This window comes from Phalacrocorax aristotelis, chromosome 7 (genome assembly GCF_949628215.1).
Source record: "Phalacrocorax aristotelis chromosome 7, bGulAri2.1, whole genome shotgun sequence".
In the NCBI taxonomy this organism is placed as follows: Eukaryota; Metazoa; Chordata; class Aves; order Suliformes; family Phalacrocoracidae; genus Phalacrocorax; species Phalacrocorax aristotelis.
Genome location: NC_134282.1, coordinates 11,614,966 through 11,736,861, shown reverse-complemented (window position 1 = coordinate 11,736,861; position 121,896 = coordinate 11,614,966). Strand labels below are relative to the sequence as shown.

The following is a 121,896-nucleotide window of genomic DNA, read 5'->3' as shown; positions in this document are numbered from 1 at the left end:
GGTAAACCGAATTCTTATAGAAAACAAAAAAATGGGTTTAATGACTCATGTACACTTTGTAAACTTGCGTAATCAAAAGAGGATCTTGGAAACAGGACTTGCGAAGTCTGCACAATATTTGGGGAAGCAGCATTTAAATAACTGAATGACTGTTCTAGTGGTATTTCAGTGAGAAGTAATAGTGCTCCAAAAGCTAAATGGAGCCTGTAAAGTCCAATAATTCACTGGGATCAGCAATTAAAAATTTGTTGTTAATTGAAGAGGCCACGTCTACAGTAAAAAAGAAAAAAAGTTTGTTTATTTTTGTTTTCATATGCAGAAGAGCCATGTTGCTATGAATGCCTTACATTAGGGTATGAGGTGGTGCAAAAGGAAGACAAACTAAATAACTAGGAGCCATTAAAAGAAAGAAAATATCCTGGAGTCACTGGAAAGACTTCAACTTTACTGTGTGAGTAGAAGTGAAATTGGTTCTATTGCATCAAATACTCCCCTTTGAAACGAGAGAACTCCCCTGGCTCCAGTATTTCTGTCCTGTGAGCACAGAAGTAAAGGAGACTAAGAGAAGTGGGACCACCTGCATAATATACCGCGGTCTTTGGAAAGAACTGTCTTAATATTAACTTATTACAAGCAAAGTAAATCCACAATTTGGCTCAGTAAAAGGAAAATTAATAGAAAAAATATCTGTATCTTCTTACAGGCACGTTCTGGAACACAGTACATCCTGGAAATATGAATTCACACTATTTATTTAAGCAAACACAAAAGATTTCTGACTGGCTGGGAGCAGAACTTACCTAATGTAGAACAGCCTTAGATACCCAATAAAAAAATGATGCTTGGATTAAAATATTACAAAGTCTAGGTAAGAATGACCTCATCTTAGTGAGATTGTGACATGAAGTCACCCCAGTTTAATTGATCGTTTCCTGAGTTGGGGTCTGGCTGGTGCCCTGGCCACCCCAGCAGCACCCAGACCAGCCAAAAAGCAAGTTTCCTGCAGAGGTGTCACAGGGCAGGTCTGAAAGGGCAAAAGCAGGGCTGACTTTCTTAATGTGGCCATAGCCCATGTGATGCTCGAGTACTCCTGGAGACTGAACAAACCCAAGCAGGGTGGCTCTGTAGCTGTCTTGTCCCCACACTGCTGCTCGCTGTCTCAGCTCACAGATTGCTTTTTAACCAGTTTGATTTCAGAAATTTGCAGTCAAGCTGCTCCTCTCTACCCATGAGCATATTCCTACCTTCCTCTCGTACAACCTCAGCCTGAAGCCTACAGCATTCATTTTCACCATTTTCACATCCTTTTGGAAACTGAGTAAGCAATTGTTTCTGCTTGTTTGTTCTAATAGCCTGCCACCCATTTCACAGTAAACGCAGGTTTACCCTCCAAGTTGTTTTAATTTGAATAAAGGTTGTGTAAACCAAGAGAGTAAACAGCCTCCAGCCATAGGGTTTGTCTCCTTCCGCTAACTGCAGATCCTGAACTTCCTTCGTGGGCAGCTGCTGAGGACAGCCCGGGTTGTGCCTGCCCCCAGCCAGTTCAGGCAGCGATGGTGGGTGGATTTACCAGTATGGGAAAGGTTGATGAAACTGATCCAGAGTTCATTTGAGGAAGAGTGAGGCTTTTAGAAAATGCCTCCCTTGCACAGGAGTGTGAGCATCAGTCAGAAGAAACAAGAGGGTGACAGAGACACAGTGTTTGCTCTGTGAGAGGGAAGGGCAGAGCTCTGGTGGATGTCTTGGTCAGGAGCTGGTGCAAGGTTAGTGCTTCCCTTCGTGGAGAGAGGAGAGTAATACATCAGTAAATGAAGCTGCAAGACTTGAATTGATTTAATTAGGCTGTCACTGCTAGGGCATGTACTGGTGAAGTGTTTTCAGAAACAGTTTAAAAGTTCACATTCATTGAGGCCTCACTCTGACCAGACGCAGCCTTGCCTGGATTGTGCAACATGTCTCAGGGTGTTGGTCCCTGAGATGCCACATCGGCTGTGCAGCCCCACAAGGGACAGCATTAATTTGCAGGTGAACCTGATGCCATCGCAAACCCTGGCTTTTTGGAAGATGCACTTAAATATTTCTTTGCTTCACTATTTAAAGCACTGACACTGAAGTGATATGCCATTTGCCCCTTGGGCTTGCAGGCCTGCAGCAGGTCTGGGAGCCTGGCTTGAAGGCTGTGAGGTGTGGTAGTTAGTGCTTGGGACAAGCATGACACATACTCCTTTGGTTTTTTTACCAAATCCTCTGGGCACCCAAGTGTGAGGTGCTGCCCAGGCAGCCGTGGGTCAGTAGGGAGGGCCGGGACTGGCTTTTGTGTCTGGAAAAATGTTCTTTGGTGCAGTTCAGGAGCCTGCAGAGACCTCTTTTCTGTGGCATTTCTGATCTCTGCTGGGAAGAGCAATACCTTCATGTCCCTTCACAAGCCACGGGCAGAGCTTGCACGTGCCTTTGCAAGTGCTGGGGCAGAGCCATGGGATAGCCCCCACCCTGCCACCCCCACTGCTTCCCTCGGGGCTGGACCAGGCAGACCGGGCCCAGTGGCTGCACTGCGCCCCTGGCACTGCTCCCCCCACTGTGTGTGGCAGCCGGGACATGGCTCTGTCACGTCTTAAATTGTGCCCCAAGCACCAAAGTCATTTAGGTACTTCTGGAGGTTTTGCCTTTCACCTGGATAGCAAAAGTGGGCTCAGATCTGGTTTTTCTTTTTTTTTTATGCATTTACTGTATAAAGTCCCATGCCCAGTTAGGGTGCTGTTAGCCAACAGCTTGCTTGGAGCCAGCAGCAGCATCGCCCACCCTGCCCAGCAGGCGCCACAGAGCAGATCCGTCTAAGGACATGGAAACATCACGTCAGATAATTGTGAGAGTGATGTGAATGTTGCAATTCATATGTTATTTTAGTAACATTGACAACAATTTTCCTTATGCACCTGTGTAGCAGCTGGAGCTGTGACTGGTGCTGCTGCCGTGGTGTAGCTTAGGTAAGCTGTGGTGTGGGTGTCTCCTGGCAGGTTTGGGGGGGAGGTGGGTGGGTGCCTGCTGTGGGTACAGCAGGGACTGGGGATGGGAGGAGATGAGGTTTTGCACCTCAGTGTTTGGAATATGTCAACTGTGGGTGCTATGCCTTAATCTGCTGCTCCCTACTCTGCAAGGCTTAGGGGATGGAAATGATTGTATTTCTGTTGCTCCCGCAGCTCAGGCCTCATGCAGGGCGGGGGCCAGGAGGAGGCAGAAGCACAGCCGGGGCCTGGGCTAAGCTGGGTTTGGAGGTGAGGGGTGCAGCTTCAGCAGCGTGGGGGAGCTCCCCACAGGCGCTGTGCCCCCTCTCCTCTGTCCACACCTCAAATGTAGCAGCAGAGGTTTCTTGTTGTTTGTGGGGAAGGGTGGTCGAGATGTGCCATGGGGTATTTTACTGCCCCATAGCAGGAGGAGGCAGATCCCAAAGCCTGTCCTTGTCCCACTGGAGCTGTTGATGCCAGTGCTGTGAAACAGCTGAGCGTGAGCTCAACGCCGGCGCGGCGCAGGCTCCTCAGCCACCCCGGGGCTGACAGGACAGGAGGGATCCTGTTCCCAGCCGGTGGCTCCCTGTGCTCCGTGCCCCTTCAGTGCCAGCAGCAGCCTGGGAGCAGGCATGGGCAGGGCCTTACGGAGCCGGGCAGCGTCCTGCTGACTTGGAAGTGGTGTAAACCTCTCGAAGAAGAGGAGGAGAAAGTTTCAACTGCCGTGAGGAAGGCTGCCTCTGGGGAGGGCTCCCCTGGAGGGCCCCCTCCATCCTCCCAGGGTTAGGGTTAGGATTCGCACAGTGAACGCAAGTGGGGAGGTTGGCACCTCTGCCCAGAGAGAGCGATGCCGGCGGGACGACGGAGCGTGTTGGCAGCCAGGGATGTCTGCGGTCCACGCCGCGCGTGGAGCCGCACCGCGGGGAATGCCGTGCCACGGGGGATGCCACGCCGGGGGTACGCCATTGCCATGGGGAATGCCACGCCGCGGGGGATGCCGTGCCATGGGGGATGCCGTGCCACGGGGACAGCCGGGCGGCAGCCTGTCCCGGTGCGGATGACCGGGTCCGCGCGTCGCCCCCGCCCCCGCAGCGGACACGCGTGGGCGGGGCGTGGGCGGAGCGGCGGGGCGGGGAGCGGCGCGGCGCGGCGCGGAGGGGAGCGCGCCCGCAGAGAGCCGCGCTCAGCGCCCGCTCGGCAGCGCCTCCCGCCGCCGCGGCACCATGTGGCAGCCAGCCACGGAGCGGCTGCAGGTAGGCGCGGGCGGGGGTCCCGGGAGGGGGGGCCGAGCCCGCGGAGCTGCCCGGGGAGGGCGGCGGGGGCTGTGGCGGTGGGAGCGGCGCCGGCGGAGCATCTCCCCCGCCCCGGTACCGGGAGTTTGTTGCAACTTCTTCCCGAGCCTCCGCGCAGGGTGGCTGTGCGGGGACGTATGTCCCGCGCGCACGTAGTGCGGGGGGAGGGAGGCGCTTCCCTGGCGCATCCCGGGTCCCGGCTGCCGCTGCCCGGCGCTCCCGGCGGGTCTTTGGTGCGGGCGGCGGGGTTGCGGCCCCGGGAGTCGGTGCGGCTCGGTGGGGTTTCGGCGGGGGACGCGCACTTTGGGGGGTTTCTCCCCGCGCACCCCGCAGGTGAGGGGGAGCCCTGCCGCCCCGGCCGCCGCCCGCTTGGGCGGTGCGGGGCGGGTCCCCACGCCGCGGTCGTGCGGAACCCGCGGAGTGGGGCGCGGGGGACGGAAAATCCTGCGGGCGCCGGTTGCTACCCCCAGATCTACAGGTCTGGATGGCTCACGGGAACTTGGGTCCCCCCGCGCCACCTCTCCACGCCCCGCCGGGTGGCCCGTACCCGCTTGCAGCGCGTCAGGCTCTGCCAGCCTTGGGCTCTGTCTTTTTTTAAAATGTATGCCTTTATGCATATTTCATATTCAGGGTGAAATCTGAGACAGGCAGAAAGCGAGATGAAATAAAACTCACTTTGTAGTTCCACTGTGTCGACTTCATATAGTTTTCCAGAGCAAGTGTCTAGTGAGAGAGAACTGGATGCTTTAAGTAAAAATCAGTGGTCTTAGCTGGTGACAAGAAAAGACCGTTATTGCTTTTGCAGTTCAGATTGAGAATTTGCTTTGATATCATCCAGCAGAAAATTCAGTGGCTTGATTTGAGTTGATAGTAAAGCCAAGCTGAGCAGATCTGTGAGCTTTCATTTGTACCAGCCAGTAACAGGCATAATTTCTGGTCTTAAAAAGACATACTTTTCTCTGCAATGAGAAACTTAATTTGTAGTGGATGGAAATGATGTGCCACATCCATAGTTTACAGATTAAAGGGTAGAAAGTACGTTAATACATTATTATTGCCAGAATCCTCTCCATACTGAATGCAAGCAGCAAGATCACCTGTGTTAAGGAGTTAATGATCGTGGGCTGATGGTGGACACAGGAGCACCTCTATCACCTGTGCACTGGAAGGATGGTGTCCCCACGGGGGATGCTGCTGCAGGGGAAGGACCTGAGGTGAGGATGCCCCCAACAGTTGGGGGCAAAGGAGAAGGCGAGGGAAGGGAAAGAGAAGGGGAAAGCTGAAGCTAATAGTGGTGTGCTAGTCTGGCTATGTGCCCCCTTTATGAAGTTAGGAGGTGTTAAAAATAACAAGATATCACACATATCTGATACTGCCTACAAGAGCATGCAAGGCTAAAAAGAACCAAGTGCTATGTTTTGCAGACTAAGTTTATAAGTGTAACTTTATTCAGCTGTCACATGTATCCTGCATGCTGGTAGGGATCTTGCCTTGGTGAGTGGGTGGGAAAGGCCAGGTGCCATGGGGAACCAGGGCTGCCAGGAAGGGGGATGCTTGCTGGACCTCTTGCTTAGCTGTTGCAGCACAACACAGGTCTGTAGCGAGAGGAGCCCATGCTCCTCCCTGTCACTGGAGGGGAGCCATGAGCACCAAAGCTCTCAGCAGTGGCTACTGACTTTGTGCAACCTACTGTTGGTCATCTCTAGCTGGAGACTCCAGGCGTCCTGAGCCTCCCAAAATGCTAAGCGCCTTAATTGTGCTTCTTGCCAACAGGAGTTGCAGGGGAAGTGTATGAAAAGCTGTAGGTGCTCTAAAAAAACAAGCCAGAGGAATCCAAAATTGCAGAATTAAATTACGTTTTGGACTTGTACTGGCTCCTAAAGTGGGGAGAAGGGGAAAGCCTTGGAAAAGCCACAAGAAGCCCATAATAATTCTGTGTTCACACAAGGCTTTAAGTAACAACATAGTGAACAGTGGACAAAATGCATACAGTGAGTGGAAGGATGCTGGGAGTAACTAGGATCCTGTGATTGGGAACTTGATCCTAATCCATACACACAAGAGCCAGATTTGCATGGTAATAGACTATCTAATATCCCCAACCCCTTTGAATTTTTTTTTTTTTCCAAAAGAACTTTGAAATCTGGTCACCTCAAGTAACCTGATCTCCTCTTCCATCCCCAGGAGTTACATGTTGTGTATCACCAGCCTGGCCAGAGCTGCTGGAGATGCTGCCTGCCCCTCCCCTGAGGAGTGTTTGTGCAGGGCAATAAATACATGTTTCTTGCCGCCTTTCCCCCCACTCAACATCTTAATTCAGTTTCAGATGTCCCACGTTGCTTTCTTTGTCCCAGCCTCTCTCTCTCCTGGCACCCAGCTGCTGTGAAACAAATCTTGGTGTCATCAGGGTGTTGAAGGCGGACCCCTCTGCTTGTCCCTGGCTGGCAAGCATGTGTTGGGAGGGTGCTGGGCATGGGATGTTGGTCGTAGCAGGGTGGGTATTTGGTCACTGGGTAGAGTAGATATGTCCTGTGGTCTCTATTCACATGTTCTGCGATTACAGGTTATGCCAAGTCACTACTGCGGGGTGTTTGGGGGATGTATAATGGCAGGTCCAGCCATGTCTTCTATAGGTTCTCCTTCAAGCTGATGTATGGGTGCAGAAAGCGTGTTTTCATATGTCAGTTGTCTATGGCATAATTTTGATTCAGATGCATCTTGCATTAATATCCAGCCGTGATGAGGTGCAGCTCTGCCCTAAGTAAAACAGCAGTGAAAATATTTTCATCTTTCAGAATATTTCTTTTGGCCTGGTTCAGCAAGGGAAAGTATGAACCGGCTTTGGAAGTGACTGCCTGTTGGTGTGGGTCAGTCCTGCCCTCACTGCAAAGTACAGCTGCATATGTTTAACTTGAATGGGAGTAAGCACCATGGCATGAAGACTTCTGTCATGTTCTGACACAGTCATCTATGGCTTATGGGTCTCCTTTCCCAGTCTCACACAGTTTATAACAAGGCTGCGTGTTCCTGGTCTGTGGCTGTTCATGTAAAAGCCACTTTTGTTCCAAATGTGTTCAGTCCTGTCAAGTTTCACAGTTTGTGCTGAAATTTTTGGCGTTGACTAGATGGGTACAATTCCAGTAGTGAGGTCAGCAGCAGAGCTCACGCATACGCAATAGGAATGAAGTGTCATCAGCAGCTGGGTTACAAAAATGCAGTGAGCTGGGGCATTAGCTGAACATCTCCCCACTGCTGTTGTGGCCACTTGCTGCTGAAAGCTTCAACAGCTGCTGAAATGCACCCCCCCTTCCAGGGACTTTGGTTTCTGGCTTTGCTGGAATAAGCAGTGATCACTAGTTTTGGGTTTTTTGGCGGTGTGTTGTTTTGGGTTTTTTTTTTTGTGTCACTGTTCTCCACTTCTCTCTGATGGAAGCTTCTCCTGTCATGCTGCTGCTTAATGAAGAAGCCTTGCTGTTTCTGGAAGATATGTTGAATTAAATTAAATGGATTAGAAGAATAAGCTAGAAAAATTTAAATATCCAGGTTCCTGGAATTTCCTTGAAAATATGATACAGTGAAGCCTGCTTTTTCTTCTGCTGTTCCTTTCCTTTCCTTTCCCCTTTTGTGATTCATTCACCTATAGCAACATTGCAGTTACGTGTATTTTCTCCAAAGTTAGAGGGACAGTGAGTTACATGGGAAACGGCGCAAGCTGGGACATTGCAGGAATATACCATAGGGATCAGCGAGTCTCTGGTGCGGTACTCAAGAAAGTTGTGATTTTGCAGATAATTCAGGCATTAGCATTTTTCATGCTTAATGTAAAAGAGGTTGTCTGGGACACTTTCTTTTTTGAAGACTTTTTTCCCCTCTGATTTCTGTGGCGGCATTCCTGGTTTGTGTTCAGTAAAATGTGGATGAATGCACTGGACATGTGAGTGCCTTGCTGTCTCTGCTGGAGCAGCGACCAGGGGGTCGTTCAGGTACTTAAGGGTTGTTCTGCCTGCTGGAAACACTGGGGCTCCAGCCCAGGCCTCGCTGTACCTTTTGGGTATGGTTTTCATCGCTGTGTTTGCAGCAGAGCTTACTGATGGTTGTAAGCAGTGCACTCTGATTTTTGGCTCGATGTTTGTGGCAGTGGCACTGGTTGAAATGATGCTGAAAATCTTCTGAAATCTTTCTTTAAAATTATTTCCAAATGTGCCCCTGTGCCTGGTTTGGGACGTGAGGGTCAGGAGCCCTCAGTGGAGCAGCTGGGATTTTGGAGCTGCTGGCCTCGGCGATCCTCCCGTGAGGACTCTGAAGTAGTTTTTGAAAACAAGCAAGGTCTTCGTGCAGTTTTGCATGCCTGTCTGAGAGATGACTGCTATTTGCTTTGAAACCTAAATTTTCCTGGAAGCTTGATGCCAGACATTGTTTCTAGATAATAAATCCCAGTGGGTGCATAGTTTCCGAGGTCTTGCTGTTTATAAGCCCTGTTTATAAATTCTCCTGCTTCTCTTAACATGTGTGGGTAATAGGGATCTCTGTGTCCAAATACGTTTTCTCTGGGAGCACAAAACACAGTGGTGCTGGTGCTGCCTGGCCTTGTGCTGTAATGCTGGGCATCCCTGAGCTGAGCTGTGACCACGAGCCCTCATCTGGGAGAAGCTCTTGCTTTTCTTCTGCGTGTGGTACAGTTGGTGGGCTTGCATGAGCGGCGTTTGGGTAGTGGGGAGCAGACAGGGTGCCATGCTGCAGAGCTGACTCCCATCCTCCATCCTGCCCTGGCTTGTGGTTCTGGGTGGGAAAATGCTACTCTTTCAGATGCTTTTCTTGGGCACGCGGTTGCCTCTTACCAAGTGGTCACTTGGTTTCTGCTGTTTGGGCCTGCCCCAAACCACTGGAGAAGAGCAGGAGAGACCCCCTTGTTGCCAGCTGCCTCCCTGCTTTTGGGCTGGACATCATGTGGTGAATTGGCTTCATAAGGGCATGGAAATGGCCAAGTGTTCATGGTAGGACTACAGTGATTCTCTGTCTACTCATCTGGAAATTCCATATTCTTACCAAAGCCCACAGTTTTGGGCCATTTCTGGGCAAGGATCTAATAGCAGATGGCTGCAGCGTATTCTCATGCTGCTAGAATTTTTCTTTCATAAAACAGAGTTCCACATCTCTTCTAATGTGCTGTGAAATACTGAGAGGGAGAGCTGCAAGTGGGCAAGATGAGACGAAGTGGGTGATGTCAGGCAGGAAGCTTCAGGTCCTTCTTTGCTTGGGCAAGTTTGATTCCCTGAACCTGGAGGCTTAATTTTGCCATCATGCAACTTGTGCAGCTCCTCTGAAGTCCATGGAAACTACATTTATGTAAGGTTACTTTACCACAGTCTTTGACGAGGTGGTGTGATTTCCCTCCATGTTGTTAAGATATAGCAGTAAGAACCCAACGCAGGTATTGATGGAAGTGAAAAAAGTGAAAGCAGCAGTATTGGGGGTGTTGCTGCTCACTTTCTGGTGTACCTGCGAGTGCTGACCTGTGAGGCTTCATAAACACATTGCTTGTTTTGCTGTGGTTTGTAACTGTGCATCTTGAATCTACTTTTAGATTTGAGGATGATAGCCTGTTGCTAAATGCATGCATGTTACATGCATCAACTACCACCTAGTATACACATCAAACACCTTTCCCATGTCAGGAACATTGAAACTCTTCACTAAAGAAAAGTCTGCTCTGGGCAGTGTTTCCCTTGTGTAATGGCTTTGAGATAATCATGGGTACAGTGGTTTTATGACAATGTTTGTTTGCATCTCTTCAGATGTAATGTGATTTGAGGTGCTGTTGATGCTTTCAAAATGAACTCGTCTTTTTATTATATGCTTGGTGCTCAGATGCATACATCTATTAAAAATGCAGTATACAGTCAGTTGAAACAATTGTTTTCCAATTTTTAAAAGCATGTGGAAAAACTCTTCTTTAAACCAGACACAAACAGGTTGTAAGTGTAAAGCACACAAACAGCTGTCTAGGCAGAAACCACTGGGCTGATACTACTATTGAGCTCTGGTTTTATTAAATATTACGTCAGAAGGAAAAAGTGAAAAGTATTTGAAATTTAAGCTTGAGTCATGTGGATGCAAACATCCAGGAAGTCTTACAGCCCAGTGTTTTGGCACTATATAGCTTCAGGATGTCTTTCAAGGCATCGAAGTTTTCACCCTAGTTTGCTGCCATGAATTTACAGCAGTCGGGGATCTTTAAAACAAAGCTCTGGGATTCCAGCAAGCTCATCTGGCACCACTTAGCTTGGGCAGTTCCTTTTTTTCTACATTATTTATTCTTTGTAGAAAATGAATGGCTCTGGAAAAATGCTAATTTTGGGAAGCATTCTATGACCAAAAGAAAATCAAAATCAGTGACTGCATTGTGGAAAGCCCCCTGAGAAATGATCTTAAGGGTTTGTTTGTAGTATACTACTACTTTCTGTTTATGAAGCTGACAGCCTGTTTGATGACAAAGAGAAAAAAAAGTGATCTCCTTGAAGGAAGACAGACTAAAGCATTCAGTTGAAGTAGTTCAGAGTTTTAACTGCCTGTTTCTTATTTTCTCTTTGTCCCTGGTGGAAGCCAGCAGGACAGTCAGCAGTGGTATGTCCAGAGCGTTACCATTTCCGTCCAAGTGCGATTGTGTCCACAGCAGACAGACCTTCAGCTGGGTGATGGGAGGTGTGCTAGGCTGCCAAGGCTTTGTGTTAGCATCCTCTCACGTAGAGCTGGATGGTGGTGACTTTGTTTGCGATTTGGCTCTCTGCAAGCAAGATGAGAGTCTTGCCCAGAGATGTGTAAATGTGTAGCTCAAAAGTCCCTTTAAACAATGTTTAGTACTTGTTTGTTTGGTGTTGTGTGTGTCCCATCCCCACCCTCAGTGCTTTCATGTAAAATAATTGAACTTTGCCCTTCAAATAATAGCTGGAAAAGTTACTGGTGACAGTAGTGTTAGTCTGCTGGGCCGTTTCTGAATAAGTGCATAAGAACTCTTTGACCAAAGATTTTAAATGTGGGTGATTGCAGTTGTGTCCTGAGAAGACCTAATATGGCTTTTCATGATTTGTTTTTTCCTGCTGAAATACTGAAAATATGGAGTGGCAAATATAAGTCTTTGCACAGAATATTAAGATAAATGAAGTTGTGTATTTCTGGTATTTGATATTCTTTTAATGATGGCACTTCAAAAAAATTATACACAGACTCAGAATAATTAAGTTGATCTCGTTGCACTGACCCTTACCGTAGCAGTTCAGCGATGGCTTCTGAAGTGTTGGTCTTTTTGAAGAACCACCGTATATGTTTTCATTGGGAGCATTTAAACAGTAACCGCTTTTCTGACAAAATGATTATCGGTGGTAATAATTCCAGTGTCGATTTGGAAATGTAAAAATTTTTCCACTTCAGCTGTTGGCCTCTGTTCCCTTCCAGGCTTCCTCTGCCATGTTGTGCTGAGTGCTTCAAGGGCCGGGGTGGGAGATCTGGAGCATGTCGAGGGGCCTTTTGGGGCTGTTTCACTCCCCTCTCAGCTTAATGGCTGGTTGTGCTCCAGGCAACGTTAACACTACACTTCTGACCTGAGTTACTGAGCTCTACTGACTGAGCTATGCTGTGAGTGCAATGCTGTTCAGTTTGGGATCTTCATCCTGTAACACCAGTGCAGTTGGCGCTCTTGTGCCATCCCTTGTGATGATGGGTCTGTGTCATACTGGACAACTTTCAGGCATCTCCTCATGTGAACACGTTTTCTCCAGATAATATTTGATGGGACTGCCAAGGATACCGAGAACAGATAGAAAGTTAACTAAATGTCCTGAAGCTCAGATTTGTGGCCACCTCTTTCTTCCTGTGCCAAGTTCCCTCTGGGTTTGAGAGGTGGTTATGCCATGCTTTTCATATGAAGCTTTCAGAATGACCCTGGAGTAAGTTTCCAAGTATTCAGAGCCTCCATTTAGGGCCAGGTTTTCCCAGACAGCCTTTTACCCATTTGAAAACTTGTCCAGTCATTCAGTGTCTGGAGAGGAGAAGTGAAGTTCAGAGTCTGGTCCCACTGGTAGAATAGCTGCCCTGAAAATCTTGCAGTGGGATCTGGCCCAAGCTCCACTGGGGTCAGTACCAGCCTTGGGCCTGGCTGGGTTTGAGAGCAGGGCAGCAATTCCACCTATTGGGTTGTTACAGGAGATACAGAAAGTTTGTCTAGTCTGATTTAAACCAAACATTTCTCCATGCTATAGAGCTTCTTCGTGAGAGTGATGCTGGCTGGAGGCCAGGACAGAGGAGTTTGGGGTCTGCAGGGGACCAAGGGCATAGGACCTCTGTGGTGATGGTGGCAACATGAAATGCATCATCTGAGCCTGCAAGTTTCTAGCTCTCCATTCCCTCGCTAAGCCCGGGTGTTGAGAGATGGAAGGGGTGGGTGGACACAGCGCTTCTCCTCTGAATGGCTGCAGGGGGAGGCTCTCTGGAGCGAATTTCAGCTGCTCTGCAGCTTTCCTGTAGCTGGGGACAAGCTTTCCTGCTGTCAGGATTAATCTGTGCTGACCTGAAAAATGGTATAGATTCTTGGGGTGGGGTGGGTGGGAATTACCCCTCCCTCCAGTCATTCTGGTTGAAACAACAGGCAAACAAAAACTCTGTTATTTATTAAAACTATCCAGTCCAAATTAATATGCTGAACTTGGTTTCTAATGTTATATTAAGAAATCTTGTCCTCAGTTTTCTAGTATTTCCTTCTGCTGGGAGAGGAACACCAGGAGAAGAATTGTGTCATGGTGTGCTGGTTCTTCTGGCTCCAGCTTGAAGCTGGAGAGTATAAAGACAAGCAGAAAAATTGTTAGAAAAAAATACATCAGACTTCAAAACAGGGTTTTAATTTTTTTCCCCTGATTTAAGATTATTTAACAGAACCTTATGCCCATTTTTAACTTTTCCATTGGGAGTTTATTATGTTTCTTCCAGTTTTTGACCAGAGAAGTACTTTTTAGAATTTAAGCAACCACTGAGCTGCAGCTCCCCAGGCTGCCTGGGTGTCAGGGCATAGCATGTACCTCTGCCCCAGCTAACTGCACTGAATTTTCTGGAAGATGAAATTCACTGCCATCTTCTGCAGATATGATCAGTTTAAGCATCAGATTAATGGGAGTAAGTTAATACAAAGGTTGGGGAGAGGATTTTGACTGTGCGTTGCTTTGCAGCTTGGGACTTCAAATTGTCTGATGAGCTGAGTGATGTTTTTTGTGGGATCATTTGTTAGGGGACTGAGGAAGTATTACTTCGAGGTACAGAAACAGGCAATTAACAGATTTCTCATATGCAGCTGTTTCAAGGCAGAGGTGAACCCAAATCTAGAAGAATTTGCATGTGTGTGCAGAGGATGAACTGACACATTTCTGTCTGGTTTACTTATCCCATAGTGTCCATATTGCTTTCTGTGCTGCCAGTTCCACCATTGCTGAAAGATGCTGAATCAATGTTAATGTGGGTTTGTTTTTTTTGCTTTGTGGTTTTTTTTTCCCCTGTCTTTTTTCCCTAGTCCACAGGAATTTTCTGTGCCTGACCATAAGTTTGAATCAGAAAATGTGGAAGCTTGAATCTTGTCCCAGTGTTTAAGAAGAAGCCTGTACAGCGCAGATTTGCACAAGCTTCAGTTTTCACAGCTGTGCTCTGTTGTTTGGATTAGAATCAGAAGAAAGGATATTTTGAAAATTTTATGCTGGTCCTCTCAATAGTTTGGCTGAAAGGGCCTATTGAGCATGGTACTCTGTGTTTGAGAAAATACTTACAGTAAAGACAGCTTTGGTGTCTCCTGCTAAAATGAACTGCTGGAGCGATGAGCAGTGCTGTTAGAGTGCTGGGTGGTTAATTTTTCTGGTAGGCAATGAAGAGTGAACCCAGCAGTGATTCCCAAGACACTTGGACCTGGGTGAGCCTCCAGCTGAGGACAAGGCATAGGGGTTGGCCCTGGATCTGAGCCTGGCCCCTTCACGGGCTGAGCTGCCCTTGGGAACTGTGGGTTTGTGACCCTGGCTCCCCCCAGGCGGTGCAGCGTGGCCACCAACAAAGCTGCCGTTGGGAAATGTGGTTGGGATGATGGAGGAAGCGGAGCCCTCTGTGTCGCATTCTTGTTGGTGGAGCATTGGTGCTGAGATCTGCAGAAGGGATGTTACTTTCTACAAGATTGGACAGTTCACTTTGATAAATGTGTGTTACATCACCCAGATTTAAGAATGCAGTCTTATCTCCATGACTTTGAATCCATTAACTTTTATCTTGCCATTTGAGATGGCAGTATAACTTTTCAGTGCTTTATAAGGAATGTTAGGATACATTTGTCTGTGAGCGACTGTTTTGATCTGCTGTTTAGAGGCTCTTTTTTCATTAAAGCCTGAAGCTTTGTGCTAGGATGTGTAACATTTTCAAAGGGCAATGTTTTAATCTTGTACCTCTAAAATACTGAGTTGCTTTAGAAAGAAGAGTTGCACAGTTTGAAAGGTTACAGAAGCTCAGGTGGGTTCTGCTGTTGCCTTTTCCTATGGATCAGTGTTGCAATATTCAGTTCTTTCTCTTTCTTGTAGCTTTGAGGTCTCATGCGACTCCTTGTGCCTCCCCTTCACAAACCTGCAGTTTCTGGCCCGGTGATGGAACTCACACTTCCAAGGACTTACCCCACTGAGAAGACTTGGGATTTCGTTTTCTTCAACAACTATCATGGACAAGAGTTCAGATTGCTTCCTTGGGGGTGTCCAGTGGGGCTGCCTGGGGCAGGAAATAGCCCCGTCAGAAATACTGGGCTTGCTGCAGGGTTTGCAGAGGCAAAGGGCAGCCTTTCTGTTCATCACGGCAAGCCTGGGACATGTCTCTAAATGATCGAGATGACTGCCTTTTGTAACCAAGGGTGATGGAAAGCCCTGGCACTTCAGCACAGTGAAAAATATTCACTGAAGTTCTAGTTAGTCACTGCTTAACTGTTCCTTTCCTGAAGCCGCGCTCCTACATCCTTCTCAGATTTAAAATGCTGACAAGTTTCAGGCTGCAGAAGTGGTGGAGCTCATCTCCCCTAAGGAAAGTCACTTTTGAAGAGATTGTGAGCTGCAAGTGCTAGCTGAAATGAGTTATGGCAAGAACTTCACCTGGAAAGAGACATTCCAGAGCTGCAGTTTAGCGATTTCACCCCTGTGGCTGGACAAGCTCCCACTCGTTTTCTGAGTCTGGAATGGGCTTCAGCAGGTCAGAGCAGGGGGGCAGTGAGATGTGCATAGGTGGAGGTTTGTCAGAGAGGCAGAATCTAATTTGGACTAACGTGGAGTGCTTTGTAGAGATGTAGAGCTCCTGGGGGTAGGAGGAGCAGGTTGGCAGCTGGGGATCAAAGAGGTCTGTGAGTGGTCTGGGTTCAGTCATAGTCTGGGAGCCCCATTTGCAGAAACCTTGCACTGAAACAGCTCACTTCTGGTTGGTATAAATCATTTTAGGAGGGCATTGATATTTTTTCCGGTTAGGATTTTTATTTCTCAACATCAGAAGTTAATCATGCTGCTTACGTAACATTAGAAAAATAGCCACATGCAGTGGGCAGCATTGACCAGGGAAATGCCCATACCTTGTTTGTTCTGAAGCTTACTGTGCTTGTTTTGGAAGTAACAGCCTGACCTTTTGTTCCTCTGTTATGGTCTGAGGGTGTTCTTGCATGGATGTGGAACTTTCCAAGATAAACGAAGTGAATGTGGTTTGGCATTTAAATCACTAATGTTGTATCAAGCTAGAGAATTTTAGAAGCCATTAATGTCTGAAGAGATGTCATTTTGTTCACTTGGGGATAAACTTTTCCCCTGTCTATATGCAGGTCTTTTTTTTGGTCAAAATTCAGATCTTGATAATAGTATAAATCTAAGTGCCATTGCTAATGCCAGTGGATTTACTCTGCATTTCTTTTCATTTATGTGTTTTTAAGAGTCCAAATCTTATCTGATTTTTTTCTTTTTTGAAGAGTAGATATATGTGAAAAGATTTAATGACTAAGAGCTGAACTGAACATTTCTGTACTTCTTTTAGGAAAGTGTTTGTTATTGAAGTCATTCTGGATGGAGCTGTAATGTTGTTTGGATAAGGGGCTCCTATGTATCTGACAGGAACGTCTGTGTCACTCTGTGAGCTCACCACTCGCTTGCTTTGGATGGGGGGAACCACTTTACAAAATATTTATGGAAGTGTTAATAAACCTTACAGTTGCACGGTACCTCCCCTCTGCGAGGAGAAAAGGGAGCGTGGGTCCCTCACAGAAGGATCAGTGCGGGACTGTGGCGGCTGCCCTGGCATCAGAGCTTTAGCAAATATTTTCTCATTTGTGAATTCAGTCTGTTTCTGAGACCTTTTCTTACGTTCATATTTTCTTGTGAAAACTTAATATATTCTCTTCTTCAAAGGGTTTAAAATGCCTGGTCTGCCGCCTTTTTTCCTCCAACATTTCTCAGGAACAAAAAAGTGTTTCTTACCCAGCAGCCATCATTACAGAGCTGAAGTTAGAGAGCAGTCTGCTGCATCTTGGGAAAAAAACGTTGTTCCTAAGATTTTCTTACTCTGATTCATATGTAGGACAATAGGGAAGTGCTGTTATATTCTTTCTTGTTACTCCAAAATCTGTCTGGTAATTTTTTTTTTGTTTTAATTAAACTGGTTGCTGGGAGGTTTTTCAATCTGGTCTCCTTACCGAGTCTTACAACTCATTATACACCTGCATAAATCAGACTGAAACATTTGCCTTAAAAATGACCTAGTCCGTACAGGACTGTACGTGCCTTCCCATGTAGATAGTAAAGTGGTGTTTTGAATTTGCAGCATTGAATAACAAAGGTAGTCATTGTCAATCATTGCAATTGTGCTGCAAAGCCATTAACACAGAGCGGTTATGGCTGTGTAATATAGTTTCCAGAAAAATTAGTCTTTTGTAGCATCCTGGTTAGAAGGTGTCAACATGCAGCAGTACAGTTTTATTTAAGAAAGAGTTTTATTAAAGCCTTTTCATTATAGCTGTCCAGCTAAAGGAGCAGGTGAAGGCTCTCTTTGCAATGCCACCTCATATCTGACCAGCAGGATTGGCTGGCCAGGGAAGGGAGCAGGTATGTTAGGACCACGCCAGGGGACTTGGCAATTATTTTGCAATGGGAACAGACTGACACAGTGCACCTTGTCCATCTATTATTCTTCCCGGAGTGTGGAAGAATGACTTTCAACTATATCATTACCTACTTAATGTAATTAGTTTTTCCTCTTGAAAGGAGGTGATTGCAGTGCTAGTAATGCCTGTAGTAAAGGTGGTGATGTGCACTAGATCCTCTATGCTATGCAGTGACATTTCCCTGGTGAACAGAGGGTGTGATGCCATTTACACCAGAATAAGGCCCCTTGCTTTGCCCAGGTGATTCGCAACACTTGGTAGTCGTTGTCACTGTCTTTGGCCCTTCTAATCCTTCCTGTGTATGGGCATCAACAGGGTACAGAGATGTTAAAGTCCTGATCTCCAGCAGAGCAGGGAGTTAGGCTGGCAGTGCACACTGACGTAGAAAATTGGGCTGTAATCTTGTGCTCTGAAAATTCTCGTGTATGTGGTGGCTTGTGTGGGTCCAGCCTTTGAACAAGGCTTTGGAAGAGTTTGGAGGCAGGCGTCTGCCTGAGACGTCTGTGTTACTCAGCGCCTCCAATTGCTTGCTTGTCTTGATAGGTCTGACCAGGAGTGAACAGGCTCCATGGTGAGAGTTTGTGCTGTAATCGCTGTGCAGTGATTTACTGCTGGGGCTGGTTATCCCACATGGTGGTTTACTGCACCCTGTGTACAGATCCAAGGTTTGCTCTAGGAAATATTTAATGGTGTTCTGCTTTGTACACCTGGAGGTCAAAAGAGAATGTGGTTTTTCTAGCTAATCATCATCTCTTGCAAACTAATTGTAAGTAAAACAAAGCAAAGAGAAAGTGTGTGGAGCCTAGCCAGTTCTTAGTAATGTCTGAACCAACTGGTCCAACGCTGTGTATTTCTCTGACTTGATTTTGCTGAACTTTTGTGGGATTTTGAAGTTTTACCCTGTGTAGCTTACCTTAACTTTCACTGTGTGGTTGTCAGTTTTTTTTGTGTGTGTTTTTTTTCCCCTTCCCCACCCCCAAGTCAGTGGGGTCAAGATAAAGAATTATTTTAAAGAGTGGATGTGAGATGGCTTTAAAAAAATTGATAGGACTTGCTACCAGCATTTACATTATAGATACTCCACTGGAAGTTAATAGTGAGGGGTGTAATGGACAGGATGCTCACTTACACAGGGTCGTATTTATAAAGATCTGGAATTAATCGCCGTTCCTAGACAGCATTTGGTGCTGGAGGGATGTGTCCTTCTCCTCTGGACCCAGCACAGGATCGGCAGAGCACTTTGGATGGCGGGGAGGCTGCCCACTTCCCAGCCGTGCTAGTGAGCATTTCCTTATTTTCCTTTCTTGGCTGTTTCGCCCTTTCCTCTCCTTCCAGAGCAGCCAGACCTTGGATGCTGTGTGTCCATCTGCTCAGATACTGCCTGGACAAAGTCTGGGTCCTCACCTGAGGAGCTGAAGAGTTACAATGGGGAGCAAGATGTGCATGTTTCTATTAACATCTTGTTAACCCTGTATTAACCCCTAACACCATGTGATTACTAGTATAAATATTTATTCTTGGTATGTAGCTACAGCTATGTGGAAGGATTAATGCTACATTTTTAGTACTTAGTACTCAGTTTAAGTAAAATCAGTTTGTCAGGTCGCTTCCTTTTGTGTTTTGTTTTTTAATTGGCAAAAGGGTATGCACAAACAGGGTTCAGATGGCCAGAGACTCCAGAATCTCATTATCTTAATTGAAAATTGTCAGCCTTTGACATTAATAAATGATTTAGCTAGCACATGATGTAGTCACTGGGGAGAAATGGAATTGACTGTTACAACCATCCTTCACTTGTAGACAATAATGATAAAATACAGCCCAGAGCTCTTAAGAATTAATAGCTCTGGGCTTAGGACATTATTTCCATATATTAGAACATCTCAATTCTGTTACATTTGGTAATGTTTTATTCTTGAATACCTTCACTTAGGAAAAAACTGGAAGGTGTACAAAGGACATCCTCCTGTATCCTCTAATGTTGCTCTTCAGCTTTTTACAGTGTGCAGATGTGTTGCCAGCTTTTTTTTAAAACAACAAAGTGGTTTGTTGCTGTTGACCATTCTTCACTTACCGGGGGAAATAATTTGTTTAGACAATATGTGGGGATTAGCTGTGTGTTGAACTACCACAGTAAACAAGTAATTAATTCCAATCAAAATGTACACTGTGCTCTGTGCATGGATTTGATGGAGTCTTCTGGAAAAGAAAATATTTTTCTGGCTAAAAAACATTTCCTACCCAGTGACAAGCTGTAAAAGAAACAGCTTGAAAAGATTTCCTGGCCGAAGGAAATGATCGGTACATACTTTTAGCTTGCCATTGTGGTTAACATCACTGTGTGTTTTTTCTAGTACTTCCTCACTTTTTCTCAGTTTTATGTACCTAGTGCTAATAAACATAGGTACAGAAATAATAGTCCGTCTGAGCCAATCCATTTGATCTTTTCTTTTGGTAACACCAATGCTGGGATTTTGCAGAGGATAATCTGAGGACCCAGGCTTGGCTTTTCTCCTATTGGAAATCACTGTTAAAATACTGAAGACTTTGCTGCTGGATCTGGGGCCTGAGGGTTGTGCCTTGGTTTTTCTTTCTTTTTTTTCTTTTTTTTTTTTTTTTAAAAAAAACCTAGGTTGGTGGGCAAAATACAGCAGTGGTGTACTGAAGGAGATAAGTGGGTGAGGTCAGTGTGCCTGCTGGAGCACAGTGCATAGATGTGCACCACACACTGTTGCGCAAGCACAAGCTGGAGTTTGCCATAAGAAGTGTTTCGGAGCACAGCCAGTGACAGACAGGTTTTGATTACCAGCTTTTGCCTTTAGAAACAAAAGTGTAGTGTTTTTTTCAGTTTCAAAACCAGGTTAGTGAACGACGGTTAGCAGTACCAGGTGATGTGCAGCTGTTGGTTTGCAAAACTTCGAAGACTTCTTTTATGCGGACACCAGTCAGCAAAGGAAAGTTGGGATTGGCAATACTGGTGTATTCCAGAAATGGAGAAATGAAAGGTGCAAACACGTATGTCAGCAGGATTTCTGCTCGGCCTCCCCGTTAATGCCGGGTTTTTGCTGTTGTCTTCCAGCTTTGCCAGTTGCTTTTTTCTGTGTGGTAAACGTGTAGGGGCTTTTGACACTTTGCAGGCAGTGTTTCACTGGCATTGCTCCCTGTTAGCAAGTTGCCCCACACGTACCCCGAGCTACCCATAACTCAGCAGGATGCAATTATTCCAAGTTGTGAGTACACTTTTCCCTCAGACTCTTCCAGTCTTACTCAGCTGTTTTCACCCCTGCCGTCTCCCGGCCATCGCTCAGCAAAGCTGTGTGGTGTGTATTTCCTAACTGGGTGCTTCCTGGGCGGCTCTGCAGCGTGGCCATCTTCTCAGATGTCCTGACACTAAGGTTTCAGCATCGTTTTGCTGTTGTATCGTACTGAAAATGACTGCTTAACTTGTTGTCTGATTTCCTTGCTGATTCCTGGCAGAGCTGTTTACCTTCTTTCAAATCATGTATTTCTTTAGCCTGTCCCACGTAGTCTGGGATTTCTGCAGTGCCTCATTTTCTATAGACCTGTGATTACATGTGATTTTTCTGCCTTAAATTGCTGTTGTTGCTTTTTTAAAGTTGGCTTTTATTTATTACTGTTGCAGACAACATTTAAACTGTGATTCTGAGGTGCTTGGAAAACATGGAGGCAAATAAAAATATTCCTGAACTTATTCAACCCTTGCACTCCTTTAGCTGTGATGGTTTCTGTACTAAGATGTGTTATAGCCTTGGGAGATTGGGGTGAAAGCAAGAACTGTTAAAGACGGTGACCTCTCTGGTACCAAAAGCCGGGCTAGACAACCCCAATGGTTCTTTGGTAGCTGTGTTCTGTGGCAAAAATAGTTTTGAAATGTTTTTGAAGGCTGGGTAGAGTGAGATGTGTAAATAAATCCTGTAAACTTGCTCTCCTGAGTTGCAGAACATCCCTCAGTAGGCCAGACCTAAAGACCGCCAGCCAGTTTTGCTGTATATATTAATACATGAGTGTACTGCAGTGAAATTATCACAAAACCGGAACTAAAACAAGCTGTAAATGGAAAAGCTGTGCCAATTGAAATAATAAAAAGAGGCAGCATGCCCCTAATAAATTCCGTAGTGTAATTGCTGTCAAAGTGTGCATGTATTTACATGAACAAAGGTCTCACTTCTGCAAAACTTCAGCCATATGCGTATTTTTACCTACTGCAAGCAGCTACCAGTGCCCATAGGCCTGTGCACAGAACGGTAAGTAAGGACCTGATTTGCAGGACTGAGGCCTTGCTAAGTATTCAATGTTTCAATGCACATGTATCTTATCCGGAATTGAAAACACCTTTTATTCCCTGGGCTGAGCTGGCAGCCGACACAGAAGGCAGTCTGCGTTATGTTTATCAATCCAGGGAGAAGTCCAGCTCTTGTGAGCGTATTTCTCGTCTGCCAAGAGCATCAATGGAAAGTTTAACTGTCTTCTACTCACTCACTCTTTCTTTTTTTTTGCATTACTTAGATGCCTCCCTGAACGGCCATATTTAATTCTTTAAATATGGTGAGGAAGGCATTAGTGAATTAAGGGTAGAGGGTTTAACCCTGTGATTTCTGAAGCTTTGCAGGCAGCCTGCTGCTGCTGATGGTTGGATGCTGTGTTATGATACCTGGGAGGTGCTGCGGGAGCATCCCCTCTGCTGCAGACCAGGCTCAGGCAGGGAATCCTGGGGGTGTCCCTTGTGCACCCATGGTGCCCCTCAGCACAGGGGATGCTGCCTGTGTGCCAGAGCCTTTTTGGGGCACCTGCAGAGGTTTTACCTGTGGAATGTGTTTTTTAGGGAAACCCTCATTTAAACTGTTGCTCTGTGCTGCCATCTATGCGAAGTGTGTTGTTCAGAGAGAATAAGCAGCCTGGTTCTGATGCATTTGTTAAGCTATTCCATTCATTTTAATTAGTCTAATTTAAGCTATGTATGTGTGTAAAAATGGGCCTTGATCATTTTGGGGCTTGGCTAAAACCCTGTGATCTAGGCCTCTAAATAAAACCCTGGGGAGTGAATGCTGAAGGGCTTTAGAAGGGTCTTTTCAGATGATCCTTGTGCCCGTGTATGGAGAAACGGGGATGTGTAAAAGGTTTCCCTTGTAGCTGAGGAAATTTTAAAAGCCTGTAACGGCATACTTAACCATCAGAGTTTCTTAATTATTAGAGTTCTAGCAAGCAAATTTCTTCCATAAATTGTGGGACCCCATTTCACTAACTGAACGCCAGGTTTATATTACTATATGGACTTAAAAATTAGTTTGTAATCTGTGCATAGGCATTTCATCCTGTTGATTTTCTTGCAGAGAATAATTTGCCTTTTATTTGTTGAGAGTAGGGTTTTTTTTGTGAAAACAGAAGTCCCATTCATGATGGGCACAGCAAATGTAGTAAAACACTATCATAGCTGGGATTTGTTGTACGCTATGGATTTATGTCAAGAATGTTAATGATTTGTTTATGAATAAGTGAGCCTGTAGTATTGTGAAACAGTATCTGGCAGGGCTGCTGAATAGACATTTTGAGAGCAGAGGATTCTTGAACTGAATAAGCTGTAGATATTTGTGTGTCTCGAAGTAGTCATAAGTAGGCTTATGGATTTTAAACAGAAGTGTTTATTTAATGCATTATCATCGTCTATAGCACTCATCTGGCACATCTATGAGCTGTTCCATAACAAGCGAAGAGGTTGTTAAGTATTTTTCAAGGGCAGTTAATCTCCTTCTAGTGGGCTTTGTTTTAAAAATAAGGTTTTCTTCCAGAAAGAAACATGAAGCTTAAAGCAGAGCAGTGTGATGTTTCCAGAGTCGGTGTGGACCAGGAAGATACTCTGGATTTGCAGTCTCTCACTTGGGTGTAGCACCTAGTTTAGCAGAGCCACTACTTGAGTTTCCTGATGGAATTATCACTTGGCTGCCGATATGTTGCATGGTCCCAAATGTGCACCTTCCTAATAAGGGCTTGGGAAGGGTTTACCACTTTCTTCTGATTCCTTTTTTCTTGGAAGGATACCTACTGATGGGTAGGAGAGGTGGTTCATTCCTGTCTTACATGACTCCAAAGACCAATATTTCCTGTGTGTTCAGGAGTACTTGTGAGGAGTGAAGTGCAGTCCCTCAAAAGAATCATTTGGGGATTAGATTGAACCTCATGCCAGGTAACAGTTCCTTGCTTTGCCTGTTATAATTTGCATGGCCCAGGTGTGGGATCTAACCACTTGGATATCAAATCGAGTGACCAACAACTGCTGTCTAGCAGCACAAAGTGAGAGCTGTCACTGTTTAGTTTAAGGACTTGCGTCCAAATGTGTGAATTTTTGTGCTATGTAAATATTTTAAAGTTTCAAAACAATGATTGCAATATTTATCCTCTCTCCAACCATCCTTCTTGTAATGGGTTTTATACCTAGTTAAATGGGTGCAAATGCTTAACATGAAGAAAGGGTTGTCACTCAAGTGGGATTCATGCATTTTTAAATGTAGCTAAGCCTCTTGAAGAACTGCAGGTAGAAGATGACATGTTTATCACTGTAGCAGGAAGCTTTGCCGTGTGACTTCATGCACTGTGGGCAGCTGAGCCCAAAACCCGAACCCAGCACTGAAGCCCCTCGGAGGTGTCAGAGGCAGTTGGTGTTGTGCATCCAGGCTGCTGTGTGGAGCGTGACTAAACTCTGCCTGATAAATTATGGCATTTCTTGAAATATTGCCTTGTACTTTTTAATGAGCTGGGCTATCATCTCTGCATCAGTGGATGGTTAAAATGAAGCAAGAATTGCTTTAACATTAAAACTGTGCCTGGAGGACTTCTCTGAGAAATTGGTTATGATTATTAAGTGAATATAATAGGGTAAGACAACTTTGCTTTTTTCATGCTGAGTATGGTTTTGAAAGTTGGAACATGTACAGATGGAAAGTAATGTTCAAATGGGAATGGTTTTGGAAGCCATGCAGTGTTCTCTCCCTTTGAATGTGGATAGGGAAGAGAGGTAAGACACAATTTACCGAGATGCAGCTTTCATAGAAGAATTGGATTTCTTCTAAATACTGTTTGATTGTGTGCCAAAGAGAAGAGAGGCTGAAGCCAGAGCACTTCATGCGCTGAACTGGTGAGGAATCTCTTCCAAACCGAATGGGCTGGAGAAAAATGAGCCTTGTATTGCTTGTTCCTTCTGCGGTGTATGCATATATACAGCTAAATAAATGGAAAGATAGCCACCCTCTGTGACGATGATGATGAAGCAGCCATGGGGGGCAGTTAGGCTAGCTACACCCTAACCTACTGTGGGGCAGCAACACCTCGGGAGTGTTATATGCAACCCAGGGCGGGTGGCATGTGCTGCTGTAGGTAGCTCTGCCAAATTACCACTGACACTTACCCCTACATCCTGTTTGTGTTATTTCTTCAATGGTGCATTTGTTGCTTATGCTGTTTTCAGAATTTTCTCCTGTTCCTTACCCAGAGCCGTCTTGTCTGAGATGGAATTTCAGCAAATAAATAGCCCACAAGCTGCATGCTACTCCCATTCTCCAATACCGCAGCAGACATCCAGGCAGGAAGGCAAGGGCAGAAACTGTACTGGAGCTGATGAACTAATTTGTTCTCTAGATAGACGCTTTTACTCTTTTCCCACTGATACGTATCACACCATTAAACACTATTAAATACTGGCGGTTTCACAGTAAACTGCATTTGTGATTTGTCTACTGTGTAAGCAGAAAAGGCGATCCCAAATCTGCTTCAGGAACAGTTTTACTCTGCTGGGTTGGGAGTATTGGTGATAGCTGCCATAGTCTGTTAATTTTGAACTGTAATGGTGATAAAAGATGAAAGTGGAAGTGCTCATGTCATAGGGCAGGAGTTGGAACTAACCACTTTTCTACAGGTGCTACAGGGTAAATAGATTTATAACCACAGCCTTCTATCGTGCTGGTTGAAGCTGGTTCTTTTGAATCTTTACACTAGTCATGGAGCACTGCATGGAGTATCATGGTTTTGAAATTATGTTGAACCTTTATTTCTACAAATTGATTCTTTTTAAAAATCAATGTTTAAGCAGGTGCACTTGTCACATAATTTTTTCATTGTGCCACAGTTAAAACCTATGGTCGTCCTTTATGGATAGCTACTGCATACGCTTGCCCAGCTTGAACGGCAGGAAATGTTGTTAGTCTTTCTGTTTCTGTGAGGAGATGCTGTAGCTTTTCAACCTCTGATTTTCTCTGTTGTGCTTGTTGTGGTGTGGATGACACTGAGATGCACAAGATACCCAACCAGTGCTTAAAGACCGGGAAAAGGCAAAACTTGGAGCATTTCAATTGTGGTGGTTGCTGGATCTCACCCAGGAGGGAACAGGCTTTGAATGATCAAAGTTCTCCTGTGCTCATCAGCTGCTCAGAACGGAGCAGACAGATGTTTATCTAGCTGATTGTCCTGTAAAACTGTAGCATTGGCTTGTGCAAATAGCTGTGCACGCAAAACTTGACTGGTATTATTTCAGAGGCTTTTCTAAAGTCATCTGAAAATCTGTTCCAGGCAGAGAACCTGGGATCCAAAATTGAATAAATATCAAACAAGGATACCTTCTGCTCCTAAAGCCATCTAAGACAGAAAATAGCGTAGCTGTATTTAAAGTTGGTATGTCAGAGGGGAACTAGCAGTGATTAATTGATGTGGAATTAAAGTTCCCTCTCAGAATCTTTGACTTCAGGTAACAGTTTGCCCAGACTTTCCACTTCTGAGGTTATCTGTTTCAAGCTTTGCTTCTGGACTGAAATGACATACTTTTTTTAAATGAAAATATTTTAGTTGCGGTGGTCTCCCAAGTAACTTACCAGTGGTACAAATGTTTTTACAGACTTTCCTTTAAATAATGGTAACACTTGGAAAGCAAGAAAACAGCCCTCTGTCATCTAGCTCAGATTCAACCCTCAGGAAGGGAAATCTTCATTTTGAGCTTTCAGCTCTGACTGCCCTCTGACCTCCCAAGTGGAGGCAAAGCCTTATTTTGTGCCCATGTGGAACATTTTTGTGCAGAGTGCTCTTGACTAGCGTGTAGGCAGAGAAGCTTTGCAGTGGGCAGTCTTGAGGATCTCGGCAGCTGTAATGAAAACTGGTGGAAGCAAGTGGTGATGAGGCAGAAGTCCTGTGTAGCTGTTGCGTTGTTCCCTGTATGCTGTATAACTTCTCCAACAGAAGCTCTCCAGTGCAGTTCCCTTATGGTGGTGCTCTCAGAGTAGTTGGCCTCGATGATCCTAGCTCAAGGGTTGGTGTTTAATTGCTTTTGAAATGATCCTTGCTTTCCAAATGTGAGAAACTGTGACAAACACTGTGAGGTAGACAGTTACTTTTCCTAGAAGTATTTGTGAAAGAGGCCAGAATACGTGACAGATTCCCTTGAAAAGTCTTCTGTGGATTCTTCTCCCACTGCAGAATAGGGGTTCACCCATACAGAAGCCCCACTGGAGATTCATATTGAATCCCTATGTGCATGCACACATCTGCCTTGTATTTGCAGTCTAGCTGGTTACTGCCATATCAGTAAATGTTCAGAATGGCCCTCTTTTTCTTTTTTTCTTTTACGATTTGGCCAGATTACTGACTTCGGCACCATCTAGTTTGGCTTGGAGATCTTTTTGAAAGAACTGTATGGCCATTATACATGCAAATAGCTAGATAAGCACAGTTGAGAAGAAACTGGTAGGGCTGCAGCATGACGAATTTAAAGTACTAAAAAAAAAAAAAAAAGAATTTTAAGATTGATAACCTTTCTGCTTTGTGGTCAGAATGCAAATAAAAGCTGGATATCTGGGCAGAGAGACATGCTAAAAAAAGCATTATTGCAAGATTAAGCTGTAGAAGACACATTTTTGCATGGTAATCTACTGGATTTATTTAGACAATTTATTTGTGGTGGTTGTGAAAGCGGAATTTTTAGCAGTCTTGGTATAATTATAGAGGACTGACTTTGTAAAGCTGCTCAAACATTTTGCATCACAGTTGTGTGGTATTTTCAGCCAAATACAAGCCTCTTCTGATTAAAAGAAATATTTGTCCTGAAATTTTTTTTCCCCAGAGGAATGACTAATTGGTATTCACAAGATTCAATACTTCAATATTTTATCAGAGGCCCCTAAATTCTTTCACTCCCTTCTCTTTCAGGGTAAATAATTTAGATTTCAGATGCACAAAGCTCGATAAAAGCTGCCTTGTTAACATCTCCTGTAGAATTACAGCTCTATTTGCTTTGAGGGTTGGTGGAATAACTACATCAGTAATGCTTCTAAGTTAAATTGAATGGGGCAAAGAAAGAAGACAGTGGGGAAATGCTGGGCAGGCAGTTCATTTATTTTAATTTTGTTGGTTCCTTCACATCTGTTTAACTAGCTGCCTGACACAGGTACACTGGAGACCGTAAACGTCATGGGTGTTCAGAATACTTGCATTGTATTGTATTACAGGAATATGTATTAGATCTGCATCTAAAGAAACTCAGGGCTTTAACAGCCCAGGTTCTTTTCCCTAGATGTTGATGGTCTATATTATTTCATTTCCCCTAAGCCCAAAATATGGTAAAATATTGTTTGCAATAATTGACAGGATTTGAACCAAGAAACATTTAATAAAAAAAACCCCAAACCACTTCTCATTTACATTCCTGTTTCTTCTGCAACTTCATTTCTCAAAGTTGAGCCAAAACTTGCAGATTGAAAATTGATTGGCTTTTTTCAGTGCAAAATTATTTAAGTTGTAAAGTGGCTGAGAATGGATGGTGTTTAAGGTGGTCAGCAATCAACGGGGGGGGAAGAAAGTGGAAGCTATACTAAGAATAAAGATGTTCCTTCTCTTCTGCTACTCTGTGGGATTGTTTATTCTGCACCTGTTTTCTGTGTGGAAAACTTGCAAGTCATTGATGTGTCAAACAAAGTTTGGAGCAGAGTGGACAAAAGTGGGAGTATAATTACTGGAAAAAAGAATAAGTAGCCTGCACAGGGCTGAAGTCTTCTAATTCTGCTGGTCTTGCTGGAAGGGAACGTTGGGTAGTTTTGAGCTCTTCTATTTTCTGTAGTTAAACAATTTAATATTTCAGTCATTTGATGGTCTTCATTTAATTGGTAATGTTGAATTATAACACTGAAATATCAATTTACTACTCTAAAAAGTAGTAATAATTCTTCATGTTGGTGCAGGTAGTAGCACATGTAAAGCAGCAGTAAAGACGGGGACTAGTTCTGTTGAACTAGATTTGTTTTGCCACGGATTTCTGTGGATTTCTGTGGAAGCAGGGATGGTTCTTTTCATGGCATATGGGATTCCTAAAGACTGGGGTTTGGTTATGAATGAGCACGTGATTCCAGAATGGAATTACTTGAGTTTGTTTAATCAATTGTAGATTCCTCCAGAGTGATGCTGCAGTGCCTGTGTGAGGAGTTAGCTCTTTTTAATTGGTCCCGTATGTCCTGGCAGACAGTGTATTAAACATGCCTTGGAGGGATAAGGGCATCTGGTTGAATCTCATGGTGCATATTTCATTTCTTTTCTGGAAGGATTTGCTGCCTTTTTTGTTGTTGTTGTTCTAAGAACCATAGATATGTATATATGTGTATAATCACTAGCATTTTGAAACTTAATATTCAGCTGAGAGATTAGTTAGGCTTCTGCAAAATTATCTGAACTTTGCTGACAGGTAAAGAAGAAGAAACTGAGGTTTTATAGAGAAGCTGGAGTTTCTGAGTGTCTTTGGGTTTGGGTGCTTAAATTGTGAAAACCTGGAAGCTTAATCTCCCTTCTTGTCAAGTGCTAAGGCCTTTGAAAATCAGAAAAATGGAAACATCAGAAAATATTAATTACTTTTGAAAACCATTGAAAACCCATGCAGATTCAACCTTTATATCTGGAGGATATGGATATGAGAAGGCTGTTCTGTCCATGGGTGCCGCAGGTTAGACCCAACAAAGGTGAGCGCCGTCCTCAACTGCTTTACTTGACTCATTCTGCACTGGAAAAAGCAGAGTAATTTTGCATCTGGCTTTTTTTGCTCAGCTTAACCAGTAAGGTAGCTGCAGGAGAAACAGGAATGTAAATGAGTTGGTTTGATTTTCTTTTGTAAAGGTTTCTTGGTGCAAATCCTATCAATTATCCAATTCTAAAGCTTTGCTGAATTAATGAGACACTTTGTAGAAGGGTATTTTTGATCACTTTCTGTAGAATTCCTTATTCCTGATGTAGGCTTTCTGGTGTGCAGCTTTTATTTATGGCTTTAAGTGTGAAGACCTACTGTGTGAAGTCCCCCTGGGGACAGGGGTTATGCATTTGCACTGCAGTGGGACCCAAATTTTATCTATGTTCTGCATCATCTGCTTAAAGGTTTATATGTCCATAAATCCTAGCAGAGTTTCCCCATGATGAATAATTTTCTGGTGGAGGCATGAAAGGAGTAATATTGCAGTAGATAAAGTGCCTGTGAGCGTAGCTGAGGCCAGGGAAATCCGCTTGGGAAGGTGCATGGGATGGGACAGCAGTACTGGCCAGGCGTGGTTCCCTTGGGTATGCTCTGGAGCATGTACTGATGGTGCTCATGGGGATGTGTGGAGAGAGGGAAGGCTGAAGCCACCAGGCTTCTTTCTTTGCCCTCTGCCCTCTTTGCCTTGGGCAGCTGCACCCTGATAGAGGCTTTCTAAAAGGCCTGAGTTGCTGAAGAAGCAGGTCTGTTCATCTGGAGATGGCTTGTGTCCATGGGAAGTAGGAGGACCCCTCGGAGATCCTCAAGAATGCCAGGCTTAAATCCTGGGGGTGTTTCAGACCTGGAAAAGGCAGTGCTGTAGATTAGCATCAAAGGAGTCGGTGATAAAATGGACAGCTTTAGAGAAAGGAACAGATTCTCATTAGCTTGTAGCTGTAAATACAAGAATTCATTAGACTTATAATAAAAGTTCATTTGGCTTATATTTAAGCAATGCATAAGCATTTTTGGCAAGAATGTGTACCCTTTGTTTCTGGATAATATTAGGCACGTTACCTCTAGTAAATAATTGGGGCAAATTCACTGTTTGTAGCAGGTATCTGTCATCCAGTCTGTACCCCTGTCTCAGCAAACAAGTCTTAGGCAAGAGAGAGGTCACTGAACTACATAGCTCCTTAACAAGTTATTGATTTATTGCAAAAAATGAAGGAGAAGAGCGGGAGAGTGAAATGCTGGCTTTGAAAGGGCTGTGTTGGGGAATGCAGTGGCTGTCTGGCAGGTATTGTATGAGATGGGCTTGCTCTGCCAGGCACAGAGTGAGGAGAAAGAACTTTTTAAAGCATCCTCTGACACAGAAATTATTGGAAAGCCTCCACGAGCAAACTGAAAAAGCAACAGCCTCCTTCATCCTGCAGGATTCCATTGTTTTAATATTGGGCCAACTATACCAAATAATACATCTACTGGAAACTCATGTTAGGGGAAAAATGTTGGAAAGCAGCGAAGAGGTCAGCTCAAAATCAAAGTGAGCATATCTATGCTGCTGTGTGCCCTACTTTGTTCTTTCTTTTCTTGTCAGCTCCTATTTCCTCATTTATTTCTACTCTTTTTTTTTTTTTTTTTCCCCTTTTTAACCATTTGTCCTGTCCTGGGCTTGAGTTCTGGCTGACATTTATCCTGAAAAATGCTGGGGCTGATAAATACCTGTGCTTGCACAGAGAAATTCTGGCATACTGATAGTTTTGAAATTGTAATATAGTTTAAAATTCCAGGCTTGCACTAAGACACGCTGCTTTTGGGGGAGGTACTGCTGCTCTGGTGATGAGAAGGTGAACAGCAGATAATGGGGATGACTTTATTTTCCTTCGGTGCATTGTAATGGAGCTGTGCTTCCCAGGCTGGACTTCTGAACATAGTTTGAAGACCAACGTTTTCAGGGATGGAATGGAAGAAAAAGGCAAAGTCGTTACTGCAAGCGTAAATATTACTTGCAATGGTTGCATTTAATAAAATACACAACATGGCTATCTGGTAATTGGGTTTGGGTGGCATGAGAGCCAGTTCAGTTGTGACAAAGTTATTACAATTTGAGAGTTAACAGTGATTTCTGGGGCCAAAAGTTTGGGAAGCAGTTATTCATGAGCGCAGTTCAGTTGATACGTTGGTGAAAGTCATTGTGCTTTATTTCTGTTGATGCTAAAAAAAAAAAGTTATTCCTGTACAAAATATATGCCATGAACACCAGGCATTGGAAACTCCAACTCATTTCAAAAAGATTTTAACAGTCACCAGTAAATAATGAGCTGTAAAAGCCCAAATACAAACAGACGTATTCAGATGTTCATCTTCCACATACCACATCCACGTGCCTTCCACTGAAATAATGGACTGGGAATTTAGGTACTGTAATATAGAGACTGATCAAAGAGCTTTTTATTTTAGTACTGTGACTTCTTTCACTTCCTCCACTGACATGTTAGGGAGGTTTTATTTTATTTTTATGATTATGAGTGTCCTGAAATGTTCACCCCTTCCTACTCTGATGCAGATCTCTATAGTGGGACGTCAGGATTTAAGCAATTACAGCTAAACTGGGAACTTGGTCTCTGAATATCCTGTATATTCAGATTTGCTTAGGTCGGGGGGTTTAGTTTGGCCGTGTGTAGAGAGATGTTAGAAGATCAGTCATGAAACTCTGTCATCTGGCTCTAAAGTTCCCTGCAGTTTGGAGGGTGTTTGTATCTGGGATTGTGTTTTGTTTGGGCAGCGATCCTGCTGATTGGAATCGCATAAGCTTGGCAACAGAATGGAGGCATCCAGCCAGAGCAAACTTGAAGTACATAGGATCTGAGAACAAAACGTTTCACATGAATTAAAGTGTGAGGAAACAGAAATTCTTTAAACTTGTAAGAAAACAAGGCAATATGAGCATTGTCACACAGGCAGCTGTGTGATCAGGGCTATCGATAGGGAGTGCAAGTTTTATTTATGAAATCCTGATAGTTTTCTGTTATTGAGAGATGTGTCTTATCACTGCAGGAAGAAGAAAATTATCCAAGAAACTGGTACTAGAGTGAAATGGAATAACTCTCAGTGCTTGTGTGCAAAGATCTAGTGGTATCTTTGCTGAAAGGCTTTTTGACACTCAACTGATTTTGGTTTCCCCTGTACCATACAGCTGGGCTTGCCATTCTAAAAAGGTTCCCTGTGTCCTCGTCCTGCTTTTCTATCTGCAGTCCTGTGTCCTCCTTTCATTTATCTGTTTTTTTTGGTTTTTTTTTTTTCTGTATAGTATGGGTTTTTCCATCAGAGCTTTATCCTTGACTCCCTTGTTACAGTCAGTAATAGCAGAAGTCCAGGAGGGTTTCTGTGCCTGGCAACAGGGATCATTGCTTGCAGCACGCTGGGTGCTGGCTCTCCTGGTGCTTTCCTTTCCACAGTCTCACACCTTGCTTACTTTGATGCCATCTTCTGCTCAGTGTCTGGTCATACAGATTTGAGCTTACTCTGGTAAATGCAGATTACTCTTTTATGCGCCAAAACGCTCCCTGCTGTGCCCGCCTCTCCTGTATGCTATCTGGCAGGGGGGCGGTAGGAGTAGGGGGACGTGAGGAGGGGAAATGGTGGCAGGCACTGGTTCAGTTTCTAACGTGTACCATGCAGGGTGGCATTGGGCATGTGGAGGGGTGGTGAAGGTCTCTGTTTTTTTTTTTTTTGTGGCACAATGTTTCCCAGATGCTTTGCCCCAGGATCCTTGGGGGTGCTATGCCCGCAGTGTGGACATGCTGAGTTGCGCGTGGGCCTGCCCAAGCTCCTCTACTTCCACAGCATGTCACAGGGCACCTGCAGGCAAGTCCGTCATCCCCTCATGCCCGTTGCTGTTTCTTTGCAGTTGAGAGACGTACATTCAGACATAGTTACCTGGTTTTTCACCTAAGTAGCATCTGTTACCTGGAAGAGATTGAATGGATTTAGTTTGATAGGCTGGTAAAATATAGCTCTCGACATGCTAGATGAGATAGGCTTTAAATAACCATATTTCTGTGGTTGGATTGGGTTCAAGAAGGTTACTCGGGCCAGATCTGCTTGAGTATAAAGAGTTATGACGTGACCTTGGATTTGTGCATGCCAGTCAATTTTGTGTTACAGAGCAGGCTGCTGATGGGATGATTTCTGACTTCAGTGCTCCATCCCCTCTGTAGAGGGTTTTATTGTAGTGTTCATTACAATGTTTATATGAACTGCTAGTAAAGGATAAATAAATATAGTACAGTAGAGTTTAATATAGGGGAGGGGAAAGTATTTAAACTGTATTAACGATATTTCTTTAATAAGAAATGGATCAGATATGACATTTATCTGTACTGGATAGCATTTGCTTTGAACAAAACAAAGCCTTGAAATGGATCAGTTTCCCTATGAACAATATCAGAATTCTTTTCTTCCTGAGAAGGTAGAGGGTTGGGGTGGGGTAGTCTTCAGGTCACAGCAGTGCTCTTGTCACTGATGGTATAATTTCGATAAAGGGCTACTGTGTTGTCATCTCACCTCCTTTGACCATGTGTGAGAGAGTGGAGTCTTGTATCTACGGACTAGATATGTTGGTCGTCAAAGAAAAGGGACATTTGGACTTTTTAAAATTCTCTTGCAGTTCATTGCCCTTGATTGTGTCTTTCCCCTCCTAGGCTTCTGCGTCTTGCTGTGGGATGCTGTTGAAAAGTTTTGGTTTCATTCCAGAACTAAATGGATTTCAAAGGTAGAGGAAGTACTTGCACTGAAATAGTAAATTATAGAGGTTAGTTCTGATTTTCCAGGGACTGATCTTATGCTGATGCTCTAACATTGATTTCTTCTGGGAATTCCTTTGTAGGTGCTGCAGAAAGATGAGTTGCCCAGAGGATTGCTTCTCATTCTGGCAAACCCCTCTTTCAGAGGCTTTGAACTTTTAGAATAATTCTTTTTCACAAGTTAATATCCTATCATTCTGGGCTTTGCACTCAATGTGTATCTTTGGAAAAATTTGGCCAAATATAGGTCATCTGGAAATGTGGTGCCCGTTTATGCACTTTGTGTTTGCTGTAATGCTGATGTTAACAGATAATGGGGGCTGAGGGCTAAGGTGCTTGCATACTTTCACTGTGTCATGACCCGATCAGCCTATAAACTCTGTTCATTTTGCTCATCCCCTATTGCTGGATTACAGATTACAGTGCATTACAGTCCTCTCTTTCTTGACGTTTATTTTTATACTCACATTTAATATATAATCCTTTCTTAGATTTATTGAATTCAAGTCTTTGTTTTCTTTCCATCATGAAAATGAAAAGATCCCCTAGCCCAGGCTTGGCTGCTGAGTACTCAATGTTGTGAACAGCAGTGACTGTTCAGTTAAGACCTGAAGATGAGGAGCTGTGCAGAAGTGTTGTTTAGCATTATTACAAATTGTCAGTGCATCCTTTCTCCTCCAAGGCAGGTTTAACTGTATAGAGTCACAGATATGCTACCAGATATGCATCCTTCACTTTTCTTCTATAGGGGGAAAGGATGCCATTAAGACTGGTAAACTAAGCAAAAGAAAATGATGGAACTTGAATCCTTGAATAAGCAAAACTGATTTGGTATTAAGATAATTTTCCAATGTTATTAGGGGCTTTACTTAAATTATACTCTAAATGTTTTCATGTTCAGCAAATAGGAAAATACCATGCTAATTACAGCTCTGATCCTTTCTTTGGCAGTTAAGGTAATTTGTTTGCTCAAGGAATTTTAAAACTTGCTGCCAATTTCTTACTGTTCTGTTGCTCCTTGCATTTCTTTCAAATGTAAAGTCTGTATCAGTAGCACTATCTAAATGGATAAAAGATGAATGATGTGCAGTTTTGAGCTGTTATAGTCATGTCGGTTAAGAATACTGAAAATCATCAAAAGTATAAGAGCTACTAAATGAACCTAGTGGTTCTGGCACGTGAAATGCGAACCTTTATTCATTGAATTGCCTATGTCATGCTTTTCAAGAACTTTGTGAACCTAAAGGACTTTAAAGAAATATTCTGGATTCACAGCAGTAGAGAGCTAATGCCTTTAATCAAAAAATACATTGGCCACTGTTTTAGGTCAGCATTTGCCAACAGTTTCTGCAGGAGATGCCAGTTTGAAGAGGAAACTAAGAAATGGGTTCAGCGAAGCACTTTATCCTGTTCTTGGCTTAAAGCACATGAATAATCCCATTGACTACCCATGTGTGCTTTACTGGGACTGCTCACATAGTGAAAGTCAGGCATGTGTTTAAATAAGTTGCTTAGTTGGGGGGGCTCACTGTGTGATGTCTCCTGGCAGAGACTTAATTTTCTTATCGCAGCCATCATATGACCTGTGTGCAGGGAGAGCAGTGTTGTCTGTGCTAGCCATGCAGTCCAAAGGAAAAGGCTATTTCTGTGTCCACCCCCAATCCGTCCTGCACTTCTTTGGCAACTAATTATCTGTTTGCTGCCAATTGTGCTCTAATGTTTTTGGCACCCAACCACTCCAACTTGCTGCTCATACAAGTATTGAATTGCCTTTGTAAGGCAGAGAGTAGTTTTTTCCCTTGTTTGACTGTATAAGTTGTTGTTAAAACATGGAAAAAAAAGTAGATCATTATCATAGCTTTCCTCATTTTGGTCAGATAGTGCTCTCTGTCAGTAGTCCCACTGAAGTTGATAGAGATGCTAGCAAAGGAGAACAACCATTTCAGATGTCCAAGCTCAGTACTCAGAGGGGCTAAGGGAGTTTTTTCATCTATTGAGTATCTAATGGAAGCACCGTTCTTTATTTGAGAACCTCTGTAAACAGATCCTCTACTGAAACAGAGCTCTTCCAGCACACAGGGACAGAGAAGTTAAATGCTAGGATAGGGTCGTCTTCAACGTGATATTTTGCAACCATTACCTCTGGTTTGATCCAAAATTGGCCCACCAGCAAAATAGTACAACTTCAGGTTAAAAATACATTTAGGTAAGTTTTCAGTCTCTGCCTTCCTCTCCCATCCCCTGCACGCACAAGGCAGCAGATGACCTTGGAGACAGCATTTCCCTGTGCGTGAAAAGGGGACAGTCACAGGCAGGGAATCATCATGACCTGCGCACAGCAGGTCTCCAGCACCCTCTCCCTACTGCATATTTTCTCCTCCAGAAATACAACCTCTGCAGTAACTTGAAGAACCTAGAGCCTATATGTAAAAGCAAGTCAAGCTAATAGAACTGCAGTTGTAGTAGGCAGCAATTAGTTAATAGGACCAGAAGCCCAGCACTGCAGTTGGTAATCAGCGGTGCTCCTTCAAACTCAGGATCTCAAACTTTGAGCTTGCTTTACACTCATGATGGCTGTTTATCTGTTGTTTAGCCTTTGCTAACAACTTCACCAGAGAAAACCAGGAAACTCCAAATAAAAGGCTGTTAATTGTAACTGAAAGATAAAATGAAATAGGCTTTCTCAGTGAGGTTAGTCCTGGCTGGCAGAGAGCTCTGTTATCTCCAGAAATATGTGTCAAAGAATATTCTATAATATGTAGTCATCTGAAATGGAGTACTCTTTTTTGCTGGAGCTGTGTTTGGGAGAGTGAATGGGATAATGTGTAATATGCGCAGGATGAAAAATAATGAGTAGATTTCTTCACTAGGATGGAAACTCGAATGCTAGCACAAACTGCACAGAGGTCCTAAAGTATTGCTGTAACAGGCTGTAACTTCATGTGAGGTAGGAAAACAAGTACTATTTTCACAGACTCTTTAGTGTTTATGCCTTGAATATGCTTATGAGAATGTTTAAGATGCTCTAGATCCATTATTATATTTATATATAGTATACAGTATTAGTATGGCTAATATTACTAATTTAATTAAATTCACTAATACCAATATTACTACAGTATTAGACCTAAACATTAACAAGCTAAGGATTAAACTGTTTTAGAAGTGTGTTAACGGGCTTTCAGTTAGCTAATGATACAGTATTTCTGATTTAAGTAGGAAGTTTATTTCCAATAAATTCTCATGCATTTTCAATAGAAAACTTGAATCCACAAAACTCCATATGAAAACAGCACAGTATCTAAACAGTTGATGCATCCCCTGTGTATAAATAAAATGTTTAATAGGCACTTTCCTCACCTGAAGCACAGGACTGAAAAGCAAGGGCCCGAGTTGATTTTCTAGCTCTGATAGAGACTTCTGGTATGGTTCTGGGAAATCACTTAACATCTTTCTTTCTGCGAGCCAGACCCCGTAATGTTTGTCTGCCTTGCAGAGGTGAAGGTGGGGGCTGATGAAAGGGATGACTGCAAAATAAGTTAAGAATCTCCTATCAAAAGGCAGAACAAATGGTTTGGTTTTGATAAAAGTAATCCAGAGTCATTGTACATGTGTCTAATTGCTGATTTATAAGAGTCAAGTTATGGAACTTTAATAAATGCATATTTCTTTAGACAGTGCTGCAGTATGTTACTAGCTGGAAATACTACATGGATTTTCTTCATATCTGCATATTTTCCCCCTTAGATATGTAGTAGCAAGCAAGAATGTTCAGTTTTTCAAATGAAGGTCAGTTCAAAGAAATATTTAAATGTTGAAAAAATTCTCTGACTCCCCTGATTCCACAAAATTGATTTGAAAATCTTTTGAGCATTGGCTTTCTTCACTCTTAAGCAATTGCTAAGAAACTTCATTCAACAACATTACTGTCCACTTGGATAGTTCTTCACCAAAGCCTTGGGTGTTATTTCTTCTCTGTTATAGCAAGTGACAAGTTTTGAATGACATCTATTGATTTAGTGCCAGTAGTAGCATTTATAGTAGAGAACTATTACTTACAAAGGAAGAGAATTTAAAATTCACATGCTAAAGGTAAACTGGTGCGGCATTCAGCTCAGTAGGAATCATAGAATCATTAAGGTTGGGAAAGACGTCTAGGATCATCAAGTCCAACCCCCGACCCAACACTACCATGCCTCCTAAACCATTCCCTGAAGTGCCACTTCTACACGTTTTTTGAGCAGCTCCAGGGATGGAGACTCTGCCACCTCTGGGCAGCCTGTTCCAGTGCCTGACCGCTCATTCAGTAAAGATTTTTTTCCTAATATCCAATCTAAACCTTGCCTGATGTAGCTTGTGGCCATTTCCTCTCGTCTTATTGCTAGCAACCTGGGAGAAGAGACCAACACCCACCTCACTACAAGCTAATTTCAGGTAGTTGTAGAGAGCGATAAGGTCTCCCTTCAGCTTCCTCCAGGCTAAACAACTCCAGCTCCCTCAGCCGCTCCTCATAAGACTTGTTCTCCAGACCCTTCACCAGTTTTGATGCCCTTTTCTGACATACTCCAGCACCTCAATGTCCTTCTTTGTAAAAACATTTTTTTTTTAAATCCCTTACAACAGTGGCCAGGTTGAGTTCTTACTGGGCTTTTGCTTGTCTAATTTTCTCTCTGCAAGACCTAACAAGGACTCTGTACTTTTCTTGAGTTGCCTGCCCCTTCTTCCAAAAGTGGTAGACTCTCCTTTTTTTCCTGAGTGTCAGCAAAATCTCCCTGTTCAGCCAGGCTGGTTGTCTTCCCCACCAGTTCGTCTTGTGGCACTTGGGGACAGCCTGCTCCTGTGTGGGCATGACTTCCTTCCTGAAGAGTGCCCAGCGTTCCTGGACTGCTTTGCCCTTCAGGACTTCTTCCCAAGGGACTCTCCCAACCAGTGCCCTGAACAGGCCAAAGTCTGCCCCCCAGAAGTCCATGGTAGTGGTTCTGCTGACGCCCACTTCTTACTTCACCAAGAATTGAGAACTCAATCATATCGTGGTCACTAAGTGCAAGATGGCCTCTGACTGCAACATCTCCTACCAGTCCTTCTCTGTGAACAACAGGTCAAGCGAGGCACCTCCCCTTGTAGGCTCACTTACCAGCTGCATCAGGAAGTTATCTTCCACACACTCCAGGAACCTCCTGGTAACATGGTAACAACAGTAACACCTACAAAGGGCAATGGGATGAGATTTAAGTACAGGGGAAAGAAAACAAAAATGACTGAATCCATAGTTTGTTGAATGGTGTTTGATGCCCTGTTCTTCCCTCCCTATGGTCATTAGTAGAGGAACTGGGTTTATGAACGGTCTTATAATATGCCTGGGAGTGATCAGAGGTTGAATTCAGACCCTTTTAGGGACATACATGGATCCTAATGAATACTCTAATTTTGTGTGTGCCTTCCAAGGCACTGAACAGCAAGTGAAACACGAAGACATGTTGAACTATTAACTCTCATAGATAATTGGTTTTTTTTTTTTCCTCTGTTTAGCACTTTCAGACCATGTTAAAGACTAAGTTGAATGTCCTAACTCTTCGGAAAGAGCCTCTCCCGACAGTGATCTTCCACGAACCAGAAGCCATTGAGCTGTGCACCACAACTCCCCTCATGAAGACCCGGACTCACACTGGATTGAAGGTACTCGGGGGTATAAACTTACGGAATGGGACCACTGTGAAGGTGTTTCCTGTATGTGTGAAGACTCTAAAGAGCTCAAAGAAACTAACATGGTCATTGTTATTCTGGAAACCCCATTAACTGCTACTATTACTATAAAGTTTGTCAATCAAAAAAGTCATTGGGTATTTCTGACCAGAAAGTTTGTGCTTCAGGAAAAAAGGTTTGGGTGCTAGTGATGAGATGGGAGATGAAGGGCCAAATGCTGTGTATGCATTTAGCAGCCTGTACTAACAGAGGTATATACCTGCTGAAATAGGGTTGCAGCTTAAAACTCAAGGTTAGTTGGGGGTTGTGGGTATTTTGTTTTGGTTTTGATTTTTTTTTTTTTTTGAAGAGAAAAAGAGGAAAAAAGGGGTAGGAAGGAGAGTTAGATCTTGATTTGGTTAAGCAACAAGATGAATTTGCCCAGTTACATCAAAGCACAGCTTCTGAAAAAGCTCTTCTTTAAAGTTTAATGGCTTAAGAGCTTCGAGTGTGTTCTTCTGTGGTAAGAAACCATACAAAAATAGTAAAAAAATCTGCTCTGTCTGCATCTTCTGTTGGACCCAATTTCCTTGGTTGCAGAGCTCGCCTAGCCTTGCAGAGCCATGGGCAGCTTCGCAGATTGAGGTGGGTACCAATTTGGCCTGTGCTGCCAAATCCCCTTCACCTAGCCTGGCTGTCAGTTGTAGGGAGTATCCACCCGCTCTCGAGGGTCTTGGTGAAAATTGAGAGAACTGGGCTTCAGTCTCCACTGCTGTAGAAGAGCTGTTGCCTGATGTTACATGTACTGGATAAGGTCCAAAGTGCAATTCCATGTCCTAACCCCCTCCCCTGCCAGTGTGTATGCACACATGTGTGCGCACACACTCTTCCTTGTGAGTGAGGTGAGGTTGGAAGAAATTGCTTTCTGGTGTTCCCATTTCTCTTGGCATACTGTGCAGATGGCACGGGCTGTGGGCATGCTGTAAAGGACTTTGCTTGGCCACCTCCAGGTCTGGCCCTTCCTCAGCGAAGTTTCTTCTTGGGAAGTGTCATTTTTTTGTTTGGCTTTTTGCTTGTCACAATGGCCAAGAAACAAGACCGCTGTTGGGTGTTGAAGCAGTGCTGCCCTGTAGTGACATAGAGGAATGCAGGGCAAGTGACCCTAATATGCTTTGTACGGTAGATTGTAGCACCTGCTCTTCCACAGTGATGTCTTTTGTCCTTTGTGTTGACATCTGGTGAATTTTTAGAGAATATTAGCTATCATAAAAATGGTTCACAAAGCATCTGGCTTTCACCCCTAGTGAGAGAGAGTTCAGACATAATAATGCTTTTCGAAATCAGTTTATCTCTGTGAATGTGGGTAGAATATAAATGAATCTTTTTTACTTAACCTACAGTCCTTCAACTGGAAAAGATGGATTGCAGAGAAATGTTGAACCTCTCAGTGAAGAGAATCTCATTCTATATTTAGAGATCTGTTTTATTTATTCATTTATTTTTCCTGCAATATAACATAGTAGTGATGACTAGGAAAAATCTGCTGCCACAACACTCCCCCTTTCCTGCTTGCACTGTTTCTCCTTCTCACCTTCCCCCTGTAGCTAGGTCACCTCCTGTCAGTGCTGGAGTTTTATGGTGGTGTTTTTGGGATGGTGGCCAGCCCCTCTTCAGATTGAGTGGTTATGATTTCCAGTACCCCCCCTTGGGAAGATGATTCCACATATATGTTGTTCCTATGGCTAAAAAATCCTCTCCAGTTGTTAACTGTGACAGGCTCTGATTTTACCCAGTCTCTCTAGACACAATCTCTTTCTCCCTCCCCCTAGACTACATATATTCTTTTCTTACAGGGCTTGTATCCTCCAGCTGTTTATAGGTAATTAGCCTTCTTCTCCTCTTCCCCCTCTGATTATTAGTTTCTTGCTGAGTGATATCATAATAGTGTTGCCATAATAAAGCCAGTATTTTATAATATGAATTTTTGCTTCATGGGGTCTGATCTATCACTGTTGCTCCAGGTGTAAGGCGGGAGATGCTGTGGTGTTGCTAGTAATACCAAGTCTCTCTTGGTTCTGAGCCGTGGGCTTTCCAGGCAAGAGCACCGCGTCCAGTTTTTACTTTTTCATGAGTCACACTCTTTTGATCCTTAATTGTTTTATTCCTTTTGACTGAAAGCCCTCCAATTTTTCTATGTAATCCCATTAATGAGATAGCATCGTTCTTCTGACAGAGGCTCTAGGCATCTAATTTTATTGCACAGTTTTAACATAAGCCTCAACTGGCACCATTTTGTTATGGGAACTTGACACATTGCTTTGCTGTTGAGACCCTGGGCATTGGTTTCCCTTATGCAATTGCTCTTTCCCTTGTCCTTTCATCACAATACAGGCTTCTCTTTTCACTTTCATTTGGCTTTAGCTGTTAAGTCCTGAAGAATCAAAACTTTTCTGCTGAGATCCAATCTCATTCTATAATTGAATGGGATGGTTTTAAGAACAGCAGGGCAATGTCTTGCTTGAAGTAATCTAGGGGGAGCCCCCACAAAAACTGGGAAGTTAAATAATTTAACAAAATCAGAGCGCTGGTCTTTCCTACCCAATTCCAGATCTGATGCAACTTTGTTGCCATCACGTTTCCTAAAATATAATTTAACTTATAACAGAAGGCTTAAGACTCGTTCTTCCTGTTACTGCATGTCTACACCTGCCTGCTTGGCCTGGCTGTGCTGTCACTGTTCCCACCTTTTTAGACTCATGGGTATAATTTCACCAAACAGGACAAATAGATAGTAATTGCATTGATTTGCAGCACAGAGCTTTAGGCGCACATGTTTCAGAGTTTGCGGTGCTGGTTGCTCAGTGAGACGGGTTGACTCAGAGGCTGTAGTTCCCAAAAGGCACCTCCTTGCCCCCCTCCTCTCCTTTCCCCACCAGTTCTGTTTGCAAATGGGGAGTGACAGGCCTGCACCCTGGGGTTGGACTTTTGTAGCCCCACTCAGCAGACAACCTAAAATGGAGCAGGATTTCTGGGTACAATTTCTGGGTATTTCCTGGGGGTTGTTTGCTTTCATTTGAGCCATGGTGTACATTAGGTGGGAGGCAGGTCTCTGGCCCTAGAGGAACCATAGCTTCTCATCCTCTTCCAGCTGAGATCACTGCAGCAGGGCAGTGGGATGCAGTGCCCAAAGGTTTGCCATCTCTCTGGCAGCCACAGTTGAGCACCCACGTGCATCCTGCCTTTTTCCTGTGACAGACATGGCACTTGTGAGTGCTGAAGCACCAAGTTGTAAGGTCAGTAGCTGCTCCAAAGAATGAAAAAACCCAACTGGCTTATTGTATACCTGTAAATGGCAAGTCTCAACTTAAGCTAAACCACTCTATGCTGGGGAAAGATACAAAAGAGTCAGAATAAGTCTTTTGGTCTTCCTAGCTGGACCACACTTCCAGTCCCAGGTTCCTACTTCGCTTTTATTTAAACAGAACGTGTTTCTGTATACAGGCATGATTTAGATTTGTGTTTATAAAAATGTGCCATCCTTTTTCAGATCCTAAGGATTTTGATTAGACAGTGGCTGTTCTGCTTGCAGGTCTTTCATGTCAAGTGTTGTGCACTCTTGTGTTCCAGCTGGAAATCTCCTCTTCCCTTATCACAACACTAAGTGCCACCAGATGGTAACTGAAATTCTGGAGTATCTCCAGAAAATAAGTTGCTCTCTACTCAGAAATACATGCTCTCTGTGTGCCTTTTAACAGATTTTGTTTAAGTTCTGTGTGTTTTATTCTTCCTCAATGTCCTAGTTGGCTCACACTGATTCTAATGTATCTTGATTTCTGTCCCTTTGAGCTATGGTGGTGGCATGGAGGGAACAGCCTAAATGGCTTTCTCTCTTCTGCTGTAGCTTTTCCAGGCACTGCTGCAGTAATGCAAAAGGACAGAGGTTAAAAATGCTGCCTGTGACTTTTGAAGTAGTGTCATAGGTTTAACTTTCTTTTTTTTCTTTTCTTTCTTTCTGTTGGAAGGCTCTTCAAAGTGAAGTCAGTGCTGAATAATCAGTAAATTGTTGTTACCCACCTGGGTCAGGCGATCTTATTCCTCCAGTTCCCACCAGTGGACAAGCTTTTCTCAGCACCCTGGGAGGCAGAGATGAGAGGAGCATAAGCAGTGCAAATAATTGCATTTTGAAGAGTGTGCTTTTATTAAATGGGAAAATATATATTAATGATATGGCATTTGCAGGCATGATACTTATTGCTTGCCTGCCTCATTGGATTGAGTTGGTGAGATTATTAATTCAGGCTTTGTGGAGGGTATGATGCTGAAATTCCTGGGATGGTGTATCTTAGTTAAAGATAAGAAGTATTGTTTAGCAATATATATAAATGGCATTAGAGTCATACTAGCATTTTAAAATCAAGTCTTGCACATATGGATAGAGATTTAAAAAATAGCCAAGAAGTAACATAAATAAATGGAACTTGGTCTTTCAGACTAGCTTAATTGCTTCACTCACACGGCAAAAACAAAATGCTTCCTGTTCTAACCTTGATGCAGGGTGGTGATTATGGTGGGGTTTATTTGGTGCCTGTATAGCCGGAAGGAGCCATGGCTACAGCTGGGCTTCCCTGGCACAGCGTGGTGTCAGGAGTTAGGCACCAAGCTTGACTATTGCAACTCTGGGACACACCTACTGTTGTTACACTTGTGTCAACCTATTAGATGGATTTGAAGTGTTTTCTGGGAGAGTTGGGCAGTGCCTGAGGGACCTTAACCTGTGCAATGGCAAGGGCCTGCCTCTGCATTCCTGCAGGATGCCCTCCAGTTGCAGCTCTGTGCCCTTTCACCAAAGCCACTGGGGCAGCCTGTTGCCCTTGTTGCTGCTCTTCTGGCCTGGCTGGCTCCTGGCAAGAGTATTTTTCCCTTTTTTCCTCTCTGTTTTTCTCTCATTTTTCTTTTCTCAACAGTAACTTTCACCATTAGAGACAATGCATGCCATCAACTGTCAGCCCTACTAATAAATCTCTGTGCATGTGAAACTGTCTCAACATGCTTTGAGCAACAGGATTTACACCAGTATAGCAGAGACTAAAAGTTAGTCTGCAAGGGAAAAGCTCATAATAAGGTTATAGAATGAATAGCAGGTAATATTGATCATGAGCCATAGAAATAAAATGTTTCTCATTGGGATATTTATTAAATAAATAAAACTTTGTCTTAAAATTGCCCTTCTCGGCCTGATTCTAATTTCTTGTGCAATAGTCATTTAGGAATAATGTCTGCTCGGATATTACTGCCTATTTTTGGTTTTCTGCCTTGTTAATTTTGATTACAAAGGCCTTGCAGCAGGACTGTCTCTTACCACGTGCTTGCAAAATACCCCATTTCTACTCTACCCTAGATGCCTCAACAGCAAATTTATTAATGCTGTGTTGCTGCTTTTATTGGTCATTGCACATTTAGAACTTAAACTGTTGTTCTTTGGGGTTTTTTTTGTGTGGGGGTTTTTTCCCCTCTAGATCAGACTTTCCCAAGCTTTTGTCCAGCACTTCTGTCCTATGTAACCTCTGCAACTTGTGTCCTATCCTAATCAGCTCAGCCATGGTGATAGCCAACTACATTATTGCTTTAGCTTTCAGGAGACAGTGTGCTTCCCATCTTCTGGGCCTGGTGGCCCCTCAACATTCAGAAAATGCCCAAATTGATGAACCATCCTCTCAGCTTCATGCAGCCCACACAGATTTTGGTGGTGGCAACCCCAGCCTCATCCCTCTTCCCTTTCATTTCTCCCCATACACCAAATTTTTGCTCTGGCCAGCTGAAGAGTAGGTGGATGGCTCCCCTCTGCCACGCTGTTACTGTGCGTGGGTTAGTTTTGTGTGTCTTGATACTGAATCAGTCAAAATTAATGCAAAGAGAACTTTGTCTCATTTCAATACTCAGAGACCAAGGTACTTTTTCCTGTTTGCACTGTCCTGTTGGCTCAAAAAGGCTGAAAATGTGCCCTAAGACTTCGAGATGGGGAAATCCAGATTACATAAATGGGTCGTTAAGAATCTAGTGTTTTACTTAAATTTCGGTAGATAATTTATAAACCCTACTCCTCTTGAAGGTTTATTGCCATTTTGGCTGCTGAATCATAGCTGCTTGGAAGCTGCACATCCTCTTACAACCACCTTGTTTTATTGTTATAAAGCTTAATAAAAATGTGATCTTTGCATCTATAGCATGGTCAGGACTCTTCTTCTGACTGCAGGCTTATCCAGCTGTAAATACAAGTCCAGCTAGCTGCCTGCTCTTCATTACCATTTTGTAAGCCTGTAATATTAAGATGGCCATTAACTTTAATAAAGAAACAAATTAAACAAGCGAGACAAGCTAAATTATACCAACACTCCCCAGCCTACTGTTGTCCATGTTTAATGTGAATGTGAAGAACAGAGCTTATTTTCTTCTTGCTTCATTAAAGGCCTTCTGTTGTTACCCTTAACCATTACATATTTTGTACTGTGAATTGAGAGCTTGTTTTTCTGCTTCTTTCTCCCCTCATCAAATGTACCAAAAGGACGCATGTGAACTCTGGCATGGGGCAAATCTTAATAGCTTCAGTATATTTAGATATAGTGCTTGTTGGTGAGAGATACAGTGGCTTGGAAAACACATCATTAAAAAGTGAAGTGCATCAAATAAACTAATGTCCCAATAAGTATCCTATGTGAAGACGAAGTTTTTTATGTACTTTTTCTCCATATAGTGTTACGGAAACAGGGGGAAAAAAGCTTAATACTTAAGTTGGAGAAGAGTAAACTGCTTGTAGAAGCCTTACACATGACAGTGTCCCAGTGTGCTTTAGAGAATTTGGCCAAGTCTTGTTCTAATATTGAAAATGGAGAGTTGTATGTGCTCATTTCTTTGTCAAAACATGACTGTACGGTAAGGTCCTGCCCTGCACCTATGAAGTTAATGAGAGCTTTGCTGTGGGCTCCATTGTGAGCACGGTGAGATGTAGCCAAGCAGGACAGCACCTGCCTTCAGGCAATGCATGCTGGATGGTGTTTGGTACTGGCTGCTTTCAGCTTCAGAGAGGCTTTCTTGCATATGACTTTTTTATTACATGCATGGAAAGCCCGTTTACGTCAGCGAGGATTTATGCTTTAAATGAGTGTGGAGGAGCTAATAGAAATCTGAAGCGTAGATGCAAGTGGAGAATGTTGTTAAACCACCATAATCCTTCATTTCCTGAAGTCCAGGAGCCTTAGGTGGAGAATATAAATTGGCTAAAGCAATTGAGTTAATCTTAAACTGAGTTTACTTCTGCACTGAGGACCTTCTGCAGCGTTCAGTTTTGCAGTGTTGTAGGTATTTGGGCATAATTTTATTTGCTTACTGGTAAAGTGGCATTGTACAACTAATGTATTCTGAGAGTGGTGGAAGTTGTCCTGTCAGATACGTTGGTGTTTTTTTTTTTTCCTTAGCATTTGTACCGGTGACATTTTTTCAAGCCATGGTTCAAGTAAAGGGCATCCTGAATAACAAGAAGTTCTTACATCCCATCTAAAAATGGTCATGCGTTTCAGTCAGCTTCATGTTTCTGCTTCAACTACCTTTTAGGAGAAAGTATGTGGCTATTTTCTGCATACAGTAGAGTAACTTTGCTCTGAATATATGTATATTAATTAAAGGAAAACAGTTTTACCTGTTTACTTTTGGATTTTCATTAAGAATGTGGGTCTCAAACCATTTTTAAAGAGTTCCCTAAAAAGGATAAGATGACCACCTTGGGAGGAGAGCAGTGGTGACAGGGAGGACTGGAGAATTTATGGGAGCTGACTTGCATGTTGGCGGTCAGCACAGGGCTTGAACTACCCTGGGTGCAGGGCCTTCTCCCTGTGGTTCCCCTTGGATTTGATTCAAGAGGGAGGGAGCTGACGGCTGGGCATATTGTGAGGAAAATTAGCATGTGCGCTGGGTTTCATAGAGAGATTTGCAATGAAAATAGTCGTCCATGTGTGCACATGCCTAGAAGGACTAGAGGATCGTATCGTCTACTCCCTGAGCTGGGCAGGAGGCTTCCAATTATTGTGGACCATGCAGATGATGCCCAGACCCTGGGGAGACAGGTCCCCCTGCCAAGCCCCGACAGCTAGCATGCAGGGAGTCTCCTAAGCTGTTCCTGGGAGAGAGGCCCAGTGTCCCTGGCTTTGTGTGTGGAGTGACCTGTTCCCAGCACTCCTTTGTCTTGCACGAAGAGATAGGAGCAGAAATGTCACACCAGGTAAGACATTTGCTCACATACGTGTGTGTTCCTGCCCATTTTCCTTGGTGGTAGGCTGCAGAAGATATCCCCTAAGCAACAAAAAACCCTTGAGAAATGTGAGGAAATAAGTCACAGCATCCGTTAGCACCTTGTGCTTTACTCCTTCCTTTGGTGCATGTATTGTATTGTTTGCACAACCATTGTGTACCTTACATTTTTTCTTGTCATAGTTCTGTCCCTGTAGTGGATGTGGTGAGTCCCAGTGAAGAAAATGGGTGACGATGCATGATGTGGAGCCTGGGAAAAAGTTCTTAACGTGAACAGAAGTCCCTTTGGCTGGAATAGAGCACTTCCTTTGGCTTCGGATCTTTGTTATTAGTTGCCTTTGATTCAACAAAAGCTTGAATTGGAAGTTGTCAGCCCTTAATTTTGTTAGCAAATGGTATTTATCAGCAGAAGTAATCTAAATCAAACCTCTTAATGTAAAACAAGGCATTAACAGTTTATATTTCAGTTAGTTACGGAAGAGATAGTGATTGACATTCAAAGAGCACTGTGTAAAATGCAAATATATAGGAATTAAAAATGCTCCCTATGACTTGGTTGAGAATGACCACTGGCTATTCCTGAATTTCACCCTTGCTTGTGAAAGCAACTGGGGAACTTGTGAGGTACCAAGGAGGCCAGGCACACCGTGCTGGTGAATGCTCAGTAGCTCCTTACTATGTATCACTTGTACTTCTGTAGTATTTCTCACCCAGGAAGATCCCAAAACGCTGTCTAAAACAGCTCTGTTGTCCCCTGCTGTTCAGCTGCCATTCACAGCTGGCAGCCCTGTTTGCAGAGGTCAGATCAGCTCACCAAAGCTTGGGGGAAGGCTGTGTGTGTGCATACTGTACTGTGGATAAAATATGCTAGGGAAAAGCTAAAACAAGATGCCGAAAATTGAAATGCAGACTTATATTAAGTAGTAATGCATTGAAAAAAGGCACTAAAAAGCAATATATATTAATGAAATGCCTTTGCATAAAACTTCACAGAACACTTTTGTATCTTGAAACCCAAATGTGGTTTTTTTTGTCAATTCTAGAAATCCCACTTTTCAGGGTACTTGGAGCTGTTGCCTAATTATGGCTGTCTTTGTAGGAGATACCATACCAAAATTGTTTTCTCTGAAAGAATATTTGAAGATTAAAAAACAACTTAATCTCTCTACAGCAGGAAATATTTAAATTTTGAAATTGTAAATTTCCAGAATTCCTTAGGAGATAATCTTCAGTTACACAAATAGATAGTCCATGCCACTAAGTTCTAGCTTTTGCAATCTGGTACAAAGCCAAGATACCAGTATGAAGCACAGTGGTAACTGTAAGGTCCTAGATAGCTACAGATATGTTAGGATATTTATTTTTTACACTGTAGAAAATATTGTGCTCATCACAATTGCTCAGGCAAAGCCTTCTGGTCATAGGAGCTAATTGCTTCCATAATAATTAAGGTTCAAATATCTAAGACCTAATAGCTTTTGACATATAAAAATTAAAATTAGATTGAAATTTATTATAGTGGTTATGCCGAGCAGATGCTGCAGTCACTGTCGATTGTTTTGTTCTCGCATGTCCTTGAGAAACATTTCCATCTCAGTGTGGCTGTTTCAGTGTAGGGACAGAGCTGTGATCTGTGTTGCTGGAGAGCACAGGGAAGCTGGTGCTTCTCCATGGTCCCTAGGGAATACGGGCCCTGCTGTGAGCTGGCTCTCAGGAGGGGGAGGCACCCTTTCCTTCATAGCAAATGAAGTTATTCTTCAGTAAAATCAGAAAACTTCTGGTTCTGCAGCTGTTGCTCCCTCGTATTATTGCAGTGGGCACCTCCCCACTCAGCAGCCTGAAATGTGCTGGGAGAGGTGTTGGCAGATCTTTTTAGGCGTGCTTTGTCGCAACAAAGACATGCATGCTCATTCTGTGAAGGTATTCTGTGTGGCTCTTCCCTTGCAGCCATGGATATTGTTTCTTTGATTTCCATTAGAATACTGCAAAATTTGCATTTGGCACTGGCTACCCACTGCTCACACTCGTTTGAGCCAACATGAGCCTTCTCAGGAATTTGTAATCTCTGCTTACAGCTGTACTATGCCCAAATCCATCAGTTCTTATTTTGGGGCTGATCCTGTGTGCTGAAAGCTTCCTGCTGAAGCAAATGACATTGGCAAAAAAGGAGGCTGAAATGGATTACAGACCCATTCTTCTGTCGATGAGGTACTGTTGGCCTCATTCATAGAGGCACAGGCTGCTGGAATGTAGATTAATGTTGCAATCACAAAAATATTATGTCATCAGAGAAAAGAACGTCCTGTGTGTGCCACCTCTGTTTCTGTTGGTCCCAGGAGTAATCCTGTTCTCCTCGTACTATTGCACTCTAGTCTGCAATGTAGTGTGATGTATAAATAGATTACATTGTAAGAGGAAAGAAATTTTTCCATTCCTGGGGTTGCATGTCAGTGTCTGAGACCAATAACATTTTTTGTTTTGTTAAAAGATTTATTTTTTGGATAGTTAATTAAATGTTCATAACAATAACCATCTTTACGCAATACTTCTGGGTAATTTTAAGGCATGATGTATGTTATCTGTTGCTGATCAACTACCTTATTGTAATCTAGTGCAAATATTTGACTTCTCGCTTGTGGTAATTCAATAAGCTTTCTTTCTCTGAGATTCTAGGTTATATAGAAATAAGTGCAACAGAGGTATGATTCCCACCCCCTTTAAAATTGATCTGCCTCCTTTCTTAAAGTTTACAGTCTGGTTTGGTGAATCAGTAAGTACTCCTATGTTAAGAGTGTCCCTTGTACTACTAACCCAAGAATCTCTGGTATTCACCTTTAATAATTTCACAGCAAGATCCTATTAAATGATCCTATCCTATTAATACATATCGTCACTGAAATAAGATATTGAATTTCACAGCAGCGTATATTTGTTTATGAAGTTTTTATCAGTGAATGAAAAACTAATGTTCAATTGGTAGTGTCCTGTTAACTTTGAAAGAACAGAAAACTGTCTTACACCCACTGAGAGTATGGCCTATCCTTTTTTGGAAGCCGATGTTCATTCGCCTGTTAGATATCAGGGTTGCTTTCTGGCTGCTGGAGCGTAGCACACTGCGGGGGAAAAAAATGAGTTAATCAGCTGGAAGACTGTCTTAATTCATTATGATTTTCAGGTTTTTTTTTACCTGTAAGGCCATGATGACATGATCTGATTAAAGTGCTTTCGAGATTTAAATGTCATGGCAGTGACCTGCACTTGCTAATAACAAACTTGACATGTGGATGACCTTAGATTTAATAGATGCCCATACACAAACATTTCAAGTAGAAGGAAACTACTTTAAATGAGCAAATTTTGGAAGAAGAGCAAAGTAAAAGTGTTTTTATAACTACTTTATAAAATTCACTGAAGATTCATTGAACTCTTTGCTGAGAAAGATTTATCAATGAGTAGCTATTTGGTGGGATTTATTTTCATCCTTGGGGACTTTTTTATTTCAGTGTGTTGTGGTTTTCCTCCTGTCCCCCAATTTATTTTTCAGTAGCAGGGAGAAAACAGGAGGGGGGAAAAGCAAGCTTCAAGTCAGAAACAGATTTAAATTAATATCTCCTTATAATATAATTTATTATATTGTATATTATATTAATATAATAGTGTACTCTAATCTTAATTTAATGTATCACAGAAGGATCTGTGTAAAGAATGGTATAGTTGAGTACTAAATTGGGAGAGGTGATGAGAAAGGGTAAAATAAAATAAGGTAGGATAATATGTGTGTCATGACTATTTTGAGAACGTCATTGAATTTCATTCTAAGCATCCTCTGGGACAGGATGGGCAGAAAACAAACTGATTCTAGTTCTTTATGGAAGCTGCTTTTTTTGACTGAATTATCTGTAGGCTGGGAGTAATTCCTCATTGCTGATATGTCTGACTCATTCTTACAAATAGTACAATAATACACTTTAGCTTTGTCAGCTATTTGTAACTACAGTGCCCAGAACCCCGGTGGGAATAAATTTTAATGGGATGCAGTTTTGGGGTTGGCTTTGCTATGGTATAAATTGGCATACTTCCTTTGACTTGACTGCCATGCTGAGTTATATCGTCTAAGAACTTGGGATTTAGTTTGACATGTGGCTTGGGATTCTTAACGATTGAAAGCAGTCTGTTAATGAAATCAAAGTATGTGAACCAGTGCTATTTGTAATTTGTTATTAGGCTGAAGTGTTAAAAATAGTAAGGAATTCCTGAAATGATTTTTATGAAACAGCTTGATAGTGATTTAAAGAAAGGCATGTTTTTACCCCACAGCATTGTCTGAGTTGCATTTGAAGGTCTTCATACAAGGATAAATAAATTGTGTGACTCTGCATTCCCAAGTGGGAAACATGGTATACATCTAATAAATATATTGTATATATAATTTAAGTTAGGAGTATTTTACAGGACTTCCTTAGAAATACTGAGGACAAACTGAATTACTTTAATTACCAGCGACTTACTGATGAACTGCTCTAAGGTTTTTGTTCTCCAAGACTTTCCTTATCTGTGTGTATATAGGGTTTTTTTTGTGTTTAATTTTATCACTTTTAATCAGACAGTGTGGATCTCCAGGGTGAAACTTGTCCCAAAGCAAGGGACTAGCATACAGCTATTGCTGTAGCTGTGCTCTGAAGGGGGTTTAACACAGGGTGGGTGGGTGGGTGAGTGTTGCCTGGAGTGGGAGGCAGGTCTCTATTGACAGCTCCATGCCGTTCCCCCAAAGTAGGGTGTGGGCATGTGGGTGCTGGCTGCTTCTGAAGACCCAGCTGTCCCGTCCCACAGCAGCTCCCCTGTGCAGGGACATGTGGCACGGCTCCTGGCTGCACTTCCATCGGAGGCGAGAGACCTGAAACGCACTCCAGCAGCTGATCTGTGTTACTCGGCTGGGTGGTGCTGCTAGGCCTTTCAGTGGAGTTTCTTTCAGTGATTACAGTCTGCGAGGAACTTGCTTGCACGACCTCCCACCAAGACCGACCTGGCCTGGGCATGGCTTCATGCTACCACTGTCTGACACTGATGCGTTGCATGACTGAATGCTCTTGTGCATACATATTTACATAAGGTGAAAATGTGGGGGTTTTTTAAATTTATTTTTGGGGACAGTGTGTGTGCTAAATAAAGGCTGGCAAAAAAAAACTATGCTGGGATTTCTGTGGCCTGGTCCTTGCTCAGTAGCTGTAGTTGTGTCTACCACACAGAACTTGAAAAGTTATGTCATAGGTGAGTGAGCCTGGGTTTAAAAAAATGGCAATTGAACAGACCCCAGATCTGTAATTTCTATGTGCATCCCTGGGATGCTCACCCCACCTGTCACAGACAGGGCTGCCCCGGGTCCAGCACTGCCTGTCGCCTCCACGCACCTGTGGCCCTTTGCAGGGGTCTGCCTCAGGGCTGTGGCAGGGCTATGGTGGGGCTGTGTGTTTCCTGGTGGCTGCTGGCTGTGTCGAGTGGAGTGGGGTGGGTTTTGAGTGTTTTCCACCTTCACGTGGCCCCATCTTTTAGGGCCATGTGGTCCCTTCTGCCATCTTGGGATGGAGGAGGGTGAGGATGAGTCAAGCCTTGACCTGCGCCTCGAAGACCTGTGCTGGCTTCTGTACTCTGACCACGGTTTCCCCAGGCCCTGGCAGTACCCCAGAGCAGGGCGGTGGGGCTGGTACGAGGCAAGCGCTGAGGCTCCTGTATGTGCTCCAAAATGTCTCAGTTGTTGAAATGGGCAGCTGCCTGTGCCTGAGGGCTGTGGCATGAGTGCCCACAGCTTTTCTGCAACCTCTGTCATCTTGATAACCTAACAGCAGTAAAGCATTCTTACCCCTCCAAAAAGAAAAAAAAAAAAGAGCCCTCTGGGGTGTCTTTGGGTTGAGGGAAGGTCAGAGCAGCCATTCCTTCCTTAGATCCACCTTGTTGGCTCTTTCAAGGAGGCTTGCACGTTGCCGTAGGCCTGGAATCAGATGTTGGTAACTCGTGGCCATTTGAAATACTCTCATCAAGAATTTATGTGGTGGGAATTAGCTACTTGTCATCTCAGACAAAAGAGTTTTGATTTGAGTCCTCCGCTGTGACACTAGAGGACTCTCTGAAAGTCCATTGTGAAACCAGAGTAGAGAAGTTTAGGTCATTTAACCTCTAGACTTTGTAGCGTGAGCCTTGTGAACAATTGTGAGGCACTCCTGCTGTCTCTTTAAATTTGTTAGCATGCCCTCACTTTGCAGTCCAGTCATTATCATCTGTCGTGTGACTCAGTATGCCATGGCTGATGGGTGCCTTGCTGGGGATGGCTGAAGAGCAGTGAGACGGGCAGGCTTGTGATTGTCAAGTGCCCTGCTTGACATTTGCACTGCAAGGCAAATGGCCAAAGGAGGTGCATCTTTCAATTAAATAGTAAATAAAACTACTTTGCAACACATTTCATAAGATTATTTTTATTCTAATTAGCTCCTCAGTTAAGTAATGAATTTTATTTTTGGAATGAGACAGAGGTTATGATTAAAGAGATCCTTCTTAATTTTTCCCCCTTCTTTGAATTAGGTTGCATGTTTGCTCTCCGTTAGCACTTACCTTCATGTCAGTATGAGTGCAAGAGGTTATGGAAGTGCTTGATGTTTCTCACATTGTAGCAGCTTTCTGCATACCAGCCCCTTTGCCCTTTTGACTACATGGAAAACTATAAATGTGTCATGCAGGAAGATTTAAATGAGTGCTGTTAAGGTCCCAGACGCTCATTCCAGAGCTGCAATTTCTTGAGAGCTATCTGAGCTTTACCTTATGTGCAGCCATCACAGTCATGCCGACTGAAATCCTGCTAATTATTTTGGAGACATTTTTGTATGATGTGTCTTGAGAAAAGAGTCTGAGCATCTGTGAAACAGATGAAGTGAAAATTCCTCTGGCGTCTATCAGCAAACATAAGCAGGTGGAGCACATCCAAGTTTCTGCAGCTGAGGGAGGGGCTCCAGAAAACATGGTTGTTTGCAGCACAGAGGGAAAATCAAAATAATTATATATATTAATTTGGTGCCATGTCATATAAGGCCAGTCCAGCAACAGCAGCTTTCTGCTTCATTTCAAGGGCTATTGTAACTCACTTGTCAGATTTGTGTAGGAAACAAACAGGATGCTGCAGACCCTCTAAGATGCAAATTGCTGAATCTAGAGCTGTACACTGCAAATAGAGCTCATTTCTCAGTTTGGAGGGTGTTAAAATGTTTACACTTCTTGCCTGTGCAGGGTTAATCAAGGTAATCACTGAAATACATTGCTGCATCAATCTCCTAATTGTAGTATTCCTGAAAATCAGATGGTTCGTCTGTTTTAAGGAAAACCCAGGAATTTAGAAATAAAAAATATGCTGCTGGTGCCCACTAAAGGAAATGTGTGTGGTAAGAAGCTGTTTTTGCTGCCTGGGATGAAAGGCCAGCTGGCATCAATTAGCACTTTATGCATATGCACTTCTATAGAAATTTTTACTGAGCAGGTCTCAAAGACTTTTAGTGTTTCTTAGTTAATCCTCATAACGATCCTGTGTAGTGCTGCACCATTACACACATGGGCAGACTGGAAATTGGGAAGGTTTAAGTGACTAATCTGTAGTTCCACAGTGAATCAGTTCTGTCCTGTATTATCTGTCTTTGCAAGCCAGCACTACCTTCACTCAGAAAGGAAATCAAAATACAATGTAAAAGTTATGGCAATGGCTATGTGGTATGTTTTAGAACATCCTTCATGAAGCAATGCCTATAAACAGTGTATAGGATAGAAATAAAATTTGTTTATTACATGAAGGACAACTATATAAAGGATTATGTAATTTATACATTGACTTCTCTACTTTAAGTGAATTGTTGATATACTTGGATAATTGCATAGACAAAGAATGACATTTCCCAGCACATGAAAGGAAGCTTTGCTGCCTTCTTAAGAAAAAAAGACTGGATTTATTTTTTTTTAAATAAATGCTTTCTTCTTCTAAGAGCATGACTATGCTAAAATGCAAGCGTGCCAGATTTGACCCTGTGTGTGAAATGAGCAAATGTCCTTCACTACTTTCTCTGAACTTTGCACCCAGTTAAAATGGTCTGCAGTGTGTTTTCCATAGTAGTCTTTAAATGCCAAGAAAGTGCAATTAAAACACGCAAATGTAGTTCCTCAGTGGCATAATCTGACACTCAGATCAGAGCTTGGTACCTTGTTGTATGACTTCATGGTGCTTGGGTTGTCTGTCTCTGTAACATGTGGGGTGGGGAGGAAGTGTGAGAAGCTGCAGGCTGTAGTTGAGAGGGAGGTGTCAGAAATGGCATCCCTAAAGTACAGGGCCTTTCCCTATAAGATTCCAGGGCAATAAGAGCTTTACTTTTTGTCCTTCTCGATTCCCTCTCTCCCCCAAGAACGTTGTTATAAAGAGATCAGGGAATTAATAGAGAAAACTGCCAAGTGCCCTAATATCTCATGCTCCTGTTGAAATCAGGCAGTATTTAGACAAATTACTCTGTAGTAATGCCTGACTGTAGCCTCAAGATATGAACCGTGCTTCTTTATTTCCAGCTGATAGGTGGTATGACTGATGGTATAAATGAGGATCGTCATTGTGAATGAGCTGGAGATGCCCTGTGGTTTAACCCTCGGGTTTGGTTAAGCTGGTGTGTTGGTCTGTGTCTCAGGGCTATCCTTCCAATTAACTCTCCCAAAGCTGATGCACTGAATAATATAAAATGTATTAGGGTGCATGTGTCAGGTGATGATAAAAGTGCTGCCTGATTATACAGATATGAAAGGATATTTTTAATAGAGCACTGTGTATTCATAAGCAAATTCCCTATTCATTTTATAGCAGTATAAGTCCACAGCAACTGCACTAAGCTTGTGGAATTGCTCTGATAGCCCACCACTGCAATATAAAACACTGTTTTAAGTTCCTCCAAGATGAGAGGATTGTTACATAAAAAAAAAACCCCTACATATTGCGTAATATAGGAAACATATTGTTCATATTCTACCATGTGAAATCTGTTTCGTATTTCTTTTGCTGAGTGGCCGGATCATATAAATTATTGTGGCCATTGCTGTATAGCACAAAGCAAGCCATGGTCTTTTCATGTCTGGAACAGTTTGGCATAATCAGCATGTATCTAAGATTTTTAAGTTTATTATTTAGCATCTAACAAAAGGTATGGCTTAGGCTTCTGTTCCCAATTGTAAAATTCAGGGATCTTTAGTAAAATAAGAAATCCTCCCAAAAAGCCATGCATTCCTCACAAATAGTATATGTTACCATTAACTTAATCCAGTGTTTCATTCTTCCCCTTCTAAACTTAAAAGAACGGTTACATAGTATTGGTCACTATTATCCTTGATCCCCTTATAAAGCCCAGATCCCTGACTTGTCCCTGCATCCAGTTGTATACCCAGCGAATGGATTCAGACAGGAGATGGGTACAAGGGTGCTTTCAGGTTTCACATCATTAAAGTGTCCCTATGAATCTTCTGTTCTGACCACTTCTTGGGATGGGCCAGGAGCTTCAGTTTAGATTTCAGATTTTGCATTGGTAATAGAGACCCTGGCCATACAGTATTGTCCATCTCTGAATTATTTTGTATAGGCTGTTCAGAAAGCTAGGAGAGTGATTATGCTGGATATTTAGCAGTGCACGCTGGTATTGGTACCATGACTAAATCCTCATGGTTTCCCTGAGGTGAGAAATGAAGTTTTGTTTTACCAAAGCTTCACTGAATCAAAATCAATTTACCTGGCTCTTTTCAACATGGAGGGACACAGAAGTGGACATTGCTGACTCCCCCCGCTTTTTTATTTTTGTTGTTGTAAAACAGACACTGGTGTGTTTAGCTTTGCCTACATTTAAGCACAAAATCTGATCAGGTTTCATGTATTTCCTGGGGGTAAGATATACATGCAAAAGGTTATGTTGCTTGTGCACACACGGACGATTCCTGTTTACTATGTGATATTTTTAGCGTCCTTCAAGACAACTGAAATTGGCACCTGCCTCAAAGCAGGTCAAGGCAGTTTTGCAGGACTGTGAGCAGTATGGATTTGTCTTAGACAAGTAGAATTGGCTGGAGATATTACTTTTGCATTTATGAACAGTCCTTTAACAAATTCTCCAAAAGATTGGTTCAAACAAACAATTTTCAATTTATATTGTGGGTTTTTTTGTTAAAAGAAAGAAAATAAATTATCCTTATAATGTTCATAATTTTCCTTTTTTCTTTTGAGGCCCACAGAAATAATACTGTCTTGGGGCCCTTTTGTTCCTCTTTGCAGAGTGCCATGAAGAAAATCGGTTATTGCCTTTTTTCTCTGTCACTTTCTTTAGATTGAATAGAGATTGATTGCTCTTCTGGGATGCGAAAAAACAGGCTTTGTCTTTTTGTGATACTTTGTGCTAGCAGCAGTGGAGAGTATGAAGCAAGCAGTTCAGTGGTGATCTTGATTATCAATGAATGTAGATTCAATTAAGTAAATTTATTTACTTCCCATTCATACAGTCAGTTCTGCTTTCACATTGTCTGGAAGCAGCTTTTTAATAATAGTTTAAGATATAATTTTTAGTCCTTTTTGAAGCTTATGATGAATCTTCCTTGATATTGGTGGTAGTTAGATTTGATTGAAGGGTACGATTGCATTTTATGACTCCTGTTTGTTTTTTCTTTTTCTATCCATTACCTAGCATGCGTGCAGATGCTGACCTTGGCATTTTGTAGGTACTAGAAGAAACAGAGATAAAATGCTTATTAAAGCTATTAACAGAAGAAGCTGCAAAGCAGAGAAAGACAATTTGAAAATCCAAAGTGATCAGATACCTCTTGTGGTACTTGTTTTTTGTTGGTTTATATATATATATATATTTGCATATGCAAAGAGGCCTGAGAGGCACAGTAGTGGTTGCTTACTGGCAGAAATACTCCCCTGCAACCACAGCTGGGGTAACTGCATATACAGGCAGAGTCCATTGATGATCTGCATATTGCATGTCTTGAGTAGTCTGTAGAACAGAAGTTATAAAAATTACTTCTTAGCAGTTTGTTTCCAATGGCTTTTCTCACTATAAGGAAATGTTTTTTGTTCTTTTGTTATGTATTTTTATACTTACTTGCTTCTTGGCGTTCCGTTCCCCATAAAATCAACATCTATGTTTAAAAATACTTTTTAAAGGCAGGCCATTATAAAACACATATGGGTGTGATGGTATTAATTTAAAATTGTGTGTTCCAAAAACCCACAGAGGTGAACTCATTTGAGAAACAGTTTATCTCCATACAATGCAAGACGTTTACCTAAAGAATGTTACTAACCATCTCTAGGGATACCAATGAGGGAGGCAGCAAAAGTGAAGGATCATTCACATGTTAGGAGGAATGGTTTTAGTTTCATGTAATCCTGTGGTATGTGTTTGAGAGATACGGAGAAGTACAAGCATTTTGGCTAGTCCAGGCTTGCCTCCCTACTGTCTGTATATGCCGAGATATTTGTGTCTCATCCCCACCTTGCTTATATGGGGTAAAACAAATGGACCTGGATCATAATCTTGTTCTGTATTTGACCTCCAGCACTGGATATCTTGAAGGAGAAACTGAAAAGTAAACAAGAAGACAGTGCCTGCACCTGTCTGATTGTTCAGTGTTTAAAAGGGTGTGGGCTGGAGTAGCTTGTGCCTGATCTCAGCTGGTGATCATCTTATGGATCTTCTTATACTTCGGGCATGACATTTGATTACCTCAGGTATTTCTGTTCATGCTCACATAGCTGTAAATATAACATCTGCCATGTTACCTAACTTTGTAAAATTCCCCAATTTTATAACCCTTGAACCAAGGAAGTACACTTGGTTAAAAGAGAGAGCCTCTTTATCTCAGCCAGTAACATCAGGCCGGACAAAGTAAAAGTGATTTTTCCAGCTGTGACCTCTGCAAAAGCTGACAGACTGTATCTGCTACGCACCGCTCCTCAGGTGGAGGTGTGCTGCTCTGCCCATGCTGTTCCCAGTATAATATATGATGCATACATGGCAATACAAACATATTCAAAGTTAAACAGACCAAAATGACTGCACCTGCTGGTGCACTAATACATGGTTCAGTCATGCAATCTGGAAGGTGAGTCCGAATGAAAGGTACATTCAGATCGGGGCTGAGATATTTGAAATACCTCTGAATCCTCCATGTTAAGCAGAACATTTAGAAGGATACTGTTGACCATAGGAAATATCTTCAGTTTCTTACTGAGTGCTTAAGTCATGGGCTACAAAACAAATTTCAAATTCTGTTCCCTTAAAACCTGATTCTCTGTATTTCTCCTTGGATGTAATATCTACAGAAAATGTAATTTGAAGAGCAAGGGAAATTAAAAAGTTTTTCTTATAGAAGAGAATATTGTAAATTATTGATAAACAACTGGGCCATAGGCATAGCAATCCTTATTTCCAGTGTTAGCCCTGAAATGCAGCAGTGCAGTTCAATTGTATTCTGCAGTAAATTTATGCAAATGAATTATCTTTCATACTGATGAAAGCTGTTTTCACTCTTGGCAGGATGAAATGACTCTGATGTCTCATCCTGTTTTTCCTTCCCTTTTCCCTCCACCCTGATCTCTGGGCGCGTGCTCTCACTGTTGTTTCTTTTTTCCCCCGCAGTTCTTCTCTGTATTCCAGACGAGGGACCTGTTTTTAATTTTCATGTGTCATGTCTGTCTCATAAAACACACACGCTGGATCATATGACTGTTGTGCAATATTAGAGTGCTGTTGAAATGAATATCACATAGAAGGACTTGTAAAGTCATCTTGAAATAAAATGTATGAAGTTTCAAATTTGAAAGAGGCAATAATTCCATACAGATGACAGACTTAAAGATACACTGACCATGAATAACAAGTACTTTTAAAAATAGTCCTTGTAGTTTTGGCCCCAGTCACTGTCACAAAAACTGCCCCACACGGTCCTGCCAGGCATGGGCAGGTGGTGGAGGGACTGTCTCAGCCCCTGGAGTGGAGTGTGAGGGGACTGTTTTCATGTGCTGCTGTGGGGCCGTATTCAGCCTAGCGGTGGCCCCTGTGTTGTGCATGGAAGAAATCGGCTGTCCAGCATTGACCCAAAGCGTCATCTTTGGATCACAGTCAGTGTCCAGTTGTGAAACAGCTACAAGTAACTTAGTTATGTTGTTCTGCCCTGTCCTAAGGCTCTGTGTGACTAATGATTTAATAAGGTTTAATTCTTCACATGCAGGCACATCTCTTTGTCCAGCGTATGAGTTCAGTAATGCAGGTTCAAGAAGTCTGTGGGAGTTAGGCAAGGGAAGAATATCCTTTATGGATGTGGGCTGTAGATTTCAATGAGAGGTTTCTCTGTAAGTTTTATGAACCAGGGACGTAGCTGTGTTATTCATTCTCTTTTGCAGTCAATGTTGCATGTTTTTAAGTATGTTGCAGCAGGAATAATTACAGGAGTTTTAAAGTAATCCAGATGACAACCCCTTTTTGCTCCCAGTCGTTCAGACAATACACTTCCTAATGTGAGACCCCAGATGGGGGTCATACAGGTAGATATATCTCCACTGATTAAGTGGAAGGATGTGGGAGTTTTAATGATGTACATTGTTGCTGCTTTGCCAAGCTGATTTGGAAAGAGTTTGTTTTCCTAGGACTCCTGCAGCGTCAATAAAACAGCACATATTGCAGCAGGACCCAAACTGTTTTCAGGCTCTTTTCTCTGGGTAGGGTGAATTGGAGCCAACACCAGACCCTTCTTCTCCACCTTCTTTCCCTCCCTTAGCTGAAGCAGCATAGCAAAGAGCCAGGCTGATGACAATCTGAAGGGTAAAAGAACACGGGAAATTGTAAAATATGTCAGATGTTATAGAAGCAAGTTAAGAGACTTTGCCAGAAAAAGCAATTATTTTTTTTTTTTGGACATAAGTATGAACCTGTTGTGCATGTGCTTTAGACACGATGCAAAATGGGGAGAGAAGCTTTTGAGTGCTCACATAAAAAGGAAGGGCTGTGCCGCTCTTATGACTGACAGAACATCATAATTTTGGGATGACTGTTTCCTTCAGGATAGTTTTGTATTCCTGTGTTACAGAAAAATGGATAGGAGCAGGAAGGAGTTCACAGAATTCTATTAACCTTATACACAGTCTTCTCTTGTTACTGCTGTTATCTGTCTTATTTGAAAAAATGTCATCTGCTTTTCTCTTGTGCTGTGTTTCTTCATTTGCTGTCATCTGGATGTCTTGAATTATAGATAGCTTTCATGAACAGAATAATAAGGGATGGTCAGCAAGGGCCCGCACAGTGTCATGTTGCTTCATTTTTTTCCAGAGTCAGCTTTCATGGGTGTGAGTTGGGGTAAGGCACGATGGGGCTGGAGCTAAGCACAATACATCCCTTATGTCTGACCTGCCTGCTGAGTTTCGGTTGGCCTCTGTACTCTTTACAAACTGTTTGATTAAAATGGCTCCTAGGCTACCCAAGGTTTTTCTTGCCCCTCTCCTTTGGAGTTTGTCCCATCACCATTGTGTTTCAGATTGAGAACAGAGGTGTGAAAGTGCTCTTTACTGCTTCTGGTCATGAAACCAGAAAGCAAGAGAAACATCATGGCCTTCCAAATTTGTTTGAGAGATCACTTGTTCACTGCAGAATCGCAGCCCCCAGATACCAGGGGTGAGAGCATCCTGCAGTGACACAGCCTGGAGGAGGTTAGGGCTGCCTGTTCTCAGTCCATGGCTGAGGGCGGCTGCTGCTGCTGCTGCTGCGGGCTTTGCAGAGAACTTTGAGATATTTCTTCCCGGCATGCACCAGCTAGGAGAGCTGAGCTGTTTGTCTGCACGTCTGTCCCTGCCCTCTGCCGAACCCTGCTGTTGCTAAGGCTGGCACCCAAACAGACTATGGAGCCAGAGGCAGGAGGTTTCTAAGATCGTATCTTGCGGTCCTGAAAACCTTAGTTTTAAAACATTTAATTTTTGGTAGCTCTTGCAGGATGGTCTCCTAGGGGAAAATGGTGCTCAGTGAAAAATATTGTCTGGGCAGAAAATGCTGATTAAAATATAGCTTGCTTTATGGAGCGGCTATAGTAAGAGGCAGTCTTGCGTGCCACAGGCTGGAAGCAACCATTTGTCAAGAACGGGAGTTTTCGGTTCTTGACATGCAGCTTTGTTTTTTAGAAGGACTGTAGTTGGTGTACTGCGCTCTGAAAAGTCAAAAGCAAACAGAAAGGTCATGGCTTTATTTTCTCCCTCCTCTCCAGGTTTAGGAGAGGAGGAGGGAGTACAGCACACAGGTTTCCAACCGACCAGAACAGGGTATGGCAGCAGCTGCAAGCACTTCACTTTCGGGTGGAGAGGTAATTTCAGCACTTCTGTGTGCTGATGTTTTGCAAACTGCAGTTGTTTCAGAAGCACTTTTTCCACATGTGCATACTTGGACAAAGCAAAATATTTTTGCTTAGGATTCTTGGACTCCCCTTTGTGTCTCCCTTGTTGTACAGAGATTCTTGGAGTTCTTCAAGCTTTTTGTAGAGTTTCTTTGCACTGACTCAGAGGAAGATTTCACATGTATGGTGGCAAATTGTAGTCTGACAAGCTGGTGTAGAGCTGGAGTTGTTCCAAGGCAGCAACTGAATCAAAATCTGGCATGGAATTATACTGCTATTTCTATATCCTGAACTTTCCATGATTTTGTTCTAATTTGCTTTATCTTGCACGGCATTATGTTTTAACAGTGCTCAGAATAAAACATTTGTTTTTATAGTGAGTATTTTTAGAAAAATTATGTCTTTGACTAACTATTTTTAAATCTGGATTTGTGTTGCATATGTGCTTACTTTCTCCATGTAACTCCTGTGTATATCCAAGGATAGGAGAGAGCTGCTCATGGACAGAGAATCCGTGCCTATTCTTGGGCTTTTTCTTCCATTTTCTCTTGCTGAGGATTTTTGCTTTGCCAGATAAATGGCCATCACATACCTAGAAGAGGTGGTGTTTGCAGGCTGTATGAACGTATGGTAAGGCAAACCTGCAGATTCTCTTCTTTTAGGGTGCCCTGTATTATTTTTATTTCAACATGTTCTGGCTGCAGGGAAATGCAGGTTGTAAACATGAACTGTCAATTCTCTGTGTTTTTTGGTGTGCAGTTTTGGATCATGCTAAGCAATTGCAACCACATTCAGAAGTCTCATTTGGTATTTTTTTTCCTGTCTTTTTGTTTCATTTCCCCAAGATGTGGCTTATGTGTGGCCATGGATTACAACGGTGCGCTTGCTTCATCCCAAAGCAGTGGGATGATGCTTTTGGTCTATCCAAATAAATAAAACCTGGATAGTTTGACTGTAATTTTGCCTTATTTAAGGAGCATTTCCTAAACAAAATACCAAGAGTACTTCATATTCAGTTGTAACATACTCTTAGTCTCAGAAAGTATCAAAACTCATCTACAGATTCAAAACTTCTCTAACTAAAATGCCACAAATCTCTTAATTCTCAGTGCAGGCTGAGATGAACACTTCTTCCGGGCATCCTGGCAGTGGTGGGGCAGACAGGTCCCTTCTTGGGGTCACTCTTGCTGAGATGACAAGTAGAGACAACTGTGCTCAGCCCCCCTGGCTGCTGCTGCCAGCACTGCTGGAGGAGGGCCTGTTGGTCTGAGGAGGTGTCCTGCACTGCATAGTTAAGGGTGTGGCAATTTATTTTTTTAATGTTGCATTTCAAAATAAAGAGGAATATGGTTTCTGATATCAGAGTAGGTGTTGCCATATATGGCCAGATGGTTTTCTTGCTTACTGGGTTAGAAAGGAGGTAGGCTATCTTTCTAACAGATTCAGGAAGACGAAAAGTAGTAGAAATGTGAGTATTTAGCAAGTGAGCTGAATACTGGAAGAGGTTTTGAAGTTTGGTTTTTGTGGGGTGATTTTTTTTAAATATACTTGCTTATTACTTTGTGTTTCTAGAAAATTAGTTTCTTTTGATAACAGTTTTAGGTACCATTTCTGATTCTTGTGGTTGAGAAAATTTGTAATGTTTGGTTTTGAAGACTGTTCGAAGATATGTGTATTTGTGTATATGCATGTATTTATATACAAAATATTTTAAACCTATTTCAATGTCATGAAAACACTTTTATGGAGCACTTTACCTTTTCTTTTACCAAGTTTACTCTGTATTTGTTTTGTCTCCTTCCTCCTTTCCCCTCCAAATTAATTTGGTGTCAAATTTGTTATGAAAATGTCCTTGTACTTCATAACCAGTACGTAAAATAATGAATTGCTTTTGATTAAAGGATTGCCCTCGTTAGGGTCGTCCTTTAGTTAGTGATTCTTCCATACAAAAGTCTCCTGCTGAAGACAATAGAAATTCTGTGCACAGACCCACTAGGGGCCTGGGCTGCAGCGGCCTCAAGGAAAAATCCTAAATTCTTTCATGATTACGTGTTTTGACTATAATGTTTCACTGTTGTCTTTGTAATTTAGCCATTCTTACAGGAGGTTAATAATTTTTTTTTTTTTTTGCTTGGATCGCTATAATGATTTCTGCAAAGCTCATTGAATTTGCTTTCCTATGTGGTTGTGTCCCACGTGGGGTTTTTAATTTTGCCCCAAGCTCAGCCTACACTTCATATAAATGCATTTCACATCAAAGTCATGGCAAACACAAATGTTTTGCTTGTTTTTAATGACATTACAAAATTGGCAAATTGTTATTTAACCCTAGGCCTGGGTTCCCCACCTAAGGAGAGTTGCCACCAAAGCTACCTGAATTTGCAAAACTTGGTGGATAAAAGAATGTTGTTCATGGAGATGGAAATAAGCAAATGATAGAGACTGGGAGAAGAAATTAATCAGGGAAAAGCTTCAAAGTATTCTTGAGTCAGCTCCTGGTTTTCTAATCCCTTCTACCAGTAGAGGTCCTTTTGATGCACACTAAATGATGCTTATCAATTGAAATGGAAATCTGTTATTTATGTTAGGGACTGATGGTTATCAAATAAGCATCCATGATGAAACACCTTTACTTCAAGGAGCTCATCTCCAGCAGCTTAGTAGTGAAGCATTGATGGTTTTGTCCCTGGAGCCCGAGAGTTCTGAGGGTGTTCCTGAGGGTGCCCCATCTCTGCTGTATTAACTGCGGTCTAATACATCCCTGAATTTTCCACCTTTGCTAGAGTGGACTCAATTAGTCTTTCTGTCAATGCAAATCCAGTGCTGTTTGAAGGGTGCGTGGAAGATTTGTGAGGCATTCTGATAATTGCATGGATAAATTGCTTTCCTGCTTAGCTGGGAATCCTTTAATTATGCTGTTGGAGGCTTTGCATGGCAAGAGCAGAGCATCAAAGGCAGGTAGAGCTTTAGCCTGCTTCTTGGGATGGGCAGCATCAGCTGGTGCTTGGAAGAAGAAGGGATACACTTTCTTATCTGTCCATATCTGCCTCCATGTAGTCAATGCTCTGGACAGGGAGTCACAGCAGGCAGCGAGGAAGTAAGTAATTACAGTCAAACCAAGCTAGATTTTAAAATGTTGGGTAGTAAAGTGTAGGAAAAATCTTAATTCCAGCAGATTTCTATGTCAAACCCGACTTCAATATTGCGTAGGGAGTAGGTGTGAACAGAGCATCAGGAATGCAGTCTGGCTCTAGTCCTTGCACACTGATTCGTCCCAGCATCCCACTGCTTCATACTGCCCTGGAGAAGAGGGGGGAGGCTTGGGGCTCACCTCTGCAATGCACTTCCTACAGCAGTTCATCAAGCCTGCAAAAGAACAGGCCGGCAGTCTGCTGCTTCAGCCACAGTCCATTGCAGAACATATTCCTATTTCTGTGCAGTTCTTTCAAAAGGCGTTATCTGTTGAGTGCAGTTAGTTTCTCTTGGTGGCAGCCAGAGGTTTTTGGTGTGACTTTTGTGGTCTCCTGAGGAAGACAGAAAAATATTTTCTACCACTTTCTACAGAATTTCTTTCAGCATGCGATTGCTGGTATGCAGCTCTCTTTCCAGTTTTCCTGCAGGTTGCCACCTGGGAAATCCCTCTCTTCCCTGTTGCACATAGCAGGGGGAGCATAGAGGATGTGACCATACTGTGATCCACCAGTGAGTACCTTGCAGCCAGATTTGTGCTATCCAGCCAGTGCAGGTGGGATGCAGTGCTGCAGAGCATGCGTTGAAGGTCAGTGTGGTGAGGTACCCAGGCGCAGGGCTGTAAGGCAGGTGCTGGTGGGCAGGAGGGGAGGATGCAACTTGCTTGTACCAGTTTTCTTGGCTGGGTGTCAAAAGCTGTGCAGAGGGGGTCAAAAAGCACGAGCCAGGCTTATTTCAAAAAGAGTTTCTATTGTTATTTAGCTATCATGTATGGTTTACTGAGTCATAGCAATGTTATGATCTAAATACAGGCACCTGCCCACTAGGAAAATGCCCTAGTATTGGTTTTACAATACCCTTAGTTCTTAAATTTTTAGCTATAACTCTCCAGGGAAATCCCGGAGGAATCTCTGCAAGCCTAGTTGTGAAATCACATGGGTTTTATTGATTTCCACAGGATAGATATCTAATTTCCCATTTCATGTACTGCATAAAACATCTTCACTTACCTGTGCTGTCACGGATGTTGGCCAGCAGTGAGATAATACACATTTGTGGAAACAGAGATTTATTACTTAAAGTTTTGAGAGCAGGAGGCAACTATATGAGTTGCTATGATATAAAACAGCTCACACCAAAATGCTTAGGACTGCTGTGCGTTCTTTAGGGAATGCATGGAAGTGAAGAGCTGGGCTTAATGGCAACTTTGTTCAGTAATTGCAGTATGGCTTATATTTATCCAAGGTGAATCAAATAACCTTTAATGATGAAATAGGGATAGGACCATTTGTGACAGTTACAGCTTTAATTTAACAGGTTATCATGCATGAAATTGCTTAATAACTAATGGGTCTTTAGGCTGTGATAATATCTGGTTTGTTTTTTCTGCCTACAGTTCTTGGCTTTATCTCAAAAGATGTGCTTTCTCTCTGACAATCAGTTGGATTTTCCAGCTGCCAAGTCACAGAGCAAGCTCATTTCAGACCTTAGATTTCTGGCTGTAAATCCAAAGTAATTCAGCTGATTTCAAAGAAGTTATTTCATTTATGTCTGCATATATATCTGATGGAAAGACTCTTCCTATCATCCCATGTAGAGAGATCTGTCCATCTCATCGTATATTGTACCGCCTGAGCTAATCTTGGCAATGGAAGCTTTATCTGTTTCAATGCAGGCTTAGGAAATGATGACTCCCATGATTTTTTTTGTAGCTATCTTTCCCTCTGACTTTCCCTCAGGCATCCAAGTACTATATTTCTAAAGGAGACTTCAGCAGCAGACATTAGGAATGAGGAAAGAGTCGCATGATATGAGTCATTAAATAACAATAAAGCAAAAAAGATTATGAACTAAAGCTGTCTCAGAACAGGAACCACCTATTGTGAATTTTCAGGATTTTTGTTTGCTTTTGGTAAATATCTGCTTCTCTCTCTAAATGGAAAGCTGAAAAATGGGCTGGTGAATGGGCACTGTGCACTTTCAAAATTAGTAAAAGCTTCAGTCACGTCATGGAAGTGACTCAAATGTCCCTATTTCATTCCTTCCCCATTTTCGCTTATCTTTAGGTTTCTTGCTTACCGAGATACTAATTGCATTTGGAAGGGGAGGAAGGGCTGTATTAGCAGCAGCTTTTGACAACCAGCTTCTGGGCTGGGGGGGGGGGGGCAAACAAACAAACAAAACAAAACCAAAAACCCCTTAAGACGCAGCTGTTGCAGTGAATTATTTCTGCTGATTGGGGAAGGCTGCGATGTGCACCATCTAGTCCCCAGTCGGGGCTGCTCAGAGGCATTTGGGATGGTGGCTGAGCTATGTCCTGGGAGGAAAAAATATAGATGGCTTATTTGCAAGTGAACTTGAGGGGCAGTTTAGGCAGAAGCTGGACCATGGGAGCCTTTTTTCCAAAGCTGGTGTGGCAGATGCAGTACAGCTGTGTGCTGTATGCAAGCTCTCCATCTAGCATGGTTGGAGCAGCTTTGGTAGTAAACACTCCTTGCTGCACATCAGCCTCCAGAATGTAAATATTTAAGGGGTCCTGTTGGAGAGTAAGCTCTTTCAAGAGCCTTCTGTTTGTAATCATTTACAAAAGTAAATATTTCCTATTATACAAAGAGCATGTGGTAAGTTCCTGTGCTGAAGCGCTTCACTGAAGTTGTATGAAATGAGGAAGGAGCTGGTGAGCTCAGCTTGCTGCTACTTGTCCGGTACTCAACCAGCAGGGCACAGCTTTCTGTCCCCAGGGCAGTGGGCTCTGTGGGCTTGTCCCAGCCCACTGCTGCCCTCCTTAAGCATAAAAACGGTTAGACTTCAGCCTCCCTGAAATGTGGTTGTGGCACATGGGTACGAGTCTCTCATGCAGCCACTTCTGGCTTTATAGGCAGTTTCTTATTGCTTTAGACTGATGCCCGTGTATGAGTTGTGTTAGGGCAGGAGCCTTGCCCAGTGGTGGGGATTGATGCAGGAGGAGTTAATGTCTTGTTGAATTACGAATTCATTGTCTTTTGCTGCCCTGTGTTGTATTTGACAGTTGTTTATGGTCTGATATCGAACAGTAATAAAACAGTATTTTTTTTGTCTCTTTAAACTGATGTGGATGGGTGAATGAAGGAAGCTGAATATTCAGCTAATTTGATCTGATTGGGATTTATTCAGAGAGTAATGTTTACCATAAAAGTGCATTCTGATTAGATTTGTCAAATGTTACAATGAGCCATTTGCCCTTGAAAGCTGCCGACAAACCGCCTGTGACGCAGCCGCTCACAGCGCCAGCTGCGTACTAGTCATGGCGTCGCATGGTACGGGACACCCCATTGGCCAGCTGGGGTCAGCTGTCTCGGCTGTGGCCCCGCCCCTCCCGGCCTCTTGCCCACGTGGCAGAGCATGGGAGGTTGGGAAGGTCCCTGACTGCTACAGGTGCTACAGTGAAGGGAATTAACCCTTTCTCAGCCAAAACCAGCACAAAGGTAGAAATGTTCTGGGAGGCTGGCCAGCAATGTGGGAAGCTCATAGTAAAAATATGAATAATCATAGATGTTTGATATAATAAAATCTTATTTCTGTAGTTAAGATTCTTCATCCGAGATATTCACTTCTGCTCTCCATTCCCATATATTTTACTATCCAAAGGGAAAAGAAGTAGTGCAGCTAACTCGGGTGATTGTAAGGAAGGAAGTTCTCAAATTTTTATAGTGTTACTTGAAATCTTTCTTATTCTCTGAAGGATCAAAGATGTGGGTGCTGCACAAACCATTTTCTCCATCTTTTCCATTACAAGTTTCTGATTTCTCCTCTGTTTAAAACAGGCATATGGGCTTATGTGAAGAAACTGATTGTTTAGGTTAAAATAAATAAATAAATACAAGCTCCCCAGTGCTACAAGCTCTAAAGTTACCCACTGGTGAGAATGAGTTACAGGTCCCTCTCTGTGCTTGGTGCACAGAGGATGTTTGTTACACCTGCCTCTGGAGCTGCTTTTTTTTTTTTTTTTTTTTGAGAGATGAGAGAGATTCAGCTTTTAAAGTTGGGAGGTTCTCCAGTTCACCAAGGGAGTGGTGACTGTTACCAGAGTCCCATGACCAGACTTTATATGAGGAATAAAAATGTTTCTTATTGTGTTAGGCTGTAGAACTGAAGAATGATTGTTTCCAAATCCAGTATATCCCAAACTGTAGACTCTACGAGACCACCTGACTGGTGTTAGATAGGTGTCTACTACAACAAGAGTGTTTATTTGGCCACCAAGTGGCACTCCAGACCCAGCAATCGTAAGAGGGGAAGGGTCTATTTCTGGCATTGCAAGGATCTAAAATACAATTATTTGCAAGTGTGTAGACACCATTGAATCAAATTGAATTGCTGAAGGTTAAATTACTGCCTTCAGAAATATTTTTATAATATCCATCTTGACATTTTATTATCCCAGTACAATATAAATATCAAATTTGATTAGCTGTCAAGCAGCAACAAAAATAAACTAACATGCTTCCATCTTTTTTCTCTAGAAAAATAGGAGGAGATATTGTAAAAAATAGCTGGTTGCCAAAGGTGGATTAAATTTTTTAAACTTCCATCGAAAATGGATGGTTGGGTTGCTAGAATATTTGTTTCCCAGAAGGTGCCATTAATGAAGAGTGTTGGTTTTGGAGGCAGATGTTCAAGCTGCTGCATCTGTTGCTGGATATAACCTATTGTGGTTTGGGCAGTGCTAGTTTTTTCATCCAGCTTTAGTGTTGCTTGCAAAATTCATTTTGACACTTTGAGATTGCATTGTGCTTACAGGACCAAAACCTCCCAGTAGCTTGCCCAAGATTTGTTTTTCAATGAAGTAAAATTCAAATAAAACATCACATTTAATTGACCTTGTTGGCAAAAACGTTTGTGGGCAACTGGCTGTATCCATATTTCTAAGTTAAGACGTTATGGGTCAAGCAGACCTCTGGTGTGAATCAAATTCGAGTTATCCTAAATTTGAATATGGTCCTATGTGCTGGAACTTAGGCAATGCAATATTTAAAACATTATTCAGTGTCATAACAAATCATCCATCATAGTCTGTGGTTCTAGAATTGTTTATAACCATTTTTATTACTGTGAACAGTCTCTAGCTCATATTATAATTACTATTCAAACTACGTGACATCAATCTAATTCTCTTTTGTGAGATTAATGGGTAACTCCAGCCTACTATTTTACATTTGAAACTGTGAAGGCAGCTGTTGGAAGAGGAACTTTAGCAGTGTTTCTGAATGAATGCACTTGCTAGAGCTCCAGTTCCTAATGAAGGTGGAATATCTCTGCAGCTAACAAAGAATTACGATTCCCTCTGGAGTGTGTCTGTTGCAGAGCATTGTTAAGTTTAACAACTGTTTTTGGAAAAGAGAGAAAGGTTGGTCACATCCACTGCAGACTGCTTCCTTGTTTCATGTCATGTCTGGTGGTGATCACACGGCCCTGGGTGGGATAAATGATTGCAGCTTCACTGAAAACTGTGACTTCCATTGCATTGGGCACAGACATTACCCAGCTTTCTCTAAACAGCCTTTTAAAGGTCATCTTCCCGTGATCGGAGGCTGTGTCAGACAGGACTGAAATGTCAGAGTTTCAGAATTCTTTCTTACAGTTTTTACTGCAGATGCCAATTTTATTTTCTGCTGACTTGGTATTTTCAGGAATTGTTTTGGTTCTTTCCAAGTTAGGTAAGTTCATCTCACAAGTGACTGTATACTGTATATGGGTACCCATGGGGGCTGTTGTCTTGTGACATTAAATACTCTAGGGATTAGTGTGCAAACACTTCAAGAACAATATCTTTACATGCTTTTTCGTTTGTATTCAAGTTGCCAAGAAGGCCATTACTTTCTGTCTGTTGCTTAATTGAGATAAAACTAAATATTACCAGCTGAAATTATAATTTTTATAAAGTATTCGTACTGCATTATGAGCTGCATCCTTAATGACTGATAATTGCAATCATTTCCTCTTTAATGGTAGTAGAACTATAAAACAGGTTTTAACAGCAGTGCAGCAGAAATAGTTAAGCCTTTAGAGGATAAAGGTAGGAAGCCATTCTTCATTTTTATCTTAACAAATGAAGAAGTTTCCTTCTAAGTAGCAATGGACTGTCATGGGAGAATGTATGGCTAATTTCTCTTGACCTGCAGCTCTTGAATCTGATCTGCAGTGATGATTTAGGGGTTGAAAGAGGCATTCAGGAAGCTAAGCCAAACATTTGGGAGCCCTTAGTATTCCATCCATGTAACCTGGTGGACTCCTTCACTACTTTATCATGAGCTTCCTTTGGTAGTGCCTCATAGTTACACAACAGAAACATGTTTACATTTTAGCATTTAGCATATGTAGATTATAAAATGCTGAGCTGTTACATACTTTGATCAGTCTGGATTTGTGGTTTGGAGGTTTTGTTTGGGTTTTGTTGTTGTTGTTATTGTTTTTTTTTTTTGACAAACAAAGAAAAGGTCTGATTCCATGCCTCTGATCTGGTAGAGGTGCTCAGACCCCAGAAGAATCTCTGAAGGAGCAGGTGCTGCTCCAGCCATGTCCTGGTGACTGAGGAGCTCTGCCAGCTGGTGCTGGGAGATGGGACGACAATGTGTGAACCCCATCTCTCGTTATTTGGGTGAGCACACTGCTCACCACCCATGAGACAGGGTGGGTACAGGGCCACTGTTACTCCAGTCTAGTTTGGGTGAAGATCGCAGCAGGGTGGGGTGCTAGGGAGGGTGTAAGTGGTCAGGGTTGGGCTCCCTGCTGGCACCTCTCCTGGAGTAGTGCTCCCCACTCGTACCAGGCCAGCCCTCGGAATGTTTTGTGGGGTGTGACTGGGAGCTGGGGAGGAGGTCGCACTCATGCTACAGCTGTACCAATGCTACGGTGATGGTAAGCACTTTATCTGACCTCTTGGGATTTCCAGATGTTGTTGATGGCTCTGTTTTAGTATACAATGTCCTTTACCCTTCCTTTTCTGCTGTCAGCCTAGAGGGATCACTCATGGCTTGCACAATAACGTCTCTTCACTTAACTCACTGATCTAACTCGTCCAAGTGAGTGTGTCAACTCTGTATGACCACGACCTTTCCTTCCTAGTAGGTTTAATCATGCTGGAAGACTTAGAAGCCAGCAGAATGGAGTTTGATCCCTTTCTGTTTTGGTTTTGCTGCAACACAGCTATTACAATGGTGCCTCAGCTACATGAGGGACAAGCACAGTATTTATGTTGGCTCCTGGTTCTTATTCACCATATGGCACCACGACCTCACTGTCATCTGTTATGGGAGATACTGTAGTAGTCCCACGTTTCCCAATGTGACATTGATGTATTAGTGCACTGTGGATAAACCTGGTATATCAGGCATCTAGTTATACATACTAAACAGAGATTTCCACAGTATTTTTAGGGTTTTCTTGTCAGGTCTATGTGAGCTTTCTAGATTGACATTTCGGTCCAAGCCCTTTAATGTGAGTGGCCATGGACAGTGCAGCTGAAGAAGAAGGCGAAGGAGTAGACATCAAAAAGTTGTCTTCATCAGAAAATGGTGATTGCTTCAAATGACAGACATCAGTGAACAAGAGACTGTGTTGGCTGCCACGTTTCTGCTCTCTGTGCCAGAGGTTAAAATTGTATTTGTTTCTTCCACTTCACAAATTCTGGTGACTGAGTGCAGAGTGGGGCAAAGCCCAAACAATCTTCCTCTTATGCAATGGCTAGAAATAATTTTGGGCCAGTATGAAGTGTTTCAGACAGACATCCATATGACAGGTTGGTATTCAAGCCACAAACCAGAGCCAGGGATTTGCAATTGCTTCAAGTTGTTTTACTGGCTAGTTTAGCTTGGTTATGATAGATCAAAGAAGACCATATCACAGGACTCGTAAAGTTTTTGGAAAACAATTATTGCTGCTGTTGCTGAGATGACGACTGTTTTGTTTTCCCTCTGTGGCATTTGCTAGCAGTAGTTACCTCATATGTGTTGCCAGGCCCCCCAGCTCTGGCCTTGTTTTTTTCCCTGGCCTGGGTATACTGATCAGTGCTTACACCTTCTCTTGTTCAAGGGTGTCAAAATCACATTTTCCTTTCAGCTGTTGCTCTTTTGTATGAAGTCACTCTGAGGGGGGGGTGGGGAAGAGCACTGCTGTGCTCTGCTGCCAAAATGCACAGTAAGTTCACATGGGCTGATGTGGAGCATTGGAAAGCCCAAGGTAATTTTTGCTCTGTGACCTTGGTGAGTTCCTGCTGTCTGCTGCTTTGCTATCAAAGAGTTGAACACCATTGTGTCTTTTCAATTAAGAAAAAAAAAAAGAGGTACAGTGATTTCTTAGATGACTTAAAGCTGATCATCTGTTGGAAAAGAGAAGAGGTAGCTCCTTTTAACAAGGAATTCAGTGGGACTTCAGAATAGGAGGTGTTTGGCAGTGCTATGCATGTGATAATGTCTTTCAGGTGTGATTAGGGTTTTGCTCATCTGAGAATCATCTGCTGAGAAGTGTATATGAAGTGGAAGAAACTGGGGTTACAAGAGTTTGCATTCTCTAATAGGTTACGTAGCAATCAAGGAGAGTGACTATACACATACCTAAGTCAAGGTCTTTAAGTGTTATGAAAGCTGCTGTGTGTGGCATTATCCATCTACGTGGAAGGATTTGTGTTAGTCTTTTATTGAGTCTTGCAGAATTTTTCCAGGCCTAAGATGATGATTGTGCCATCTGGCAAAGTCCAGAGCTTTATCTCCTTTTCCACACTTGCAGGACACCCTTGGATACAAATTTCTGTTCCATGCTTTTTACAGCGTGTGTGTTTGCTTCATTTGCATTTCAAAAAAAGTATGTGCCTGAAGGTGGCAGCTTAGTTGCTGGAATTGAAGAACACCACAAGCAAGACGAAACCTGTTCTTGCCATTGCATCCTTGATTTAATTAGTTCAAATGCAAGATCTTGGTAATACCTGACATTGTGTTATGTAAGAGTTTTAAGTGTTAGTTGGAAAGCGTGAAGGACATTATGTCTCCCTTGCCTAAAGTATAAAAGGAAAAGGCTGTTTCCCTTTAAAAAGAAACTCCAGAGCATTTTGTGCTCTACATCAAAGAGGAAGGTTTGGTTTCTTGATCTCTTTCAGACAGTTTGTAATCAAGTCTAAACCTAATCTATAAGTAGTAGCTGAAGTGATTTTTGTGTTCTCTCAAGTTCTCACTTGCTAAACCTGATTGTGCTGGTCACATGTTTTTCCGAAGTGCAGCAGCCTTATATAATGGAGAATAGATTTTGCTTTGGTGTGTGGTACTGTGCTGTCATCGTCTTGGACCACCTCTAGGAGAGCACGTGGTAGTTCTGCTGGGATCTCACAGCTTCTCTGTTTTTATTAGCCTTTCTGGCTGGTATCCTCTATGGTATGACCCATGCCCGAGATGCACTTTCTTTGGACCACTCCATGGAATTTCTTCTATTCACCTTATAAAATTTCTTCCCAGTATCTTAAATTAAAAATGTCTGGATAAACCTTTCAGTGTTCATTCTTATAATTGGTTTAGATCAGATTAATTCCGTTTGAGTGGCTGTAAGGAGCCTGGGAATATCCTTATGGATCATCTAGGGATATCCATGCACTTCCCTGTGAAGGGTGTACTCTGGTTTGTGACTCACCAGAAAAACAGCTGCATACACAGCAAGAGCTTTCTCGGGGTCATGTCGTGGCTCCTTCCCCGTTCCACATGTTTCCAGTCTTCCTTATATAAAGCTCCCACTTCTTGTGGTTTTCATAGCTTCCACACTCTGTTTGGGCTCTGTCCCAAGTAGATGGAGCTCACACCTATTTCCATTGCCTGGCTGGTGCCGGCAGTGCTGCTGGGGCACTTCTGCATTGCCAGGATTGCGCTTTCCTGGGAGGAAAGGAAGGAAGCAGAGCAAATGGCATGCAGGAAAGAAGGCAGATTTAAGAAGGTAGTGAAGTTACCTTGCTTCATGAATGCCTCTCCTTAGTATTTGCTGAGTCTTGGTTGTTTATGTAGCTAGGACCTGCTCTGCAAAGTGAGTGGGAGTGTAGCAGACATGGTGTGAAGGCAGTGATCCCCCATGCTGTTGGGAGACACCTCTGCTGATGACACTGTGCTGTGAATGAGACAGTGTGCCAAGCACTGCAGTAATTGGAAAACCGTGTCTCTTTTTGCAAGGGTAGCACTCTGAGTGTGGCTGCTAAAGCCCAGTTTCTGGTTCCATTAATTACACTGCTCCCTCATAAATTGCCATTGCACTTTTCCTTGGTAATTCTGTGCATCACCTCCTCTTCTAAACTCTGGGTTTGGGGTATACAGGGACACAGAGGCAGCTGCTGTTTATATTTTAATGATACAGCTTCCTAAATGCTTCTTTGAGAAGAGAGGTGTTATAAATAATTCAATGGAATTATCTTGTAGTACATGTATATGGATATCATAACTTGTTGGAATAGAATAGTGTCACTTCATGATGCAGATGGAAATCTATATGCACTGCTGAACAACCTGGGATCTTAGGAACCTAAGGTGTGACAGGCATTACGATATGATGCATTAATGCCATTTCTGGGCATTAGCAAGTTCATCCCCAGAAGGTCTGTGCTCCAGTTCACTAGTGCTTATTGTATGATCTTGCTCCATGGGACTGCCTTGTTCTTGCTGTGGCTGTTTTAAATGTGGAGATTATAAAAATCTCTTTGGTTCCTTTGTGAGAAGGGAGATACAGTAGTTTTGTATCTACACTTTTAAAATTAAAATAAAAATCTTACCTTGCTAATGACAAAACGTGGAGACAAATAATAATATATATTGTCTGCCATAGTACTTGGTTTCTCAGGTGGGGACTAGCGTCTATTTCAGCTTTTTGTCCTTGGGAAAGAAAAGGTAAACAAGAACCTCCAAAGAAATATCATGTGCTGGCTGCCCTTGCCTGCAGTAAGAAGCATATGGGGGTGGGGTGTTGGGGTTTTCCTGCAGGTTTTTTAGTGAGTTTCTTGTAGAAGCAGGATGTTTTCTTGTAAATAAGATTCCCTCACAGGAACAGCTAGGTTGGCCTGTTCAGACTTGATTTTTGCATACACGCTTGAACTTTAATGATGTTTGTGGGTTTGCACTGTAATTAAAGAATCTACGACTTGGTTTCGGCCTGGCAGGGGATACCAACTTGTTTTGATGAGAAGGCAGCAGAGGAAGAGAGTAGAAGGCTAGAGACAGATGATAGGGGACAAATAATATAGTGTGTGCTGTTACTGTAAATATCTGCGCTTTTAGCATAAAGTAATTCTAAAGCAAAATCTATGTTACCCAAAATGCTGTTTTCGCTCTATTATGCTGTCATATTTAAGCTCATGCATAATTAAACCTAAAAGGAATGTTATTTTCTAGTTATAAGTTTTTTACCAGAATAACAGCAGCTTTGGTAGGAAGCTAGACTGTTAGGAGAGACTTCGCGAGGGCTCTAATCCTGTGAGTGGAAGTACAATTGTCTCATACCAGCGTTGTATCAGGCTCCCTAGGAACAGGAGCACTTTGACTTTGCCTGCGTCATCCTGGATGGGCAAAGCTACAGAATTTTGAAAGATGAGTAATTTGTTATTTGTTAATACACACACCAATCTCTCTTGCCAAATTTCTGTCTGTATGTCTAGATACTGAAAGAGTGGTCAGCTTTTCTTAAAATGCTCAACGCGTGTTGCTGTCTGTGCTCTTTTGAAAATCTGTCTGTTAATATGTCAAACCAAAGGGAAAGAGCACTCCACACCCATGGGCTTTCTTGAAAAGCCTGGAAATACTTGGTTCCTACTGTTTGAGGAAGAGAAACCTTCCCCTGTGGGCAGTTGATTCCAGTCTTGGCCATTGCTTTGTCAGTTCAGACCTTGCTGCTTTATTTTTCCCTGTCTGATACTGGAAAGTGCTGGAGAAAGCATTATGTGCTGGTTAGACTCTGTTTGATGTGATCAAGAACTACTAAGCTCTTAAAAGGTCTGCCTATTCTATTAAATAATTTTAATAACTAAATGGAAAATTGTAAGTGTAAGATGATAAATGGCTCAGGCTAATTATTTACTTGTTACAGAGCTATGAAACACTGTGTTAATGGAAAATGTTCAAGTAATTATTTGTATAGAAGACAATCATAAGACTTCTGAGATTTTTACCAGATATTTGTTGCTGTTGTAGTTAGCAATATGTTAACTTTTGGATGGTGAGACCTCAGTGAGCTGTTTTTTGGTACGGAGTGGCCTCTTCTTTATAGGATGGATGTCTTTTTCTTAGAGACAATGTCATAGGAAGCCTGTAACGTTCTTTGCTTTAGGAGGCTGTAGGATGCTGAAGAGCGGTTTCAGAATTAGTGATGCTTCATCCAGAACTGATCCTCTGTCCCTGGGTAGGCCAAGCAGCAAATGGAGTAAAAGGTGTCTGAGCTTCGGTGGCAAAGCACCCAGTAGGGTCTCTGCTCCCTATGGCTTGGTGTGTAGTCCCAGCGACTGCCAGACTGCAAAGAGGAAGACAGAAAATAGGAATGAATGGAACTGCAGTTGTATTTCTTTTACTGTAACTTCTAAAGCAACATAGGCTGTGGGGAGTAGGTGACTGTGGTGCTCTGCAGGCTTAGTGGTTGCTCTGAACAATATTGATCCCACCATTGTGTTTTGCTACTGTATCTTTATATCCTTTCTTTCTTACTATTCATACAAATACAGAAATCCTCTGCAAGAATAAATTGGAGCAATTTTTAAAATCCAGATGGCAGTTTTGGTTGGCTGAGAACTGCAAGACTGAGGCCTTTTTATAATGTTAGTTGTTATTATTATATTTTTGGCTGCAGGTGTTTATTGTTTCACAAAAAAACAATAAGTGTAAAGAAAAACAGTGAATGGTTAACTTACTTCGATCATAGAAAGTTTCTTTTTTTCCTTTCCTAAAACTTGCACTGGTTTGTCCTTCGTCAAATGGATCAACAGCAGGTCTATTCACTATAGAATTTTGTCTTTGCAAAGTCAACTTCAAGGCCAGTGGAAACTATGAAAATACATTTTCTCTTTTGTAAAAACCATGACCTCTGTAATACCAGAGAGAACAACTGTGGATATGAAGGGATCTCCTAGGAGTTTGCCGTACGACTGGCGTGAATAGTGATTGCGTATGACCTGCAGCCATTTGGATTGTACTGGGGGCAAGCTGTTGTAATAGATGATCTAAATTGCAGCAGTGATAAGTAGAGCTGTCCTCACAGAACAGGACTTTTGCCCCCTGCCCCTTCTTTCCTCCAGACAGTCCTCCACTATGGAGCGCTGCCTTCCAGACTCTCCGAGCCAAGGCTTGGTCTTTCCTTTCATCTTGGCTAAAATTAGCACCATAGAAGTCTCCATATCTCAGTTTTTTGCTCCAGCTGGTTAAGTACTGTGCTTTCTGGCTGCTATATAGGCTCATCACCTTAGAGCTGAAATAAATGCCAAGAGAATGGGTAGGAGGCAATGTAGCTTTTTTTGGAGAGGTGCACAGGTGATGCTGTGATTAAATTAGCCAGAAAAGGAGGGAGACTCCCTCTGTGTCACTGTAAAAGACCCCTTGCTGCCTGGAGAAATTCCCAGGAGATGGATTGCTCTGGAGCCCAGGTAGCCTGCATGAATATCCAGTTCACTGGATGCTCACAGAGGCAAAGGATCACTTTCCAATCTTTCTGTACTGGTTGGAAAGACATTACCCAAATGGAAAGTGACTGTATTGAAGGCACAGGCAAGCGCTAAATCCATTGTGAGAACAGGACCTTGGAGGAACTATGAACCATGGCTTTGGAAATTAATTAAAACTTGTATGGCACCATTCATTGTCTACCATCGTTATACTCTATGGGACACATTTGTTCTTTTAAAATCTTATGTTTAGTCTGCTAACAGACTGTTGCATTGTTGTGTGGAAAATTTCTGGCCAAATTGTATTGTAGTGTCATAAACCTTAGAGTCAGTGACATTTTATTATTTCTGTCTGTGCAAAGCCTGTGTTGCTATGGCCCTGATCCAGAATTTGATAACACAAACATAAATGATAAATCAGGCATATTTATTTAAGTGCTCATTTAGCAATAAAAAGTTGTTTAACTATATTTTCTTTTTAATAATGTATTTAGTGCTCTTTATTGAGTTGAAATATGCAAGGTCTGTTTTTCATTGCTACAGCGTAAGAGCTCTATCCAAGTGTAGGCACTGTATTTCTTCTCCAGCCTTCAAATAAGAGTTTTCCTGGAGATGCTAAAACTTGAGAGAGCTGGAAATATCTCTAAGGGTTTTGCTAAGTCATGGAAGTCATTACACGTAGTGATGCATGACGGAGATGTAAAATTAATGACCGAGTACCTTAATATGAGACTTTGCAGATGTGGGTACAGTTACATTTATAGGGGAGGGTGATATTTCTGTGTTCACGGTTCTCTTCAGGGAATGTGTTTCATTTGCAGTCTTTAGAGGATAGCAGAAGGAGTCAGTGCTGCCATTTCTGGGAGTCTCTCGTGTCTGTGGCTTGTTTCGTAATTTTTTATCTTTTTTTGAATGCTACCGGTCTTACGGCACTTGGGGAGGAAGAACTGAAATGGTTTAGTTGTCATTATTTTTCTTCTGTTCTTCCTGCAATGTAGGACTGACACTTCTCTTGCAATACAAACCCAATTTGTAGTCATCTTCAGTGGTCCCTGAAGCTGGCTCCCTTCCCTTTTGCTCTTAATTTCAGGTGTTGTCAAGTTGTGCCAGGAAGCAAGTGCAGTTGAGATGTTTGGTCTCCAGAACTGAATGTCTTAGTAACACAGGCTTTGTTCAGTTTTATTACTTGGCATCATCTTTTAAAAGGAGGAACTAAAGAGGAAATACAACGATCTCATGAGGAATGCTGAAAAAGGGAACCTTAAGGACATAAATGATCCTGAAAAATGTGTGTTCTGCATGGCTTTCTGTGAGTACTTCAGCGTCCAAAGTCTTGGAGTATGTAAAATACACATGCCTTGGTGGAAATGGTGGCCCAGGTTATATAGCCATTCCTGTACTTGCTTTTTGCGTGCTCCATTAAGTACAGTTGGAGAAGTTTTTGTAGGACTGGTGCCAAAGTGAGCTGTCTGTGGGTTGGAAAGGAAGGGGAACAAAGTAAAAGCAAACAGCCTGCTCTCCCCTCCCTGCCCCCCCTGCCTGTGGGCTTCTTCCCTCTGCTGTGAGACAACAGCTGTGAGGAGCCCAGGACCAAAATGCTTTCTGAAACATGATGGGTTGCTTAATCAGATTTCCGTGCTCGGTTTCAACCTCATGTAAATAAAGAATGTGTAGGGGAAAAAAGCTTTTGTGTAATTGGAACATAAACATGAAGGTAGATGTCTGTTTGGGGGAAGATCACGATCATGCAAACTTATGCCACTTTCTCCTGGCAGCAAGGACATTCTCAGAGTGAAGGTTTTGAGGTGGCAGAGGAGAAGTTTTGGAAGTACTTTGTGTGATGGAAACTCCAAGTAGTTGCAGCTAGCGACTGTAGTGTGGGTTGGTTTTCTTCTCATTTCCCTGGCTGTCTCCACAACTCTTCTCGCCCTGGGAAGACTCCTGAAGGACAATGGGAAATGAACTGACTAATTTCAACCCAGTGATACAGAGAAAGGAAGTTATGTGAGGGAATGAAAGGAGACAAAAAGGAAGTGATCTAAATAGCAACATAAAGAAAATATTTGGGACTAAAAGTAATCATCAACTGGTACAGTAGGGTGTACAGCAGCCCTGCTGAGGTTGTACATGATCGATGTATTTGTTCATTCAGTTATGCCTTGCACTACAACATTTTTAAATCACTGCTAGAATTAAATTGATTTCTTGAGTTTTAAATAGTGCAGCATAAATGTTCCACTCACACCAGGACCCAAGTGTCTCCGGCTGCAAGCTAGCTGGAGTTTGCCAGTTCCACTTGATTTCATTTCAAACTCATCCCCACAAGCCAAACCACAAAAAGAGCTTCCTGCCCAGTGGAAAATGAAATGCAAGAGGCGATCCTTTTGTTGCTGATGGGAGGTTGCAGGGAGCAGAGCTGGCTCTTTCTGAGGTTTTGTTTGGGTTTGGTTAACCATTTTGCCAATTAGGCAGAGACTCCTGGTAGCTGCATTTAAGTTCATGCTCTTAGGTCTAACTGAAGACAGTAGTTTAATACCCAGGGTAGTTTATGAAGAGGCTTGCTGAGCAGCGGCCTGATGTAATGAAAGGTGAAAAGCTTGGACAGGTGTGTTTCCAAAGGAGAGCTCTGCTTGCAGCCTTATTCATCCCACACTGGCTATTTGGCCTGTGGAGCCAGTGGGCTTTTTCTTGTTTGCTTTTGTTCCTCTCAGAGCTTACAAATTAAGCTGTCAAGGGTAATTTTTTTTCTGCTAAACCTTAGGCTTGTCAAATGTCGATGTCTTCCCCCCCCCCCCTTTTTCTTCCCCAGGCAGTGTGGTTTGGTGTTTGATGGGGCTGGTCACATGGGGTAAGGAGGGCTCTGCTCCTGTGGGCACTCTGCACAGGTTTGTATCTTCTGCTCCCTTCCCCAAGCGCCATTAGTGAGACACCTGGCAGAGTTTTGGGAGGACTGTGGTTCTATTTGGCCAGGAAGAGAGGCCCTGGGATGTCTCTGTGCTCTTGGGTGTCTCGCTCAGAGCTGGGACAGGATCTTGAAGGTGTGCCCTGCACTTGATGTCAGTCATCAGCAGTCCCTGGAATGTTTGTCCTGCTTGGTGTTTGAGGAATGAGAAGTCCTTCGTGGGTGAGCTCTGCGCTCTGTCAGAAAAGCCCCATGCCTGAGGTGCTGCGCTGGCAGATATAGGAACCCACCCTGGACCACAGTAACTCATCTGCTCTGCTGGCTGCCATGTTAAAGGGCTTTCCTAGGCAAGCTCAGAAGCAGTGGTGAAATTGGTATTATGTTTTTCTTTCTACTGGGGATGAGCACTTTTCAAGAAAAGGCATTTTCACAGTGCCTCAGCTCTTCCTTCTCCTTTACCTGCTACAGCTACCTGGAAGCACAGAGGCTGTTAAAACCTGGAAGAAGAATGATAGGTTAAAAATCAACCAGAGCTCTTGTGTCCTTTAAAGGGATTTAATTGGAGGATGGCATTATGTCCAAAGTGACTGCCCTGCACTATCACTTTACACTTTACTTGTGTGGTGAACCCTTCCTGGGACTGAGGTAAGGCAGGATCTGCTGCATGGTCACAGCTGAGAAACATGGGATAATAAAGGCACCTGTGAAGGGTGGCTACCAGTGTGGCAGGGGGGACGGATGGATTATGGACGGAGGAAGAGAAGGAAGGAGCAGAGCAGCTGCTGCCCAGTGGTTGTTTTTCCAAAGGAGTTCTGAAGATGTAAAGAGTTGAAAGTATTTCTTGCTGGGCTTCTTGGGTTTTTTGGGTTTTTATTTTTTTTTTTTTTTTGTCCTCGAGGGGGAATTTAAGCATTGTTTTAAGCCTAGGTTCAGCATTGTTCCCACTAAAGGAGTTAGATGCTAGCTGTTGACTTAACGGCTGAAAAGGTGCTGACATTTCCAGCTTTTCTTGAGCTACTTTTTGATTCCTTGGAATAAATAAGAGATGAACTACTGATCTTTTTTTTCCTCCCTCCTATACCAGAGGGCAGCTATCAGAGTCAATGGTTATTTTCCATTAAACAGTTGCCCAGCTCAGCCTGTTGTCCCTCTGAATTTTGTCTCCAAAATAAAACAGTACTTCACATATTTCTGTAAGCCATGTTACTGCATTTAGAGGATTCCTGTGTGCTGAGGAGCCCTGTGGTTCCCACAAAGACCATCGTGTTTGTGCTGCGAAGACTTTGGTGAGGAAGCAGAGAGAAACTGTGCAGCTTTTTTCCTTAACTGAGTGAGTTTGTTGGGTCTTACTTAAGCAAACGTTGCTTGAATACAGTTCACGGTATTTGCTCAGTGATCCAGTGGAATGTCTGGGATATTTTTTTGTTTTTTCCTCCAGAGCCAAAAAGCAGTTTTTAGCTCTAAATCCCAAAGCTGCCAGCTTGAGGCACAGTCACTGCGCCTGAAGGTGAGGAGAGCCGAGCTGCTGTGGTGGTGCTGCGAGATGGGCACCCTGGCTGGCACAGAGCACACCCTGTGCACCAGGAGCTGGGTGCACTAATTAAAGATGTCGCAAATGACTCTACAGCTAGATTTGCTTTCACTGAAGTGAAAGATGTGCCATGACTGACTGAGCTGCAGGGCAGCCTGCTGCAGGCCTGTCCCGCTCATATTCCAGCTCCACTGTGGATAAAATATCCAGTTTCAGCACTCAAAGCTGTGCAGCACTCCGGTGAGCCCTGACCGTCCCTGGCCACACAGCGTGGGAGGCACTGTGGGCTTTGTGCATGCTGCCATTGCAGTGAAGCTCCCTGCCAGCCACCTTGTCTCCTGGCCAGCTTTCCAAATGTTGCACTGCATCCCTTAGCTCCAAGGGACCAGCAGATGTCCTGGTGGGTCCTGCCAGGCTGCCTAGGGCTCCTCTCAGACTCTCCCAAAGCTTTGTGACCAGCGATGGGAGGGTAACATGGCATATGAAGGGGAGGTATTCCAGGTGGCAGTGGCCATGGGGAAAAATGTCCTTTTAATCTTATTTTTTCTTATATATATTTATTTTTATCTCTGAACTAAAAAAAGGTGATGTTTGGGATCCATCAGCACCATATCTAGTGCAATCAGCTGATGCCTTTTGGAGGCACTGGAGGATAGGGAGCTGTATCCAGACAGCTTTGGACTTCACCAAGTCTGGTATCTGGTGGTGTGGCCGGCTGCTGGGGTGCAGAGGCCCAAGTGTGGGTTTCTGAGTAGCAGCTTCTCTCAGTGTTTTCCAGACCTGGTAACGATGTGGAAATCAAGCTTGCTTTGTTCTGGCCTCGACAGTAGGTGCATGGAGGCTGGGTGAAGCCTGGGCTTTCTTGTCCTGCACGTGCTTTTGTGTTGCTAACCCAGAGAACGTCTGCATGTTTATCTGTGTTCCAATGGCAGTTCATAACAAGACATGCATGCATCCTCCCAAACCTGCTTTTGGCTGCTCCTTTCTTCAAGTCTCCTCTGTATTTCTCTTGAAGATTTTTGCAAGTTTACTCAATCTTTAGGCTGGTGTTTCTTGCTTGGCTGGGACAAGCTGATGGTTTACTTGCCAACTGGAGGGTCTATGCCTATGCATCCTGGCACAGACCCTTCCAATCATTTTTTCATTACCATGTGCCCTGAAGTTGCCACAAGAGAAATTCTTCTGATTTCAGGAAGAAAATGTCTCATCATCTCTGCTTGCCTCACCTAAGAGAGAAGTATCTTGCTCTCTCGGATCAAAAATAATAATTTGCAACTAGACCAGCTTTGAGGCTAAAGGAATGTTTATTTTAAAACACAGATCAACAACAGCCACCTATTACTAAGATTTGCATAAGATTCAAGATCCTCTAGGGCAGACTCTGGTGACTGCAAATATGCAGACTAAATACTTGCTGGCTCAAGTTCAGCACTCTATTTGTGTTAATTTTTTCATTTTCTGTGTTCATTTTGTTGTCAAAGACCCTCCTTATCTGTTGTGGAAGAAATACTTGTGTTAAAGAACTAACTACTTAATTTTCCATATGGTCCTTTGATCATGGTCTTGAATAGTCAGAGAGTCTGGAGTCCTGTGTGTGTACATGTTCCTGTGCCAGATTCCTGTGCCAAGAGAGCATCTGCCCTTGTGTAATGTAATAATTATGGATCTTTACAACTTGGATCTGCGTTCTTGGAACAATGATGGTCTATGGACTGGGGCTAGGGAACAGAAATTGGGCTGCCTAACTTTAGGTCCCCAACTGAGGCTCATGATTCAGGAGTTATGGTCCATAGGGTAGTCAGATATGAAGTCAGATCGACACATGCAGGAGCTAAGCTGTTATTTATCTCACACGAGCTGCAAGTAAACAGTGTGAGGTCAGTGATAAAGAAATTACTATGGAAAGTAAACCATCCTTGTTACTTCTGAAAAATTGTGCTGTGTTAGAAGTGAAATGTCTATGGCAGCTGCTATATAGGTCTTTTCAAAGTTGGTAAGCTCTAGAGTCTAGTTATTAAAAGATATTTTCACTATATGTTACTAGATTGAAGGGGCTGAAAACAGTGTCAGAATACTCGGATGTTTTTGCATGTCCAGGACAGTGCATGAAAGACGACATTGGCTAATATTCATGTCCTTTGACATGAGGCATCTTTACATGTCAGATGGCTGTAGCTGTGTTATGAAAGGGCAAAGGCACAGCATTTTCCTGTTGAGGACAGTTTTGTCAGATACTGACGCTGGTGTTGGCAAGTCTCTAGGGTTAAATAAGGAGCTCCTCAGAGCATCTTGGATTGTGCTAAAGGTTTGAATGTCTGCAAGCACAGAACTACTGAAACCACAAGTGTATTTTATGTCATGTTGGGTGACAGTGGCTTGCCAGGGAGCGAAGGATCAGATGGAAAATGCCAATTTGCCATATAAAGGCTGGAAAGAATGTGGATAACTTAACACGCGCAAAAAGTTGTTGCGAGTTGTAACTTCCAGAAGTCCATGGGAGAGATGGAACACACAAACCAAAGGACTGAAAGTGCCATGAAGAAATATACCCCTGGAAGAAGATACGATATTAAATGCCTTTATTGCTTAAGGTTAACCCAGTGGCATTGAGCTGACTTTTCTATTCCTTTTTTTTCCACTTAAAATACAGTGTCCAAAACAAGTAAAGACTGCAACAGCTTAATCACAATTTACATGTTACAACCAACCTGTGGCTACTCTGCTTTGCACTGAGTCAGGGTGGGGGGGGGGGAGAAGATGCAGCTACTGGCCTTGCATGTGTATAGGATGACAGTTGCTACAGGGCATGCCATGCTGTCACAAATAAGTCATCTTCCTGGACTGATGTTTGCTGCCAAGTGACCTCTGTCCAGTGTTTCAGAGGAAGGAAAAGAATTATTCAGTCCTTATTAACTTTGGCTGGTGGCCAGAGCTGTATTATCATAGATGCAGCTTTCAGCCTGAGCTGTGGCTATTGTCAGTGATTACTCTCTGGTCAGTAAGGCTATACAGTTGATTCTGTTCAGGCACTTCCTCAGTGTGTGTTTGCACGTGCACATATAATAATGATGATGATGTCTTTCTGTGCCCTTCACATCTAGTTGTTACGAGTATTAAAGATGTAATTTTTTTTTAATACTTCCTGCTGGCTTCACGCTGACAAGACACCATTGTTTTAATGGAAAAGGCCACCAGTGGGAATTTTTGCCTCAAAATAATTTTCTTCATCTGATAATGGGAGGAATAATCTGTTCTTTGATCTTTGGTTGGCAAACTTGGAAATTGGAGAGGAAGATGGTTGTACTGGAATAGCTTTACTCTGATGTGTGTGGTCAGTGGTTTCTGGGCATTTAAATAAAGGTGGGTGTGCTGTGAGACATGGTGAGGTAGGAGCTGAAATGCAGGGAGCATTGCTTGTGGAATAACCTTGTAACCGAGGGCTCAGGGAGAAGTGCCATATAAATCCATCTTTTGCCATTTTTAGTTCATACTGGTACCGTCCCTGCAAATGCAAATTATGCAAATGCTAATGTCTAAATTACTATATTGGTCAGCTCCAGATGGATTAATATGTAATGGATAACATGTAGATGATATTTAGCATGAAGAAAACTTTGTTCTGAACAGGATGCTGCATTTTTTGTCAAAGAGTCGAGGTGTCTCACCAGCCGCTGTATCCCTGTTCTGTGTTTAGCAGGGGACCATTGAGTGATGAAATGTTAGACGTATGTCTTCACTAAGAGCTTTGGTAATGCTACTCTTGTGAAATGCTTGTATCTCAACTAGGAAAACATGATCATTTGTTTAAAAAGAAACAAAAAATAACATTAGTAGGTGCTGATATTTTTATATAAGACACAGTACAGGAGAGACTTCTAAACTAGAGGTTTTGTTTATTCGCTCTCCTGTGAACTCCTTGTTGGAATGTCTAAGCACCTTACAAGTATTTATTAATGTGTCCTCAAAGGAAAATGAAGTTTATATAATGGAGATGTAAAGTGGTGTTAAAGGAAGCAACTTCCCAAACGTTCCTACACAGTTATACTGTGACAGAACTGGGACAGTAAATCAGACCATTACATCTCAGTTTGGTAAACAAACCGTCATCCCGTCCTCCTTATTAGTTACTTTTGCCTTGGCTGCTTTCAGAGTAATTCACTGCTTTTCTCTGTAAAATACAAATACTTTGTTTGTGAAGAAATACATTATTTTTTTGTAACTTCATACTTAGGCAGGCCACGCATGGGCTGATGGCCAACAGGGGGTTGCAGTTAGCAGCAGGGAAGGAACAGAGAGAACATTAAACTCAGTTTGCTCTTCTGTGCGGCAACCCGCTCTGGTCTTGCTCCTCACCTGCCAGAGATGTCCCAGGCATCACTTGGGAGTTGTCCATGCTGAGAAGCTGATGCTCTGTGTGCTGGGGGTGAATTTGCAGGACTGAGCTCAGCAGCACTAACTGCTTGGATATACCCATAACAATGCTCCCAAAGTGGGTTGTAGCTGCCTTTGCTTTCTTCTCCTCTCCCATTCCTCACGCTGTTGTGGCAGGGAAGCTCATGTGCTGTCAACAGACAAGCCTGTAATGAAAAAATTGCCTGCATTTACTGTTGCACACTAGCGAGAGGCGCTTATTTCTGCATGCTCCAAGGGATCCCAGCTTTTTTCAAACAGCAGCTCGGGGGTACAAAATGTTGCAGTGGTGGCAGCATCTCTCCTGTGGCCAGGGATTCAAAACTGTATTTTGGCAGGGACAAAGTGCATAAGCAAGAGGCTAATTCTCTGTTCCTCAGGGTTTAAAGGCTTTGTGCAAATCTCTTTGAAGTCAGTGAAGTACTTCTGCTACTGCAATGGGCTTTGAATCTAACCCCCAAATGCTCAGTTAATTTAGAGTGTGTGTTAGTCTTTCGTTTGCTGGCTTATGAATATGAAATGGTGCTGAGCGAACCTTCAGAAAATATATTGTGTGTGCAAATTTGCACACTGATCTCAATCTTTTCAAAGCAATATGACTGTGGATATATGTTGAAGTATCCCCCAGTATGTTGCAGACACATTCCTCTCTGGTTTTGTATGTGCTGTTTATATGTGTTTCGTTGGCGCTCAGCTCTGAGGTTTTCTTTAAAGTTATTCCACAGTACTTTAGAGAAGTCAACTCTCATCAGTAATAAAATAAAATAAAACAAAACACTGGTAGGTCTTGCCTTGTTAACTGTTCTAGCTGTTGTGTTTCCCACTGTTCCAAAAAATAAAGCTTTATAAGATTTAACATATTCCCAGTGCAAGGCATGAATATTTATAGGCAAAGAATAAGACTTCCCATTTTGAAATGTCAGTGCTATGAAATTGCTTTTTTGGCAGGCGTGATTAAGCCACACGGACTTCCAATAATGTTTTGTAAGCTTTTTCCTTAATTACGCCTTAATTTAGGTCTCTGAGTTTAACAAAACCTATGAAGCTTGCAGCAAAATATTTTTCTTGTGGATAATTTTGTTTGCATGGAATACAAATCCCGTATTCCTGTGGGTATGATTTTTTAAATGTGTTTAAATGTGGAAATACCATATTTTTTTCTTTGCATTTCTTAAACCATACACAAAATAAAAATAGCTGATACGGTGTGTTTAATACAGAATTTTGAAGAAATGAATTTGGAAAGTGCATGTGATTACTATTTTTTTTTCCTCAAATGCCTTCAGTAAAATGCACATGAGGTTATAAGACATTAAGGAAGAGGCACAAGATTCTGTCTCAAACAGTTACTGCTGCAAGAGACAAATTAGAACCTATTTTGCTTTCATGTTGTTGTTCTTAAGTGCACCATTCTGACAACAGAATAATCTGCATAATTGTATTTATGTGTTGATCTGTCTTTTCTAGAGAAAATCCCTTTTCCCAGATAAAATAGTCTTCCATTCAGTTTTAAGTGGAAGAAAGCCACTTTAGCAGCTCTACAGATTTAGGGGAATTTTTCTGCACAGGCTTAATACAGAATTTTGATATGGACCTCTCAGTGAATTTGATTTTTTGGTGAACAAAATACAGTAAGAGCACTTAAAATCACCTTGCTTTCCTGTGCAGCTTGGATAACAGGATATTTAATCAAAAGAGCTAGATAGAAAAGCATAGAGATGATGTGATTAAACTAAGGTAGATTTATTACTAGATTCTTTTAAGAGTGTATTTTCTGAAACTGATATAATAAATCTCTCGGTCCTGCACAAAGATAGAGTTTTGAACAGCTTTGAGCTATTCCTGGCTTAATACTTAAGTAGAAACAGCAGAAGTGGTAGAAAAACAGGATCATTTTGGAAAAAAAACCACCCACATTCAAACAGTTTAAAGTCCTCTGCTGTGATCATGCTTTTCTGACCCCCTGCAGCCCGGCATTATCAAACTGAGACTGTCTCAGTCTCCCTAATATTAATATTTGAAATGCAATACAAATAAATCATCTGAATAAAGCAGGGAAAAAAAAAAAAGCGGTTAGCATCACAGCTACATGGGGCCTGCTGCATGGGCACTTAGACTTGCTAACACGAGGTTAGAAGTACATTCTTGGGCTCTAAAGATGGCCTTTCCAGGGGAGCTGAAAGCGAATTAAGTTCCGTGAAACTCGGAGACTGAATGTTTTTAACATGTGGGTTTGAATGGTGAAGTCAGCATCTGAAAAAAACAAGTATCTGGAAAACAGTTTGAAAACTGTTTTACTGAAGATGATGGGGAAATTGGGTGAGTTTGCTGGGGCAGGGGGGTGGGGAGCTTTTATTTTCCAGATGAAGGAAAGTTCCCTGGGATGGCAGAAAGCAAAACTGAAGTCTGCTGTCTGTTTCACCTATCTTTGCTCTTCTTTGCAGGTTATATATTTGGGTAAGGTTTCCACAACAGGGATGCAATTTTTGTCAGGCTGCACAGAGAAACCAGTCATTGAATTATGGAAGAAGCACACGCTCGCCAGGGAGGATATTTACCCAGCTAATGCCCTTCTGGAAATTCGCCCTTTTCAAGTCTGGCTGCATCATCTGGACCTCAAAGGTGAGGCGACAGTCCACATGGATACCTTTCAGGTAGCACGTATAGCCTACTGCACTGCTGACCACAATGTCAGCCCAAACATCTTTGCTTGGGTCTATCGGGAGATCAACGATGACTTGTCCTACCAGATGGACTGCCATGCTGTAGAGTGTGAGAGCAAGCTGGAGGCTAAGAAGCTGGCCCATGCCATGATGGAGGCCTTTAAGAAGACTTTTCACAGCATGAAAAGTGATGGCCGGATCCACAGGACCAGCTTGTCAGAGGAAGTGTCTCATGAATTTGAATCTGATGATGGCTGACTGGAATCATTCACGGATCAGCAAAGGCAGAAGTGGCCTAGGGAATGAGAGCTGATAGAAGAATAAGCAACAATTGAAATTGGGGAATGAAAGGACTGCCAAACACTTGTATGACCAGCTTTTTAAATCAAAAGAGCAGTTCAGTACCTACAGATATGCATCATTAAAGTAATTACATTACATTGAAATCTGCTGCTATTGTAAAAGTGAGGAAAAAAAGCTCTCTCCCTCATCTTTCTCACCCACCCATCACTACCCCTTTCTCGTCTCTGTAGTTCAGGTGCATCCCATTAAGTAGAGTCATTCCTATTTGTCCTGTAAGACTGGTCAGGCAATTTTATTAGTTGCTCCTCTGACATTCCTAGCTGGGGGCTGATGCTGATGCACAAAAGCAAGTAGCCCTGGAAAGCCCTAATGGTTCCTGAAGAATCTTTCACCATGATGCATCACAAAAATCCTTTGACATACATAGGCTAAGACAGCCATACATAGCCTTTTAGACTAATGGCCTGGCATTCTGCAGTTAATTCACATTTCACAGATAGTAAATGAAAGAAGATGCTTGTATGTACACATTATATCATATGCTATCCTTTATTTTATTCATTGTACCTATTTTCTTAATATACCTGCTGCCATGTCTTTCACCCAACACCAGTAGTTGCAGTTTCAGACTTATATACTGCAGGATACCAAAAAGGGGCAGGCAGAAATACTCCGTGATGGCTAGGGGTACAGCGAGCCAGCACCGCTCTCTGTGCATTTTCCAACCCTGATGGGCTCCGCAGGAGGGGGACCCACTGGTAAGAGTTGAGGGACACTTGGGTCTGCCAGTGTTTGAACTGTGACTTCTCATCAACCTCAGGTCAGAAGTGATATGAGCATGGTAGCCTCAACTACATGTTACCGGTCTCTGCATTGCTGGTCAAGTGGCCCTGGTGGGGGGATGGAGCTGGTAGTGCCTCGTCACACAGTCAGGGCTGCGTTACTGTAAAGATCAAAGGAAACAGTTCCTTAGGAGTCAGGTTTGAACATCTGTTCTGATTGAGAAGCTCGTGTTAAGATTCCCGTATCTTTCCTTGTTCACAGATATACAGTCATGCCTTTCTTAAATGCAGATGTTTAATAAAACTCAAATAAAAGGAAAAACTTGTTTCACTTCATATTTTTTAAGGCCAAGAGCAGATCAATAGTTTGCAAGCAATGCTGCTCCTTTATATGGTTTTGTTCATAATTATGGTAATGTTAGGGGCACTAGGGCACCTTACAGAAGCCTTAAAAGAAAGCTAATCAAAGCAGATAGATCTATGTCTGTTTTGTGGGTCTAATATGTTTGTATGTGAGTGTATGTGAGAGTCCAGTGTTATAGCATGTAGACTGAGCATGGAGACACATTGAGGAGGGCCCACACCTCTTGAAAATATGCTTGTTGCTTTACAATGTATGTAAACTCTTCTCCAGCATAAATGCATTCATACTTTAATAAAAAAAAATGTTTTCTGTTAAAGCTTGGGAGTTTTAAGCTGTCTTTCCAATGCAGACTCTGTGGTTTTGTTTTATGTGTGTGGGTTCTGTGTTAATTTTTAGTGGAATGAAAATGGTAATTTATTTCAGTTTAGTATTACATCAGTCTCCATGAGAATTACCTTTAACATTTTTAAATTACCTTCTTTTAAATATTTAGCTAAATTATTGCTGTGAGGTTTTTCTTTTTAACTTTGCTGTGTGTGGACATGATTTATAATTTCTTCTTTGCAGGAAGTGGCAGAGATACCCACCTCCACACACACCACCCACACCTGGCCAGTTGAAATGAGCTCTGGTGAGTGGGAGCAGTATCTTGCCCTGCTTACAGAAATTGCAGAATGGCTCAGGTGCAGCATTAGATGGTGGATGGCGAATAAAACACCAGACTGGCAGCTTCCCAAACTGTTTCTCTCTGAAACTGTGGATGATGCAGTGTTTCCAAATATGGCTCTAAAATGTATTTATTTTTTTCTTTCCACAACACTCATTTGGAAGTGAAGGGTCACGTATGGGCTATATGCTGGTCCGAGTCCTGTGTATGTATCTGTCTTTTTGACCAAAGGCAAAATTAGGCAAAACTTGCTTCGACTTTTGACTAATTTATTTTCTTTTACTCAGAGCTGTAATCACGGATTAGTTTTTTTCACTTGTTTGGATGCTCTGCCGCCAAAGCTGCTGTGAATCAGCATGTGAAATCCTCTGTTTTGCCCTCTCAGCCAGATGTCCCTGCTGGCAATGGAGAGGTCTGACTGAGTCCCAGCTCTTAAGTGAGGGCTGCTTGAGTATGGGAGGGGGAGAAGGAAGATACCAGTCCTCCTCACACACAAGAGCTGAGGTGCCTCCTGCTTGTCCTACAGAGGACTACAACTGATGATTTGGGTTTGGGATTTCCACTTCTGGAGTAAATACTTAGAAGCATGGGGTGTGATCCTTCTGACTGACACAGCCTGCTCTTTGCACCAAGTGGTCCAGGCCGGAGCACAGCTGGACAGAAATTTTGTCATTTTATTTTTAATCATGGTCTTTTCTCTAGCATGCTGGGATCTGCTGAAAAGATTCTATCTCCTAAGTCACCAGCAGGTGTGGATTATGGAAAGAATACCTTTTTTGGCATTCTTTTGTTGTTGTTTATTTATATCTTTATATATTTATATATTTATTAATTTTCAGGACAGTCTAAATTTCTGCAAACAGTGGCTGTCTTTATTTGGGAGCAACACACAGAAACCATAGGCAGAAATGCAGAGGGTTGCACTGCCCTGAAGTGGTGTCTTGCTGCTGCCCTTGTCACTTCTGTGACTGGCATCATCTGCCAGCAAGAGCCCTGGGCTATGGTGTTACCCCGCTCTGTAGCCCACAGCCATGGGGTGTTACCCAGAACAGGAATAATCTGGGATTGTGATTTTTAAGCTGTTTTGTCTGCAGGTCTTTGTCTACTGTGACGCTACACGTCAGGGCATGGGGTTAGGCATGCGTTGATGTTAGCAGCACCACAGTGCACTTGCTCAATGATGCAGGTTACTCAGTTGTGATTTTGGACTGTTGTATTTCATGGCTTGGTGTCAGAGCAATTGATGCTTTTGGGAACACAGGGCTTGCCTGTTTGCTAGTTGCTTATGTGCATTTGGAAATCTGTTCCCAGGTGCTGCTTAGCACCCTGAAGGGACTGTTACACGTGGTGGCTGCTGTGTGTGCAGCCCTTGTTGACCTTGCACTGATTTACAGTGGGTTGGGGAGTTCTCACAAAGGTATTTGATGTTGCGGCATCTGCAATAATTCTTCAGCATTTGGAGGCTGTGGATTACATCAGAATTTTGAGTGATAAAAATAAAACACAAAGAAGAAAATTCTAGTCCTTGTGATTAGAAAATCAGATCCTTTGAAACATGAACCAGCTATTTTCTAAGGTTTCAAACATGCAAGGGAATATGAAAGGGAATGTGAACTCCAGTGTGTCTTAGAAAACATGAGATTTGAAAAATAATCAGTATCATGAGTTTGGATCCTTAGATAATTTGGAATTCAGGCCAAATCCCTCTGCATTATCAATACCAAATGTGTGATGCCATTTGCATGAAGGAGAAAAGCTTCTACTCCTAAATTGCAAGTGTATCAGTTATCACTGAATATCAGTTGCCAATAGATACTGGAATGAAACATCAAGTTAAACTTTTCCTTCAATTAATCTGTTGGAAAAGAAAAATCATATAGTTTCCATCAGAAGTCACTTCCAGTTGGCTAAAGACTTTCCTTTTCAACTACAAAGAGCCCAGTCTTGGATCTCACTGCATCCTGCTGTGGGTTGACGAGTTCCTTCGGCGTCAGCCAGGAAAACACGTAAGGGATTTCTTTCCCTCTTCTGTTTGTAGGGGAGACTAGAAAAGGGTCGAATATCTAAGTGTGTTATTAGAACTGCAGAAAAAGTAGAAAGCGTTTAGGTCACTACACCTCAACTTCAATATGCAACATCACCAGTGTTTTGATAAGGTGATTTTCATTATTTTTCTAGCTACTTTAAGAAAAAAGAAAGTAAGTGTGTAGAGTAAGTTCAGTTTTCAGGCTTTTAAGTCTAAATATCTTCTGTTCATACCAAGTCTTCTGTGGAGCTGTGAATGAATGATTGCAGCTCAGGAGAAGTTTTGCTATGGGGAGAGCAACATACTGCACTAGCAAGCACAGGTTGCTTGAGAATGGGTTTTTTTTTTGCCCTTGGGGAAGGAGAAAAGTAGTGTGTTATTTATTTCATGTTTTAAACTCAAAGGCTCCTAAGAACAGCTTAATATTTTGTTTTCTTTGGTTTTTAAAAAAACACCCCAAACACAACCAGGCAAAAAACCCCTCTGCAGCTGGTTCCACTCCCTAACTTTCTACTAGTCAGTGGCTTCATTTTTACATGGAAAAGCAGTTGGATGTTGCCAATGAATTGCATTTAATTTTCCTAAAACCTGCAGATAAATAGCATGTGACTGAGAGGCCTTTGATACAGAGGCAACCCTGTATCAGTCTCTTAGAAAACTTTACATATATAATGTTATTCTTGGAAGCTTTGAGACTTCAATATCTGTATTTGCAGTGAATTTTATTTGAATTGTAAAGTTCTCTGTGTGTCTGTATACACATATGTATGCATATATATACACACATGTATACACACATCTTGAAATGTGCTTGTTAATACTTTCTGTATGATGGACATATGTAATGGTGGGTGTACTGTGAAGGCAATCTTGCATGTTAGTGTTGAGATAAATGGTTTACTTCTTAAAAAGTTGTTTTCCTTTAGTGGGAAGCAAATTAATTTGTCTGTCTACATGCAAGATTTGATATACTATATGCATTATTTACCATTTACCACCAGAGCTGGCCCACTCCATGCCCAATTAGCTGCTGTAAGAATGATGTATGATTGGTCTCATTTTTCCTTGTGGCAGTGAATTATTAATTTGTGTATAATTGGGAAGTGATAGCTTAAATGTATGGTTGTTATCCTGTAGACTAGAGTGCTCAGTCTGCCAAGAGCTTACAGTAAGAGAATATATTCTTTTGTGAAAATAGGGACATCCATTATACTTTTTTTCTAATGGAATTTTAAACAGATATAGGGTGTTTTTTAAAAGTTCCTTTTTTGTTAAAGTCCATTAAGATGCTTCCTTCCTTTCATTGATCCAGTTGATCATCATTGGCTGCTTTTACCCATTGCCCCACAGCTCTTTTATCTCCGTGGCTTGACTTCTACTCTGCCCTGAGGCCAGGCTGGGGAAAAGCTGGGATCATCCCTGCTGCCCCAGCGGGGCACACGGGCCAGATGCTGGTGTCCCTGTTGCTGCAGCCGCAGGGAGTCTGTGTACCTGCGCCAGGGACACTGTGTTTGCAGGAGGCTGGGCTGGGACAGAGGAGTAGCTGGGTAGCTGCAGGAGGCTGTAAGAAATTTGGGCCAGGGTGCTGGTTTGTATTTTTATAGCTAAGTTGCACAGGCTAAGCTTGAAGTTTGGGAAGACCTCTCCTGTATGGCAGTAATTCATGGTAAATGTCATGACAATTTCTTCAGTTGGGATTGTAATTAATTTTTATCAGGGCTGTTAAAGCAGATACAATGATTTATTGAAAATAGTTGTATGTTTGGAGAGACGTTATCCTGTCTTCTGCGGTGCCTTCCCTGAAAAGGGTTGTGAAATATGCTGGAAGCGCAGGCATGAGGCACGTGCTGACCATGTGCTGCAAGTGGGATTACAGTTGCAGGCTGTTAAAGCTGCGTGGGGGGTGGAAGGGCATGGCAAGGCCTCAGCAGGGAAGTGCATGTCTACAGGATAATGGAGATGGCCAGGCTGAGACTTTTGCTTTCTGAGGATGAAGTAGATGTATGAAAACCTGGGTAGTTCATTGTTCTTCTGAAGGGCTTCCCTAAACTGAACAGTCCAGTGAAGACTGAGTGAGGATAAGCTGTTGGAGAGCTTTCTGTCATCAGTTCAGCAGAGATTCTCAGTATGGTTGAGTGATAGGAAAGTTTTCACTGGAATGAATGAATAAATGTGGTGTGCTCAGCTTCCACAGGGGCAACAGGGGTAGGGATGCTCTTGGTATGGCCAGTACCTGGAGGTAGTTGGGTGTGTGGGGGTTGGACTCCTGCCCAGTGCCAGGACTTAAGAGGGTGTGCACAGCAGCAGCAAGTTGCTGTGTTCTGGTGGGACGTGCCCACGGCAGGGTGCTGCTCGGGTGCCACTGCCTCTGTCTGTTCTCCTTTTCCATCTGTCGATTGATTTCAAATAGCTACATACCTAATTTACCCTGCTGAAAGAGAGAGGAGCTTTGAATTGTGTACCTCAGCGAGAGATGTGTGTTGCTGTAAGCTCTTTTCAGAAAAACTGGAAGTGAGAAAGTAGTTTTCTAATGTACAACTGAGGAAGTGTTAAAAATACTTGGAGTAACAATCTCTCTCTACTGAGCAGGTCCTGGTAGTGCATTTGAAGATAACCCTAATGCTATACGACAGCCTAAGGAGATGAAGCCCAAGCCTGGCACAGGAACATTTTAGCAGCAGGCCATGTAGGCATTAGGCATGATTTCCAGTTATTGCTAGAAAGATGGGAGGGTGTGTCTGGTGGGGCTGGTTTTTTTAATGTCTGTGGTGGAAGGTGTATGTGAGAAGGCTGTTAATGTTTTCTCATCAGGAGAAACTGCTCACGTATTAATGCAGTGACTTGTTTGTGCACTTATATTGGCAAGGTGAAAACACCTGTTGAAAACATGCCATTAGAATAGCCAAGGTCTAATGGCAAAGGAGTGCCTTTTAGTTACCGTGCACGTCGTGTGGTACAGAATCCACGTGTCTCTTCACAAGGAGGCTATTACTGTGCAGACTGAAGCAACTCTCTCCTTTGCCAACTTGAACCATCAGAGTGGGAAGGTAGTACTAGATAACGTCTATGTATTATGCTTTGATTTATGTTGTGCATTACATTCTCTGTTATTTTCCTGTAAATTGTATTGTTCTTGGAAAGAGGAAACATTATAATCCTATGAATAATGCATAATGTGGCTGGTATGTTTTTCTGTGGGCAGTATAGATTTTCTGAGAACAGCGGACAGGAATGGATTTAATTCTTGGAAAGCAAGTAATTTTTCAAAATTGATATGGGTCATGTGCATGTGAAAGAGTAAGTTATTGCTATTTCAACTTAGTTACCTCTCAGAGATAGTAGAAATAGTTTTAGTCATAATTACTGAGGATATAATTAATCAAGGTTTTCTTGCACAGTTGGGTTAAATTGTTGTGGCTGAGTGCTTAGTACCATGCTGGTGCTCCCTGGCTCAGTCTCATCTTTAATGCATTCCAGATCTGGTGGTTTCAAGTAAAAACAGCTTTTCCAGATCCCAAGACAATAATGAAATATGCAGAGGAACTTCAAAGAAAACTCGTCTAGAAAGGAAAAATGAGGTTAAATGATGATATAGTAAACTGTGGGATATTTTTATATCCATGAAAGATGTCAGGCCTATCCCAATGCAGAAACAGGTGAAATCTGAAACTGCACTTGACTAATAGACCATGCTTCATATCTACCCAGGCTCTCCTAAATGGTTTGGAACCTGATTCTCTCTGAGGTTTCGAGGTGGATTTCTTTGTGTTTTCTCAAGTCAACTCTGGCCACACAAAGAAAAGGCGTTTGCCTTCCCTGTTTCAAATAGTTTTTGCTATTCAGTAACGAAAGAATGGCCCAGGACAAGCTGGAGCCAGGTCTACTGTGAGAGGAGCTGTGTAATCCCTGCACCCACTCCTCTGCCGTGGCTTGGCCGTCCTGCTTCGCCTGTCCTCAGTGTCCCTGGGAGGAAGTCTCTGTCACTTCCAATGAATCCTGCTCTGCTCCTTGGGCCATGGCAGTGTCTTCTGCAGGTAGCGTGCTCTGATTAAATTTGTGCGACCTGTCAGAAAAATACATGTTTTAATACCAGTGTTGTGGAAGTAGTCATATGGTAATGCGTCAGTCTGTGCTGAGCAGAGGGGGAAAGGCCTCAGTCCTGTTCCTGCAGTTTACAGAAGGATGACCAATAATAACTGCCCAACATTTACTAATTGACCCGTTACAGCTCTCTGCTGGTATGCATGGAGTAGGGGAACCACATCTGTACTGCCTCAGGTCATTAAAGTCTTGATGTCAGGATGGTGGCATGTGATAGGACTGGTGGTCCCAGTAGGCACACGTGTCTCTTGGACAGCAGTTACTGGTGGGCGTGGGGGAAGGCATGTGGGGCCAGGACATCCCTAGCATCACTGGCTGTGAGGTGCTCTCGGAGCTTGGCCGAGCCACAGGCCGGAATGCCTGGCAGGCTGATGGTGCTTCGTCTGTTTGCAGGATGAAGTGAAGCTGAATTGTGCTGAGCTTTCCTAAGGCAGCACGGCCTTGTGCAGCAGGTCGCCGCGTTCCCTCTGCATTACTTACAGAAATCCTAATTTATGCCATTAGAAACGTTAAGAACAAAGTTTCAGCGTGGTTCACATTTTGCCTGTGCGCTGCAGTGGGTCTCAGCTAATTCATCAGCAGCGGTTTGTTCTGCTTGAAATCCTGCAGAACGGCTCCTCTCCAGAGGTATTTCTTCCGACTTAATTGCCAAGTTATAGTGAAATATGAGGTTCGTTGTTGTCTGCTAGAGCGCTGGGGATTCTGTTTTGTTGGCACATTTTTCATGACCTCGTGTCAGCAGCATAACTAGGCTATGAGATAATTTGTATGCTTTAGATGAGCAGCTGCATGCATCTTGGAGAGAGAAGTAAGTGTGATGAGTCCAGCAGAGTTAATTATGTAAAACAGAGAATTAACTCTAATCTTGTAGATTAAGTGATGTCAGACCATGCAAGATGTATGTAACTCATGCAGGTAGAAACCAAAATGGTCTGAACTGGTATACACCAAGATTTAATAAAAATGAGAGAAACAATAGCTACAAATGTGGAAAAAAACCCAGCTGAACAGGGAATTGTTGTACCCTTATTTCCCTGTGATGCTTTGGTTCTGCAATGGCTTTCCACGCATTTCCTGGTAAAACAGTTTGAGATTGTAAGGAAGGACTGCTCTGCAAGCCCCGTTCCTCATCCTTGTGCTGTCGCAGGTGTCACATGGTTATCACAGGCTTTTGGAAGCTATTGAATTTACTGACATTTTGTTGACAACAGGGATGAGGGTTAAATAGCATAGGAAAAAGCAGTAGAAGCAGACTCGTAATGGTGTCTGGTAATCCTTAAACTGCCTCTCCTGTGGAAACTGTGTGAGTTGCCTTGAGGAACAATGGAGGACAGATTCTGCACTGGCTTTTGTCCTGCAGAAACCTCCCTCTGTGGAAGGTAACCAATGCTTCAACAGGAGACCTGGTCTCTGAGATGTTGCCCTGAGGATACAATGGTTAGACATCAGGTCTGTACTGATAGTCACAGCATCTTTCTTATGTATTTCTGTTAACTCAATGTATTGAATGTGATTTCAGCGTGTAATATTTGGGTGGAGGAGTCTTGTCTTAGCTGTCTTTCGGAAATCTGGGAATTACCTTGAAAAAGAATGCAGGGCTATTTAGTATTTGTAGTTTGGAAAAGCAGCAAAAGCATGTTTTTATACCTGCTTTTACTGTGTTTTAGTGAGCCACAATATCTGTCATCCTGGACACCCTTGAAAGCTTACTTGGTTTGGGTGCTTCTGTGGAGGAGGATGAAAAAGACAAGAAAAAAGCCCCTGTAGTTTATTATAACAATTCAATTATTGTAACTTGTAATGTGTGGTGAGGTGTCACTTTGCCAGGTCTTTCTGCCACGTACTCACAGGGGAGACTGTTGTGGTGCAGGAGGCCAGCTCCCCATCCACCTGCCAGAGACGATGCGATCGGAGGTGGTTCCACTGTTAAAACTACACCATAGTAGATAAACGCGAGCATAAAAAAATAGGTGGGAATCTTATGGAAAAACCTTACCTTGGTGCCTTCCACACGGAGCTGGTGGTCACAGCAGAGCTCCACCTCCTACGTTAACATGCTGTGTCAGCATGAGGTACCATATGTTGCAAACCCTTGTCTGACGGTTTCTGGGATGCCATACTGTGGTACATCACCTAAAAGGAGAAGGAGGGTGATCATTGCATTAGCGTGTCGTTACCTACTTGAAAATTTACACGGGATTGTCTCATCATAAACATTGTTAAATCAAGTAGGGATTGCAAGCTTTTGTCCAACACAGTAATAAATGAACATGCAGTAGCAGAGGCCATATCTCTGAAGAAAAGCAGCACAAGTTAAAGGCTCCATTCCTCAAAATCTCATTACCCCATTTTCTTTTGTTAGTACTTGGTTCTAAATTCAAGGAGTCCCACAGTGAAGTGCCACAGAAAAATCTCAGATGCAAGCAAAAGAAAATTAGTTTAATGAGTGCTGTGTGTTCTACATCCCATAATTTTATCAGTAAGCTCTCAGACTTCTAGAAATTGCTCTGAAATTGGCAGCCCAGACTTAATATCTTCTACCATTTTGCCATCACTTGCAATTTTAGTTCTCAAGTGACTCCAATTTTAAACTCCCAGTGATTTAAACAGCTGCATTGTGCAAAGGCCGGAGTGAGGACATGCTTTTGTAATCAAGCAGCCCAATTCTAAATTTTATGGCACGATGGTTACTGTGCCATTCAAACTATGCCCCATTACACAGAAGTGCATTCCTTTGATTTTACCAGAGAGACCATAAATATAACAAAAAGCTTAGCTGGAAAACATGATTTCATGCCTGGATTTTTCAGCTCCTTGCTACTACAAAGAATAAATGAAGTGGTCTCTGAAAGGCGCATATCTTTGCGGTGAATTATGTTTGTATTATTTGTATGGCTAGCAGACATCATCATTAACCTTACCAGAAAATATATGCCAATTACAATGTCTATTTAGAGAAACAAGGAACTCAGTTTTCAAATCAAAATAATAAGAATGTAACTTCCTATTTCAGTAGTTCAATACAGTGGAGGCTCAGGGTGTGGGGGGAGGAGGTTATTATCCTTGATATAAAAATGTAAAAGATGTTCCATAAATGCATAAATAAAATTAATTGTCAGCAGTCATATGCTTGGCAAACTATAAGGCTTATTTGCCTTAAAATTTCTTATTGTATCCTTTCCCCTCAAGGTGATGTAATGTTTTCATCTCTGGAAACCTGGTTTCAAGAAGGATTTGGCTCTGAAGTGGAAATCTGCTTTTGATTCAACATTAGGTCCTAGCAGACAGTACTTTTCAGTCCCATTTGTTTGATCACTGCAGCCTTTCTTCAAAAAAAAGTCCCAGTGTGTGTTGCCAGGCATGATTGGCAGTATATAGCCTGTGTGCTCTCTGTCAGTAATCCTAAAGCTTAACCAGGTTCTATGATTAGTTCACCACCAACACAAAATAACTGAATAAATGCAATCAAAATTTCAAAATAAAAATGAATAGCTATACCATCTGGCATTAGTGAAGCAAAAAATAAAACAGCATGCACAGATACAATGATTGAGAATTTAATTTGGGTAATTAAGTTTAATGCATAATAAAATTTTATAGTAAACATTTAAAATGCTCCTAAAAATATAAGGGCTTATTTGCTCAACGTTTTATAGAAAGGTACATATTACAAATAGATCTATTGGGTAATTTTGCACTGTGAGTTTTTATGTGAAGTATTGACTTACATGAAAGCCCAAGTGCAAGCCATTGGGAAGTGATTTCAGCTGGCCTTGGATTAGATCCAGTGGGGCAAAGGGCAAGCTTCATGCTAGATTTAAAAATATAAATGCTGTCTTGCAGACCTCAAATCAAGTATATTTTTCCTTGCCACCATTGGTGATTAATTTTTTTTTAATGTCCAAAAATAGATATTACTTTCCCTCCCCCCTTTCCCCTTCCCACCCTTGTCTTGCTTGGTGCTTCCCTGAGTGGTGAACCTGCTGTCCAGGCATGTTCCGGCAGCCTTTGCTGCAGCCAAAGGCAAAGCAGTACTGAGCCAGCTCCTGCCCTTGTCCCACCAACACTGCTGTCCTTGGGACCATCAGCAGTTAGCAGTCCTCCCTGCCACTGCTGCAGTGTCTTGCTGAGGGCAGGTTGGATGCTGTCAGTGACAAAGAAGAGACAATGGAGAGATGGGCCCTGGCTGAGGTTGTGGTCAGATGGACCGTTGGGGCTGCAGCTCTCTGTCCCTGATTCCTTCTCAAAACACCTTCGGATTGACTGGTGGCAGTGCCAGTGTCAAAGGACATTTGCTAAGGAGGTCAGAAGAAAGGTTTAATTAGGTTAGTCCCACCTCTGATTTTCAGTGCTTCGGTTGGTAGCCCATGGGCCCCAGTGAAAGCGTGTGAATAAATGGGCTTCAAGGTACTGGATTTTGGACATCCTCAGAGATAAGGTAATAACAATAATGCTGGGCTGCAGATTAATGCCTTTAGAAAAGTTGAGATGGTGGTAGTAATTTGCTAAATTGTTTGTAGGTTAACCACAGCTTCAAGGCTCAGGGTACTGTGCTTCACCATCAGCTCATTCCAGAGAATCAGGAATTCTGTCTGGAAGCAGCTTAGAGGCGCCGGGCATGGACAGGATAAAGCCAGTAGAGAACCCAAGGCAAATTGTGCAATTTTACATTTATGTGGGTAAGCAGCCAAAAATTCTTGTGTGCACTTCAAGGATAGCAAACACTATTTTTCCTCAGATGTAAATGTAAAAAGAGACAGTCAAATGTAATACGAGTCCCCTCAGTAATCGGGAATTACCATACCAGGCAGAGCAGTGGTCCGTTTTGTGCATTGTCAGGTCTTTGAAAGTGGCTTGTGCTCCAGGCTGGAGGTAATGGTCCTGTAATGCTATACCTGCCCACTGGAGGACATTCTTCTCCAGTCTCATGAGTCTGCCCTGAAATATGAGTGTTTACATATTTTTAAACCTATTTACCTCATTCAAGACCATCTGATGTTCTCATTTTCTGTGGAAATGCCTAATTTGTATGTGAATCCTATTAAGCTATTGAATGCAATGATAACATGTGGCAATGAGTTAATAGGTTATGCACATGCCGTGCAACTTTTTAAAAAATCAGTAGTAAATCTTTAAAGCTGTTTAAAATCTGTTTGCTCCCCTGTGCACAATTCTTTACTCTGATTCAGTGATAATGGGTAAAATCACCCCATTCTTTCCCATTCTGCCATTATTTATACAACTGAATATGTGCCACTGTGCTTGTGTCTACCCCAAACTGAAAACTTAGTATGTCACAGCTGATTTTTATTTCCTTCTTATAGGTCTCCAGCTTCTGCTGTGTACTGTCTGTAATAGGGACCAAGCACTCAATCTGAGTTGCAATAAAACTCTCAATATTTCTCTTAGAGTGGTGCTCCATTCTGGGCAGATCCTCTGCCTTGGTACTGGAGAGACTGCTGTAGACTTGCACCAGTGGAAATATTTAAAATCATCCAGAGCATTTGAAAGCCTCTTGGTTTGTTGGCAGTTTCTTGTGCGCAATGAGCATCAGTAGAAAAAATATTTCTACAAGCATCTGGACACTGGTGGGCCATGCGTTTTGGGGCAGTGCTGGTTCCTGAGGCTGGCCAGAGATTCTTTCTGAAAACCGTCCCTTGGTGACAAATATTCTTGTCCTTCAATTCTTTTTTTTACATTGACTTTAGAAAGTCAAGCACTCCAAAGTTCAGAAATGTCAAACATAAGCCTATCTGGACAACTTTAACTCAGCTTAATTTTGCCAGTGAATGGCAGACACATTGATGACACACATCTGTTTGATGAGTGTGTGGTATTACAGCACTCAAGGAATGCCAGAGGGCTTTGCGTGAAGGTTTCTGCTGTTTTCTGTAAGCCCTGCTCCTATTTGTAAAAGCCAAAGGCAGGTAACAAATGAAGGAGTCAAGATGTGGCTGGGAAGGAGAGACCAGATTGATGGTGGAGATACTTGAATACCAGCCAAAAATATAATGTAAAAGTAGATCTGGCTTGAATAGATTTATGTCAGGGGCAGGTAACCTTAAAATTGAGATAATGTAATAATGAGTTGAGCTGGGGTAGATGTCTTTGTCTTTGCAGAAAGCTCCTTTCTATTGATACCATTACTTGGCCTGTTGACTCCTCCATGGTTTTCTCACTTGAATTTTCTGCGTTCAGGATTGTGGATCTTGTTCAGTTTCCTTGCTCAAATGTGGGTGTCAGCAGCCTCTACAACTGCTGTTTCCTCTTATAGCCTCTGGTTTTTCTCCCCCTTAAGCTGACCTTTCCTGTCAAATAAACCAACTCCCTCAAACCAGATTTTCTTTCATTGGGCTGCTCACCTTTCCTATACACTACACTTGCTGTCCCATGCAAGGTCTGGGCTCTCCATTTTGATCATGGGAGTGTGGTCAAGAGGCCGTTGGTGTTTGCTGTGGGACACACGGCAATGAGGCTGTACTTTTCACTCCCTCCTTGGGCTCCACTGGGTATTAGTAGCACCTGATGTAAGTCATGTTTTAACATCACCTCTGTGCTTCAACAGAAAACCCCTCCTTAAAATCTGTATGACAGTGGAAAATGGGGAGACTTTTATCCTCTGTGTTGGTGTGCCTCTGGGGTGCTGGCTGTTGACACATCAGCAACTACAGTGGAGATCATGGACCCTTGGGTTATTCCCAGTTCTGAAGTTGGTGTGACCTGCTCCTGAGAATAGGTTGTGGAGGTGATGGATTATGACGGAAAAGACTTTTTAAAGCAAAAGGTCTTCCAGGAGAATGTAAGAACAGGTGGACCCCTGGTTTGTCTGGTCTCGGTGCTTTATTCGACAGCTGAATCCTTTCAGCCAGGAATGTCTCATCTTTGGCTTTTGTCCAGCTGTGTGAAACCTTATCAAAGCCATAAATATTACCTCAGCCCTTGAACTGGACCTGAAATCCCTCCATCCATAGGCCTCAGAAAGGTATGATTTGCAAATAGGTCTTTACGACTATGAAAACAAACCCTTTTACCAACAAGAAATCTGGGTACACCTAAATTCTTTTTTTTACATTGACTTTAGAAAGTCAAGCACTCCAAAGTTCAGAAATGTCAAACATAAGCCTATCTGGACAACTTTAACTCAGCTTAATTTTGCCAGTGAATGGCAGACACATTGATGACACACATCTGTTTGATGAGTGTGTGGTATTACAGCACTCAAGGAATGCCAGAGGGCTTTGCGTGAAGGTTTCTGCTGTTTTCTGTAAGCCCTGCTCCTATTTGTAAAAGCCAAAGGCAGGTAACAAATGAAGGAGTCAAGATGTGGCTGGGAAGGAGAGACCAGATTGATGGTGGAGATACTTGAATACCAGCCAAAAATATAATGTAAAAGTAGATCTGGCTTGAATAGATTTATGTCAGGGGCAGGTAACCTTAAAATTGAGATAATGTAATAATGAGTTGAGCTGGGGTAGATGTCTTTGTCTTTGCAGAAAGCTCCTTTCTATTGATACCATTACTTGGCCTGTTGACTCCTCCATGGTTTTCTCACTTGAATTTTCTGCGTTCAGGATTGTGGATCTTGTTCAGTTTCCTTGCTCAAATGTGGGTGTCAGCAGCCTCTACAACTGCTGTTTCCTCTTATAGCCTCTGGTTTTTCTCCCCCTTAAGCTGACCTTTCCTGTCAAATAAACCAACTCCCTCAAACCAGATTTTCTTTCATTGGGCTGCTCACCTTTCCTATACACTACACTTGCTGTCCCATGCAAGGTCTGGGCTCTCCATTTTGATCATGGGAGTGTGGTCAAGAGGCCGTTGGTGTTTGCTGTGGGACACACGGCAATGAGGCTGTACTTTTCACTCCCTCCTTGGGCTCCACTGGGTATTAGTAGCACCTGATGTAAGTCATGTTTTAACATCACCTCTGTGCTTCAACAGAAAACCCCTCCTTAAAATCTGTATGACAGTGGAAAATGGGGAGACTTTTATCCTCTGTGTTGGTGTGCCTCTGGGGTGCTGGCTGTTGACACATCAGCAACTACAGTGGAGATCATGGACCCTTGGGTTATTCCCAGTTCTGAAGTTGGTGTGACCTGCTCCTGAGAATAGGTTGTGGAGGTGATGGATTATGACGGAAAAGACTTTTTAAAGCAAAAGGTCTTCCAGGAGAATGTAAGAACAGGTGGACCCCTGGTTTGTCTGGTCTCGGTGCTTTATTCGACAGCTGAATCCTTTCAGCCAGGAATGTCTCATCTTTGGCTTTTGTCCAGCTGTGTGAAACCTTATCAAAGCCATAAATATTACCTCAGCCCTTGAACTGGACCTGAAATCCCTCCATCCATAGGCCTCAGAAAGGTATGATTTGCAAATAGGTCTTTACGACTATGAAAACAAACCCTTTTACCAACAAGAAATCTGGGTACACCTAAAATACAAATCCCAAATGCAAGACTTAAGCCCTGATTCTAGCTGATGGAAATAATATGCGATGTATTGGTTAGTCTTGTCTAAGGTATAGTAAATCTGTCTAAAATTCTGTAGGAGTTCCCCTACAGTGCATTATATCATCTCAAGTCATAGAAACAGGGCAAAGCAATGAAGATGCTGTGACTGAACCGTAGAGCAGAAGCTAAATAATTTCCAAAAAGTATTCATTTCATATAAATATATATGCATAGTACACATAAAAACACATATAAAATATATATTTGTATAAAATCTCATTACAGGCCGTGTCAGGTACACAGGTTTGTGTAGAGTACATCTTTACGTAACTAAAAAAATGTTCCGCAGTGCTTTGTTGCTTTTAACCAGTCTGCTCTTAAAACCACAGTTCATAACCTTGAATATCTACTATTTGAACTGGAATGTTTTATAGCAGTTATTTTAATGGTAGTTTTCTCACTCATAAAAATATCTGTATGTTTGACACAACTATGAAAAAATAGTTTCATCCATTGCAACTGATAATGGGCAATCTTTCACTAATTGGCAAGACAGCTGTTAATCTGGAATATATTCATTTCAATTGATTTGGCAATTGTTTGTGATTTTGCACTCTGATGGAAAGTTGTGTGTATGTATTTTGCATAGCACTGTAGATACAAAGCTGCTGCCGATGTGGCTGACAAAAGTATTCTCCCTGTTCTTAAATTGTGGCATTGGTATTAAAATGGACAAGCTTGAAAAAAACAAGCCACAAAGATAAAATTGCCTTGAAAAGGAAATATGGCATTCACTTAAGCAATTATTTTGTCTACAAAATATTCTATGTAGATTCTTTTATGGCTTTGCCGGACTGGGTTGCTGGGTGTGTACAGGACAGTTTGACAACTGCAGAGGTACCAGGAGGAAATGTCTTGATGCTCAGTATCACAGAAGCACTTCCAGACCATGCCTGTTAAGGAAACACACATATCTGTAGTGAAATCTAAATGAGACTTATTTGGAAGATTTAGAAATCTGTTAAAATACTGTCATATTGTCAATACTGGCCTTAACCCTTCTGTTAGGGTTTCCAGTTGATGTCAAGCGTGGTGTTTGAGATATGAACTCCTCTCCAACATGAGAGGGTGGAAACTTTCAAATCATTTCGTAGCTCTGTAGGAGCTAGTAGGTGGTATTAATTTTTCATTGTTGCAAAAGCTGCAGCTACATTTTACCTGCTCAGTGTCCTATTTATGGCCACTGGTCCACCTCTGTGGTCAACTTCCATGTGTGATGCTACTGACAGTACAGCGGCTGCCTCAGCCCATAACATGGGAGCAAGTGCTTGCAGTGTTAGACTTTGCAAAGAATTGAGAACAGGCACGTTTGTCATTAGTGGCAACCCACTATTTGTGAGTAAAGAAAACCCTTGCTTTCTCTGGTAATTAACAAGCGACATAATATCTGACCTGTCAGTCTTCCTGGGGCTCGGTGGGCAGCTGCTCAGCTGACCAGCCCCGCTTTGTTCAGTGGACTGATAACCACATTATTTAGCACTGTATGGCCAGCAAATCCTTCACTGCTGCTGCATGCTCCAGCAAAAGCATTTGCTACGTAGCTCTATTAATTACGAACTTGAAGGCATCCACATATTCAGGATAACTGCAACATTTTCCTTGGGAATGTGGAAGATATTTGGCATTACCAACTTCAAAGGGGGGGGAGGGAGAGAAGGAATTTAATTCTGCTTGTCTATGAGGTAATGTCAATTCCTTGCAGTCAGGAGACTGGGGCTTAATTGATATCACATGGCTAACAAATCTACTCCAAAGCCAGCCTCATTTGATTGCTTTTTAATAACTAATAACTCTCGGTGGGAGTCCAAAATATGTATGTATAAAAAAGCATGCTGGAGCCGCCTCTCTCGCCTGCCAAGATCACGGTTACTGAAACAAATATGTACCTTTGCAGCCCTGGAACAGATACCAGCAGTGGCTGGACACGTACTCTCTCCACCAACCCTGGCTGGGAGCGTCTGGAGGAGCTGCAGTGAGGTTGCATGGTACGTCCCCGCCAGCGGCAGCGGTTGTCCACTCTTGCTGGGGTTTGTGTCGAGCCGTGGCTGGAGGGAGAATTGAATCCCTCCTGGTATTGTCCCCTGCCTGCTTAGGCCGACTCAATGTTGGTGTGCCTGCCGACAGCTGCAAGGCTAATAAAGAACCACTGAGTAATATTTCTGTCATGAATCACTTTTCCCGTGCAGTTCATTGCCTTCCCGAGTCCCAGATCTCAGAGCAAGGAATTCTTCTCTATTATGGGGCAAGAGACTCATAAATGGTTCAGCTCCCCGGTCCCCTTTGGTAGCCCCTGCGCTGCCTTCCCCAGGTGCTCAGAGTCCCCCTGCTCGCTCCTGAGCCCGCGGGCAGCTGCCAGGGTGGCACTGGGTGTGCTGAGCAGAGGCACTAGCAGTGTCCCTCAGCCCCAGCTGCCTACAGTTGGGTTTCCCTGAACAAGTGATTATACAAAAGCTCCGCCTGCAGAGCAGGGGCTGGGTGCAAGCAGACTTTTGCAGAGTAGGGTATATGTGAAAATGTGACATATTGATTACAGCTGACAAAACCAGAGACCGTCTCCCACTTTCTTTCCCTGCCCCAGCAGGGCAGGTGAAGAGGAACAACAGGATTTGATAGTGTCACTGCTGTGTCACACAGTGCCACATGCCTCCCTCCTGCCTGTCCTCCTAGCAAGCTTCCCCCCAACTTATTTAGTGTGTGAGTGGCTGGGGCAGGGCCACGTAGGACCATAAGTCACCACCACTGCCTGGCGTCCCAGGGCATCTCAGTTGCTGGACATGGGTTGTGAAGCAGCTGCTGTTCTAACTCTTGGCAGTTAAAGTACGGGCAGGTGAGTCACCTGAATGTGCTATGACGTGTAGGGGTGCCAAGGAGCCTGCTGTGAGAGCCTGCGGGAGCTGAGCAGCTGCAAAGGGCAGGCACTGCCAGGGCAGCGCCTGGGAGGAGCTCCCACGCTGGATGTCGGACCTTCTGCTTCATGGCATTTGTGACACTTCTCAGGGGAGGTTTCAGTCTTCAGTTTGCATTTTGAGCTAGAAGTGACTGTGGGTAGGATGGCTGATATTACTTTCTTTTTCATGAGGCACTCTATATGCAATTTAGAGCACTTTACAGTACTTTCCTGCCTTAGTTTTAATATCCATCTAGTCAGTGTTCAATGCACCCAAAGTTAAGAAATAACAGAGTGAAGTTTTCAACAACATAGATTTCTCTTTGTTTGATGCCTTTTTTTTTTTTTTTTAATGACCTATTAAGCTAAACATTTAACTAGGAAAGAAGAAAAGCAGATGTCATGTTACATACATGCAGCATGGCTGAGTAGAAAATTGTAGCAGTGTATTTCATTTACCTAGTGAATTGGGAGATGTCAAGAATGGGGAAGGGACCATTTCATCTCTGACTTGGCAGATAACCAGCATTGCTGCACTTCTAGGGACACTTAGTGTATAGACTGAAATTTGTAAGACTATATTATTTATTATTGGGAAACTGCAATCCAAGTAATACAGAGGGAGATAACTTACAGTAGTATGACATGTCTCAGCAAATTTTAAGATGGACTGTTTTGGCCGCTGTCTTAGTCTTGTCTAGTTTTGGATAGGTTTTGTACTCTGCATGTTAAGATGGCAGTGCCTGACAGCAGCAGTGTACCTACTGACGCTGCCCTGATACCAGGTTAATGGAGTGGAGCCAGTCTGATTGAAGAGACTCTTATACTAAACTTGCAGCCTAGTATTGAGGTGCAGGGTACAATGATTCCTTTTCAACACTACAAATGCAAGATGAGCAAATATCATTAGTTTTGTTTCTGACATCGGGAAAAACAGGGTGGCAGTGGATAGTTGCTGCAACTTGGCTTTTTAATAATAACCGCCAGAAATGCAGAGAGCTCAGCAAGTTGGTGATATGTAGGGAAATGCAAAGTCACTTGTATTTGAGTCATATATAGAGATTAAGGTGATGTAAGATATCTCATTCTTTTCTATTCTTGAAATATCTCTCCTGATGGAAGCTACTCTAGATTGGTGCCCCTCTGAGAAGAGTCAGGACCACGGAGTGGGTGCATATCACAAGTGCTTTGTAAAGTTCATCTCCTGAATGGCTGCAGGGACTGTTTCCATGTCAGAACATGTGATCACAAGTGCTACTGATGTGGGTCTGCTCAGCAGAGTTATGTAGGCAGGGTTCAGCTGGGAGTTCTCAGTGTGAGGGAATTGAACTCAACAAGAGTTGCACCTGTTAGCTCATTACAGTGCGCTGGAGAAAAGGTGTTGCGGAAGGCTGGGGAGCCTGCCTTAAGGCCACTGAAAGCTGGGGGTAACACACAGTTATCTGTTCATCTTGCAGAGGTCTGGAGTCTACAGGAGAGTATGGGTAAGTGGCCCCAACCTTGAAAAAATGCTGATCCTGTATGTCGTTTATTCTGCCCAAGGTCAAAGACTCTCCTCGCTGTGATTACTTCTGGGTTGGTGTCAACAGGAATTCAGGTGGCTTGTGTCTATAATCAAAGCTAAAACTGGGCAACTTATGCTTGGAATAATTGATATGTATTTGATTTCTATCACTTAACAAGGGGATGGAGGAGCAGGGTTAATTCAAATAAATTTGCAAGAAGGGTATCAAAATCCATACACTGAAAGCAATTAACGAGGGACCTCAACTGGGATTATTCTAAAGACTACCAGGAAGATAGCAAATCATGGAAAACTGAAGATACTTCATGCAGGGCAGAAAAAGGAAACAAAAACCAGGCTGGCTAATTAATGATGAAAACAAAATTATATTCTATTTGGGAAGAAAATCAACACATTGAAAGAGTCCAGAGATACTTCTGTGAATAAAGACTGATGACTGAGGCACTTCCACTGTTTCTGTGAAGCACAGGCAATGTTTTATAATTAGTAGAAAAATAAGCTTTTAGATTTATTCATCATAAAAGCAGAGGTGAAATGCTATAAAATGACTATTTTGTGTTGCAAAAGGGAAGAAGAATTATTGCAGTGTCTGTTGCCTTGCTATTCCCCCTTCTCCAAACTAGCAGAGGTAACAGGCACATCAGAGCATGTCTGCCTTTCTGCCTCATTCCTACAGACAGAGAACAAGGCCAATTTATAAATATCATTCCTGGAAGCAATGTCAGGAGAGGTTGTGGACTGTTACCATTAAAATGACTGGTGACTTCATTTTACACACGTGTGCTGATTTTACTTCACCTCTATAAAGCTGCCTTTGATTAGATTTTCATTAGGACTCACGCTAAATTGCACAATACTAATGCGGTTATTTATGTGGAGGTATTTCTTTTGGCCTTCCACTTTGCCTGTTTCTCCCTGTCCATCGTAGCTCAACATTTCTCATTTTGAAGTATTAGTTAATCAAATGGCACTGTTATTTCATAAATGTCCATTAAAAAGAACAACCCTAAACACCAGAAAGCAACAATTATTGCAATGCAACGCGTGTTGCTCTGAAAATGGATACTTTAGTTTTCAACTTCAGTAAATAATGTTCATCAAAGCTCATAAGGACTAGCTTACAGCTGTTAAATAAGAGTGATTTTATGCAAGGTAATAATGAAGCAACATGATTGGTAATTGTAGCAGATAATTTTGGGCTGCTTCTAGGTAAGATTTGATGTACGTTTATACAGTATTGGTAGACTTAAAAGACCCAACGAAACAAAATAAATACATTTTTAATAAAAATTATATTATTTTATATATTTTATGTATTTATTATATTTATATATCTAAAAATACGTAACCAAAATGAAATCATATAAGCCAACACAAGTTACAGGAATGATGCTGCTGTAGGAAGGAATGGTGAGAAATGGGGTTGAGCTTCAGGCTTTTTCCATAAGGTCTGGCTTTACTGAAGACTGAAGATGCTCAGCACTATGTGTGACTAGTTCCTCATCCTGTTTAAAATGCAGATCTCCTAGCCTCCAGCTCCTGATAGGAGTGAGTTGATTAACATCTGATATTTTATTCTCTGTCACTTGGGCATGATATTGGTAATAGGAATAGTTTACAGCCTCATGGGGATGTAAAGACTCAATTATTAAGGTTTATATAGTTAGAGGTTGCATCCTGCCCTGTTTGTTGTTACCTCCCATCTCAAAAGGTCCAACACATCCTGATAATTTGTTTTTCCCCAGCCCTGTCTCTGCACTCTCTTAACAAACACCGCAACTGCTGCAGACCCAGATCCTACCCTTGTAAAACTGAGGTGGTTTCTTAGCCAGTACCTTGCACCAGCTTACGGAGCTGCTCCATTAATGGTCACTGCGGGCAAGTAAAGCCACCTTTGCCACTGATGAAAGCCAACTTTACCTTTGATGAAAGATGTGCATGGCTCCAAGTGCAGGGTCAAATCCATGGGGTGTTCCTCTGCCACAGCCCTGTCCTCACTGAGCCATAGTAAGTGTTCAGATGTGGCACTACTTCACTTAATTGTTTCCATTTCTACAATAAGACAATATAAATAGTCTTGTGACTGAGCATGCAAAGGCACTCCTAAAAACGTCTGTTAATTTTTATGCCTCATAAATAAAAACCACAAATCACTTTAAGTTTGCTGTGAAAACATTCCTCTTAAAATCTGAGAGTATAAGACATAAAACAAAAAGGATTTCAGAACAAAGGTCTGGTTTCTATTCTCTCAAGAATTCTATTATTGTTAATTAATAATTCTGGTTTGCCTTTCTTTGTTTTCAAGGCTTTTCAAGGAAAATATTTCTGAAGCTCTGTTACTGCCTTTGATGAATATTTTATCAAATAGTAATCAACATCTTGTAATGCAATTGTATGGTTTACACTAAAACAACTCAGAGAAGCAAAAGCAGAACACAATTATCAAACCTTTAAACTTTCAGAAAAGCCATAATATTAATTTATCCTAAGGCCAAGCAGCGTGTTGCCGTTTTGCTACTGCCTCCCCCATTCCTCTGAGTGGCGGGGTTTGGCTGCTAGGGTGTAATCATACTTGTAATCATACTTATAATCATACTTTTGGAAACACAGGCATAGGAAGCAGTGGTGCCAGCAAGTCAGCAGCTGTGGTCTGAGCTGTAAAGCAGAGCCCTGGCAGACACTGACGCGTGCTTGTACCTCTCAAGAGGTAGGCCATTGGTCTTGACACATTGAAACCTTCTACCTGCCTGATAATTCTGTCAGCTGACTAAATAGTAGACCTTTTTTATTTATGTAATGAAGAGCTATTTGAAAACAATGTAGTGATTTTATGGTCTGAGCATATGGCCGTTTCACCCCAATGGCTGTGCTGGGTGCCGTACCACCAGCTCCGCGCAAAGACCCACTTCTGATGCAGAACATCACTGCTGGGGAAAGCATTTCTAACATACATGATTTATTTACAGGCTGACAAAATGTAGGCCTTAAGGCTGAATATTAATGTAATAATCCTAGCTGCAATAAAACGACTGTTTTTCAGAAGTGCTGATCTTCCCACAGCTTTCAATGGCCCTATTCCACCACCCCCCCCCCCCCCCCCCGTATTCTTCAGTGCTCTAAAAATAAGAGCACTTTTATTTCACTCTCGAAGCACAATCTTGTGTCAAGCAGCCTTCAGTGTTACCATTTTGTTTCAGGATTGATCCCTGTGTTCTGCTAAAGCCAGAGGATTGCAAAGTGTTTGGGGGATTGCTTCAGCGTTTTGGGGTTTGGGGCTTGTTTGGTTTTGTTTTTTTCATTAAATATTCAGAAGAATAGCACTATATACAGCACTCCCCTGAAGAGTGCACAGGAACCACACCATTAAATGACACCCCCAGGGAATCTTCAAACATTTAAAATGCAGGAAATCTTCCTGGTGGAGGAATGCTGGCATGTTTCTCTGGTGCATGTTACAAGGATGTATTTAGACCGTTGATGTCACTCATATTTTAAGTTATCAGGTGCAGAGAAAGGGCTGGGAAAGCCAGTACCCACCCTGGCAGAAAGGGTTCCTTTTTCCCACCATCACACTTAATTCAGCTCTGATTTCTAGCTGTATGGGCAGCTCTCACCATCCTTTCTCAGTTTGCAAGCTGATTTCTGATTATTTTTCTTTTTTGAGAAATGGATGGAAAAACAAAGGCCACTCTGTGATGGGGGGAGGCAGAGCCCCTGCTTGGAAGGGAGGCTGAGGCTGATGGCCACGGGTCTCAGGGCAGCGCGTGAAACAGCAGCGCACAGTGTGGTCTGGAGAATTGACCTCAATGAGCTGCTATTTCTTAGGCTTTATTTTTTAAAATGTATTTAAACCTGTGAGAGCTGTTTATCTTATATTGATGCCCCTCCAAACGATGATTCCTGTACAGCAAAGCCCTGCCAAACTTTCCTGTTTTCGTATGGTCTTGGGTTACTGATATACTATTCAGTAGGAAATAGAAGGCCTAAAATCAATACTTGTGGACAGGTGATCAAAAGAAGGTGAGCAGGACTTTTTCTTGCCCCTAAGGAGCTGACAGGGGCAATGGCATGAGGAATCTTTGCTTTTCTATGGCTAGTTTCGTGTCTATTTCTACAAGTATGAAGGAGGAGGAGCTGCAATGAACATTTCACAGGAGCAAATCCTGTTCAAGATTAATAAACTAACTTCTATAAACTTTGGCCCAAGTTTATGGACTTTAGAGTGGAACTTAAAAAAATAAAAATTCCAGAGCCAATATACAGCTTTGAGCAGACAGAGGGTTTATCATATTCCTGTTTTATGATTCTTTTGCCAGAGGGAATCTTTTATCAAAACTGTGCTGGTATTGTTGCATTCATTAAAGGGGGGGGGGGGGGAAAAAAAAGAGAGAAATTATATTGCTCACCCAGTGTTTCATTTCTGATGAGTGTCCTGCACACCACAGGAGCTTGGAGCCATGCACATGCAGGGAAGCCGTCTGAAATCCCCGTGGCGCTAGGTGGTCTCAACAGTATGAGGGTGATACTCCCCATTTAGCCATTGCACCTGGGTTTGAATGGCAAAGCTGGGGGGTGGCTCTGCACTGCTCTTTGTGGGGTTTTGGGGGGCTCAGAGGGGGGCAGGAGAGGAGCGCAACTCGCTGCAGAGAGCCCAAATGGTTGTGGATGGTGAGCAGCCATAACCCGGCAGCTCCATTCCAGGATGAGCCTGAGGGAAGGGTGAGAAAGAAATTAGGGTGTTTTTTCCCAGAATAACAACCCCTTTTCTTCCTCGGATGGGCTGTGTGCCCAGAGGAGTTGCTTGCCTGAGAACATTGGACCAATACAAATTGCTCAGTGGTGTTTTTTACCCCAACTGAAGAGCCGAAATTTAGGATTCTTTCATCGTTTCTTTAGCCTGAGTGTCTCCCCACTTCTGTCTGCTGTGGGCTGCTTTAGGCACAGCTGGCCTAACCAGCAGGAGCTGTAGCACATCTTTCAGACTAGATCATGCTAACGTTTATATGAAGTAACAGGAGGATTTAAGGCAAATTCACAATACAAGAAAACATCCTGGCTGCATGTAAATTCCCATCAGATGGCATGTATTTTCCAAAGTAATATACGATGCATGGAGGAAATACATCCTTGCATCCCCTGAGGCACTGAGCAAGAGCAGACTGTGGCTGTGCTTCCCCGAATCCCTTCAAATAGCTCTTGCACCCACAGGGAGCTTGCAGGCACAGGAAGCCTGGGAGTACGTGGGGATGGCAGGTCACTCAGGTCACTCTGCAGCCATGAGGATGGGCATATAGACACTTGGGCACCAGGACCTTTTTTGGGTAGAGAAACTTTATAGGGAGAGGAAAGGTATTTGTTTTCTCTTTCGTTTTTTCTTTTTTTTTCTTTTTTTTTTTTTTGAAGGATGACTGAAGAATATTATAACTGTTTCACCGAAATGCTGAGCTCTCAAGAAAGTGCAGCCAGCCTCCTGCCCACTCTGTATGTGCACTTATGCTCTATGGGTGTCAGTTGGGAAGAAATGTGGGTGGAAAGAATCTTTTGGAGCATATTGGCTTTTAATGAAACAAACCGTTTCTGGGATAATCTTTAATCATCTCTCTGTCCTCAGGGCAATGGGGAACCAGCCTTTTTATGCATTGCTAAATATCCAGAGCAGATTATTGCTACACCCTGCAGCTGAAGCCAGATTTAAAGAAATGTTTAGGTACCTAATTCCCTCTAAAATCAATAATTGCTAATTAGCACGTGTATTTAGCTTTACACACATACATAAAAATTACATATTACTGATGCCCTGCACAAATATGCCTTGGTCTCCAGACATTATTTAGAAAGGTATGTTAGAGGGGTTGAGAAGGTACCTGCAGATCAATTAGTATCCCAGATTACTCCTCTGGGATGCTGGTTGTTCTAGGCCCACACACAGCTGGGCTTTTGCAAGTGGAGGCCTACCCTTGCTGTAAGGTGGGTACCTGACCTGTCTGTGCCCTTTCCCTCTTCAAATTTAATCTTTACAGGGTTGAAGGCATGTTTATGGACTGGGGAGCTTGAGAGTGCTTTTTTTCCTGGAATTTGTTGTGGTGCGTAAGGGGAAATGGTAGCTGAAAATGCAGAGTACAATTGTCCTTTCAAGTTTCCACCCACCCCATGGTATTTCTAAGGGAAGAGGCAATCAGCCCCACATCAGGTGACTTTTCCCTTTTCTAATGCAGAGAGGAGTAGGGGCTGAAGCCCTCCCTCTCCCCAGCTGAAAGGAGATAATCTAGATGTAGTTAAACATCATTGTATAATGCCTTGAATTATGTGCTAAATTGAAAAACAAAACCTGAAAGCAGCCGGTGGTTGCTCATAGCAATGGAGAATGAAAAAGAAAGAACGCAAAATGAGCAAAATGCCAAAATATGTAATTCTTTTGAAAACATGAGCCTGAGAGAGCCTGGGGAGGGGTCCAAGGCAGGAGCAGGCAGCTGCCTGTGACTGTGATGGTGCAGCAGGAGGTCACAGATTGCTTTGCATATTCACATCGCCATGTGCCAGAGGGCAGACACGACTGTCCTTGCTGAGGATGAAATCCAGCATGAAACTGCTTGAACCCTCTTTTTTGTATTTAAGTGAAAAGCCCTTTCTCCCTTCCCTGTTTGGCAGGTCTTGGCTTTGCTTCCCAGCTTCAGCTGATACGTCCTTCTCAGAAGGTCTTGTGCTAACTCTGGGTGATGCTTCTTGGGGCTTTGCTTTCCAACCAGAGCACTCCATTTTGGAGTAAAATGAGGGCAGAAGAGATGTTCAGGAAGGTGTGGGATGGCATATGATTCTCCCTGCTCCTTAGCTGGTCAGTAAATATTTGTAGTCTTAATGTTAAGTATTTGAATGCAGCTTTATTGACCAAGTACACAACGTGCATATGTTTACTTTTATTTTTTTTACTTCTTTTCTGATGGGAGAGAAAAAAAAACCAACCCTATGCAAACTCCTCAGAGGCACCGACTGCTTTTGGCTAATGGATCGATGCTGCTATACTGTAGCTGGTCTTTTCTCAAGAATACTGAAGAGCCCTCAACCCCCAGTGAACCAAACTGAGATGCAGGGAAAGGAAATTGGGGCATCTGTGGGTGGTTGTGCAAGCTGCAGGCACCCAAAATCAGGACTGTGTTGGTAAAGTTTGTTCTTTCCATTACCTCCTTTTCTCTCCCCAGCAGGCACTTTGCACTACGAGTTCAGGGTATTTATGAAGGAGGTGAATTAGTTGTGTATTGGTAGTAAAGGCAGGGACTGTCAGAGGGCATTTCGCCGCTAACCAGGCACCTGCTCCTGTCCAGTGAACCTGTGCCTGTGAATAATGCTGATCTCCTTTATCCAACATATGTATGTATGTATAAAAATCCTGGTGCAGTGGATTTCTGAGCAATATATATCTGAATTCATTATGATAAGAATGCTTTTTTAAAATTCTCTTGTAATTTGATATGAGAGAATAGATTAATGATTTTAATTATTTTACTATGTCTACAGTAAAAATCTAAGAGTTCTTTGCATGTTCTTTCAAAGTAAGTACACAAAATTACAATTGACAATTCAATTTCCTGGTGCTCTCTGTGCTTTTTCTGTCCCCTCATCATAAAGCAAAATAGCGAAGAGGCTGTTTGTAAGCAACAGTTCTTGTGGATGGTGTTTTTATAAGGTTTTTGCACCACTTTCATGTCAAAAAAAGCAGACGGAACTACTCATGATTAGAATGAAACCAATGCCAACAGTCTTCCACAATGTGTATCTTAGTGGTGTATAGAGACTAGGAACAAAGACCTGTGCTTCTGCCCTTCTTTTCTTCATTGCACATTTCAGATCAAATCCAGCACTGGACTCATCTGCAAAAGTTCCTAGGTGTTTTAAATCCAGGATTTCAGCGTATTTCCAGCAAGGTAAGCAGTTTTTTATATGCTAGGGAAAGGGATGAATGATGAAAATAGCCAGATTTTCTCCTTTCATTCAAGGTGATGTAGATTAAGCATGATTCCCCTGAAGGTGGTACGGGACCTGCATGGGGGGATAAGGGTAAATGTAAGATAGGGCTGATTGTCCTCCGGCGGGTTACATCTGAGCAACCGGTTTGGACTCAAAGAAAAGAACTGTGGGGGGCGGGATATGTGTGTGCAGGTTTTTGGAAAGGGGAAGAAAGGAGGCAATTCTGGCTGGGCTGGTAGGGAGCAGCAGGATGCTCAGAAGCTGCATGCTGGGCCCTTTGGCTGATCCACTGTCAAGCTTTCCCTAAACCAGTGAGGTTTTTATGTGTTGCTCATGTCCACAGCACAGGAAGCTGTATTTGCCAGCAGACCTCACATGAAGCGGTGAGGATTGACTGTGGCTGATGTGAGCCCTTATGGTTATTTGCTAGGCCAGAGCTTTTCTTTGCCACTTGGCAGCGAACACTGGTGCTGGTGATGGATGGCCTAGCCCAAAAGCACAGCAAGGGCCATACTGGATTGCCCAGGTGACTCAGGCTTGCTCCACAGGGATGGAGTTATCATTCACTGTGATCTCTTTTCTGCTGACATTGTGCTGTGCAAATTATGAGATGCAAAAAATACGTGGGGAAGTTTTAATTGTAAGGCCAATTAAATGAGAGCATGACTGTGTTAAATCCACGGACCCGTTTCCCAGGAACAGCAGGAATACAGGGCAGCAGGGCTGGGTCCTTGCATGGATGCATCTGC

The 121,896-nt window shown here is 42.7% G+C and overlaps 1 protein-coding gene across 2 annotated transcripts; it reads left to right on the top strand.

Annotated features, from left to right (window-relative positions):
- Positions 1–4,111: 4,111 nt before the first annotated feature.
- Positions 4,112–93,791, top strand: PID1 (phosphotyrosine interaction domain containing 1). Of its 2 annotated transcripts, XM_075098790.1 has the most exons (4): positions 4,141–4,255; positions 14,890–15,541; positions 39,807–39,953; positions 91,808–93,791. In XM_075098790.1, exons 3-4 carry the CDS (start codon positions 39,819–39,821, stop codon positions 92,282–92,284), a joined length of 612 nt encoding a protein of 203 aa, XP_074954891.1. In that variant the 5' UTR covers positions 4,141–4,255; positions 14,890–15,541; positions 39,807–39,818; the 3' UTR covers positions 92,285–93,791. The 2 variants fall into 2 exon arrangements, with proteins under 2 accessions (XP_074954892.1, XP_074954891.1); XM_075098791.1 differs by lacking the exon at positions 14,890–15,541 and having other exon boundaries at positions 4,112–4,255.
- Positions 93,792–121,896: the final 28,105 nt, after the last annotated feature.

Bases quoted from the DNA above. Each gene is read 5' to 3' on its own strand.
- PID1 (XM_075098791.1), top strand. From the start codon at position 4,226: ATGTGGCAGCCAGCCACGGAGCGGCTGCAG. The intron at 4,256-39,806 runs GTAGGCGCGGGC...TCCTCTGTTTAG, and splicing joins CAGCCACGGAGCGGCTGCAG to CACTTTCAGACCATGTTAAA. The intron at 39,954-91,807 runs GTACTCGGGGGT...TCTTCTTTGCAG, and splicing joins GGACTCACACTGGATTGAAG to GTTATATATTTGGGTAAGGT.